Raw genomic sequence first — 121896 nt, 5'->3', positions numbered from 1 at the left:
TTTACAGAAATTTTACGATGTTCTTGCTTGAGGCTACCGTGTGCGAAAATTAATGCACAAAACTGACGCAAAATGATTAGAACGCTCTTGCATACCTACAGGGCGCATGCGGCGCCATTTACACTGTAATGTCGGGCAGAGCTCTGACATACCTACAAGATGTCTGCGGGGTCCTTTACACTGTAAAGTCAGGCTTTTTACATTTAAGGCCCTTTACACTATAAGCTTTGCCTGCGGCGCACTCGACACAAAGGTCGCGCGAAGCGCACTCTTTCATACAGGGCGCCTGCGGTGCCCTTTACACTATGGGATCCCTATAAGCGGCCCCAAGCGGCGTTTGCAATAACTTTTTCACGTAAATCACCACTAATTTATGTTAATTTTAATTTGAGATAAACAAGAAAAAAGTTAAAAAGTGAGAAGTAAAAGTTGGTTGAATGGCGCCAAAACCTACAAAATGCACTCGGCCAGGGGCGGCATTTGCCGCCCCTGGCGGGTTGGCGCCCCGGGCGATGGCCCGGATTGCCCTAGGGTAAATACGCCCCTGCGTAGGTCTATGTTGCTCTGTGGTCTGTGACCGATTATTAATCCGTCTTTGGCGTTGGACCTGCGGTGCGGATATATCGGTAATTGGCGTCCAAAAGGTTAATGCAATTGAGCGTTAATACTGACTTACAGAATACGAATGGAATGAAAATGATTACCGTAAAACCATCTTAACTACATACCTATAGTCGTAATTCATAAACGCTTGTCAAGTCTAAGAAGCCTTTGATAATCGTTTGTCCTTATCCGTCATCATGTCATTTGTGTTTGTTAGAAAGGGACAAAATTTAACAGAGGTTTGCTAAGATTTATGAATATATTTGTAGTAGGTATTTATAGTTTTAGGGATGACCAGCATAAGAAATGTTTAATCTACCTGCAACGCTCGGATATTCGTGGGTAGACACCGCAACTTCAGAGTGGCTATCTCTTGGAGGTAGTTTGCCGCCTCCGAGCGTGTTACAAGCTGGTTGTTGTAAATGTGATCGTCCATCTTCATGCTGATTTGTATTAGTCTCGTTGTAAGCGCGTTCTGAAATAACAGGAGGTCCCAACAAAAACGGATAAATATTCATTTTCATTTCAATCGGAGATGTACCTAGCTTCAGAGTAGTAGTTAGGTACTTCAAACGTCTTATATGCGCTACTCACTCTAGAACGGTCTGAGTCGGGGCCGTGCCTTCGGACACTTCGTTTCGGGAGTCGGTGATCACGTGATGCTTTCTATAGAAAACTGAAGTGTCAGACGCCTAAGCCCTGAACCGGACTGTTCTAGAGTGAGTATTAGTCTACTAACTAGCGCTACTCAGAGTAGGTAGTGCTCTGAATAAATATATTAAAATAATGCTAGTGTGTACAATGGTAGCCGTTATGCAAGCGACTGGTGCAACAACTCGAGTCTCAGGCATAGATAATTTCACAAATGTCGAAGTTCCAAGGCTTTTTTACTTTTTTAATACTTTTTCTTATGGAATAGAGGTAGGTAGGTAAGATCTGCCGACGCGATATCGCCGTGGCTTGACTAGTGTACCTAAGTGTAAATGGCACGTACAAACATTGTACAAACAAAAGTAAAGTAAGAATCTAGTCAGTATTGTGTATAATTATATTAATTATAGCCTTGCTGATGTAATTTTTATGTAATATTTTATTAATAAACACGACCAAACTCCAAAACATTAGTTACACACCTAGTCGTAGTCAATGTCTATACAATAATCCACATAGTCTCGACAATATGTAGATATCAAACTATCTATAACCACTTCAAATTATATTTCAAACTTATAGTGACGTAATTGGCATTCATAGACATGTATTTACCTCGTTGAATTTATTTTTTCTGCCTTTCTTTCCCCGTGGCATATTGTTACGTTTTGCAAACTTTCAAAATACTAGAATAAGCTCAACTATGTAAGTAGCGTATAAAAACTTATTAATGTATAAGCTAATAGGTAGGTATAAGTACCTAATTGTTTTTTCTACTTTGCTTTAGTACCAAACGTCAAATATTTTTTTAAAGCGCATTTTCGCGCCAAATTTGCAGTTTCTTTTTGCAATTTTAACCATGACATTGAGTTTATACAGCCAAGTTTTTTTTAATGATGCGATAGATATAGTTTGGCATAAGCCCCCTTTGTCAGTGGAGCATAGGCAGTGAAAATCATACCAACTGCAACTGTCTTATTTTTTGCTAGGCAGGTAACTTCTAAAAAGGTATGCGTGTATGTCAAAATTGGTTTGCCAGACTATAAATAAATATATATACTATAGATGGCCAAGCAAATCTTGTCAGTAGAAAAAGGCGCGAAATTCAAATTCTCTACGAGACGATATCCCTTCGCGCCTACATTTTTCAAATTTGCCGCCCTTTTCTACTGACAAGATCTGCTTGACCAACTATATACCCAAGTAACAATTTGTGGTTCTATAGTAGTCGATAGAACGTTTCCCAAATACCACCTAAGGTCCTATAAAAGACCAAAGAAGATTGTATAAAGCCGAAATGGCGCATCTTATGTGCCATTCAGTGATATAGTAGAACTGTAACAGTGTCAGTCGTGACGTTTTAGGTCTATAAAAGTGATGTGATGATCACTTTTGTGCTAATTTGTTGTCAGTAACGCCATTATAGTGTTAATTTATACTATAGTGGCATTTGAGATTCCATTATAGTGCTTGTTTTATACTATAGTAGTATTTGAAATTGTATTATAGTGCTTTTTTATACTATTCCTATTTCCTTTACTACGAAATTTGCTATCAAGTTTTCCATCAACTGTTGTGAGTGGTTTTGTTGTGTGTTTACTTCACAAAAACGGTACTAAGTAAAATGGTGATAAGTAAAGACTATATTAATATGCGCCATTTAGATGTCGAATAATTCGGTCCTTAGTGCAAAAAGTATATGGGACTGAAGTTTTACCGTTAGAATAGTATTAGTTTAATGAGGAATTTTAAATGCCCCCTCGATTTATTTATGTTTTTAATAAAATAATTTAATAAAATATTATGATATTCTCCATAGTTACTATACAGCCAAGAAGTAAATCCGACGCGTTTATAGGCTAACTATAGAACTTACGACGAAATATTCACCGCCATCATGATTAAAATTAGGGTTCCAAAAGAATTTTGCTGTGACCCAGTTACACCTACAAACTCTTTAGAAAGATATAGGATTTTTTTTTTATTTAGATGTAGTAATTACTGTTGTTTCCTTTTTCAGTGTGATTGGTAAAAAAAATGTGCTAATAATGGATGTCGATAAATATCTAAACCGTCACGATTTTATGCTTGTATTAAATCATTGATGATAAATCTCACCTACAGTCACTAATATCACTGGGGTATTTTTTATCAATTCATTAAAATATAAAAATATTTTGTACGGAACCACATTATGTGGCTTAGGCCTGAACTTATATAAGCAAGATATAAGTAGCCATTACAGATCAAATTTATCATTTACAAGTAGTAGTTTTCTACCTTTATGTATCTAACTCGGTTTATAAAAGACATCAAAACTCAACTATAACGCTGTTGTCTTTTAAAGAAAAACAAAACCACTATACAACAGTTTTGTGATATAAAAGAGTCATTGTGACGTTTACAGCGATGAGATATAATAGGGATTTAAAAACTACTAAAGCGCTTTTTAACGCTATAAATATGTCCCAAAAACGCTACTATAGAGCAAAACAGTTCTATAATAGTGTTCATATGACTACTAAAGTATTATGTACTATAGCAGTGATCTCTAAAGCCACTATATCCTGAAATCGTTGTATAGCTGGGTTTTTGTCACTGTTAGAACACAAAACTATAGAGGCTTGCAGGGAACCTTAATAGCGCAAACTACTAAAGTATTATGTACTATAGCAGTGATCTTTAAAACCACTATATCCTAAAATCGTTGTATAGTTGGGTTTTTGTCACTGTTAAAACACAAAACTATAGCGGCTTGCAGGGAACCTTAATAGCGCAAACTACTAAAGTATTATGTACTATAGCAGTGATCTCTAAAGCCACTATATCCTAAAATCGTTGTATAGTTGGGTTTTTGTCATTGTTAAAACACAAAACTATAGCGGCTTGGCAGGGAACCATAATAGCGCAAATTAGTTGCATAAAAGTGATTCCAAATACAGTAATATTGCTCTATAGTGGTTATATTTGAACCTGTTATAGTACACGCCTATAACGGCTCTATAAAATGATGAAATAAACCTTTACATCAATTGCTTATAGAATATATTAGCTGTATAAGCCTATAGAGCAAAAAGGTGTTGCCAAGCGCTTTTATACGACAGGTGGTCACCTCTGAAACCTTAATACGACGTCTATACAAGCTTTTAGCGATAAAAACTAAAAGTATAGGACTAAAATGTTACTTGGGTATATTTAAAGCCGTAACAGACTACCGTACCGCACCGCGACCTTGGTGCGGTACGGTAGTCTGTTACGGCTATTATATTACTATGAGTTACACGTGTGCCCGTGCTAATTTGGATAAATATAATCTACCAACCAGTTTCCGAATAATACTATCTCAAATCCTGTGTCCAGCGATAAATCTGTTTTATCACAAGGATATGACATCCCGTTTTATATAATAGGAGATAATGCAATACATAAAGTTCCGATTAAACATCAGTTCAGTCCGAGGCATTCGTGCCAACGACTGTTTATAGGTATTTTCGTAAATGGACTTTTCTGATTTTTAAAGATGTATTTAGTTCACGCATTTGTACTTCTGCTGGGAATATGGTTGTGTGATGCCGGCTACGGTTTGTCTGAACAAGATGCGTAAGTCTTTTTACATAAATTGAGGAGTTTCTTTCAAAAAGGCTTATTTTTGTATGGTTTTTATAGAGAAATAAGGTCTTTTGAAAAGACACTCCTCAATTGTACACGCTTACTTATTAGAATTTAATTAGTAAAAGACGCCCAAGGGCATGTAGGGTTCCGTAGCCGCGGTTACAAAGATTTTTTTTTAAACGAAAGATGGTAAAATTTGTCTGCTTCCGACAAAATTCGAACCTGCGACCTTTCGGAACACCGGTCTGATCGCTCTTTACTAAATGATGAGCTACGGAATCTTATCAGAAGCGTGCGAAGCGGCGAAATTTTCTATTTTCCTTGGCGTCCAAAATAAAAAATACCAATGCAGCACTAGAACTTGTCTTTTTTACAGCCTTTCTGACGTAGAAGCCCCTGCGTACGTTCCAGCTTACGCGAAAAACAAACAATTTGGCACAAAAACCGGATATGGTACAAGAACTGGTTACGGTACCAAAACTGCTTATGGTACAAAAACGGGATATGGTACAAAAACTGGCTATGGTACGAAGACTGGTTATGGTACGAAGACTGGTTACGGTACAAAAACCGGTTACGCTGGCACAAAAACCGGATATTCGGGATATTCAGAGTCTAGAACTTGGAACTCGGAGTCTGGATCAGCGTGAGTTTTATTATTTATTTATTGTGTTATTTTATTTAGTCTGGCCAAATAGTTCCGTTCTGAATAAGGCAATTTAATATTTGATGTATTTAATAATACTAAATTTGTATGGGAGATCGATCTTCCGCGCCTACATTTAACTTTGCCGCCCTTTTCTACTGCATAACAACGAGAAATAAAAACTTGTTTCTTATTATCCTCAAGATGCTTAATTCTGACTTAATGACGACCGGTCTGATGGTTTTGTCGGTAGTGACCCTGTGCCTATGAAGCCGACGTTCCTGGGTTCGAATCCCGGTAAGGGCATCTATTTTTTGTGTGATGAACAGTTGAACACATATATTTATTCCTGAGTTCTGAGTGTTTTCTAATTTAAGTATTTGTATATTAACCATTGTCTGAGTACCCACAACACAATCCCTCTTGTCCTACAATATTTATTTTTAATCCTTATTGCTAATAAAAGTAGTCGACGCAGCTCGGAAAGCGGCCAAGCTAAAGTGGGACTGGGCACGTCTGCCGCATGCCGAGTGAGCTGTGGGCCAAGATCGCCACAGAGTGGCAGCCCTGCTCAAAACGAGGTTCTGGCAGACCACTTCGGCGATGGCGAGACGAGTTAGACTCCTTTTTAAGAGCCCATCAACGCGCACACTAGCGCCACTGCTAAATAATCGTTTTTATTTAAATTTAACGACAGGTATTTGAAAAAGGGGGCCGCTACGTACTGTATTTAGTATTTAAGTACCTTTTGAATACATCAGACTAGTTTTTATGTTGCTGGATTCGTCGATCTATAAACTCAAAACAATAACGGCCGTTTTAACTTTGGACGCATAGATTGACGAATCCAGCAACATAAAAACTAGTTTGATGTATTCAAAAGGTACTTAAGTATATACACAGTACAGCAAGTAGCGGCCCCCTTTTTTAAATACCTGTCGTTAAATTTAAATAATCACGATTATTTAGCAGTGGCGCTAGTGTGCACGTTGATGGGGTCTTAAAGGAATGGCCAGAGACTGCTCATGATCGGGAAGACTGGAAAAAGTGGGAGGAGGCCTTTGCCCAGCAGTGGGACACTATAGGCTCCCAATAATAAATACGTAGGTGTTTTATGATATTTGCTGAAGAAGTGTTTTTTGATTCAGCCCTACGTACCAGGAGTTGCAGCACAATGCCAACCAGATATTTGCAGGTCAGTAATAACAGTTTAGCCTCCTAAGCCTCAGAGTGATATTTGCAATTTTGAATTTGGAACGTTCTTTTATTACCTATATCCGGAGATAAGGAGGGCGGGGAGGGGGGGTCGTTTTTTCACATTTTCCTTTATAAGTAAATTTTTATTTACTATGAAAAAAAATAAAAAAATGTTTTGTAATGTTCAAGTCTATAGTTCGTTTTTTTTTAGCATTAGAAAGAACTTGAAAGAAGGTAAGCGATCTTACCATGACTTAATTGAAAAACGCTGTTTAAAAATCAGTAACTATTACTTATGAAAGCAGAAGAGTATAAATGACCGTATTAGGTTCATAATTGCTACATATTTGCCGTAACTTATTTTTTAAATGTGTTTTTCAATTAAAAGACACATCAAGATTGTATACCTTATTTGTAATGCTAAAAAAACGAACTATAGCTCTTTCAAATGATATCCCACTCGACCTAGTAACTAGGTTTTGAAATTTTGCCCCCTCTTTATATTGGTCATTTTCCTTAATTAATAAAAATAAAAAATAAAAATTACACTTCTAATGTGCTTGGGTTAGCTTTGTTCATGACTATTCCAAATTTCAAATCGATAGCTTCAGTAGTTCTCGAGATATTTAGCAATGTGACAGACTGACAGACGGGCTCACAGAGTGGCAGTCGCACCATAAGGGTTCCTTTTGTACCTTTTTGGTACGGAACCCTAAAATGCGAAATAATGTAGGCGCTAAGGCCTAAGGGTAGCCCCCCAAGCCCGCCATAGAATATTTGAATTTCACGCCTTTTTCTACTTACAATACGGGTTTGCCGGAATTACTTTATAGCTCGCTTATTCTAAGTACTTACAGTACATGCTTCATGCTACTTTATGGCTATCAACGCAGTTAATATTAGATTCCACGAATATATATTCAATAACAATTGAACCTAACGGTTATCTGCCAGCGTGGGTGACCGGCGGAAACCAAAATCCCAGCAATAGTAAACAGGACTGATAGTATACTGTGCCAATGTCAAATGCAGTTTGCTGCAAATGCATTTGGGGCAAGGACGAATGGAAATAGATGGAGGTTGGATATATAATGCAGTTGGAATGAGTCATTGGTGTAGTCCCTGACCAATATTCGAGGCCTAGCCAAGACGACAAAAACGCCGGTCGAAGCTAGAGCTAAAGCAGGGGTGCGAAACTCCTCCCTTCGGGCAAACTCGGCTCCGTTCGGCTCAGCATTGCTCCGAGCAATTAATAGGGTTGACATAACTTGACGTCCCTTTGCCTGCACGACCTCAGATAAGATAATGGGCTTGAATTTTGACAACCCTAAATAGCCGAAAGGGATAGTGCTATTAGAAAGTGCGTATTCATTAGAAAGGGATAGCATGATTCGTCCCTGAATCGCTGTCAAACTTCGGTTTTGTAGGAAGTTTCCTTTCTGTACGGTAGTATTAGGTACTATTATTTATTCCGTGGCTAGAGCCACTTACCTCATGGGTGAATTCTCTTTTATTAACCGACTTCAATTTCATAGAAGGATGAGGTTCTATATTCGGTTGTGGCTATTTTCCTTTATGTACGTTCACCGATTACTCCGACACCCGTGGTCCGATTAGAGTAATACTTTTTTTAGTTTGAAAGGAGTTACCTCCAAGGTGGTCCCATATTAATTTGGTACTGATCTGATGATGGTATTCATGAGGAATTTAGGGAACTCCTCAATTTTTAAAGGCACATGTATGGTGATTTCTTAAGCAACTCGCGAGCTCTCTCGAAAACCACCAATTTGATGTAGTGGACCTGTGTGATGATGATGTTTTTTTTTAATGTAGGATGGTCAAGCGGAGCCGACTTCAAACATATCAGTGGATTCAGTTGGTAACGCATATGGTACTTAATAAAAGATAATATTTTATTTTATCGTTTTTGAAGTCGGATTTATTTTTTTGTAAAAAGTTTTTAGATAAGTTACGTTTGCCCCATATTTGCAATTGCCCTGGCTGATGTTATGTGAATGTATACAGGTCCGAAATGCGAGCCCACCTGCAAGAACAACGGTATCTGCATCGACACCAACACCTGCCACTGCCCGGCCAACTTCCAGGGCAAGTGGTGCGAGTTCGAGAAGAAACCGTGCTTGACGTACCCACCTCTACCCATGAATTCTATGAGGAAATGCAATGATGAGTACGTACCTTTACCATTCTAGACCTTATCTTGTTACTATACGGTTCACTATTGAACAACGGCAGCATCGATATCAACTCTTGCCACTGCCCGGCCAACTTCCAGGGCAAGTGGTGCGAGTTCGAGAAGAAACCGTGCTTGACGTACCCACCTCTACCCATGAATTCCATGAGGAAATGCAATGATGAGTACGTACCTTTACCATTCTAGACCTTATTTCGTTGCAATACGGTTCACTATGCAACAAGGGCAGCATCGATATCAACTCCTGCTATTACCCGGCCAACTTCCAGGGCAAATGCAGGGCCGGATTTCTGCCTTGGACCACAAGACCCGGACCTAAGGGCCCTGGCATCCTAGAAATGATTTTGAGATGTAAAAGGGTTCCTGTTAAATTCTAAGTGCTATACTAACTGCCTAGGGGCCCTAGGTCTCTAAATCGGGGCCTAGGCAAATGGTACGAGTACGAAGAAGCCTGCCTGAGGTAGAGGTATCCATGTTCTGAACACGATTTGAGACGTCATTCAAAATAAAACACCGTGCGTGTTGGAGGGTCTGCCATCTCGTGACCTGAATTGAAAGCGAAAATAATTCATGCTTCTAAGACATCGGTTACACGCTAATTCTGGCGTCAGTTCAGTCCATCAGTCCATTCGAGTTATGACTGATGCCAATGATGGAAAATGGACACGGTTACACGATCAGTCCAGACTGACAACAGACTGATAAAATTACGACACAGTCGCCGTTTGGACACAGAACGCAACACAGTCATTTAGTCTTGTCCAATATGGTGACTGACGCGAGAATGACACGAACAGGTTACACGATCAGTCTCCTATCAGTTTTCTGTCATTCAAAATGGACTGACGAATATTATCTAAAAATTTAAATTTTCATCAGTCCAGACCATGAGTCCATCAGTCCGCGTGTTACACGATAATTCAGCCGTCAGTCTGACCAGACTGATGGACTGAACTGACGCCAGAATTAGCGTGTAACCGATGTCTATGCAGATGCTGCTCCCTACGCTTCACGATGGCTCTATTTCGGATAGTAGGGTCTGCCATCTACTGGCTTAAACCTAGATATAGAAACTTGACATAACGCTAATAAATAAATAGGGGGCTTCTGTGCGACGTCTACAGTTCATGCACGCTCCCTATAGGGTTGTACTCATACGGTATCGGGTATATGTTACTGATAAGGCGTGCATAACAATGAAGAATATAGGTATCTACTTGAAATGTTCGCCTCATCCCGCGTCCTTGTAAGGTCACTAGTTATACTTGTGATAAATCTGCCCACGCTTTAGATATATCCGTGCTTTTAAATGTTAATGAAATATAATTTTGTTGATTGTTTAATAGTATTTTAGGCATAGGTATTAAATTTATATTCATATACTTGTTTGTTGTTTACCACTCAAAATTAACACACTCCGCTGTTTTATTCGTTTATCTTGAACACCTTCGTATTACAGATGTAGGGCATACCTAATTGTTTTCCATCGTATTTTCTCGGAAACGTTCATTTATCATGCTAGTTCAGTCAATGCCAGTACTTTTTGTACCGAGACTGACTGAAATAGCAAGACACGTTCGTATAAGTTTCCGTGAAAATACGATAGAAAACAATTATGCACTACATCTATGCTATACATAGTTGTGAACTCTTTACAAGTCCTCCTTATTCATAATTATGCCCAAATACCAACAACCATTCTGCCATTTTAATTGTGTGGTCAAGAAAAACGAACACATGGCATGGCCAGGTAGCCATTTCATGTCTTCGCTTCACTTTTGTCCATATTTTATTTCTGTATTTTTATTTAATATATGTACCCACCTCTGTTAATTTTTAGGGTTCCGTACCCAAAGGGTAAAAACGGGACCCTATTACTAAGACTCTACTGTCCGTCTGTCTGTCACCAGGCTGGATCTCATGAACCGTGAATTTACACAGATGATTTATTTATGTTGCCGCTATAACAACAAATATTAAAAAGTACGGAACCCTCGGTGGGCGAGTCCGATTTGCACTTGTCCGGTTTTTTTCACTATCTCACTTCCAGACTTTGTACAATAACCTGCGCCGAAGGCCACAAATTCATCGACGGGACCACGGTAGCGAACATGCGTTGTGTGGACGGCCAATGGCGACCGACTCGAGCAGATTTCTCGTCCATACCGGACTGCGAGCCGGAGTGCAACCCGCCCTGCCTTAATGGAGGCGTATGTCTGTCAGTCAATACTTGTCAGTGCCCGCAGGAGTACAGGGGGCCGCAGTGTCAGTACTGTAAGTATTTTTTCATCCCAAATTGTTTATAATGCATGATAATATCATATTATGTATTTCACGCAGCTTCAAAGTTATAACCCATTTTATTCTCTTGGGACTTGTGGATTTCTTTTTAACAATGGATGTCGTGCATAATTATTTTCCATCGTTTTTTTTTCACGGAAACGTAAGAATGTGTCTTGCTATTTCAGTCAGTCTCGGTACAAAAAGTACTGAGCTTGGCTGAAGTAGCATGACAAATACGAACGTTCCGAGAAAATATGACGGAAAACAATTATGCACTAGATCTGTCCATCCTTTATAAGAGGTACTAACTGGCGCGATCGCTCGGAGTCGAAATCGGAGTTGATGATGTATCCTGTTGTTATCTTTATTATTTACCTAGCTAAAAAGCACCTATTTGCCTATAGAGCAACGCGAGAACCGATCATAGCCTTCCTGCTATTACCTTCACAATAAACATTAAAAGAATGCATAATTAGGTATAGTCCGACAAGAAATTGTAGGAAATTATTGAGGGCGGCACTTCCTACATAACTGTCACATTTTTGGCGTAAAATGCTTAAACATGGCAACAATTTAGTATGGAATTTTTTAAGTTTCATTTTATTTAATTTCTATTATTTTATGTCGCACTATACCTATGCCATTTTTTTTTTCATTCCAGCGACATCTGTGTGCGATTTCCGCAAGTTAGCGTTCAATGGCAACTACAAATGCAAGGGCAACGATGAAGAGTTTTCCTGCCGCCTCAGTTGCCCGGCCGGTGCCACGGCTTCCGCCACTTTCGCTGAACAGTACACTTGTCTGTATTCTACGGGGATGTACTCGCCACAACCGATCCCGCATTGTGTATTCAGTAAGTAAACAAAGATATTTTAAACCTTATTACCTAGAAATAAGGCCGCATACGTTTGTGTAGCTTTTATGAATAACGCCATTATTGTGTAGCATGGCAAACCTGCACGATGCAACTATCGCGCGCACTGGCCAGTGATAAAAAAGCCTGCTCTTATCATTCTTCTTTTGTTTTTTCTGGACAAATTTTCTCAGCAATTTTAGTGTGAATTATACATTGAGTTATTATTACTATAGAGACGACATATCAAACAATGAAATTGTCGCAATCACAACCTGTACCACGCGACCAAAACGTCATTAACGCCCTAAAATTCATGGCATTACGCGTTTAGATCGCGAGATCCACGCTCCGCTTCTATGGTTTGATGCCAAAACATCAACAACTCATGACGCAAAATACTAGTTGCCGGTTCTTTATGTAGTAATAATAGATCAATGACACAGGCCAATATTCATCGTTCGGTTACGTGGACGAAGATCTGCCGGCCTAGCCAAGGTGACAATTGCTATCGCTACGACAGAGAAACGCTTTGTGTCTCTCTGTCACTCATCCATATTAGTTCGACAGTGACAGTTGCGTTTCGATTGCTACGGAGCGTAAGCGATTGGCATGTTGGCTACGCGGCCAGGATTCATAAGGCCAGGTGTACACTCTGCACCAAGGTCTCGAAGGGGAAGTAAGAACAAATACCGAGTTTAATAATAAACTGACGTATATTTGCCTGGCTCACACAAATCACACATAATACAAATTAAAATAAATCTCTTATGAATTCCATGCTACACAAGCGTTAGCTAGTTTCCAAACTAAAAAGCGACATCTCTTGGGAAATTGAGTAAACTGTTTATACATACCGCCCACCAAGGACGACATGTCCTTCCTCATGACCGCCCACCTTGAAGTAACTAAGATAACAAAATTGAACTAAATACAAACAAATTTCGTGGATGCGGTTTTACCAAGTACAATTAACTTGAAACATAACATAAAACAATTAAACTTCTTAACAAAACATAATTATAACTCTTTAAATAGAAACAAGCACATATTGACAAAATGAAACACTTGTCTATTCAGTTACAGGTAGTATAATGACCTTTGAAGTCGGCCGTTTTATCAACGTATTTTTACATTTTATAGTTACAACTCTGGTTAATGAATCTGTGCCGGGATGTTTTTGTATAATTCTACCAAAAAGCCACTTAGAAGGAGGAAGATCGTCTTCCTTCACCAAAACGACATCCCCAATGGCAGGTTCGGGCACCTGATGTGACCACTTATAGCGGTGTAAATAATGGGTCAAATATTCGTTGGACCACCGACGCCAAAAGTTTTGCAACATATGCTGCGTCAATTGCCATCGCTTTAAATTGACAGTGTTTGAACCTTCAAAGTTCCTTTCCGGTACTATTACTAAAGGCTCTCCTATTAAAAAGTGACCAGGAGTCAAAGGGTTTGGTTCATTTGGATCAGTATTCATAACTGAAATAGGACGCGAATTTAAGCAGGCTTCAATTTGACTAAGCAGCGTTGACATTTCTTCGTATGTGAGTGTCGAATCACCAATCACTCGTTTGATATGGTACTTAGTTGACTTAATTCCAGCTTCCCATAATCCGCCAAAGTTTGGACTTTTAGGTGGTATAAAGTGCCATGTAGTACCGTCTGAAGCTAAATTTTCTGCTATTTCCTGAATCATAGTCGATTTCTCAACATTGAATAATTCTTTTAATTCTTTCGCGGCTCCGACAAAGTTTGTCCCGTTGTCACTATGAAGTTCTAAACAGCGACCGCGTCTGGATATAAAACGCTTGAAAGCTTCCAGAAACCCACGCGATGTCAACTCACTTACGACTTCTAGATGTATCGCTTTCGTGACCATACATATAAATAAGCAAATGTATCCTTTATATGAACGATGACCTCGGCCCTTCGAAGTCCTCAGATTGATGGGTCCTGCGTAGTCTACACCGCTGCGAATAAATGCTCTGTCTGGAGTGACTCTTGCTGTAGGTAAGTTTCCCATCATCTGTGTTTGCATTTTGGCTTTATAACGAATGCAGCGAATACATTTACGAATGTGTTGTTTTACCAAATCTTTTGCTCTTATTATCCAATAAGCTGACCTCAAATAGTTTAACATAATTCTTTGATCTCCATGAAGGGTGCGTAAATGTGCGTCCGCCACGATCAATTTTGTCAAATGTGAATCATATGGTAAGATCATCGGATGCTTTATTTCTTCGGAATCTAACGTTTTCTCTAATCGACCGCCAACTCGTAAAACACCGTTTTCGAGAAAGGGTGACAAAGAACGAATTTTAGAGGTCTTTGAGGATACATAACCATTTTTATCAATCTCTGCTATCTCATTTTTAAATTCTGCGTTTTGACACATTTTCACACAGTTTATGAAAGCTTCGTCTAATTCCCATTTTTGTAGATGTTTGGTGTGTTCTCGATTTCCGCATAAGTCGTGATGAATAAGAAAACGTCTACAATACGCGACTATACGAATAAGCTTGTTTAACGATGAATATTTATCCCAAATAAGTTCTTCTACAACTCCTAAATGAACCTTCGCTGTTTTTTCCAGATTCGTTTCGTTGTCTTTGGGTTTGGAATAACTAATGACCTCGTCGTATAAAAACTTAGGGCCAGATTTCCACAAGTCATGTTCAATTAGCTCTGCTGGTCGGATCCCACGAGACGCACAATCTGCGGGATTTTCTTTTGTTGAGACATGTGACCATTGAGATGAATCCATAGTGGTAAGTATTTCCGAGACTCTATTGGCCACGAAGGTTTTCCAATTACTTGGATGTTTGTTTAACCAAGCAAGAACTACTGTAGAATCTGTCCATGCTCTTACATTGGGTTTGGGTATGTTCATAACTGTAGCAACTTCTTTCAGCAGTTTAGCTACGAGTACAGCGCCGCAGAGTTCCAGTCTTGGTATACTGACCTGTTTGACAGGAGATACTCTTGTTTTAGCCGCTACCAAAGCAACTTGAACTTCACCTGAAGCTTTTACTACCCGCAGATATACAACAGCTGCATATGCAGCAGTAGCGGCATCACTAAAGCCATGTAACTCCACTAATGTGTCATTAACATTCATGTTCAGCCATCTTGTGATCCGGAAATCTTCAAGGTAAGTTAACTGTTCACGGTAAGTTATCCAATCTTTTAATATATCAGTTGGTGGTTCCTCGTCCCATCCGATTCCTGCTAGCCACAATCGCTGTATAAAAATCTTGGCTACTATGACACACGGAGCTAACCATCCTAACGGATCAAATAGACGCGAAACATCCGAAATGATTTTTCTTTTTGTTGCAGGTGGTGAAAGCGGCGGCAGATTTACTGAGTACTGAAATACATCTTCATCTCTATTCCAGGTAAGTCCTAAGATTTTTGTTACACTGTCTGTTTTTAATTCCAGGTTGTTCTTTTCTTCTTCATTTGCTATATGTTCGTTTTCTTTTATATTTATCTGATCTAACAGCTCTTGCCTATTACTAGCCCATTTCTGTAATAAAAACCCTCCTTCGTTCATTAAGGCTTTCATTTCTTTGTATAGCTGTAATCCTTCTTCTATTGTTTCACTACCAGTCATCAAATCATCCATGTAAAACTCTTTGTGAACTCTAGGTGCAGCCATTGAATATTTGTCTATATGATCACAAGCTACTTGATTCAACGCTTTCACCGCTAAATATGGAGCGGAAGCCGTTCCAAATGTTACTGTCAGTAACTTGTAATCTGTGATTTTCTTTTCAGAGTCCTCTCTCCACACTATGCGTTGGAAGTCGGTATCTTCTTCTGCCACCCGCACCATGCGGTACATTTTGACAATGTCCGCAACTAAACAGACTGGGTACTGTCTCCAACACATAACTAGATGACGCAAATCTGGCTGCAAAGTGGGCCCTATCATAAGTAAGTCGTTCAGCGATATCTCTTTGTCGTCTTTGCAGGATGCGTCAAACACGACTCTTACTTTTGTTGTGGTTCGATTTTCACGAATGACAGCATGATGAGGTAAGTATATAGCATCTTTAAGTTTGTGGTCAGGTTCTGTCACAGGTATCATATGGCCTAGTTGCTCGTACTCCTTTATTACTTCTGTATATCTAGCTTTAAGTGTTTTATCTTTTTCAAACTTCCTCTCCAAACTGTGTAATCTTTTAACTGCGATCTCTCTTGAATTTCCCTTACAGGTAGGATCATCGCGAAACGGCAATTTCACGACGTATCTGCCCTCTTGGTCTCTCACTGTCGTAGATGCAAAAAAATCTTCGCACCTTTGTTCTTCTGTTGTAAACATTCTGGAGTGTACCTTCGGTTCTGTTTCCATCTCCCAAAATCTTTTCAACATATCATCTTCATTCACCTGCGTATGTAAAACTGTCAAGTTGTTATTTGCACTGGTTGAACCGTCTGGGCCAGATATAATCCATCCGAGGGTGGTGCACTGTAGCAGAGGAAATCCATTTGGACCTTTGAGTGTTCCATCTGTAATTATCTTGCAGTAAACTTCGCCTCCTAACAGCACATCGATTTTTCTGGAGATGTTATAAGTCGGGTCGGCTAACGTAAGCTGTTTCTGTTTTAACCATCCTGGAAATGTTACTTGTTTACCAGGAAGGTGATTGGTGACCTTGTTTAAAACATATGTCTTTACTACCGTATTAAATGTTGGGTTAACGAGCGATTGAATTTTTAATTCTACTATGTATTTCGGCACAGCAGAAGTTGGCTCGCCGCCTAACCCCGTAATTGAACTTCTGATGGGCACTTTCTTTAGCCCTAAGGCTTGTACCACAGCTTCAGAAACAAATGAAGACTGTGAACCTGGGTCTATGAATGCACGAAGCACCTGATATTCGCCTGTTTTGGACTCAGCCTTTATGAGGGCTGTGGCTAATAATACTTCTTCTTTCACTATCTCTGTCGCAAAACAGTTGACTATCGGTGTGGACTCATTTTGTGTGTTCTCTGTCGCGATATGTGTGGCTTCCTTCGAGACATCTTCAGCTGCCTGAACTACTTTCTTTGGATTGACAGTTGAAGATGAGAAATCCTTTTGGTGAAGCAAGGAATGATGCTTCCTTCCACAAACTCTACAACTAGTGGCCTTTTGACAAAACTTCACACCGTGGTTACCGCCTAAACAATTGTAGCACAGGCGATTGTTGGTTACAAATTCATGCCTTTTGTCAAAATCTTCATTTGCAATTTTTTTACAAAAACAAAGTTTGTGAGCTTCGCTACAAAATTCACAAGCTAAAGCCGATGCGTTGGCAACATGAAGTGTATTCGGCTTGTTTGAACTATTATTGCCAGGTTTTGCGTAAGCATTGGGATTCCTATTGACGTTTCTCGGCTCGATGAATTCTAATGCTCTGTATCGACTCGTCAAAAAATCTTTGAATTGCTCAAAAGTTGGTAGAGCATCTGAAGCTGAGTTGGTCGCTACATTAAGCTCCCATTGCTTGCGCGATTCTGGATCTAATTTTAGCGTCAATAAATGTATCACTATTATGTCCCATGTGGAGACGTCAATGCCTAAGTTAGACAGTGCACTTAAACAATCTGTTGACGTGTCTAACAAATCCTTTAAAAAGGCGGGAGATTCAGAAGTTGCATTCCTTTGGCTTAGTAAACGTTTTAAAATGCAGTGCGAAAGGTATTTTTTATTATCATACCGCTGTTCCAATTGACTCCAACACCGAGCATAATTGGAATCTGAAACCGGAATATTGCGAAGCAACTGTTCTGCCTCTCCCGTGAGATAACTCTTAAGATACTGCAATTTTTGTACGCTATCTAATGCAGTATTGTTGTGAATCATAGACATAAATAAATCTTTAAATGTCATCCACTCTTCATACTTGCCCGAAAACTTGGGAATGCTTAATTTAGGAAGCTTTATTGAATTTATCTTAGCCGACACACTATCTTCGTTGGTGGCCTTTGATTGGCATGAATGAAAGCTTACAAATTCAGCTAAACCATCTTTAAGTTCACATCGATAATCAGTATATTCATCTTCTGTTTGGTCGTAAATGTCATTGACAATATAACCTTTTGTTTTCAAAAGTTCTAAATCGTAGGTACGCATTAACTCCTTGTGACCTAGTCTGAATTCCGACCATAACTGTTCTAGTGTTTCCAGCCTACTCTCTATATAATGCTCAGTTATACGAGACTTAGGAGATTTTTTAAAATTAACGCGCGCCTTGCAAATACGACTGGATAAGTCATTTTGATAATTTAGTAATGTCTCCATAATGTTATGACTTTCCGACCAAACAGTTTGAATTGAATGACAATCTAAAGTTTATATAATAAAAATACTAAAAAATATAAAATTTATAAATAATAATATTTTTGAAAATTTTACAAGTCTTTGAATTTTGATACACTTTGAGCAAAATCGGGCGTGGATTCCCCGTTCCAACAGGATTTTCTGAATTATTCTAAGTGTCTACTCTACTAAATTATTCTAAGTTAATATTCCATATAAACTACAGCCAAATATTTTCTATGTCCATGTAAACAATCGAATTCTTCAAAGTAAATTTCTTCTTGTAAATAAAGTTCAAAATTCCATAGCAAAATAAACTGATAACACAAAATAAACTATTGTTCTCAAGGTTGAAAATCTCTTGAGAAATAACTTTTAAAGTACTCACGGTTCGCACTTGACACAACTCACTGAACTGATGTGACGTCACACTTCGCTGAACTTCTTTTCCAGTTGCTGGTACTAGATGGCGCCACTTGACCTCTAAACTGCTGCCACTCGTATCCGCTTCCGTGTTTAGCTTCGGCTACTCGTCGCTAGATGGCGCTAGTAATCCCAGGTAGCTGGAAACTTTACCCGTCTAACCACGGGACGAAGTGAGTCCGCACTGGACTGAACTTCCAAAAAGCCGCTCGCTTATCCGATCGAGGGACCATGTACACTCTGCACCAAGGTCTCGAAGGGGAAGTAAGAACAAATACCGAGTTTAATAATAAACTGACGTATATTTGCCTGGCTCACACAAATCACACATAATACAAATTAAAATAAATCTCTTATGAATTCCATGCTACACAAGCGTTAGCTAGTTTCCAAACTAAAAAGCGACATCTCTTGGGAAATTGAGTAAACTGTTTATACACCAGGACAGATCCCTTATTTGTTTATGGCTCACGTAGTGTCTTATATTAGTTATGTTAATAGGTGTACGTTTTGATTTTTATTATTCATTAGTTAGCCGGCTACAATTGTTGAATTTTATTACAGCCGAAGTCGTTGTTGTCACGCCCAGCAACTACCATTCGGGATACAGCAGTGTAAGTATCTTTAAGACATATCATAATTAAAAATACAGATGTAATGCATAATTAATTTCCATTGCATTTTCACGGAAACGTACGAACGTGTCTTACTATTTCAGGTAGTCTCGGTATACTGAGGTTGACTGAAGTAGCATGACAAATACGAACGTTTCCGAGAAAATATGATGGAAAACAATCATGCACTACATCTATATTCGCCTGTAAGAGGATAGTAGATGACCGCTTCTCTATACAAACAGTCCCCATTGTCCGCTGTGGTTTTTGACCTTATGGAAAATATTTTTTACATGTTGATGTACCTAAATAAACTCTAGCTACAATAGGCTAGCTAAGCTATTCCCCTTCGTTTGACATGTTTCGGTTTTTATCCCTGAAGTCTCTTTTGGTGTTGAGTTTAAATAAAAAAATAATTGAGGAAATATGTGATTACCAGACATCGTAAATTTTATAGCATTTTCGGTGAAGCGGAGTGCTGTTAACGGAATTGATATAAACAATTTCAACCCTAATGATTAATTAGCGTTAATTACGTTAATATTAACCTTAATTTACCATTTCAGTTGGAATTACCTATACCAATTCCGTTAACACCACTCCGCTGCACCGAAAATGCTATAAAATTTACGATGTCTGGTGATTACCGTGTAATTATTACTTAATCTCGATGATTTTTCACCTTATTTCGCATGCACTAATCAGCGCGCTCCTCAGATAACCTTTATTCCGTGGCGCTCCTTCAATGTCGTATCGAAACAGTATCAAATTGTAAAATCCGAATTAGGCCCTTGAATTTTGTATCGTTTCAGAGCTACTACGAAACCTACTTCCACAACGGCAGCGAAAGCCAAAGCCACAGCCAAATCGGGTACGGCTACGGTAAGCACGGTGGCTACCAGACCAGCCATGGTTCAGAGACAGTGGAATACGGCAAGCAGGGAGGTGGCACTAAGGGCACTAATGTGCATATCGTCGTGCAGGACTTTACGCCGAAGGGCGGCACTTGCTTGACGTGGGCTGGGGTGCATTATAAGACGTTTGATGGGAAGATCTATAGGTAAGAGTTGAAGAATCTAATATCACTAAATAAGAGATGCTTAACATTTTAGACACCAATGACCGATATATCCGCACCGCAGGTCCTACGCCAAAGACAGATTAATCGGTCACAGACCACAGAGCAACATAGACCTAAGTACATGTATATGCATAAAGTTCAATTTCAGTTTTGACACTTCGGTGACGTGGCGTCCGAGTGACAGCTTTTGTGTTTGACACGGCGTCGAAAAGGTTAATATAGTGACTAGTCTATTTTCTACCTACCTTTTAGTACCTTTACTATTTGTGATTTTTATGATTGAATGCTTGACAGGTTACTTATGATGCTTGCACGCTAAGCGTATCCCGCGTTCGGTGAAGTACGGTTAAGTATACTTGGTCAAGCAGATCTTGTCAGTAGAAAAATTTGCGGCAAATTTGAAAAATGTAGGCGCGAAGGGATAGAGTCTCATAGAAAATTTGAATTTCGCGCCTTTTTCTACTGACAAGATTTGCTTGACCATCTATAATTTGCAACTGAAGCATATATAATGCTTGCATAATTAGGCTTTGACTTGCTCCAGCTACAAGTACCTTGTGCAAGCACAGTTAAGGTCAATTGTATTTATCCCTTGAAGTGACAGGAACCGACTCCCGGACAATTTACGTCATTTAAATTTGAGATTTGATTAATTAAAATAAAGTCTAAATTACGACAACTCAGAAATGACGTATGCAACTTGAAAGGTTATATTATAAATGTTGCTATGTATTTTTCATGTCACTGTAAATGTTTACGCCTACTTACAGTTTTTTTTATCCAATCATCCTCCATAGTCACATGCCTGTGACTGTGACTATGGGTGGAAAAAACCTATATTTTTTTTTAAATTTGCTGCCGTTTTCTACTGACGGAAATGGCATGCCAAACTAAAAATATATATGTGATGAAAACTTATCTTTTAGACGACTTAATCATAAGATGTCTGGCTTATAGGTAAAATAAATACATAATCCATACTACGACACTTTTTTAATATTTAATAGGCAAGTTTCTAATTATTTTTGTATATTTTTATTTTTTGTACATCGATAATCAGTTCGTCATCTGGGTTCTAGCAGAATTATAAGTGCTTCACCCGAAAGAGTGGAGCGTATTACTGAGCCAGAACCCTTTTGTTTTGCTGCAACGCACACAGCAAAACTACCTCTTATTTATGCTTCTTGTTCTTTATTTTATTTTTATTTTCGTATTGTTATTGTTTCTATTTTTTGTCAACATGTGTGTATTGTGGCAAGCGAATAAATGGTTTATCTATCTATCTATCTAAATAAGATAAAAAACTAATCTTTCAGCTTCGCGTCCCCATGCCAACACATCCTAGTGCAAGACGCGAAGGAGCACGAATTCACGGTGGCGGTGAAGCAGGGCACGTGTCAGAGGAAAGACTACTGTCCTCTGGAGCTGACCATCTACTTGGAAGAGAAGCCCTACGTGTTGTCCGCTGGAGGCAAGTATTTTATACTGACCAGATTTAGGAAGAGTATAATATATATACTCTGTCACATCAACCTTGTCAGTAGAAAAAGGCGGCAAATTTAAAAAATGCAGGCGCGAATAGTTGTCTTCCCATAGAAAATTTTAATTTTGCGCCCTTTTCTAAGTTTCAAGTTGGGTGTTTTTCACTACCTACTTAATAGACAGTTATTACTTATTTCATTGTGCGAGTATCATATGTGGAATCCTATAATAGATTGTTCCATTCGACTAGATTTCATTAAAAATATGTCAACTTTCCTATTGTATTTTCAGAAGAAGAAGGCACTGTGCTGTTTCGTAGTACGCGCCGGCTGATCCCGATCCCTGCCTCGCTGCCGGGCATTCGCGTCTCCATGCCGGGCGACTACGTCGTTGTGAATCTGGACGCTGTCGGCGTTGTCATCAAATGGGACACTAATGTAAGCTACTACTCTTTCAGAAGAGTCTGGGGGCCTACCGCGAACACCGAAGTTCGCAACTTGCGGGCATCTTTCTATGTCACTCGATGCCCGCAATTTCAGTACTTCGGTGTTCGCGGTAGGCCCTCCGATCCCGATCCTTACTTCACTGCTGGACATTCGCGTCTCTTTGCTGGGGGGTTATGTTTTGTCAAAGTCACCAAGTCGTCAAGGAGTGTCACACAAGCTACTTGATTGACGGTATTTTTGGTCATAAAAAATTCTCTATAGGGACCGTGCGCGTTGGAGGGTCTGCCATCTTGTGGGCTACATCAGAAGCATAAACGACACATTTACGCCTCACGCCAAAAATCTGACGGCTCCTATGCTGCCCCCTATAGCTCATGCACGGGGCCTATAAAAAGAAATTACCGCTACTCCCATTATTTTGATTTCAGAACGTAGTAGTAGTTGAAGGCTCTGTTCTTCTATGGAACAACACCCAAGGTCTCTGCGGCCGACTAGACGGCAATCCAGAGAACGACTTCACAACTAAAGAAGGCACCATCGCTAAGACTAAATCCGTGCTGGCTTCATCCTGGCAGATCAAGAAAATTGGGGGTGAGTTTCAAAGAGTCTGTCAAAGGTTCTTCTTCTTCCTGGCGTTATCCCGGCATTTTGCCACGGCTCATGGGAGCCTCGGGTCCGCTTGACAACCAATCCCATGATTTGACGTTGGCATTAGTTTTTACGAAAGCGACTGCCATCTGACCTTCCAACCCATAGGGGAAACTAGGCCTTATTGGGATTAGTCCGGTTTCCTCACGATGTTTTCCTTCACCGAAAAGCGACCGACTGGTAAATATCAAACGATATTTCGTACATAAGTTCCGAAAAACTCATTGGCGCTAGCGCTAGGCTACCAGCGCTTAAAGAGTCTGTCAAAGGTAACTGCACCGAAGTGACAAACTGTAGGTACAACTGTCGCAATAAACGTTTTCAAAGGAATTTTCATGATGTTTAGATCACTACACTGACTAGTATTTTTAGTCGCTATTGGCGACATGTTTCGGTCCCCTAGGGGGTCCGTCTTCAATAGAGGTGAGTGTATCCGTTGCGATCTAAATATTTAAAATATGTCTCACGAAAGTTTAATTTCGATTATTGCAAACTTTTACGAGGAATTTTCATGGATTCAGAGCATTAGGTTTTGTTTGGTATAGGTAAGAAATGTACGCTTTTATAATTTTTACGAATGGGAAACCTGCGAATTATGATTTTAGGAACTTTTTCCGCCACCCTGAGAGGCATCATTGTCAATACCACCGCCGTGAACGCCGTTTTGCCGGCTCTTCCTACTCAAATTAGTTACTCTTGTTTCCTTCGAGTTAAAGGCAAAAGAAACCTTTTTTTTAATACAGTTGCTCAAAAAGTGCTACTTTACGTAGCTGTTTAGCGTGCGGAATGTTGGTTATCTCGAACTAGTGCTTTTTACTTTTCCAATTTTTTTAAATTTATACTTGTTCCAATTCACGACTACTTATTGATGAGTGTTAATATTCGTTTCCTTTAAACGTCGTAATCAGCATAAAAACCTACTGTTAATGTAAGAATGTGAAAAATATACATATTTCATATTTAATACTTACCTCTTCATCATTATAACACGTTTATTTTTTAATATTGAATATTGAAAATTCCGTTCTTAATAAGTTGTCTGAATGGAACGGAATAGCTGCCAAACGCCCATAGATATAATATACTTAAAGACGACGTCTAAGCGAGCTGTCACTGTTACCACTTTTGTTTAGTGTACGATTAACAATGTTTTACTTATTTTTTCGCAACTGTATTAAAAAACGTCGTTCGATACACGTGCGGAAATGTCATTCTTCACTCGTCCCGAGTCTTGCCACTCGCCTGCGGCTCGTGGCAAAATATCTCGGTACTCGTGAAGTAATGACATACCTTCCGCACTAGCATCGAAATGTACTATTCTAACACTATAGATTTCATATTCAACTGCCAATTTCTCTTGTATTGTAGACCTTAAAAGGATAAAACTAATAGTTGCATTGATTCACAGATATATGCGACAGTTCGCCGTCGGAGCCGAACGCATGCGCGAGCAAGACTCAAGAGGAGCTGAGGAAAGCGCAGCTGTTCTGCACCAACGTGTTCGTCAAGGAAAAGTTCAGGAAATGCTCTAGCGTAAGTTCCTGATCTAATGTCTGTATCTCTGGGTATTTAAATAAAAGTAAACAAATAATTTGTAAATTTTAGGGTAGTTATAACAATTATTGGTTAACCAACCAAATACAAAACCGCCTGGATCTGTCACTGAACGACTTGACTTTAACCTACATTATTTGATCATGTAATGTTTAAGGAGCCATTTGAGGGTAGATTTTGTTTACTTTTATTTAAGTACCTAAAGATACAGACTATATGTACAGTCGCCACCAGATATATCGGAGCGCCCTGGTGTTCACAATCATCTGAACACGCACTCTAACGCCTTGACAATAGAGCCGTGTTCAAATATTTGTGAGCACCTTCCACAGCAGCTGTAGTTAAACGGTGAGATGTTCAAAATTATCATCGCACTCTCTTATTCTTTGGATAATAAAGTCTTGTTTGTTGTAGGTACTGATCAAAAAAATCAAAATATATTTATTTCATAAATTAATATTACAAGAGAGGCACTCAGTGATCCCCACACTAGGCTTAAGCCTGTGACATGGTGATCTAAGCGAAATACAGAGTACCGACATGTCGCGGCTATTATTTTAACATAAAGCACAATCAATTTGAACACTTAGCCCATTTTGTTACTTGCTGGCTGCTGTAATGTGAAGTTCTTTAGATGTGATTACAATTGAGGAATTGAGGGAATAAAATCTTATCGGGCAGAGGTGTAGGGTTAGAGCGGGTGTAGCTTTATTTGACGTTCATAATTCCTATTTGAAAAATAAACTATCTTTTTCTACTCGTCGACTGTAATTCTTGAATTAAGATTTCTTATACCAATCTGCAATTGGGTATTTTTAATGTATGGGCTCCCAACTCAACTATAATATTCATTTCGATACAGTTTAGTCAACTATAATGAAATTGACCAATCACAGGTCACCGCGATCAAGAGGACGAAACAAAACCATAGTTCAAATTAATTATTTATTTTAGGTTGTATAGTAGAAACAATTTCTTCATAAGTCAGAAACGCGCATGTGACACCCTTAATATAGCAACATCCATAGACTACGAAAACCACTTAGCGTTGCTTGTTAGTCTCCATAGGCTACGGTGGCCAAAATCGAGAAAACAACTGTCTAAAAATTAAATTTAGCGTGGAGCAAGTACCAGGGCCTCATGAGTTACGAGAAGGTGTCGTTGACCAGCCCGCCGGGCCGCGGCGGCCGGGGCGCGTATTAGTATGAAGGTATCGCGGCTGCTCGCGTATCTTAGCTGTATACTTTTAGTTTGGTTTGTTTGTATGATTCTACTAGTTTAAAGTATTATTTTTGTTGACTCGTAGAAAAAGTATTGTATACAATAGTGATATAAATCAAGCTTTTCAATCTCGTACCTCACTTAGGCAACCTCACTTCGTTACCTAAACACGGCACTCGACTGAAAAGCTCTCTATTATATCACGATTGTATAAAATACTATTATTTTTAATATAAACAAACAAAATTTCCGTATAATAACTGTATATACGCAGGTTAAATTTTTGAAGAAAAAAAAACACAGTGAAATGATAATTGTAAATTTAAACCTTTTTTTAGGTAATGGACGTGACTCAGTTGCTCGAAACATGTGTGTGGGACTACTGCGCTTGCACATCCGGCTTAAGTAAGTTGATTAAAGTCCACTTTAGAACCTCTTTTAAAAATATTGTATACGAATATACGAATTTGACTTGAACAGGTGTATAAAAGTAATGAAATAAATGCATTTGTATTTGATTAATAGGGAGTACTACTGCAATGTTCTGCCGCCAGAGTGCAGCACTAATTTGTTTAGTAAACCATAGAGTAACTTATATATACTAGGATTACTAGGCCTTAAACAGCTTTTTGACAAGTTTTCACTTTGGTTAATTTTCACTATGACATTGATGCACCAAGGCAGTTTGTTTACAGGCGACCTACCGCGAAACGCGAAAATCGAAATTTCTTTTTCACACCACCTATTCGGAAAAGGGCTTTTTCTTCCCTGCTAGGAGGGATCAAAGTAACACTTTTCTGTTCTAGCACACTATTTTTACATTTTTTTGCACATTGTTTAAGAATCAGATTGTGTCAACACTAAGATTTTTTCATTTTCCTCATAGTTGATGTGAAAAGCAGTATGTGTCACACGGTATCAAAATTATTTCGTCTTGAACGTTAACACTTGAATCCCTCATTACGCTCAGGATTCTACTTTAGAATCCCTCACTACGTTCGGGATTCTATTGTAGAATCCATCGCTTCATTCAGGATTCAATGTACGCCCTTGACGGAAATATATCATTTTGATCCCTTGTAACACAAACTACTATATCTGCCTCTCTATCGATCGAATAAGCAAAAGTGATAGAGAGGCAGAAACCGAACTTTCGATTGTCGTGTTTCACGGTAGGCCATGTGATTGACCTAGTGACACATGATGTGTCATGGATGATGTCAATGAGGTTTGTTTACTGTATGTGCTAGTGGTGCCATCTACGCAGAGCTTTGCCTAATATTCCCTATTGTGATAAATTTATTTTTAATTAGGTCCGGAGGACTGTGCATGCAACACGGTGTCCGTGTACGCGAAGGAGTGCCAACGACTGGGTGTCAAGGAGATGAAAGACTGGAGAGATGCTGAGACATGCCGTAAGTATGCTTTCTTTATTTTGACACTTACCACCGTACAATACAATACTCTATATTGCACACCTCACATATTCGTAGTTTACAATAAATGTACAGCAACATAAACAAAGACAATAGAGGTAACAACTGGCGGTCTTATCGCCGCCGTAGTGAGTGGGTGAACTTAAAAAAATTAAATTTCAAGTAATAGGTACAGTGTGGAAAGATAAGTCGGGCCCTGGAGGGAAACTACCTTAAATCCTTAAGCTGGCTCATTTTATTTAAAGGAGACATTCCTTTATTTTTAAAAAGGACCAAAACTGCATTCAAAGATTTTCTAAAACTCGCTTGCCTCGCCCGGGACTCGAACCGACAAAAAATTCCAAAAAATAAACACTCGCAATTTTATTCTACTAGTCGATACAGTTAATGTTAATGATAATATTTCTCCAAGAAACATTAGGTCTTACACTCGTCTGTCGTATAAAATATCCATAAAATCTAATATTTAGTACCCAAGATTTTTTTAGACAAGTCAAATTGAAGAAAAAAAGAAAAATATTTAAATGCAGTTTTGTTTCTTTTTAAAAATAAAGGAATGTCTCCTTTAAGTAAAATGAGCCAGCTTAAGGATTTAAGGTAGTTTCCCTCCAGGGCCCGACTTATCTTTCCACACTGTATATGTAACTAGAGGTCATATTTTAAACGATAACGGCTGCTCCTAAAGAATAATATGAAATATCAATGTAAAAGTAAAACCTAACAGTGGACCGACGCCTTTGAAGTTTGCTTTAATGCCGACACCACACAAGAACACAGTATGGTTGTCACAGACTTTTACACAACTGCCCAAAAATCACAAACATTTCAAATAAAACACGCTAGCCCTGTAAATAGTACCAAGCTACTAACAATGGCGATGTATGCAGCTCTGGTGCGCGAGCCACTCCTCGCACCCCGCACGATTGCCCTGTCTAGACGGCATCGTCGAATGTCTGTATTGTTTTATAATACTGTGCTAAAACCTTGTCCGCCACACACACATACCTCTAGATATAATTCATAAACTTCCTTACAGCAATGAAATGCGCGGAAGGTAAGATCTACAAATCCTGCGGCCCCGACGTCCAGCCCAGCTGTCAGTTCCCCAACCCCTCCCCGCCCGACGCTAAAACCTGCGTGGAGGGCTGCTTCTGTCCCGAAGGGCTACTTCTAGAAGCTGGCAAGTGTGTGCCCAAAGAACAGTGCCCTTGTCGGCTGAGGAATAAGAGCTTCAAGCCTGGGAAGACGGTGAAAAAGGATTGTAATACTTGGTGAGTCAAGTCTGTTCACACTTCTCTTAAAGTAATTAATTTTATCCTGTGTGAAGACTTATTGACCAGGCAAGCGCAAACATCTTCGTTTCAGCTTGAGTAAAAATACTTTTATATGTCCGGCTGCCTAGCGAACACTGAGAGGAGAGACACTAGAAAAACACTAGGTACAACTTTTAATTACTCCTTTAGGTATATAAAGGTTAACTGGAAGAGATCCCTCTTAGGGATGAGTTCCCCTTTGTACTACACATTTATGTTTTATCTGATGTAACCAATATTCCTTTCTTTTCGTCCAATAAAGTGTTTACTTACTTACTTAGAAAAACACTAGGTACAAGTCGCATTTTAAAAGCGATTCTCTTAAAATTCTGTAATCAAGTTTGATAATCACATGGATTTTTTTTCAAAATGGCGAAGACATGGCATGGGAGTTCGAGGTCTACAGCTCTTATAGACCCTAGTTTTTAGTATTGAAATTAATATACCAGCTATACTGCGGGGCTACTAAAAGGATCCTGTTCTGCTGAATTCTATACGGAGTTCAGCTAACTAGGCATTCTTGAAACTTACAATCTTTTCGGACTAAAGATCGGTTTTCCTAGGATAGCGGTGCCGTCATATAGCGGCCGTCTCCATACTAAATAATACGGCTAAATATGGATGTCGTAGTATTTGTATGAAGACGGCCGCTATATGACGGCACCGCTATGCTAGGAAACCAGAGCATAACACTGTTGCTATAGGTTTCTGTAAAGGAGAGACACCAGAGTCCATGTGTAAAGTGCTTACCGTGCTGTCTTCTTACTGCATTTAGTAGTTAAGTATTTGATGTAAATATTTCATTTTTCAGCACATGCCAAGCCGGCGAATGGACCTGTACAGCTGTACCATGCGGGGCCCGCTGCGGCGCCGTCGGCGACCCTCACTACACCACCTTTGACGGACTACGTTACGATTTCATGGGGCACTGCACTTATACGCTCCTCCAGGCCGAAAATGTTACGGTTGAAGTGGAGAATGTGGCATGTGCTGGCAGTATTAGTGAGGTAAAGAGTAAAGATCATCATTCTCTACTGATACCAATTGAAGCTGGAAACGTATAATGCTTGAGTCGCCGCCTCGCTGCTCATAGGCGGAGAGTCAAGTAGTCCTAATGGACCTAATGGTACAGTGAACAGCAGAAGTTGCTAAGCGGGCCAGGTGTTCAAAATGATCTTTTATTGTTAAGAGAATAAGACCGTGTCAAGGTAATTTTGAACACCTCGCCCGCTTAGCAACTTCTGCTGCTGACTGTACAACCACAAATTCCTAGTTACCCTTCAAGGAAGATACAACACTGTATTCAGTTTAATATTTTCGCCTGTAGGTAAAGTTGACGAAATATAAAGTGCGTCGATCTTGTTCCAACTTGTTCGGGAGATCGGCTCACTTTATATTTCGTCAACCTTACTAGATTTTGTTATTATTCCAAATGAGTGAATACACACACTCATGCACACACATATACATACACACACACACACACACACACACACACACACACGCACACACACACACACATTGTACACATTACTTTTTTCATTTTCTTGTCAGAATTACATGCACTCAACATAATAATTGTCCTCAGGAAATGAACCTAACCCCTTTCACGGGCGAAGGCAAGCCGTCCTGCACGAAAGCCGTCAACCTCAAGTACCACGGACTGGACCTGCACCTCAAGCAAGGAGGCTTGGTGCTAGTCAACGGGAAGGAAGTGGCGTCGTTACCCGTGCACGTTGGAGACGTGTTGATTAGAGCTGCTTCGTCGCTTTTCCTTATTGGTATGTTACAGTGACACAGTTGACCTTGGGTGTACGGTATACCTAAAGCTCTGTTCAAGCAAAGTTCCTAAGATAGCGACCGTCTCCATACAAAATAATACGGCTAAATATGGTTGAGTAGTATGTACCTATTTTGTATGGAGACGGCCGCTATATGACGGCGCCGCTATAGGGACCGTGCGCGTTGGAGGGTCTGAATCGGAAACATATGTGTACATGTACCTACATTGCCAAAGCAAGTGCTACTATATTCTACCGTTCTCGTAGGTACGTTTCCTTGTGCATAGTAGGTTCTGCCATCTTGTGGGCTACATCGGAAGCATAAATGTCACATTTACGCCTCGCGCCAAAAATCTGACCGCTCCTATGCTGCTTCTATAGTTCATGCACGCCCCCTATCCTAGGAAACAAGAGCTTACAAATGCGAATTGATCTAGCTAACTGATCCTTCAGTAAAGTGTGTGTGTGTGTGAACATCTTTTGCTGTCTACTGTGAAAAAAAAAATGTTAAAAATAAGGCCCTGTCATTTATAAGGTTAAAAATTTGTACATGCCTACACTTTAATAGAGAAAATAATAATAAGAGTTATTTTTTTCAGTGCAACTTCCAAATGGAATAGATCTGTGGTGGGATGGCAACACTAGAGTTTTTGTCGATGTGCCACCAACGTTCCACGATAAAACTAAGGTAAATCTATTTGGTGATGTCAATCTTACAAAAAATCAATATCATTCAACATCATCGATCGCAGACGTTTCTGCTTGATACAAAATTAATTTACAGTTCTTTGAAAAATTCCCTCTGCTGTTTAGAATTCTCACTCAACTGATACAAATACAAACATATTGTTCCTTCATTGATGACATACTTTAGACGTCATTATGCCGATACTTATTAAAAAATAATATCTTTATCTCACAGGGTCTCTGCGGCACCTTCAACCTGAACCAAAAAGACGATTTCCTCACACCAGAGGGCGACGTCGAGCAGACCGCTCTCGCGTTCGCCAACAAATGGAAGACCAGGGAACTTTGTACCGATGTAGACGTGAAGGAGCCAGAGCATCCGTGCAAAACTAATGTTCAGAATAAGGAGTCAGCTGAGAAGTATTGCAGCAAGTTGAAGAGCAAGTTATTTGAACGTAAGTGTTGTTAGCTCTTGAGACACAAATTAAATGTTTCTTTAGGTAGGTTAGGTTAGGACGAAAATCAAGAGGACCGACATCATTGGCCACATCATCTGTTGTAGATGCTTGTTGCGGCGCTTGTGTGTTTATGGGGTCCCGCATCGCCGTTGATGGCTATAAACTCCTATAGCAGCGCGGCATTTCTTGCCACATCGATCGCACACAAAACGCGAGTCCGTAGGTGGCAGAGCACGATGAAGATTTTCCGCTTAAGGTGCTCCAGCCAGTCATCGTCATGCTTTGCGCACAATATTCAGCGCCATTTTTGAACGGAAATTTAGTTTTATTGTCAGTCTTCTTGTTCTATTCGTCCATGAAGTTGGTAAAGTCTCGGGTATTTGGTAATAAGCAACAGAAGACCAGGGAATTTTGTACCGATGTGGACGTGAAGGAGCCAGAGCATCCGTGCAAGACTAATGTTCAGAATAAAGAGTCGGCTGAGAAGTATTGTAGCAAGTTGAAGAGCAAGATATTTTGAACGTAAGCGTTGTTATTAAGCTCTTGAGACGTAAATTAAATGGTTCTATGAAGTGTATTCATCGTTACGTGGCTTATCATGTAAACCAGCGGTCGGCACCAGGCGGCCCGCGGGCCGCATGCGGCTCGAGAACCTCTCACTTGCGGCTCGCGAGCCTCCCTGGCTATTTTGTATGTAATATTGGCAAACGACTATGTCTGATAAAGTCATAAATATGAACAAAGTGCGGCCCACTTCGTTAATTACTATGTGGCCCTTATTGGCTGCTAAAAGGTTGGCAGCCACTAATGTAAACAAACAAACGTCAAATCCATAGAAAATCTAGACATCGTAATGTCAGATGTGTTAAAGGTGATCCGTTCGTTATTGATGAAAATCTTATTAGAAATTATATTTTTCAGTGGTTATTTGGTTGATTTCAATACTTTGTGAGTTTCTTTAAGTACACAACAACATTTTAAGTGTTGATTACTGAGTAATTCCAGACAACAAAATTATAATGCCTTCGAGAAGTGTTTGTACTCGTATACATGATAGGACAAGTAAGGATGAATACGCTTTAGGTAGGTTACGTTAGGACGAAACTCAAGAGGACCGACAACGTCTATATAAATTAACGCATTTATTTTACAGCCTGCCACTGGCACGTGTCAGTGGACCCGTACTACGACGAGTGCGTGTACGACATGTGTGCGTGCGCCGGCGACGCGTCCAAGTGTCTGTGCCCCATCCTCGGAGATTACGCTATGGCGTGCGCCAAGAGCGGAGTGGAGATACAGTGGAGATACAACGTTAAAGAATGCGGTATGTATAACTACAAATACACACGTGAGCCTCTTTTAAGTTATACCTTATAAAACAAAGTCCCCTGCCGCGTCTGTCTGTGTGTGTGTATAGTTCGACCACAGAAACTTTGCAGCGCAATAATTTGACAGCGAATGTTTTTTAGCAGTCAGTAAACGTCATTCTCTATGGTATGTGTTTGTCAAAATCGTTTAAATATTTGTTGTGTTTTGTGATGAACGGGAAAAACATGGTGAAACCTTACAAAATCGGCGTGCGGGAATTACTTTTCCGCATGACGAATAATTTTACACTAGTAAAAAATCAGCGCTAGGCGATTCAAGCTCAAAAACGACAATGTTTACAAAATTTTGAGTTGATGACGGGTAAGTGGAATGAAGCATTTTAATACTTGCACCATATCTATTACATAAATAGTTACTTTATTATAATATTGGTTTAGACTAAGGTTTCACAGCAATTGGAACACACCTAATAGGTATAGGCATACTATTACCTTATGAACTTCCTCTAACATTTCGAGAAACCCATTCGAGCTGGGTTTTGAGATCGAAGTCCTCTAACCCACAACCTCCATGCTTAATGCTTACGCCATGGGTGCCTACTAGTTAAAGCTTAAATTTATTTCGAATGTATGTTTATTCTTTTAATGGTTCATTTCGTTTTTCCGAAATCCGAAGTTCACGAATTGCGGGCAATTTCTTTTTCAATATAATTACGCCTTAATGGGAGTAAAAGAGAAAGATGCTCGCAATTTGCGAACTTCGGTGTTTGCGGTAGGCTCTCTGTACCTATTTACCGCTAGGCCGTCGCGGATATTACAAAAGCTCAATCATTTTGATGAAGCCAAATGTCATACTCTCCCAAATCTCCCAATATTATTTATCAACATTTAGTATATGTATCCATATTAATAGTGACATATATTGTTGGAATTAAATGTATTTAACCATAAATGCACAGCTTAAATTTTTCATAGACGGTAAATATTGTAGAAATTTCACAAGTATCAAGACTCTTTAATCCATTTTCTGTGGTGTTGTCACATACTGATTTTTAAAAACTACTTTTTATCTAGCGCTGCAAAGTTCCTGTGGTAAAAACACTATGTATATGTTCGCGATAAACTCAAAAACTACTGAATAGAGTGATTCTTGAGGAAGGTTTAGGTGTATAATTTGCTAATCCGTGCGAAGCGGGCAGTACGCTAGTAAGAGATATGGGTATCATGAAAAGGGTCTCTGTACGAGAGTATAAGCCTTTGTGTGAGATGATGTACCGGTTGACCATTCTATCCACTGCGCCAATAGCTTTTCACAATGACGGTCGAAGACTAGAATTGTCCAACTGGCCGATTCCAAGCTTTTTCCTGAATAGTCTGTATAGATACAGTCCGCTTTATATTACGTCGGTTACTATTATCACATTACTAACGATTGCATTTTTTTTAAACAGAACTGTCGTGTACCGGCGGACAAGAATACACCGTATGTGCTGACAGCTGCCAACGAACTTGCTCGGACGTGGCGCTGTCAGTGCGCGGGCAATGCAAGCCATGCTGCGTGGAGGGCTGCGCCTGCCCCGTTGGTCAGGTATGTTGTGGTTTATCAACAAGTGTATACTTATAGCAATCACCTTGATTACTGAGGGTATACGTTAGTTTCTGACAATACACGTGTACGAATGACGCACTGTCTTGAGGCAATGGGGTTGGCCGGTCGAAGTATTTAGTAGATGGCGCCAGCATAGCTTGCCCTGTCAATCCCTAGAATAGTGTCAAGGTTTTGGTTTTTTTTATGGAATTTTATGCCCTGCCCTTTAAGCCAAATCTCATAGATAAAGGGGCTATGATGGCGCCATCTATGCAAACCTCTGACAGTTGCCAACCCCATTTAAAGTTTGAACCATGAGTTGACAGCTGCGCTTGTCTCGTTTGTCGGGTATGTTGACATGGTATAGCAAGAATACACCGTATGTGCTGACTGTCAACGCACGTGGGACATTGCCTTGTTGGAATGCAAACAATATAAACCATGCTGTGTTGAGGAATTTGTTGAAAATTTCTTTATCCTTAATACTATATTAAATATATTAAAAACGGGACTTTCGACTTAAAATACGTGAGTGACCCGTTTTTAATATATTTAATATGTCTGTGTCTCACGGAAGTTTTGGTATTAAAATCCTTAATACTGTTAAAATAAAGTTTATACCTAATTAATGTTTCTTATGCTCTGTTAAATGTTCTATTGATGTCGTGCAGGTTGTGGACAGCAACAATGTTTGTGTGCCAGTGGGCCTGTGTCCCTGCTTCCATAAGGGTATGCAGTTCGATTCCGGATACAAAGAAGTCAGAGCTGGACGCAGAGAGAGGGAACTTTGGTAAGATTTTTATTCGCAAACGTAAACGTCATTCCTTTTACACTTACTTATCGTTTTCCACGTGATATGAATTAGTTTTTTATGTTTTTTTTTCTGATTTACTTAACCGTTTAACCGACCAGATTTAAAAGTCTACATTTTAAACCAAGAACCCACTTTATACTCACAAAAATTATGCATAAGAAAAAAAGTACAAAATCATGATGGTGGGGTGGGATCAAAATATTTTTCAATTACGACATTTTTTAGCACATGCGTCGGCGCACGATGGGAGTGCGTGCCAGCCACGCCTTACGACATACAGAACTATCCGCCGGCAGAAGATCTTCGCAGCAACTGCAGTGCTGCCAGTCACATGGAGTTCACTACTTGTGAGGTCGCCGAGCCGCTGACATGCAAGGTAAATTGGGCTTTATGTACATTACCATATCAGACTACAGGACTTCTCAGACCAGCGAGCCTCTGACGTGTAAAGTAAATAGAGCTTTGTGCCCAAGGACATAGAGTTCACGCTTCAGGACTACGTCTTCGTTAAGGATCTGGGATAAGTAACTGCTCAGCTGCCAGCCATATGGAGTTCACTACTTGTTTGTGGAGTCGCCGAACCACTCACGTGCAAGTTAAACAGATCTTTACTGTCAAGGATTTAGAGTTCAGACTCCAAAACTATCCTCCAGCCGAAGATCTCCGCGTTGACAGTTCAGCAGTCAACCAAATGGAGTTTTTACTACTTGTTAAGTCGCCGAACCGGTGACATTCAAGGTGAATTGTGCTCCAAGGATTCAAAGTTGCCTATACACAGCACTTGCGTTGGTGCGCTAAGTTTAATGTGGGACATTTAGTTAAATTAACAACTTCTTAATCATTTTATTTAATTTCATACTTTTTCTTCAGAACATGCACCTACCCCCATCCACAACCACCAAAGAGTGTCGGCCAGGTTGCCAATGCAAGAAGGGATACGTGTTAGATGCTAGTAGCAATAAGTGTGTACTCGCGACGGAGTGCCCCTGCCACCACGGCGGGCGGAGCTTCCCTGACGGACATGACATGCAGGAGGAATGCAACAAATGGTAATGTTTACTGTTATTTTGACGACCGGTCTGGCCTAGTGGGTAGTGACCCTACCTGTGAAGCCGATGGTCCTGGGTTCGAATCCCAGTAAGGGCATTTATCTGTGTGATGACACAGATATTTGTTCCTGAGTCATGGTTGTTTTCTATGTATTTAAGCATTTATATGTATGTATATTATATATATCGTTGTCTGAGTACTCGCAACACAAGCCTTCTTGAGCTTACTGTGGGACTTAGTCAATCTGTGACATCAAAGAATGTCTTATAATATTTATTTATTATTTTTATGACTGCGCAAAATCAATACTTACACCTTATAAAACAAAGTCCCCCGCCGCGGCTGTCTGTTTGTATGTTCGCGAGAAACTCTAGAACTACTGAACGGATTTTCATGCGGTTTTCACCTATGAATAGAGTGATTCTTGAGGAAGGTTTAGGTGCATAATTTGTTAACCCGTGCGAAGCCGGGGCGGAGCGGGTCGCTAGTCTTGAGAATAAAGGTTATGTTGCAACCGGGGATATTTTATTTATTTAAAATCATGTCGGTACCAACCAAAATTTATAAGTACAAGGTGTGTTAATTAGTGTTAACCACCGCCACATAGATACTCACTAACCTACTTATACATATGTATGACGTAGCTATGTAGAGTAGAAATAGGAGGTGAAAATATTTCAAAATACCACTCCGATCTGGGCACTAATATATATTATCGTGAGATGCCAACCAAAACTCACTAATTCTAATTATTATCACAAGTTAAGAGCCATAGTAAACTGTGCTAGAACCAAAATAAGGAAAATTTTTGTTTATTTTTTTTTATAATTAGTGATATTTGGTGGTCACCTGAGGATATTATAATTTTGTTAAAATAAAAAGTTAACCCTTTGGAGGCGCGGGGTATCGATCCCCGTACCTCTCGCATGCTAAGCGAGCGCTCTACCATCTGAGCTACGCCCCCGGTTGATATCTCATTCGAAATATCACACCACTTTACGACCATTCGCACTTTCTTACATAAAATACTCCATATAGATAAGTAAAATGAATTTTTCAGTTTTTGAATAATAGATATTATGTAATTTGAATGTGTGGTGAAAGTGCAATGTAGCGAATGGTGGCTTGAAACCTTTTGGAGCTGAACGCGAAATGCTCCATGGAATGTGCGTAAAGTACCTTTCACTTTTGCACTGGTTGTAATGCGTAGCATGTTTGTTTGTCAATAAGGACACAATATTGCTTAGGTATATATTGAATTATGTATGAAATAATGACCTCTCATAGTTATAATATTATTTTATTACCTTATTTTTCATAAAGTCAAAGCTATACTATTTTTAGTGTGAATAACTACAAATCAATCAGGGGCCGATTGCATAACAAACTACAACTAATATTACAAGCGGAACTCCTTATTTAATAAGTGAAATTAGAAAAGGAGTTCCGCTTGTAATATTAGTTGTAGTTTGTTATGCAATCGGCCCCAGGTTATTTATAATAGAACACATTTTTACAAGCTTTTATTTAGTTTCACCTGACCGTTGTCTGTCTGTCTGTAATCAAATCTTGCAAGTTAAATTTGATCCACTTCCCGGTTTCCGATTGAGCTGAAATTTTGCATGTATAAATCGGATGACAATGCAATTTTATGGTACCAACGAGCTGATCTGATGATGGAGACAGGAGGTGGCCATAGGAACTATGTGATGAAACAACGCAACATAATTGTATTAGGGGTTTTTAGAATTGTCTCGATGAGTATTAGTTGTCAGTCTTATGAAAAGTACAGTCGGCGATAAAAACTTGTACCAAAAATGAAATTTTTGCCAAAAACTTATTACTAGGTTAATTTAGCACAAAATAGTCAGGGTGAAGAGTTAAAGCCTCCTTGACGCTCAATATTTCTAATGATTCTGATTAGGAAAAATATATAAAAAGAGGGTCAAAGGTTATGTACATATGTCCTGTCATACACTGCCAAACCCTATAAGGTAAACGTACTGGTGCTCGACGCGGTCCCAGTACATGTCATCTTGAAACTTAAGTCAATTATCAATAGAGGTGACAACAAGGTGTCATCTATTGGGCATTAGCATGTCGAGCACTAGTACGTTTACCTTACATGCTTACGTAAATCATACAAATATCGTGACTACTTTGAAAAAAACTGGTACCTAGTTCTGTCAATCAAAAAAATGTGGTAACTACCTATGTACGGGATGCGTACAGAGGTACCTACTGAGTTTTAACATTGAGTAGCAGTACAATTTCAAAGTAGTGACGATATGCAATAATACAATTAAATATAGGTATGTTAATCATCATAAAATATTATTAGATAAGTAATTAAGGTCCCTGCTACAATATCTAACGTTGTTTTAGATAGTGTTCTCAAAGTCGTTATGTTTACTCGCGGATTTATCTGTCTGCTCCTTTATCTGAGTCGCAAATGATGTATTTAAATATTATGTAAATCTGGAACCGTTATACGTATCTAATAGACATATAAACGGTCGTAGGTATATTGAATATTTACGGCGATAAGTTCTTGGGTTATTGAGATATCTTTGTGTTTATACAGTTTTCTTGAGAGCTAATCATAATTTGTTACCTAGTCAAGTGAATCATTGTATTTTACGTCACAACTCACTACCTATGGTGGATACATCCAGTTGTTACAAGTTGCAGATGTTGTGCATAGTTATTTTCCATCGTATTTTCACGGAAACGTACGAACGTGTCTTGCTATTTCAGTCAGTCTCGATACAAAAAGTACTTAGGTTGACTGAAGTAACATGACAAATACGAACGTTTTCGAGAAAATATGATAGAAAACAATTATGCACTACATCTGTATGTAGGCACCTATACAGGGTGTCCCTAGCCATTGGACAAAGCCGAAGTGTACATATGCATTAGGGTATTTAGAACCAGTATACAAAGTATCATAACAATCGGTGTAGCGGTTACGAAGAAATTAACAAATTACGACTTTTTTACTTTGGAGCAATCTGTATGCGTTAGTTGCTCCTGAGGTAATAAATAGTATGAAACCTTCGACCGTTTTGATTATCTTTTTTATTTATGACATTAATAAGATTCTGACTTTTGACAAATGTCATCATTGCCGCACATTTTCAAACAAGTTGTCAAAAGCACTGCCAATAATTAATACTTGATTAATACAGTATATTTATTTTTGTTGTCGATTATTGGAAATAACTTTTGTTTGATAGTTAATTTTTTTATCTTGTGTTCTAATTAAAAAAATATTACCGTTAGAGCATTTCTGAGAAGTAACCCTACGTGGGATTTCAGGGTTTGTCCAATGGCTAAGGTCACCCTGTATAAAGTACGTAGATTGACTAAATATGAACAGTTTGTTTTTAATTAATTCCACAGTAAATGCACAAACGGCAACTGGAACTGCACCGACCTGCAGTGCCCAGGCATCTGCTCCGCGTGGGGCGACTCGCATGTGACCACCTTCGACGGCAGAGAGTACGAGTTCGAGGGGGTGTGCACGTATCTGCTGGCTAAGGGCAGTGCTGACGCGAGTGATGGCTTTGAAGTGCAGATACAGGTGTGTAATATGGCTTTAGGTCTACAAATGATACCATTAATTTGTAGGCTGGGTCTGCACTGCGGCAGACATGGCTCAGTCCGCGATTTCGTCGCGTCGCTACAAGTACATGCGGTCCACACCAATTTTGGTGTCTAGCAGTAGTAGTTGCCGCGCACCGCTACGAAACGGACGCCTGCTCGCGCTTGCGCCACCTTGCGGCCATATCTGTCGGTAATAGACGCGTTTTATTAGAGAATAGAGAGTGAACCTTCTGTACCTAGTACTATCCATTATTCTGTGACTGCGGTATTATATCTATCAATATCAAGGTTAAGTACCTACGCTTAGCTTTACGGTCTTGACTCATTTAGCAAAAAACATTAAATAATTATTACACACATGTGCTTTTTTGTAGGTGGAAAATAAACGTGATTATAACCCCTACTCTTCCTCTATTTTGAGCATGAAACAATTCTAACTTTTCACAAGCTTTTATTTAACTTGCCATGTACCTATATATATATTCTTTTTGTATATATGTAACTAAGGGTCAAATCTTGCAAGTACAAAAAGTGTAAAATTTGACCCACTTCCCGGTTTCCGATGAAGCTGAAAATTTGCATGCATATGTAAGTCGGGTGACAATGCAATATGATGGTACAATCGAGCTGATCTGATGATGGAGACAGGAGATGGCCATAGCTACTCTGTGATAAAACAACGCAACCTAATTGTGTTTGTTGGTTGAGGTTTTTAGAATAGTCTCGTAAAGAAAAGTACAGTCAGCGATAGAAGCTTGTACCAAAAATGAAATTTTTGCCAAAAACTTATTAAATTCTATTTTCGAATTTAGAATGCTCCATGTGGCACGACCGGCGCGACGTGCTCTAAAACGGTGACCCTAAAAGTCGGCAACGGGAAGAACGAGGAAATAGTCGAGCTTACCAAGGACGCACCTCTGCCCAACTTTTCTAAACTAGAGAGGTAAGTTTTTATTAATAGTAAAGCCTGACCAGGAATATATAGCTAGTTTGTTAGTGCACGACACCTTGCACTTTGTGACTATGCGCTGAAACTTGGCACAGTTGATTCTTAGCTGGTCATGAGCAGATACAGACCGGGAGACCTCGAGAGTCACGTCTCATTTAGCGGGGGGGGGAGGATGAGGAATTTTTTTTTGGAACCAAAACAATGCACTTTCTAACAAAAAAAAAAACATAAAATAGAAAAGACAAAAAAACGTATCTTGGATTTTTTCATAATTACCAATTTTTTTTTAAGTGTAGTAGAAATCTGAAAACAAAAAATATAGTTGTAAAGCTACACTTATTACGTTTAAGAAAATATATAGTTTATTATACAAAACTGTTGATAAATGGGAGATAAAAAATAATATTAAGCGTGGGTCAGAGTGATCTCAATACAAAATATTATGAATGTGGGAAAGTTACTTATAATTTGTTCTACAATCGTTTATTTTTTAGTTTTTCGTAAATAACTCGTAAACGGTAGCCCACAGCAAAAAAATATCTTTTACGTAAATAATCTGTTTCAGATTTCTTATAAAATAAGTGCTCCTTTTTTTCGCTAAGGTCAATATTAAAAAAAATATTGAAGGGAGAAAATAAATACTAAGGTCCTCTTTTTTAGTCATTCATAAATAACTCGTAAAGGATGTCCAATAGCAAAAAATATTTTAACACAAGAATAATTAGCATAAAATTTCCTACAAATAAGGTTATTCAAACTTTTTCGCTAGGATCAATATTTAAAAAGGGGACCTTAGAATTTATTTTCTCTCTTTAATATCGTTTTTAATATTGATCCTAGCGAAAAAGTTCGAATGACCTTTTTTGTAGGAAATTTTATGTAAATTATTCATGTACTAAAAATTTTTTTGCTATTGGCCTTCGTTTACGAGTTATTTACGAATGACTAAAAAAGGGGACCTAAGTATTTATTTTCTCCCTTCAATATTTTTTTTAATATTGATGGTACCGAAAAACAGTAGTACTTATTTTATAAGAAATCTGAAACAGATTATTTACGTAAAAGATATTATTTTGCTGTGGGCTACCGTTTACGAGTTATTTACGAAAAACAAGAAAAATAAACGATTGTAGAACAAATTATAAGTAACTTTCCCACATTCATAATATTTTGTATTGAGATCACTCTGACCCACGCTTAATATTATTTTTTATCTCCCATTTATCAACAGTTTTGTATATTAAACTATATATTTTCTTAAACGTAATAAGTGTAGCTTTACGACTGTATTTTTTGTTTTCAGATTCCTGTTACACTTAAAAAAAAAATTGGTAATTATGAAAAAATCAAAAATACGTTTTTTAGTCTTTTCTACTTTATGCTTTTTTTTTGTTAGAAAGTGCATTGTTTTTGTTCCAAAACTAGATTCCTCATCCTTAATTTATCCGAAAATGATATATTACATTCCCTAATAGGTATAGTTTTAGAGAAATGTTGCTCCAAGTGAAGCGCGGCAGCGTCGAACTTTCCCCCTCCCCCCTCACTAAATGAGAGGTGGCTCTCGACGGCTCCCGGTCTGTATCTGCTCAAGACTAGCTAAGAATCAACTGTGCCAAGTTTCAGCGCATAGTCTCAAAGTGCAAGGTCCCCATACAACGGTGTGCAGTAACAAAGCAGCTAATATGATCACGCATCATGTTGCGGAATTTCACTGGAACTATTTTTTTCATACTATACCAGGCGTGGCTCACTCCGCGATTTCGTCGCTTTGCTACAGTAGCTTGGTGGCTAATGGCCAATTTTGGTGGCTAGCCATAAGCCGCGCGTGGCACTGTCGTCACCTAGCGGCCATATCTGTCCTGATCGTAACAGACGCATTTTGTTAGAGAGTGAGTCTTCTGTACCTAGTACTATTATTTATTCTGTGACTATACTGAACTGCCACCCTATACCTACATGAGAATAACAGCGTCCTCTTGACAATGATCATATATGTATTTCTGGTCAGGCTTTAGTTTACCAAACAAAAATACCTAATACACACAAACGCTACAAAATAGTGCCAACGGAGTAACAGTGACAAAGATTCATAATTTGTGTATGATTTTAAGTCTTAATAAGACAATTTAGTGTTTAAAATTTGACAGCTAAACGAGATGGCGCTGTACGGCTCCTTATTATGTGTGATCATAAAACATATGGCGCAATACAACGCCATCTGTTTCGGCTGTCAAACTACGGGGCACGTTTATTTCTTAGACTTTATCTATCTATTATTTTCGAATCTATTTTTTATTGCTTATGCATACTTGCTTCGCTCGCTTTCGCGTATGGTTTGGTCAAGGTTAACCCAACACGTTTCTCATCGCTTCGCTCGTCGTCGCACCTGGCGGCCTAGCCAAGGTGACGATCGCTTGCGCTTCGCCATCGAATCGCTTTGTGTCTCTATCACACTTCCATATTAGTGTGACAGCGAGCGACAGTTGCATTTCGTTCGCTACGGAGCGTTAGCGATTGGCATGTTGCGTACGGGGCCTGCCTTTTAACTTTGGCAAATGCATATTCAGAATCAGAACACGTATTTTTGTCATTCTTGAAATGTTTGTTTTCTGTTCAGAATAAAGCTGCGTATCGCCGGTATCTACGTGTTCCTAGATGTGCCGAGTTTGGGCATGAGCCTGCAGTGGGATCGTGGCATGCGTGTCTACGTTAAAGTGGACTCTATGTGGCGTAACAGAGTAAGTACCTATAGCTAAAATATCCGTATTTATTCTAAAATAACGTTTTTTTTAAGTATATTGAATTCATAATATCTTTTGAAATTGTTTACAAATAATAACCTTCACCAACCTATAACCCAATTGCTACAAACTTTACGATATCTGTTGATTCTTTTAACGAACCGGCTATTGAAAGAACTTCTTGATGATGTTCTTTAAAATAAGATGCATACCTACAGTTTTTAAAGGGTCGGCATGTGACACGCCTGGAGCCGATATCGTAAACTACGGTAACTGCCTACCTTCAAGCGGGCTTTACGCATGTTTGCTACTAATAATGTGGTATAAAAAATGACACTTGTTTCTCAGGTGAAAGGTTTGTGTGGCAACTACAACTCGGATTCCCGCGACGATTTCCAAAAGCCGGAAGGTGGCATTGCCGAGTCATCTGTGCTGATCTTCGCTGACTCTTGGAAGCTGAAACAAACTTGCCCCAAGCCTGTGGAAGTCGAGGTATGTATCTCCTCGTGACAATAATTACGGTTATGAACGAAGTTTCAAATATTTCTGTCAGACAGCAGCTGAGCTGTTCACTAGAACATTAGTGTTAGATAAGTGTAATTTGGCATACACAAAGTAGAAAAGAAACCACTAGACCGTGTTGCGTCTGATTGTGTGGTATTCTATTTACATGTCGCTGGCCCAATATTACAGGGTTCTATGTTTCACTTTTATCGAACTGAAATTTGAACATTGTCATAATGACATTAAGTCGAATTTCAACTATCTTGAAAATGAAAATGTAATATAGAACTTTCTAATATTGAGCCAGTGATGTAGGAACCTACCTTATGAACCTATCCCAGTTAAAATGCGGTATTACAGATTGCATGACGGCTTTAAATGCTGGCGTAAAATAAAAATGGGACATTGATAAAATTGCCGCCACTCAGCTTGTTAACTTAGTAGTCTTCCGTTGGACCATCTCAATGATACCATGATGAAACATTATTAATGGTCTTCTAATCCAATCGCAGGACCACTGCCGCCAACGTCCCGAACGCAAAGATTGGGCCACCAGCTCCTGCGGCGCGCTCAAACGCCACCCCTTCACCCTCTGCCACACCGAGGTTCCCCCCACCCCCTTCATCGAGCAGTGCGAGCGAGACGCCTGCGCTTGTGACTCTGGGGATGATTGTACCTGTTTGTGTACTGCGCTAGCGGCATATGCGCATCGGTGTGCGAATAGAGGAGTTGTTTTCAAATGGAGGACGAAAGATAGATGCCGTGAGTACCCCATAATATAGTGCCGTAGCATAAAATTAGATGTAAACTATCCGCATCACATGTAGATGATTGTGAGTGTGTGTATTGCGTCATCGGCGTATACACAAAAGTGTACGAATGGTGGTCTGGTGGTGAGCTGGTGCCCATGCGCTCTCAAACGCCATCGCCACCCCTTCACCCTTTGCCACACCGAGGTACCCAGGGCCGTCTTAAACTATGCTGGGGCCCCTGGGCACATAAGAATTTGGGGCCCCTTTGGAAAGTAAAGAAAGCTAATTAAACTAACATTTTTCTACTATGATCTTCTATTTATTGTGGGTAATCAAATATACTGTTACTGTCTGTCCTTCGGGGCCCCCTGAGGATGGGGGCCCTGGGCACGGGCCCCGTGTGCCCTTATGGTAACGACGGTACTGGAGGTACCCCCCACACTCTTCATCGAGCAATGCCTGCGCTTGCGATTCAGGGGAAGATTGCACGTGTGTGTACTGCGTTAACGGAATATTATATGGCGCTTAAACTATTTAAAAAAACTTGTTATTTATTATTAGACATAGGTACTAATTCCAAAGAAGCATAAACCACACACCACACTAAATTTTTCAGGGTACCTGACATTCAAAATCTGTGAATTTTTAACCTCGTACTTTTATGATGACACAATCTGTTATATTCTTATAATATTTTTCTATTAACAGCAATACAATGCGACGAAACTTGTGCCACCTACGACCCGTGTATATCGCCATGTCCCGAGGAAACCTGCGAGAACACCTACTACTACAAGGAAATACTGCCTATCTGCCAACGAGACACTTGCATTGAAGGTAAGAATACAACATCCTGAAGCCAGTAATATTTGCCCTTTAACCACCAAGAGACGTCAACAGACGCGCGTGGCTACAGCCACAGAATAAATAATAGTACTAGGTACAGAAGACTCACTCTCTAACAAAGCGCGTCTGTTACGATCAGGACAGATATGGCCGCTAGGTGGCGACAGCGCCACGCGCGGCTGGCAGTGGGCCCTATTGCTTTAAACATTTGACCAATCTGGTAATATTTGTTCAAGTCATTCCACGATCTCTTTGCCTCGGTAGCCATCGTACTAAAGCCACTCAATAGCAATTTTGATCTACTTGGTATTTCAGGATGCATGTCATATATCTATCCGATCTAGCCCCACTTCAATTTAAATATCATATATTCAAAACGCGAATTTTCGACTTTTTTTGTTTCTGATTCGATCACTGCGCTCCATTGCTTGCTGGCAAACTTTAGCTTTAATTCTCAACTCTTGAACTTCAGTCTTTGATGAATGATACAAGAAAAACTTATCTTGGTGGTGAACACGCTCAGAGATTCCTCTTGGCCTCTCAGTAATTTCAAATATTGTTAACAGGTTGCAAACCAAAGCCTGAAGAAAAGAAGCAGTGTCCAGAGGGACAAATTTCCTTCAACATCACCTCAAACGAATGCGTATCTCGCGGTCGCTGCAAGCCCGTCTGCATGACGCTACCGGACGGAACACAAATTCTGGAGGGCGAGGTGTTGGAGCAGGATGCTTGTCATACTTGCCGCTGCTCTAAGAAAGAAAGGATCTGCACTGGCCAGCCCTGTTCTACAGAGGTGAGTTAGGCCCATTTGCACCATCCCACTAACCCGGGGTTAAACGGTTAAACCGTTAACCCAGTGTCAAATTGTACTGGTAACCATGGTTACTCCAGGTTTAACCAACTGACCCCGAGTTAGTGGAATAGTGCAAATGGGCCTTATTTAGATAAAAAATAACCAAGATTACCCCCAACAGATTCTTTCTATTTATGCGCATCCAGCGCGCCGCGGGTGTACTGATGTGCCGTTAAATAGTTTTCAAAGTTGTTAAATTTCTATGAGAAGGGAGGAAGGAAAACCGGGCGAGAAGGTGGAAGGGAAAGGGAGAATTGGAAAATTTTGTATGGAGAGATAACTTCTGTTCAGATTAGAAATGTCTATGACATTTACCAGAAATTTCTGTAAACATTTCCAACATTGAGACAAAACTCAGTCTCGCGTAAGCCGCTAAGGTTATAGGACGCGTCACAGCGAATTAACCAGTGTTGTAATCTACGATCGTTAACACGTGTGCCGGTGTCTCGCCGACCGGTTTGACCTTTTTTTTTTTACCTGCCGTGGCCAGTGTAACTATCGGTGCCTCCTTATCACTCCTACGGTCTATGGCCGCAAGGTGCTCCCCTAGCGGGTATTGCAGTTGAAACAGCAAATAACCTCGTAATTGCGACTTGTTGGGCTTAATTTACCTATAATATATTTTCACTGAAATGCCCTCGTGCAAGAAGTGCGATTTACGGTTCGATGGCGATGGGGATGTCCAGTGTTCCCAGTGTGGTGGTTTTTACCACTTTAGATGCTCCGGGGTGCAAGAAACAACCTTTAAAAGAATGACGGCCGATAAGAAGTCGAGTTGGCGGTGTATTTCATGCCGTCAATGTGATAGTAGCGATGTACTGGCAGACTTAGTAAAGGAAGTGAAAGGATTTAAATCGCAATTCAATAAAATGCAGGAAGGATTGGACCAGGCTAACCAGGGTATCACAAATATTGAGGGCAAGCTCGGTATGCTTGAAACCAGATTGGATGACCTCACTACGAGGCTTACTCTGGCAGAAGCCAAGGTCGACCGCCTCCCGGCAGTTGAGTCCAGTTTGAAGAGTCTTGAATCGGAGCTGGCCGCCTTAAAAGTAAATGAGAGTGGCCGGGAGCAGTTCGGTAGGCTTAATAACATCGAAATCAGTGGTGTTCCGCAGACGAATGGGGAGAACTTAATGTCCATCTTAGGCGGCATCTGTGTCACGGTCGGTTTCAATCTATGTGAAACTGACGTCGACACCATACATCGCGTGCGCCGCTTCCAGTCGTCGTTAAGCAGTAAGGAGAATGCGGACTCAAGGCCTCCTGCGATCATAGTTCGTTTCTGTCAGCGGAGGCGCAAGGACGAGCTGGTGGCGGCGGCGCGCGCGCGCCGCGGCCTCACCAGCGCCGACGCCGGCCTCACTGGGCCTGCGGTCCCCATTTATCTTAATGAACACCTAACAACCGGCAATAAGATATTACTGAGGAAGGCTCGTGATAAGAAGGTTGAGCTGAATTACGATTATCTCTGGGTAAAACAATGTAAAATCTTTATGCGCAAAAATGACAAATCAAGAGTGTTCGTCATTACTGACGACACCGACCTGAAAAAGTTAAAGTGACAGTTTACGTCTGTGTTTAAATTTCCGGTCTTTATTATCTGCGTAGGACTTATAGCTTATTTAGCCACTACTTATATTGTAAATTATTTCCTATTTTGTTGGGAGTCATGTATCAAATCAATACTAATGATTACTATAACTTTCGCAAGGTGTGAGTTATTCTATAACACGTACTTATTTCCTTATATAATTATTATTTTAAATTGGGTGCTCTTTTCTGATTTTGTTTTTATTTATGGTAACTTGTCTGATGAACAATGCATAAATTCAATCCACGTTCGTGCTTATTTTTTAAATTTAAATTTGTTTAGTGTCTGCAAATAATATATCTATTTATTATCAGAACGTGAGGGGTCTGCGGACTAAATCGCACTCATTTTTATCTAACGTAATAAATGCCTCGTACGATTTAATTTGTTTATCTGAGACCTGGCTCAATCCTGATTTTTTCAGCAATGAGTATTTTGATAGTAGGTATGAAGTGTTCAGACGTGACCGTGCAGGCCGCTCTGCGCAGCGCGGGGGCGGCATGCTGGTAGCGGCGCAGCGTGGGCTCAGTGTGTCCCGCCGGGACGAGTGGTGTGCGGCGCCGCGTCATGAGGAAATATGGCTCACAGTGGAGCCGCGGGCCTGCGCCGACGCGCCCCACTCCTCCCGTGCCTCGCGGCGTTCGCCATGCGTGCATGTAGCTTGCATTTACTTTCCTCATAACGATAACCATGCTAATTCACTTCTTTGCTTTTTTGATAATGCCGCTAGGCTAATGCATTCCCACCCTGATGATATTTTTATTTTACTGGGTGACTACAATATTTCCCACGCTTGTTGGTCTCTGTGCGGGGACCAAAACCGTCTCCAAATAGAGGCAAGCGATGACCCCATTGTGACCATGCTTTCTGATTTTATTGCACTAACCAGTGTACACCAGTTCAATGCGTGTTATAACCTTAATGGACGGGTTTTGGACTTAGTGTTGAGCAATGCTGACTGCATGGTTACCTCCTGTACCTCCCCGCTTACTCCCGAAGACCCTCAGCATATAGCTTTGGATATATCTTTAGCTCTAAATTTGACAACCTATTTGCCTCAATTAATACCGAATCAATCTACAAAGCCAGTATTTCATCGTGGAAACTTTGATCTCATTCGTAATGAATTATTAGTGACTGATTGGTCGTGTTTAAATGACCTTGACGTGGAGGATTCTGTTGCATATTTTTATTCTGTCGTTAGGAACCTCATAATAAAACATATCCCGCATAAATATATCAATGTCAACAATGGATACCCTCCATGGTTCTCCCGCGTCCTTATTAAAACTCGTAAACAAAAGCTTTCAGTCCATAAGCGATGGAAAGTGTACGGTAATCCACTGGACAGCGGAATTTGTTCTCTTAAGGGCAAGGGAACATAAGATGGAGTCTGAGTGCTACAATAACTACATCGCCTTTGCAGAGGACAAAATTTGTAGCAATCCGTCATACTTTTGGACCTTTATTAAGTCAAAATTTCCTACCAATAGCATGCCGGACCAAATGACATATCTTGGTAATACTTCCAGGGATGGAGACACCATAAGTAACTATTTTAATGACTATTTTAACTCTGTTTTTATTCCTGATCCACCCACTACTACCAGTTCTTTGCCAGTCCCAAATGATGACACTCTTGTTGATTTGCGGTCTATTACTATTACTGAAGATTGTGTACTCAGACATTTACAAAAAGTTGATATTAGAAAGGGTAGTGGTTCTGATTTGATCCATCCTATCTTTATCAAATCGTGCGCTCGTGAATTAGTCGTTCCGCTTACTAAAATTTTCACTAAATCACTGTCAAGTGGTCATTTCCCTGATTTATGGAAGAAAGCCCTTATCACACCTATATATAAAAGTGGCGATACCCAATTAGTGACTAATTATAGACCCATTAGCAAACTAAATATTTTCGGAAAAATATTTGAAAAAATTGTTTGTAACGAGATTAGGGCCGTAATTTGCCATCATATATCTCTGAATCAGCACGGTTTTTGTCAAGGTAGGAGTGTGGACACTAACTTACTTACTTTCACTGATTTTATTACCGACAGGATCTCATCCGGTTACCAGGTTGACGCCGTGTATACCGACTTTTCGAAATGTTTTGATAAAATAAATCATAATAACTTAAAAATTAAACTTCTCAAGCTCGGTATACATGGCGATCTTTTGAGATGGGTAAAATCATATCTTTCGAACCGAAGTCAGGCTGTTGCATTGAAGGGATATACATCGCGTTTTCTTCCCGTGCCATCCGGAGTACCACAAGGGTCACACCTTGGCCCGCTTCTTTTTGTCTTGTATGTCAACGACATAGCTAATTGTTTTCTAAACTCTGATCACCTAATTTATGCTGATGACACGAAAATATACAAATCTGTTACTTCGGAAGCGGATTGCCATGCATTGCAAGAAGACCTAGATCGTTTTTCCCAATATTGTTCAAATAATAATCTTTTCCTTAACCCCGACAAATGTTTTGTTATCAGCTTCAATCGTAAGCAAGACCCTATAATATATAATTATAAATTATCCCATTCAAATATTTCAAGAGTTTCCTTCATTAGAGATTTAGGAGTTACATTAGACTCGCAATTAAATTTTAATACCCACATAGATAACATTTGTAAGCGGGCATATAAAAATTTGGGCATGTTGCTTCGGGTAGGGCAGCCTTTTAAGCGACCTAGAACTTATAAGTTATTGTTTTTCTGTTTTGTCCGTAGCGTCCTCGAGTTCGGTAGTGTTATATGGTCACCGCAGTATCAGGTACATATTGATCGACTGGAGCGGATTCAAAACATTTTTATAAAATCTCTTAGTTATAGGACAGGTTTTCACTTCAATGACACCTCGACGGCTGCGAAGTACTTCAATATCCCTTCCCTCAGTAATCGTAGGATGTATTTGGATGTTATGTTTTTCTACAAAATTTGTAAAAATGCAATCCAATGCCCTAATCTTTTACAAAAAGTGCTTTTTAGTGTTCCGCACCGCCCCTTACGTTCTAGGCCCCTTTTTCACGTTACTTTTGCTCGCAAGAAATATGCGCAGCATACGTTTTTCAGACGAGTGCCCAACTATTGTAATAGACATCTAGGCAGGATTGATCCCTTTCACAAATCACTTACTACACTTAAAATCATGTTAAAGGAAAAAATATTATTGCTGTAACTACCTACTCTCTGAGATTTTATTTTGATAGCTATTGTTCCTTGATTTTTATCTATTTTTCTGTACTACGCTTCCTATTTTCAGAATTTCTATATTTCTTTTCTTGACCCTCGCTGTAATTATTATTATTATTCCGACTTTTTGCTGTAAGTATTATTGAGTTATTCTTGCTTCTTGTTGTATGTATCCTACCTTGGGCTTATGCTTGTACCTATTGTATACCAATTTTCAGTTACATGTATATTTTATGAACCTCCAGGTCTTTTTAGTATTAAGATTTATGTGCGTATTACGCACCTCTAACATATGTATCTTATATGACTGTATGTGTTCTGAATAAATTAAAAAAAACAAAAAAAAAAAAACAAAAAAAAACTATATATTTAAATCATTAACACAGTCAAATTGTCGTTGCTTATATATGTTTAATTTTAGATTAGCTTTAGTGATTAGTAGCACCGCCTACAATCTCTCTGCTTTGCCTTAAGGTTGACTGGTAGAGAATGATTTTGGCATTAAGTCCGCCTTTTGTACGATAAGTTTTCTTTTGTGCAATAAAGTTTAAATAAATAAATAAATAAATTGTGAGTTAGATTTTTTTATTCATTAACAATTTGAAATATTTACAGGCCACTCCCCCGCCAATAGTGATAACAACCCCTCACGACGAAGGCCTGAAATGCGTCCCGGGCTGGACGCCCTGGATCAACCGCGGTCCACCGGAGACAACTGCGGATGGACATTCAGTCGAGAAGGAACCTTTACCCAAGTTCAATGAAATGGTAAGTACTGTAGGGTTTGGAGGAGTATGTATATTGCATGCAGCTAAAAATTAAGCTCGATACTATGCATCAAACGCGCAGTTTAGTCATGTTTCTATTAAATTTATTTTTGTTAAACATGTGTATTCTCACACAAAATTGCCGGCCTAGGTCTACAAACAACATTACATTGAACTTTTTGGTTAGTACCACTGATTTTTGGACATTCCAAGCATTTTTTGAAAGAACTATAGACTCGTCCGGCAAGGCCCTATTTCCTGGCATTTATTAGTCTATGTTTATATTAGTGATTAGGCTTAGTAACCTATTGCATATGGCATTGGTAATGCTTACCTTATGCCATAACACAATCCACCTTGGGCTAACCGTGGGACTTAGTCAATCTGTGTAAGAATGTCCTATAATATTTAAATTTATTTATATTTTTATTTATATATTTTTACTTTCTTACAGCAAATCGGTCAGCCAATGTGCGGGAAACAGAACATGACGCGCATCAAATGCCGCACTACAGTGAACCACCAGACTCCCAAGGACACCGGCCTGAATGTAGAGTGCAGTTTGGAGAAGGGTCTAGTGTGCAATGAGATCGGGAACACGTGCCCGGACTTCGAGATACAAGTATACTGCCAGTGCGAGAAGGAAGAAGAAGGTAGGTCTTTCGTGGGCTGAGCGGTAAAACCCGATCAGTCTAGCAAATGGGTTTTGATATCGGAACTAAATGTGATATGAGTTCATATTAAATGCAAACATATCTAGACTTATCGGGTTTGAGTCCTCAGCCCTTCTCCCACTTGCACCACAAAGAGCCTAAAAGTCTTTATTCTGAATGTTTCATTTTTAACCTAGAAATAATTTTCTATATGTCGTTCTTTTTTGCCAGGTCGCTCCCTTCCCGAACCCACAAAACCTCAAAAGGAAGAAGAAGGAGGGGAAGTTTTCCAATGCCTGAACTCCAATCACCCGAATTACCCTCACCCCAGCGACTGCAATAAATTCTACGAGTGCACCCCAGACTTGCTGAACCCGTCGAAACCCCACGCGGTTCTCAAGTCATGCGCTCCAGGGCTCATGTATAGTAAGAAGCTGATGGTCTGTGATTGGCCCGCCAGCGTGATTGTGGATAGACCCGAATGTGGTTCAGGTGAGTTTTAGAGCAACTAATATAATAATTAGAAATATTGATGAAACCAGCTGAAATCCCCTCACTTAACCGACTGCAATAAGTTCTACGAGTGCACCCCAGACTTGCTGAACCCGTCGAAACCCAACGCGGTTCTCAAGTCGTGCGCTCCAGGGCTCATGTATAGTAAGAAGTCGATGGTCTGTGATTGGCCCGCTAGCGTTATTGTGGATAGACCCGAATGTGGTTCAGTTGAGTTTTAGAGCAACTCATATAATAATTAAAAATATTGATGAAACCAGCTGAAATCCCCTCACTTAACCGACTGCAATAAGTTCTACGAGTGCACCCCAGATGTACTGAACCCAAAATCAAATCAAATCAAAATCAAAAGCATTTATTGCAAACATATTACATAACATTAGGTAGGTAGGTACCTATACATAATATGGACCCTGCAAGGGCGCAGCAATCTTATAAATAAATAACAAACTAAGTACTACAGTAGTTTCTTCTTACATAACATTATACATATGAGATCACATTAGTGTATCGTAAGAGCTAATTTGCTTATGTTAAGCATAATATTAATTGCATTTATTTAATATAAAATCAAACAATATGGTTTAAGTGCAGATACCTAATACATATTTCTAATAATAATATGATACCTCATCATAAAATTCCTGCAGCGTGTAAAACGATTTCTCTGTTAAGTATTTATTAAGCGATCTTTTGAATAGATTTGGGTTTTCGATTTGTTTTATTGATTGGGGTATTTTGTTAAAGATTTTTATACACATCATGTGTGGTCCGGAATGAAATATGTTTAAGGTAGAAGTAGGCAAGGAAAGGTAGTTATTGTAGCGAAGATTTAATGTTTTTGTGTGGCGGTCTTTTGCTTGAAGAAAAAAAGAGCTGTGTAGCTTGACGAAAGTGCAAACTTCAAAAATGTATAAGGAGGTAAGTGTTAATATTCTTAGGTCTTTAAAATATGGCCGACAACTTTCCCATTGTTTTATGTTAACTAAAGTTCGGATGCACTTTTTTTGTAAAATAAATAGGTCATTGGCATTTGTGCTATTACCCCAAAGGAGTATGCCATAGCGGAGTATAGAGTGGGCGTAAGCATAATAGGCGGAAATGGCAGTTTTTAAGTCGGTTGTTTTTTTTAATTCAAATAAGGCATATGAAAATCTAGATAGTTTATTGCTAACTTTCTGAATGTGGTCTTTCCAATGAACGTTTGTGTCAATTGTTAATCCTAACAAGGGAAATGTATCTGTTTTGTCCAATTTGATATTGTTGTAAGAGAAATCTATAGATAACGGTTGTTTTTGGTATGGTCTGAACTGCATCAATTTTGTTTTGGTAAAATTCAATTTTAAGTTATGCTCGGTTAGCCAGGAATCTAGTTCAGTCAGGATATGGGTAAGGCTAGATTTCAGATTGTTGTTATCTATGCACGGAAATACTACTGAAATGTCATCTGCAAATAAGATACTAGGTGTATTAATAGAGTAGGGCAAATCGTTAATGTATATAAGGAACAGTAAGCAACCCAATACACTACCTTGGGGAATAGACTGAGTAACATCTACTGTATTTGAGTGTATGCGCGAAATCAATCCTGTGTGGTTGTTATAATGCTCTATTTCTACGAATTGCACTCGATTTTTGAGGTAAGAGACAAACCATTTATGTACAGTTCCTCTTACCCCAATACCGTTCAATTTCTTCAACAGCACATCATAGGATACCCTATCGTAGGCCTTACTCATATCCAATAATAATCCTACAGCATATTGTTTGTTATTTATTATGTTTAATATTTGATCTATATAATTATATACTGCCAATGTCGTGGAATGTTTTTTTATAAATCCGTTTTGATTTTCGTTGAATATGGAGTATTTTTCACAAAAAGTGTAGAGTCTTTTTGACATAGCGGTTTCTATTATTTTGGAAAAAGTTGGCAAAAGAGCTATGGGACGATAGTTATTACAGTCAGTGTGTTTACCTTTTTTGTGAATGGGTTTAATGATTGATAATTTGAGTGAATCTGGGACTATGCCTTCGGAAAAGGATTGATTTATCAGAAAGGCTAAGGGTTCGGACAGTTCGTCTGCACACTTTTTAATAAGGACGGGTGGGAGTTCATCATGTCCAAAGCTATGTCCAAAGCTACCCTTCGAAACTCCACGCGGTTCTCAAGTCGTGCGCTCCAGGGCTCATGTATAGTAAGAAGCAGATGGCCTGTGATTGGCCCGCTAGCGTTATTGTGGATAGACCCGAATGTGGTTCAGGTCAGTTTTAGACAATAGCACTATAAATATAGACAAGTACAACGAAAACCAGTTAAAATCCTCCACCAAATTGCACTTGTATACTTAAGCAAAGATCGAATCACTATGAAAATTCCTCACGAATATAAATTTTGAGAAATCCAATGGATGCATATTCAACTTTGTAAACATTCTTTAAGTATATTTTTGCATGTGCAATTGTGAAACTTTAACGTGTTCTATTCTATTAAAATCTTACAAACGTGAATGAAATTTCAAGAAACGAAATAAGAAAAATTTTATTGAACGCTAAGAATTCCAATTCTGAAAATTATTTTTCAAACATCATCATTTATTCAGCAAATAGGCCACAAGGGCACTTTTACACGTCATCATTGAATTTACATATAAGCAAAAATAATAAAATAACAATACATCCACATTTTTATAAAATAAAACTAACAATTCAAACTAATGTAAGTATTACAATTACTTAGAGATGTATATGGTCTCTTAATGTCGAATTACATAACTTTTTTAACGGTATTTGATCAAATAAATAGCATTTTGGGTTGTATTTATATACGTTTTACCACAGCCACAACACACACCGCACCTACCACACCATCCACGCCAACAACGCCGAGCGTCTGCCCTCCAGGACAGATGTTCAAAAAGTGTGCGTACCCGTGCGACAGCCTCTGTGACCACTTCAAGATGGCGGTCGTGAAGAAAGGACAGTGCAAGTTTGGAGAGGTAACAATTCCTTATACATAATCATCTACAACACTAGCCACCACAACGCCAAGCCTCTGTCCTCCAGGACAGGTTTTCAAAAAGTGCGCGTATCCGTGCGACAGCCTCTGCGACCACTTCAAGATGGCGGTCATGAAGAAAGGACAGTGCAAGTTTGGAGAGGTAACAATTCCTTATACATAATCATCTACAACACTAGCACGACAACGCCAAGCCTCTGTCCTCCAGGACAGGTTTTCAAAAAGTGCGCATACCCGTGCGACAGCCTCTGTGACCACTTCATGATGGCGGTCGTTAAGAAAGTACGGTCCAAGTTTGGAGAGGTAGGAAAAAATATTTCAACTCCTGTTTCACTCTCTTTAATGTACAATTCCTAAATGATAAGTAATATTTTTGTATACTTAGTCGTCTGCAGATAAAAGGTACCGCCCTGCACCCTGCATACAAATTTCTATGCACACTAATTTCTATTTATATTTTATTTATATGCTAAGTTGTAAATAGGTCATACAGATTTAGCAAGAGGAGGAGCCTCTAAATCGTATTTGTATCAAAACAGGTTCACGATTGAATGAAAATACGCCCAATTTACCTTTATGAAATAAACCTCACGCCGAAAAGTTTAAGATTGTGATTAACTAAGCCTGTTTTTTAAATATTTGCAGAAATGCATTGAAGGCTGCGTGGACCAGTCGGTTGCCAATATAAAATGCGAGTTTTCCTCGCGCTGGCGCGACGAGAAGACGTGTGTGCCGCTCAAAGATTGCACCTGCGATTATGAAGGACAAGTTATAAAGGTACGTTTGAATACATTTGTTCTATTGTACACACAGGAACCAAAAATACATGTGTATTCAATAAAAAAAAAACGAGAAAATCTAAAAATGTGCTCCGAAATTTAAAACAAAATACTTTTAAGATTTTTTGTAATGATCCTGGTCACCGCACCACATATTACTATTATTAGGTTTCAGCATTCTTTGTTTTTCGCGAAAATATACTTTCAACAATTTTTATTTAGGAAACCTGTAGTCCAATCTAATCAATAACAATCTAAATTAAAATAAACAACGAATAGAAAGCCATAATACAAATATTTGTGTTTACAGCCGGGCGGTGTAGTAAACGAGCAATGCAAGAAATGCCAGTGCCTCGACAACGCCCTCCACTGCGACACCAGCGAATGCGTCTCCGTCGCTCTGCCCCCAGGGCCCTCCCATCTGCCCATGATATTCCCGACGCCCGCCACTCATCCTACTACAGTTACCACGACAGTGGCGCCTTTGATTGTGAAGACCACGGTGTCACCGCCGCCTGAATGTAGCCCAGAAAGGTTCCAGTCAGACTAATCGAATTCTGCATAGACTTTGCAATAAAGCGCCATCATAAATGTCACATTCCTATGAAAATATGAAGTTACATTACTTCTCAACTTTGTTCTGTCAAATGCAGTGCAGAGTGAGCTTTTGCTCTAATGTTTTGTGAAATTCCTCAGACAATCATTTCATCAATAAATTGAGACGTATTTCTGACGATAACTTTTGCCATCTATTGCCTATTGAAACAAATAAAATAGGTACATTTAAATTCAGAATTTGTACAATTCGCACAATGCGCAAGTAAATGGTATTTACAATCTTACGGTGACATATACAAAAAATATCGACATGTATGTCATAATTATTCATAATTTATGGTTTGGTATCCAGATACAAGAATCTACTGTGGCAAGGAGAACCGCTGCCTGCCTCGTCATTCATCGCCAGTTCGGTCGACAACGAGCATTTCTCACCGCAATACGCCAAGCTCAACGGAAAGCCTGAAGGGGATTCTGGTAAGCGTTTAGACGAATGGAAAAGCGTTGGTAGACGAAGAGCGTCGAAGACCGAAGGAAAGAAAGAAGAAGGGTCGGAGGTCGCGGGTTTTTAACCTTGGCTCGTACGAATGAGTTTTTCGGAACTTATGTACGATATATCATTTGACATTTAACAGTCGCTTTTTAACGCCAGGAAGATGATATTTAGACGAATAATGAACGAATACATTTTGAAATGGGCCTAAGAGTTTCATGTCTGATAAATGGAGTGATTGTATGCGGTATGCGGAACCTTTCTCGTTGGTGGGATAGGTACCTATTTCTATTGTATTTATATGAGTCTAGTACCCCACTCCCCCAGAAAGACTTACGTCCTCCCTTTCCACGTATCTCGGTCTTGACTCGCCTCGACCCCTAGTTCGATTTTGTGTGACCCAATTGTTTTCTAGCCTACAAGTCATTCGTCCAGCAGATGCATCCTCCAGGCCAATGTTTCTTGTCATAGTGGATTAAAGTAGAGACTAAGAACTTAACATCGTATTGTATAAAAAAATTTCGTTACCGTTGCATAATTTTCTCCTTAAATTGACTTAAATAGTTTTAGCTCGCTCTGATTTGAAGGTATACACGATAAGATCATTATATGATTAGATTCTTGTACAATAGGGTATTTGACTTGTAGTCAAATCAGTTTCCTTTTTCGAACTGTCAAAACGATGTTGCTACTATGGAATTTATATGAAACACTAGCACGTGACGTCACAATCAAATTACCTACTCTTTATAGTTTTACATGGGTTTTAAAATAGAAATAGTCTCTAAAAACAAGACCCAAGTGATCCTATAAGTGTTCCGTGAACAAAGTTTTGTACGGAACACTAATAACTGCTGTCTACGTTTCTCTATTAATCTTTTAGTGCTTTATTTCATGCATGGTGTAAAATAATGTATTTTAAATAACAGTCAAATTATATCCTATACTCAGCATTAACAGGCGTTTCTAAATCAAATTATCATTTTTCATCAGTTCACTTACCATGAAACAATTTTTGTCTTTACCCTACAAAAATATTTTCAATCTCCAGGAGGAAGCTGGCTTCCAGCCAACCTAGACACAGACCAATTCATCCAAGTGGAACTGCCTACCGCCCAACCGATATACGGCGTGATCTTGCAAGGCAGCCCGATGTATGACCAATACGTGACCAGTTATGAGGTCATGTACGGCGATGACGGGCATGTGTTTTCGTATGTGGAGGGACCGAAGGGTGACCGACAGGTAAATTTATATTAGATGAAATAATTTTAAGCATAGTTTCTAGCCTAAGTAGAACATAGCTCCTTAGATCCAATAAACTTTTCAAGTTGTAAAGTGTTTATCTATCGCAATATTATACATATAATACATAATATATTAAACAACGAAATCATTAAGGCACCGGCCTTGACCATAACTCGACTCGATGGACTTATGTCTGAAATAAATGTTATTTTTAATTTAATTTTTTTATAAACATCGACTATTAAATTGTTCATAAATTGTTGAATGTCATTGGAAAACCAGAAAAATATGGCCTTATACTGTCTCACTTCACTATTTGATAATTTGGTCTTAACTCTTAAGTATTGATCAGGTAAGTCCACATAAAAAAACGTCACAGTAATCCAACCACCAGTTTCGACGACCAACAGTATTTGTAGTGTAAATCACTCTTCATGTGTCGACACCACGTCTACACATTATCTTGATGCATTCTGATCAAAGTACTTTTCGCATTAGCAATTTCCACTTAACCGTAAAATTTTCCCAGGTATTCCGCGGCCCAGTGGACCACATCGGCGCAGTAAAACAGATGTTCACACCCCCGATTGAAGCGAAGTTCGTTCGCATCAAGCCTCTAACCTGGCACGACAATATTGCTGTACGCTTCGAGCTGATTGGCTGTGGAGATGCTACCACCACCACTACTACTACTGTTGCTACCACGGTAAGTCACAAAGGGTGTCATTCTGAATCCCTAACAACGTTTGTCCTAAAGTCACTTGCCCTAACTGGTTTGTCCTAATGGGCACATTTATTTATTTATTTATTTATTACTCAAATAAGTGACACAGCATTACAGTAAAAACTAAGGCACTGTGAAACTACAAAATAAGAATACAAGAAAACAACAACAAAACTACAAATAAAAACCAAACACAAATTAAACATTAAATTTGGGCGACGACGTAACAGCGTGGCTCCGTTGCGTCGTCTGACTTGGTGTAGGGTTCGGCAGGTTGCCCCGGAATCTCCGAAACACCACACCCCTAACACATGCCCTAACGATCAATTGTCATAACGATTATTTTCCATAATGTAAGGTTCTGAAAAATGGTTAGGTTTTAGAACTTGCTGCCACAAAAGTGGGTTAGGTTAGGGTTAGAACTGCGACCCTCGCAAAAAAGAAAATATGCTTAATAACACAGGATAAGTAATCAATAATAGGGAAAACAAAATTAGGGTTTTTAGTGTTAGGACAACTGATTATTATGACAAACAATATAAGGAAATGCAAAGATAGGATAAAAGACTTTAGGGATTCAGATATAGATCCGTCACAAATACTAATAGAGTTAAATCTTAGGACTCAATTATTGGAAATTATTCACCAGTAAAGCATCGGATTTTTTTTCCTATGTTTTGTTGATATGTTAGTATAGGAACGCTTCTAGCCTTATTCTGGTTAAACTTAGTCTTTTGGTTTTCGTCGGGTCCGCTATTCAGCTGCAGCAGCGGCATAAAACGACTAAAATTGCAGTGGCCCATACCATGAAAGCTACGTAAATGAAATTGTCATTCTACAATGGAGGTGAAAAAATAACTCGAATTTACAAGCTTTCATGAAATGGGTCCCTGATCCATGTCTCAGTGGTCGTCTGCTCGTATTCAATTTAATCGTAATTGTTTTTTTTAATGGCAAACAACCATGAATATACATGTTTCATTGCAACCAATCACGTCTCATCCTACTGACTGCGCCAGTAAAAGTATTGTATTTATGCAGCTCGAGCCCTTACAATGCACGGAGCCTCTCGGACTAGCAGCCGACTTGCCCATTGACAGCATTGAAGTGAGCTCCAACAGCGAGGATAGGAAGTATTTCGCGCTGACGGGACAGAGGGGATGGCGGCCGTTGTACAGCACGCCCGGGGAATGGATTATGGTAAGTAGACAAGCATCAAGTGGCTGCAAGGGGCAAATCTGGAATAACATTAGCGCTAGAGATCTTATAACGACGTCCATCTTAGCTATCTAATTGATTAGCACAGAAACCAATTAGTACTTACTATAGAAGGAAGGTTTCTGCATTCTGATGTGCCCATGAAAAGTTTCACGGTTTTGGAATCATTACATTAGTACGCAGAAGGTGCCCTTGGAATATTTCAGTTTAGTCAATTTATTTTGGAAAAAAATCCAAGATAGAAACTTCCTTTCATTCATGTACGTTGTTCGAGATCTTTTCTTTCAGTAAATTTAGCAATTTTCATATCTGCACATCTGCTCTCTGTGTAAAAAGATCGGGCGCAGTGTTTCTTACAGAGCGCGCTATGCAAGTTTCAATCGGGAAACATTTTAACAAAATGAAATCGGGCGCTGACCGGTACATATGAGTGCCTTACTCGTTTACTAAAGACAACTTATCCCAACAGCTGTGGCGTTTATTTAGAAAATCCACAATCATAACATTATTTTTTCCTATCAATTACCAGTTCGACTTCACCGCACCGCGCAACATAACTGGTATCAAGACAAAAGGCGGCGTCAACAGCTGGGTGACTGCCTACACGGTTATGTACACGACCGACTTGTCCACTTTCCACCCGGTAGTGGACTCGTCCGGTGCGCCTGTGATCTTCCCTGCCAACTTCGACAGGTAACTTTAGGAATTTTAATTCAAACTGTGTCCACCCAAGACACCTCAATACAAAATAATATGTACACGTAAACTTACGTAAGTCTACGTGTTCAAACGCCATGCAAGCAATAGCAATAACACTAAAAATACGCTTGACTGCACATTTCTCATAGGTTTTCCTATCATCTATAGGTAAAGAAATATTTTGTGTATTTTTTTCAAAATTTTAGACCCAGTAGTTTCGGAGATAAATGGGGGGGGGGGGACAGACAGATAGACGCACGAGTGATCCTATAAAGGTTCCTTTTTTTCCTCTTGAGGTACGGAACCCTAAAAATCGTATCTTTACCAATAATGGGTACCAAGTTTGCGATGTTTTTTAACATCTCGTTATATCTCATTTTTTTAAAGGTTCACTGTACAATATTTATGTGTTTTAATAGGGATAGTGTGGTCACCACGGAGTTCCGTCCACCCATACACGCACGATATCTGAAAGTGTTGCCAGCCAAATGGAAAAACAACATTGAGATGAGAATCGAGCCTATAGGCTGCTTTGAACCGTACCGTGAGTATTTTAAACATAAATATGGTTTTTTATACATGTCATTTTTATTAATCACCCATTCCCTCGCAATCACCCAATAACCATTACCAGTTCATCGTACCCCGAACATTTCATTGTTACCTTTTTCACAAAGACATACGCATTGGCTTCGGCCTTGCGCACGCTTTCCAAGTTATCGGAACACCACCTAATTTTCCGTGTACCTGAAAGGATATAAAGATATAGTTTTTAAAGGGCGTATAATTTACCAGAGGCATGTGCATGTGCATGTCCAGTGTGCATGTGTGTCTGTGTGCGTGTGTGTGTGTGTGTGTGTGTGTGTGTGTGTGTGTGTGTGTGTGTGTGTGTCACTAAGCAAATTGTGAGACGCAAATACACATTGGACAATGAAATTGCACAGTGGACAGGTGGAGTACCACGCTAAGTCGCAAGACTATAAGGTTTCTTGTCTTACAGCGACACCCACGACAACACTCTCTCCCCTGCAATGCACGGAGCCCCTCGGTTTGGCGGCTGACCTCCCCATCGAGAGCATCGAAGTGAGCTCCAAGAGTGAAGATAGAAAGTACTTCGCGCTGTCAGGGCAAAGAGGATGGAAGCCTTTGTACAGCACGCCCGGCGAATGGATCATGGTAGGTGTACAAAATTTAGTAAACGGGTTAATCTGGAGTGAAAATGACGACCGGTCTGACCTAGTGGTAGTGACTCTGCCTATGAAGCCGATGGTACCGGATTCAAATCCTGGTAAGGGCATTTATTTGGGTGATGAGCACAGATATTTGTTCCTAAGTCATGGTTGTTTTCTATGTATTTAAGTATTTATATATTATATATATCGTTATCAGAGTACCCACAACACAAGCCTTCTTGAGCTTACCATGGGGCAATTTCAATTTGTGTAAAAAAAAAAAATCCTATAATTTTTTTTTAAATGGGCATTAATAATGGGGAGGGTTTGTGAAAGCTGCAGAGTGCGGCTTAGCAGATTCATACTATGTAAATTACAATGAGCATCACAACCTCTTAAATTTACGGTTTTTCACTGAACTACCTTCAAATTACGTCTATAATTTCTAAATTCTACCTTAGTTACTTATTGAGTAAGACCTATCCAAAAGCCCATATACAGTTCTTGCATACAAATTTAACACGGGCTACCCAACATATCTGTGAAGTATATTTTTTCAGAGAAATGTGGTCTAAAAACGGTCGGCTCGAACGTAGCCCATATTTACCTGTTTATAAAGTCCATTTAGTCCATTACCACATTATAAGAATATACACTTAACCCTTTGAACGCTACGTCTATCGTAAGCAGTGCATCATCGTGAACCTTGTCTAATAGACGAAGGTTGATATTGGGCTGTGGCCGCGAGCGTCAGTTGAAGTCTTTGGCGGTTAAGAAGTTAATGACTTGCACCTTTTCTTTAATCGTATGGCGTATACATCAACATTCTCAAACAATATGTAAGTAGCTAAATAAAATAAATAATAATTTACCTTTTCTTTATCAGTTCGACTTCACCGCCCCTCGCAATATCACCGGTATCAAGACTGCTGGCGGCCCGAACGGTTGGGTGACGGCATACACCGTCATGTATACATCCGACCTGAACACTTTCACCCCAGTAGTGGACGATGCCGGCGCACCTAAACTGTTCCCCGCCAACTTCGACAGGTAACCCAAGGAATCCATTCAGCTCCGTTTTTTGATATTTATTTGATGTGTTACATCGGGTGTCCCTAAACCTAATGCCAAGACTTAAAGGGCTTATAGAACAGATGATGGGCTACAAGATTAAGCAAATTTAACCTTAATGAAAACGTCATAGTTTTTGAGATATCGGCACTTTTATATACCTTTTATAAACATAATTCTTAAAAAAGTCTTGGCCTTGGTTTTAGGGACACCCTGTATACAATTACCTCGCTAAATCGCATCATTCAATGAGACCATTTTGAGATTTATGTATTTTAGTCATTTATGTTTTATATATTAGTCCTAAGTGTATGTACAAATAAATAATGGAATACTTGAATCTAGACCATTTTAGTGCTAGTTATCGTATCTCCCATAGAAAAAATGCAAAATATCTTAGTACACTTTGGTATTATTAGTTAAGGTTCAAAATGAAATATATCGATGATAATGAAAACAGGACAAATTGACCATGACCTCTGGTTTAGGCAATATAATTTTGGTTTGCATCAATTTTCATAAAAGCTATATATATACCTACATAGATAGTGACTTCCAAAGTAGCAAAATATATTGGAAAACATCCGTATATCTACGGTAGCAAAAGGTGTATTACGATAGGTATATTTGTCCACTTTGGCCGACCAGTCAGTAGCAGAAGTTGCTAAGCGAGCCAGGTGTTCAAAATCATCTTGACGCGACTTTATTATTAAGAGAATAAGAGCGTTTCAAGGTAATTTTGAACACCTCGCCCGCTTAGCAACTTCTGCTGCTGACTGTACCAAGTACCAACGGATCTAGATTTGTGGTACATAAGTTCTCATTACTATTTTAACAGAGACAGTGTGGTCACCACGGAGTTCCGTCCGCCCATACACGCGCGGTACTTGAAGGTGTTACCGGCCAAGTGGAAGGACAACATTGAGATGAGAGTCGAGCCTATAGGCTGCTTCGAACCTTATCGTGAGTAGTTTTCTCTTCTTCTTCCTCCTCGCGTTATCCCGGCATTTTGCCACGGATCATGGGAGCCTGGGGTCCGCTTGACAACTAATCTCATGATTTGACGTAGGTACTAGTTTTTACGAAAGCGACCTTTCAACCCAGAGGAGAAACTAGGCCTTATTGGGATTAGTCCGGTTTCCTCACGGTGTTTTCCTTCACCGAAAAGCGACTGACAAATATCAAATCATAGTTCCGAAAAACTCATTGGTACGAGCCGAGGTTTGAATCCGCGACCTCAGGATTGAAAGTCGCACGCTCATACCGCTAGGCCACCAGCACTACCTTTCGGGTTTTGAAGATTTATCTATACAATCAAAACAACAATATTGCCTCGCTTTTCTGCGTGAGGCAAGGTCTACCGGTCACAGAGTAACTAGTTTGGTTTAGTGAACTAGGAGCTCCTTGAGCTGATTCCCTACCGCTCTACCATTAAAAGAACAGGCAGAAACACGAAAGCATTTTTGCCATATCTGAAACGGAGACGCCTCCTCGCTCACGCTTCGCGCCCACTCACAGACATCGTGAAAGTTTATTTCGGTGAAATCTTTATTTACTTACAATAAAGCATGTTTTCCAACAGCGGTGCCGACAACCACGCTCGCGCCCCTTCAGTGCACGGAACCCCTCGGGCTAGCGGCTGACCTCCCCATTGAGAGCATCGAAGTCAGCTCCAAAAACGAGGATAGGAAGTACTTCGCGCTTTCGGGCCAGAGAGGATGGAGGCCTTTATACAGCACGCCTGGAGAGTGGATCATGGTGAGTCAACAGGGACCCTTTCTTGTACGCACAACATAGAAAATAGCGCTAGGAATAGGGTATTTGACTGTATTTAAAATAAATTATTTTACACCATGCATGAAATATAGAAATGGAAGATTATTAAAGAAACGTAGACAGCAGTTATTTTTAGACACAATTTCTATTTTAAAACCCGTATAAAACTCTAAAGAGTAGGTAATTTTATCGTGACGTCACATGCTAGTTTTTCATATAAATTCTATATTAGCAAAATCGTTTTGACAGTTAGAAAAAAGAAACTGATTTGACTAGTAGTCAAATAGCCAATTTACATAGGTTAAATTCTACCTCATCACTACACCTTATAAAACAAAGTTCCCCGCAGCGTCGGTCTGTATAAATTTAAAAACTACTGAACGGATTTTCATGCGGTTTTCACCTATCAATAGAGTGATTCTTGAGGAAGGTTTAGGTGAAGGTATAATTTGTTAACCCATGCGAAGTCGGAGCTGATCGCTACTTGAATATAATCGGCACGTTTCCTAGTCAGCCTTCGAATAAGAAGATCTGGCTTCGTACGTCTTTGAAATATGGCGCCATATTCGAGTAATCGCTATTCAGTTACTATGGGCGTGGGTACTTTTGACGGTCGAGGATAACCCGATACATAGAGTGCCTCTCGCGTTACTAACTGCAGGGTGCTGGCATTCTTGTGTCTTTACCTACTTCACCTGCAACGAACGAATACTTATTTAGTTTTTATAATTGTGAAGCCGGGATTTTCTCTGTGAATTAATTTCGATGAATAAATCAGCCTATTTCGATACAGTCCGCGATTTTATTTCTACGTCCGAGTTATTTAATTATTTGTTTTAATGACGTACTTCTGTCGCCAGTTCGACTTCACTGCCCCGCGCAACGTAACCGGCGTCAAGACCAAAGGCGGTGTCAACGGCTGGGTGACTGCCTACAACGTCATGTACACGTCCGACTTGTCCACCTTCAACCCAGTTGTGGACGATACCGGCGCAACTAAACTGTTTCCCGCCAACTTCGACAGGTAACCAGTTTCCAGGAATTTGTTGAAGAAACTTAGATACTTATTTCACTGGCTCAGTGGCCAAGATTCTATTTGGGTCGCTAACCCAGCATAGTTAGTTGGTAGAATGATCAATAGATGCAGCAAAGTAGGCAACTAGAAGAGTTTCGTTGCCCACAAATGGTAGGTATTTTATGTCGTTTTCCGAGGCGATTTCTTAGTCTACAAGAAATATAATAATGTCAGAACACTAAACCGGTTATTAGTAATGGCCGACTTGTGGTATTCTACGGATTAACTTTTACGATTCTCACACATTATTATAGGTCGTTATTGGTACTTGTTGTGTATTAATTTAAGTCGGTGGTAATTTTCAACCTTATTTTTACGATATTAAGTTCTGTTTTAGATAATTACGTGTTATTTACATCTCGCAACGTTAATCTTCTTATATTGTTTAAACAGGGATAGTGTAGTGACCACAGAATTCCGTCCGCCCATTCACGCGCGGTACTTGAAGGTATTACCCGCTAAGTGGAAGGACAACATAGAGATGAGAGTCGAGCCTATAGGATGCTTTGAACCATATCGTAAGTATATTATAGTAATACCTACTGTTCAAATTAATAGTAGTTCATAGTACCTTTCAGGGTGTCAAAAGCTAGTCTTGGGAAAAATGTAGGAAGAAAACTTTAAAGAAATATATTCCCTGTTTATTAAATTTAATTTTTCTTTTAAAGTTATGTGCTCTGCTTTGAAAAAATTGGGTTTTTTTTGACGCCGTATGTGATTGATATGTCATAGACCGCTTAAGTACTTTGGAGACACGTTTATGATAAAATGTTCACTTTTTTAAATATTAGCCTTGATTTCCTGTTGTTTTTTTACAGTCAGCAATTCAGAAGTTGCTGACCGAGGAGTTCAAAACAAACACAACTTTTTATTCCGTTTATTGTGTAAATAAACTGTACAAGAAAATGAGCTTAGGTATTCACACGGTCACGTTGAAAGCCTTACCCACTTAACTACTATAAAAAAAGTAATAGTGCTGCTACTCGCTTTCAGTAGCAAATGCTCCCTTAAATAGTTATTTGTTTTACAAGGGGGCAAAGTTGTTGTTTAACCGCTCGTGCTAATATTGATACCCGAGCAAGCGAAAGATTCCAAATTTGAATCACGAGCGTAGCGAGTGGTTCGAAAATGGAATCTTGAGCGTTGCGAGGGTTTCAAAGCACGAGGGTTAAACAAAATTTGCCCCCGAGTGAAACACAAAAATTTTCACCACACCAACCCAAAGCAAATGTTAAATGTAAAATATCAAACAAAATCAAACCAAATCAAATCCAAATGAATGTTATTAAATATTTATCATCCAAAGTCATCATTTAAAAGTCAATTCTACCAGCAAACATAAGAAAATAACTCAAAATTTGCATTTGTTTACTTTGCCTCACATGTGGATAAAATGCAACTTTGCTATCAGTTTTTGAAGTGCAAAGTAAGCCTTTCCGAGCTGGTGTGGTGAAAATATATTTTTTTTATCTCCAGCGGCAACATCACCCAAGCCCACTGGTGAAAATATATTTTTTTTATCTCCAGCGGCAACATCACCCAAGCCCACTCAATCACCTTTCATCCCCACCACGGAGGCCTGCGTGCTCTGCCCTGGAATACAGCCAGCAACCTGCGACTGCCACAACGGTACTGCCAAGTATTACGACGGCGATGGCTGTGTGACAAGAGACCAGTGTCCGTGTGTTGAAGGTTTTATGACGTAAGTACTATACCTACACCATGTGCTGTGACTCATACCTACAGTCGTGCGACTGGGGCAGTGGAACTGCCAAATATTCCACGCAATCACCCGCTTCTTGTGAACTTTCTAACATGACATTATTTTATAGCGTTCTACAGCTGTTCTACTTCATTAACTGGTGCTTTTTAACATCAAATACCCGACTACGAAAAAGGCCTAAATCACTTTTTTAGTAGATAAGAACCTACATTACCCCTCAGAGTATGGTCAGACATAACAAAATCAGCCTATATACGAAAAATAATGCAACAGTAAAAACTGGTCAAGTGCGAGTCACACTCGCCCACCGAGGGTTCCGTACTTTTTAGTATTTGTTATAGCGGCAACAGAAAAAAATATCACCCGTCTAGCTATCACGGTTCATGAGATACAGCCTGATGACAGACAGACGGACAGTGAAATCTTAGTAATAGGGTCCCGTTTTTTGCCTTTGGGTACGGAACCCTAATAACTAATTGTTGTTCCTGCCAGGTACGCCGTTGGCTCATCATTCCGCGGCACCAACTGCGACGAGTGTGTTTGCAAACTTGGTGGTGTGACGGACTGCAAGCCCGTCAAGGAGTGCAAGTGTGCTTCGGTAAGTTTTGAGGACTCCGGCCGTCAAAATTGTAATAATTTACAACTGGCGCCTACTTTACCAGCTTGGCAATTCACCTTACATTGTTGGTTCAACAAGTAATGATTAGTTGATTATTACTTGTGCAGTCAGCAGCAGAAGTTGCTAAGCCGGCGAGGTGTTCAAAATGACCTTGACGCGACTTTATTATTAAGAGAATAAGAGCGTGTCAAGGTAATTTTGAACACCTCGCCCGCTTAGCAACTTCTGCTGCTGACTGTACGTTATATACCGTTGTTACCGAGCCAGAAAAGTACAGGAAATTGTCAGTGGCAGGTGTCAGTGGTCAAGTTGGTGAAACAGGGGTCTGATGTCTGAAACTAACCCAAAGGCGATCCGATCACTTTCGATACTTAGCTTCTGTTAGGTTTGCGGACTCTTTCGCTCCCGTACCTCAATGGACGCTTTTATACTTTATGGTGAAACTCCCTTGCTTTGGCGATAAAATTGATAGTTACCGTGGACGACACTTAACGACCACGAGTATAAAAGCGCCAAAAATCATTGCATTAAATGTGTACGGCACGTCTTTTATTTATCACAACTTCGTTCGACAATTTCATGACATTCTTCCATTATATTGTCTTAGTGAACAACTATTATTCACAGGACCTAGTACCAAAACTGACATCCACCTGCGAATGTCTCTGCGAGCCCTGTCCTGCTGGCACCAAGATTTGCCCAACCAGCAAGTTCTGTCTGGACATCAAGAAGTGGTGCGATAGTCTCCAAGACTGTCCTGATGACGAGAGGGACTGTTCCACGACTGCACCTTGGGTGGTGACAACAGTTGAGCCTCCAGTGGTGACTACCATTGTGCCAACTGTCGCTGCTACTCTACCTACCACTACCACCGTTAAACGTGAGTAGATTATATAAGGATTGGATGTTGAAGTAGTAGGATAGTCTGCAAGATTGTCCTGATGACGAGAGGGATTGTTCCACCACTGCACCTTGGGTGGTGACAACAGTTGAGCCTCCGGTGGTGACTACCATTGTGCCAACTGTCGCTGCTACTCTACCTACCACTACCACCGTTAAACGTGAGTAGATTATATAAGGATTGGATGTTGAAGTTGTAGGATAGTCTGCAAGATTGTCCTGATGACGAGAGGGATTGTTCCACCACTGCACCTTGGGTGGTGACAACAGTTGAGCCTCCGGTGGTGACTACCATTGTGCCAACTGTCGCTGCTACTCTACCTACCACTACCACCGTTAAACGTGAGTAGATTATATAAGGATTGGATGTTGAAGTAGTAGGATAGTCTGCAAGATTGTCCTGATGACGAGAGGGATTGTTCCACCACTGCACCTTGGGTGGTGACAACAGTTGAGCCTCCGGTGGTGACTACCATTGTGCCAACTGTCGCTGCTACTCTACCTACCACTACCACCGTTAAACGTGAGTAGATTATATAAGGATTGGATGTTGAAGTAGTAGGATAGTCTGCAAGATTGTCCTGATGACGAGAGGGATTGTTCCACCACTGCACCTTGGGTGGTGACAACAGTTGAGCCTCCGGTGGTGACTACCATTGTGCCAACTGTAGCTGCTGCTCTACCTACCACTACCACCGTTAAACGTGAGTGTGGGGATGGTCAATATTCAATAAGATACTTTAAGGATTGGAATTTGTTCTAGTAATTAAAGGGATTGCACGATCATTACACCCTGAGTAGTGACCAAAGTTATGCTCATGACCAGTGATAAAAATTACATTGTCTAAACATTAATGTTAAACAGTCATGTTATATGTAAATACTTAACTGCATAACTGCTGCAATTCATCTATTCTTTATCAAATCAAATATGTATGTCTAGTCACAACAGACAAAAAACTGGTCAAGTGCGAGTCGGACTCGCGTTTCAAGGGTTCCGTACATCGCACTATTTTTAACAATGTTTTTTTATTGTACGTGTAACGTCTTGAAAGACCCGAATGGGTCAGATCAAAAACCAGCTGTAACAGGAAGTGTTATGGCGCGGTAGCATATATCTCTGCAACTATGCAAAGTAGCTTGGATAGGAAGATTAAATACAAGTGTCCAAATGCGAAGATCGAAGGCCGAACTCTGCGTAGGGCTGAAAGCTCGGAGCGTCCTACGGGTTCGCGCTTCCCACAACTTCCGTAAGTGTTTTAAACGCGGAGGCCGAAGAGAGATAATACTTATAGTGCTTAAGACGAAAGTGCACCCGCGCGAAATCGCCTTTTCATACAAACGTAGTTCTCATTTATTTTCCTCTCTGGATATTAACATTATTCAAAATATTTTGTACAATCTGTTGTACACCAACCACAGCTGTTATGCCCCGACGTTTGATTTTTTTCTAATTTTTAATTATTATAAAAGTTAGGAGCTTTTAAAAATTGTATGAAATAGGTTTTTCGCTCCTAATTTTTACAATATTAAAAAAATCTAAAAAATGTCAAACGTAAGGGCATAGCTGCTAGCTATGGTTAATATACATCAAATTATGTAAAAATATTTTCCATAATCCAGAAATTATCCAGAGAGGAAAATGGGGACTACGTTTGTATGGAGAAGCGGCCGTCCCATTTCCTCTTAAAAACACGTAACAATAGTACAAGTAGGTACCTAATCAATCAATAGTACAAGTACCATTGCGGCTATGTGACAGATACAGCCTAAGTAGTCGCATTTTTGTCTTCAACCCGACTCACGCTTGAACCTAAAGGCACGCCACTTCGGGACGCTGCCCTTCGGCCTTATGCGGATATCGAACTCGGGCCTTAGCAATAGCTGTATACTCCACGTTTCACTTAAACCATTGCGGTTGTGTTCCTACAAAAGCCACACCGCATTTTTGTTCTTAAATCCGACTCACGCTTGACTGTTGATTTCTAGTAGGTTTTCCTGTCATCTTTCGGTAGAGAACTATATTGTCTATTTTTTTCAAAATTTTAGGCCGAGTAGTTTCGGAGATAGAGGGGGGGGGGAATGGTCATTTTTTGTCTATTTTCTTGAATAACTTCTAAACTGCTTAACCTAAAATTATAAAAAAAATATATTTGAAATTCTTACAATGAGCCCTTTTGTTTGATATATAACAAGATATAGTTTACAAAACTTTGTTTTTTAATTTTCTCATTTACCCCCCAAAAGTAGCCTTTATGTTTAAAATTCTTTTGTTGACGTTACATGTCCGTCTTTGGGTTACCGATTTACGTATGTGTACCAAATTTCAACTTAATTGGTCCAGTAGTTTCGGCAGGGGCGTATTTTGAAATTTCGCGCCCCGGGCCAATACGTTTCGCCGCCCCAGAAGTCAAGGAAGAAAAACAAAATGCAATTCGCCAGGGGCGCCATACGGCCGATATACCGCCCCTGGCGGATTGGCGCCCCGGGCCATGGCCCGGATGGCCCTAGGGTAAATACGCCCTTGAGTTTCGGAGCAAATAGGCTGTGACAGACGGACAGACGGACGGACAGACAGACGCACGAGTGATCCTATAAGGGTTCCGTTTTTTCCTTTTGAGGTACGGACCCCTAAAAAAACATACATTATGATCGACTGTGACTAATGAGGGATTTGAATTTTGAATCTACATTTCTGAGTTCCGGACAAAAATACTGCTAATTACACCTATCAGCTTATTTATCACATCGAATTGTGTCATGCTCTGTAATGCTATGTATTTTTCTCTTTTTTTTTTAGCTATAGAATGCGAAGAAGTGAAATGCCCACCAGGCTACCTAGTCCGACTGATCGCCTCCCACTACACCAGTTCATCAACCTCCGATCTACCTCCACCGCGTCCGCGCCAGTCTTACAGGCGATATCAAACTGGATATGCTAAGGGAGGATCTAGCGGTGGATACGCGAAGGGTGGATATGCGAAAGGTGGATTTACGAAGGGTGGATACACGAAAGGTGGATATGGTGGTGGTGAGTCTTTTAAATATTTATTGACCGGAGCGTAGCGAAGGTCTACGTTTCGACTGGAGCATTTTGCTTTTGTATGTCCGGATGTTCTCCTCTACAGGACGCAATTCTTAACCGAATCTCGTGAAATTTTGTGACTGGATTCTATGTCTAAATATTTTTTTTTTTGTCCGTCCGGCTTTTTTAATTTTTTTTAAATGGCGGAGTCGTGATAGCTCGCGCCTAAACAAATAGTGGTATCGGTACCATACGAGTGTTTTCTTTTTGAGATATGTTTATAGATTAAATGGCCAAAAATTCAGAAAATTTATTTCGCTGGTTTCGGAGGTATTGAGATATTTAATTTTAACTAATTTTAATTTGAGAAGGAGTAGCTAAATTTCGTCAACCCATCTAAGAACTATTTGGCTCAGTTTGTAAACGTTCGCTTTTTCTGTTTGCACAGAGGGTCTGGGTTCGATCCCCAGTAATTGTATGCTGGGATATTATAACTTTTTGTATTTTTTTACACATAAATTTCGTATTGTTTTTTTTTTAATTTACTATATTTAAAGCTCTTAGCACCATGTTATTTAAAGCTCTGCTCGCGAGGTCTACAGCTCACAGAGCCACTAGTTTATTTCTTATCTCAAATCCAGTCTTGCCTTGATTATCAGACTGGTTACGCTAAGGGAGGATCTAGAAACGGATATGGTGATTGCGAGTTTACGAAGTGTATGGCGATCCTACGATATTTGTCCTTTTTGTGTCCATGCATTTACGACGCAACTGTGATTGTTTTTCTCCTTTTCTTTTGTTTCTCTATCTATTTTTTTTTAAATCACCATGCATGTAAGTTGTTGAACAAAGCTTATATCTAACTATCTTTACATCCCTCTATCCACAGGTTCTTCACAATCCCAAAGCTTTACCCTCGACAAGGCGACCCTGCCAACTGTCGCACCAAACACCACCAAAGAGTGCCAACAGTTTAGATGCGTTCCAAAACTGCCTCCCCTCCGCCCCGGCATCACCCGTGCTCCGCAGATCTGCTCCACCCCTGTCTGTCCTCCAGGATACTCGCTCAGATTAGAGGCTGTTGCTATAGCCAATGAATGTCCACAGTAAGTTTTTTTTGTTTAACTGATATATTTTCCATTCGAAAAGATCTTGGAAAGCTTAAATGAAAACATTTTCTTCAGTAATCACCGATTTCTGTTTGTTTCTAATTCTTTCTTTAATCGTGTCGCATCTATTTATTAATCTAAAAGAAACTAATCATCTAATAACTCCAACAGATACGGCTGCGTGCCACCTCCCGAGCGTCCCGTATTCTGCAACGTCACCGGACGCACGTTCAACACTTTCGACGGCTCCGAGTACAAATACGACATCTGCTATCATATGCTGGCCCGTGAGACTACCTTCGGGGACTGGACCATCATCCGTGAGTATTTTATGTGTGCGGCCTCAGTAACGAGCATCTAGAGGCGGATTCGGTCGGCCTTTCAAGGGATTAGAACAGCTTGCCCTGAAGAAGAAATTATAACGACGGTCGCATTGCGTTGGCATTTTTTTATCCATTAGCTGCCGTGCCGCACGCTCAGCTGGTTACCCTTCTCGAGCATCCACTCAGTTTGAACACTAATAGTATTAATACCCTGTTTCCTTGTACAAATATCTATGTGATCGCGAGTAGCGACGTGATAATGACGTGGTAGGGCATACAAAACACTTTGCTCGACATGTATCGCTCTATTTAGACTAATTTTAATGTGTCTGGCCTAAGCCTTAAAGGAGTAGTTTTGTATTTACAACACCAATATCAATGTACGAATTTTAGTTTTGTTTAAATTTTTTCCCCAGTCCGCAAGAAATGCCGCGTCGACGGTTGCTCCAACCACCTCCTGGTCAGCCAAGACGACCAGCTAATCCTCGTGAAGCCTAACCTCATGATAGAGTACGACAACTTCGAGTACACCGTCGAGCAAACCAACGAGATCTGCTTCCAGAAGAACAGCTTTGATATCAGCAAGTTGGGGAACGGTTTGGCGATCAAGAGCAGGAAATATAACTTTGTCGTGCTGTATAATACGGATGGGGATGTCAAAGTTGGGGTAAGCGCATTTAAAAAAAAGTTTTGTGTTCTGATTTGTCAGTTTTGTGCTGTCATTTATGACATAAACGCGAAAATTTATGAAAAACGGCTTTCTACACGTCTTAGGGTGTGCATAGCAACGTCTGACGTAAGAAAATTTAACTTCTTGACGGATCTGACTTCTCAAATGACCTAGATAGATGATGTTATCGTCGGTAACAATGACCCAAAAAAAGTAATTTACCGGGTTCGAAACAGTTTTGGTAGCGCAGTGGTGGTGGTTGATGGAGCAACTGAATCTGGGTTCCAGTAGGTTGCGACTTTAAAAAATTTACAGACAACTTTAAACAAGCAGACTGTTTGCTATACCCTCCTAAGTCCTTGCGTACAATTTTTTGTACATATTCCAAAATCTATTTTGAACTTTTATTGTGTAACTAAGGGTTCCAATTTCAAAAACAAAACGATTGCTTCTGGGTCTCAGGAGGATACAAAATTAATCGTCATTCTTCTTCAGGTTTACAAATCACATCTAAACCACGTAGACGGTCTCTGCGGCTTCTACGACGGTATCGCCTCCAACGACCGTCGCATGCCCAACGGTGCGCAAGCGACCAGTGTGGACGAGTTCGGACGAAGCTGGGCCAAGCCCGGACTCTCGCCGAAGGCTTGTGAGACTAAAGTCATCCCGCCTGAGAAGCAGAAGCGAGCTTGGGACTTGTGTGACGTCATTACGTGAGTGACAGGAAATCAATGAGTTCTACCTCTATTATTGCGTTTTGCCGTGTACATAGATTAGAGCATACTTGGTGTCTCTTTATTTTTTTCCCTATGGTTTCTAGTATTCCTTTACTACTTATTTTAAGAGTCTAACATTTCTTATAAGGGTCTCTATTGTTTCCCAAATAGTTTTAAGTCATAATATATATTATATTGTTTGTCCGAATTTTCGTTAGTCATAATTGGTTTTCCTCAGAAACGCGTAACTTTTCACGATTGCCATAAAACAAACCTAACTTAACCTAACCTATCTATAGAAAAACCTTACGAAAATCCTGAAAAGTTAACCGTTTCAGTTTTATGACTATATGACATATGTGACAATATGACAAACAATACATTATGACTTAAAACTTTATGGGAAACAAAGGGACCCCTCTCTTCTAACTATCTCTCTGTCGAACTTAAACGTTTACTGAAATTATTATTTCTGATCACATCTGGTCTGGCAGGTAATTCTGCCAGGATCAGTGTTTAGTAAGAAACAACTACTCGAATAGAAATAAGAATATTCAGCTCTTATGACATCAAACACCGTATTACTAGTTACAGAATTGTGAGTGTATCTTGTAAAACGCAATGGCTCTATGTACTTAAAAGTGTCTGAGTATGTACTAAACGGCATTAAGCTCGTGAGGCTCTATGTACATTTTATTGCCCATATTTAAAATTACTTATTGAATAAAAAGCATTAGAACTCAAGAGGATAACTAAACTATACTTTCCTCAACAGCAAAGAACCCCTCTCGAAATGCTCCAAGGTCCTCAACCTAGACTTATGGCGCAACATCTGCCTGGAGAAGCTCTGCAAATGCACAGAATTGATGGTCGACGGCAGGCAACGTACTGAGGAGGAGTGCCGGTGTCTCCTGGTTGAGAAAATGGTGGCGGAGTGTCTAGCTGCCGATAAGGACTTGGATATTGCAGCGTGGAGGATGAATTTGAACTGTCGTAGGTATCATAACCCTAGAGTTCTAAGCTCTGCAAATGCACAGAACTGATGGTCGACGGCAGGCAACGTACTGAGGAGGAGTGCCGGTGTCTTCTGGTTGAGAAAGTGGTGGCGGAATGTCTAGCTGCCGGTAAGGATTTAGATATTGCTGCGTGGTGGATGAATTTGAACTGTCGTAAGTATATCATAACCCTAGAGTTCTAAGCTCTGCAAATGCACAGAACTGATGGTCGACGGCAGGCAACGTACTGAGGAGGAGTGCCGGTGTCTTCTGGTTGAGAAAATGGTGGCGGAATGTCTAGCTGCCGGTAAGGATTTAGATATTGCTGCGTGGTGGATGAATTTGAACTGTCGTAAGTATATCATAACTGAGTTCTAAGCTCTGCAAATGCACGGAAGTGATGGTCGACGGCAGGCAACGTACTGAGGAGTGCCGGTGTCTCCTGGTTGAGAAAATGGTGGCGGAGTGTCTAGCTGCCGATAAGGACTTGGATATTGCAGCGTGGAGGATGAATTTGAACTGTCGTAAGTATATCATACTCCTAGAGTTCTAAGCTCTGCAAATGCACGGAACTGATGGTCGACGGCAGGCAACGTACTGAGGAGGAGTGCCGGTGTCTCCTGGTTGAGAAAATGGTGGCGGAGTGTCTAGCAGCTGATAAGGACTTGGATATTGCAGCGTGGAGGATGAATTTGAACTGTCGTAAGTATATCATACTCCTACAGTTCTAAGCTCTGCAAATGCACGGAACTGATGGTCGACGGCAGGCAACGTACTGAGGAGGAGTGCCGGTGTCTCCTGGTTGAGAAAATGGTGGCGGAGTGTCTAGCTGCCGATAAGGACTTGGATATTGCAGCGTGGAGGATGAATTTGAACTGTCGTAAGTATATCATAACTGAGTTCTAAGCTCTGCAAATGCACGGAACTGATGGTCGACGGCAGGCAACGTACTGAGGAGTGCCGGTGTCTCCTGGTTGAGAAAATGGTGGCGGAATGTCTAGCTGCCGATAAGGACTTGGATATTGCAGCGTGGAGAATGAATTTGAACTATCGTAAGTATTATATCATGCACCTAATCTACTGTCTAAACTCTGTAAATGCACAGAGCTGATGCTAGACGGAAGGCACCAACAATACGGAGGAAGGCAGGAAAAAATATCACCAAATCAAAATCTTTATCTACGAGCGTAAGTAAGCTAACAAATAATAATCCTGATAAAACTGATGGTCGACGGCAGGCAACGTACTGAGGAGTGCCGGTGTCTCCTGGTTGAGAAAATGGTGGCGGAGTGTCTAGCAGCTGATAAGGACTTGGATGTTGCAGCGTGGAGGATGAATTTGAACTGTCGTAAGTATATCATACTCCTACAGTTCTAAGCTCTGCAAATGCACGGAACTGATGGTCGACGGCAGGTAACGTACTGAGAAGGAGTGCCGGTGTCTCCTGGTTGAGAAAATGGTGGTGGAGTGTCTGGTCGCGGACAAGGACTTGGATATCGCGGCGTGGAGGATTTGAATTGTCGTTTATATTCCAGCATATACATTTTTACGCGCACTTAGTGTGAGGCAAAAATTCAATTAAGACAAATTCTTTATCTAAACTAACACACAACCAGCTTTTGTAAGATACTTACTAACATATTGGATTGATATCCAAAACTGCAGGTAAAGAACAAAAAACATCTTTTTAATAAGTGTTTGTAAAAAAATCTGTAATCTGTTCTTGTTTCAGCCGCGGACTGCCCAGCTCCTCTAGTCCACTACGACTGCTACAGCAAGACTTGTGAGCCAACATGCTCGACGAGCGGCAACCGTCAAGCATGCTCCACGCAGCCCGGACAATGCTTCCCTGGTTGCTACTGCCCTGAGGGAAAACTGAGAAAGGGGGATAAGTGTGTCACACCACAGGAATGTTTGGACTGTAAGTACCTACTTATGGCGTCATTCATAAATGAGTTACTGACCTGAATTAGCTATGAATCGTTTGTCTTTATCTGTCATTTTGACTTATGTATTTGTGAGAAAGGGAGTAAAATTTAATTTAACTAAATCAGGCCCGTAAAGTTTTATGAATAAGGGGGTTAGGCGATATAGATGACAAGTAGCACTCGACAGACATGCGCGATTCTCAGACAATGTTTCTATTACAAGCTTTTATTTAGTTTCACCTGACCGCTGTCTGTCTGTAATCAAATCTTGCAAGTTAAATTTGATCCACTTCCCGGTTTCCGATTGAGCTGAAATTTTGCATGCATGTATAAATCGGATGACAATGCAATATTATGGTACCATCGAGCTGATCTGACGATGGAGACAGGAGGTGGCCATAGGAACTCTGTGATGAAACAGCGCAACCGAATTGTGTTAGGGGGTTTTAGAATTGTCTCCATGAGTATTAGTTGTCTGTCGTAAGAAAAGTACAGTCAGCGATAAAAGCTTGTACCAAAAATGAAATTTTTGCCAAAAACTTATTTAATGTAAAATCAAAGATTTATTACAAAAGGTTGTAATGTAGTCAAATCTTCTCATGTGCTGATTCAAAATCGCAAAGCTTCTCACTTTAAAACTCTCTATAATTTCTTTAAATTCCTATGGTACCATCGCATCGCCCACACTGTTAATTGAACATCGACCTTATGCCGTTTGTAATAAGGTCCAGCGATGTACAGTTAGGAGTGTTGCTGTTTGTACCATCGCCCACACTGTTAACTGACAGTTCCTGAACCTTATTACAAAAGGCATAAACTCCATCGATGGACAGTTAATAGTTGCTGTTTGTACTCGTAACTGTCTTGGTTTCTTTCAAATCTTATAGAAATACTTGTGATCTTTTCCAAGCGTTAAGAAATATTCTGCAACTGCACAAGTTGTCTGTAGTCAAATACCGTCTACGTAAATTAAAGGCGAGACTTTCATCCTATATTTTTTTCTAGGTAACTGCCATGGCTTAGGCTCACCGGCCCAATATACCACGTTCGAGGGAGACGACATGCCCTGCCTTGGCAACTGCACTTATCTCGCTTCTAGAGATAGGAACGAAACGGGACAGCATAAGTACGAGGTGGGTTTATAGTCTGAACCTCTTTTAGGCTCACCGGCCCAATATACCACGTTCGAGGGAGACGACATGCCCTTCCTCGGCAACTGCACTTATCTCGCTTCTAGAGATAGGAACGAAACGGGACAGCATAAGTACGAGGTGGGTTTATAGTCTGAACCTCTTTTAGGCTCACCGGCCCAATATACCACGTTCGAGGGAGGCGACATGCCCTTCCTTGGCAACTGCACCTATCTCGCTTCTAGAGATAGGAACGAAACGGGACAGCATAAGTACGAGGTGGGTTTATAGTCTGAACCTCTTTTAGGCTCACCGGCCCAATATACCACGTTCGAGGGAGGCGACATGCCCTTCCTTGGCAACTGCACCTATCTCGCTTCTAGAGATAGGAACGAAACGGGACAGCATAAATACGAGGTGGGTGTCTAGTCTGAACCTCTTTTAGGCTCACCAGCCTAATACACCACGTTCGAGGGAGGCGACATGCCCTTCCTCGGCAACTGCACCTATCTCGCTTCTAGAGATAGGAACGAAACGGGACAGCATAAGTACGAGGTGGGTTTATAGTCTGAACCTCTTTTAGACTCACCGGCCCAATACACCACGTTCGAGGGAGGCGACATGCCCTTCCTCGGCAACTGCACCTATCTCGCTTCTAGAGATAGGAACGAAACGGGACAGCATAAGTACGAGGTGGGCTTATAGTCTGAACCTCTTTTAGGCTCACCGGCCCAATATACCACGTTCGAGGGAGGCGACATGCCCTTCCTCGGCAACTGCACCTATCTCGCTTCTAGAGATAGGAACGAAACGGGACAGCATAAGTACGAGGTGGGTTTATAGTCTGAACCTCTTTTAGGCTCACCGGCCCAATATACCACGTTCGAGGGAGACGACATGCCCTTCCTTGGCAACTGCACCTATCTCGCTTCTAGAGATAGGAACGAAACGGGACAGCATAAGTACGAGGTGGGTCTCTAGTCTGAATCTCTTTTAGGCTCACCGGCCCAATATACCACGTTCGAGGGAGACGCCATGCCCTTCCTCGGCAACTGCACCTATCTCGCTTCTAGAGATAGGAACGAAACGGGACAGCATAAGTACGAGGTGGGTTTATAGTCTGAACCTCTTTTAGGCTCACCGGCCCAATATACCACGTTCGAGGGAGACGACATGCCCTTCCTTGGCAACTGCACCTATCTCGCTTCTAGAGATAGGAACGAAACGGGACAGCATAAGTACGAGGTGGGTCTCTAGTCTGAATCTCTTTTAGGCTCACCGGCCTAATACACCACGTTCGAGGGAGGCGACATGCCCTTCCTCGGCAACTGCACTTATTTCGCTTCTAGAGATAGGAACGAAATGGGACAGCATAAGTACGAGGTGGGTTTATAGTCTGAACCTCTTTTAGACTCACCGGCCCAATACACCACGTTCGAGGGAGGCGACATGCCCTTCCTCGGCAACTGCACCTATCTCGGTTCTAGAGATAGGAACGAAACGGGACAGCATAAGTACGAGGTGGGTTTATAGTCTGAACCTCTTTTAGGCTCACCGGCCCAATACACCACGTTCGAGGGAGACGACATGCCCTTCCTCGGCAACTGCACCTATCTCGCTTCTAGAGATAGGAACGAAACGGGACAGCATAAATACGAGGTGGGTCTCTAGTCTGAACCTCTTTTAGGCTCACCGGCCCAATACAAGTGGTGGGTTCAATAGAGGTGGGTTTTTTCTGGACTGGCCCCGTAGACAGCATGCTAATCGCTAACGCTCCATAGCACTAGGCCGCCTGATCTAGTTTAACTAAATACCCTTCACTGCACCGTTTGTTTTGTGGTAGGGTTGACGAAATATAAAGTGAGTCGATCTCTCGAACAAGTTTGAACAAGATCGGCTCACTTTATATTTCGTCAACTTTAACTGAATTGTCAAACGTCAAGTTTTGACAACCTGTGTTTTTTTTTATTAGCCTATAGGAGTGTCCCACTGCTGGGCAAAGGCCTCCCCTCTTTGACAACCAGTGTTGCCGCATAGGGCTGTTTTAGGCGATGCGAGAACTCGCATGCGAATTTCATACCATTGCGGGTTTTGATCGGTCGGTGGAATTGGACGTAACCAACAGTCCGCAATGTAACTAAAATCGCATGCGAGTTCGCGCGCTGTCTAAATCAGCCTTAATGGACAGAGCCGTACAGCGCCATTTCCATCAGCTTTCAATTTAGAAGCACGAATTATCTTAGATTGTCCGGTCGAAAGATTAAATTTATGACCCATTTCGTACCTTGTCACAGTGACAATAAATATGAAAGTCGCTAGAGACCTCAATATTGTCACTGTGACAAGGTACAAAATGGGTTATAAATTAAAACTTTCGACTGTACACCTCTTATTTTGTTTATAACTCCTTGGTTTAAAAGCATTGGCTCCAATTGAGCCGCTATTGCGGGTCCAATCCCACGTGAATTTCTTTTTTTCCTAATAAACCCCTTTTGTATTATCTCCAGGTTTACGCTACTAACGGGCCTTGCGATGGCAAAGCCAGCGCCACCTGCACCAAGTCAGTGCACGTCATTTACGAGAAGAACGTCATCCACGTCACCAAGGATCCCGTCACTAAGAAGGTAACTGGCGTCTGCTAGCATTTACCAGTATGACAACAGGAGGGTGTTTAACTTAATTCTTCTTTTATTTAGGTTTCCATTGCCCAAAGGGTAAAAACGGGACCCTATTACTAAGACTCCACTGTTCGTCTGTCTGTCTGTCCGTCCGTCTGCCCTAGGTTTTCCCTGGGGTCTACAGTATGGGGCTCTTCAAAAAAAGGACTGTACGGGTTTTTAAAGGGTAGGCAACGCGCATGTAAGTGCTTACCCCATTTAGCCCGACAAGGTGTTATAAAACCGCTTTATTTTTTGGTTTTTTTAGTGGCTAATTGATAATATATCGAAAAATCATAAAAATCCAGGGGTAAGATTATTTAGATTTAGGGTTATCTGGATTAACATCAGGCGAGCCGTATGCTTGTTTGCCACCGACGTGGTATATTTTTTTTTATAAAAGAACTGCATTTAATAGATGTTTTGTCTGCAGCTGGTGACCAGTTTCGGCAAGAGTGTAGTTTTCAAGTTCCCCGCGAAGAAGGACTGGGTGACCATCAGCGTGGTCAACAAACAAGACGTTGTTGTGAAACTACACGACGCGTTTATGGAGGTAAATTTATATTACGCCCGTTTCTAACTTCTCAGTGTAGAATCCGTGCAATTCGCTCGGCCACAGAATAAATAATAGTAGTAGGTACCAGTGGCGGCGCGTCTAGATTGTTCGTAGGCAAGCCGTAGCTAAGTTGCCCTTCCTTTTCTTCATAAGTTTAAAGAAAATGGCCCAAGAGCCTGAATATCAGACAAGCCGATGGGAATCGAGTTGTATGGACGCTCCGCCACTGGTAGGTACAGAAGGTTCACTCTCTAACAAAACGCGTCCATTACGAGAGATACAAGCTCGAGCAGGCGTCCGTCTCATAGCGGTGCGCGGCGACCACTACTGCTAGACACCAAATTTGGTGTGGGTCGCATGTACTTGTAGCGACGCGACGAAATCACGGATTGAGCCACGTCGGCTCGGCACACGATTAGATACTCTGAGCATTAAAATGTTTCCACCTGATGGTCTCATCGGAAGACCAGAGAGCCTAGCCACGACGGCAAACGAAATAATACCTATAAATAATAACTTGTTTTTCTTTTAGCTAACGGTGCTGAACGCGAAGATGGAGTTTGGCATCCGCGTGCCATCACACGTGTACGCCAATGCCACGGAGGGCCTGTGTGGTGTCTGCGCTGGCTACCAGGAAGCTTTAGTCACTAGCAATGGTACTCTCACAGGAGATTTTGAACTGGTAAGTTTATAACACTAGTAGCCAGTGACAAAGTCAAATTGTCAATTCCAATAGGGTATTTGACTGCTAGTCAAATCATTTTCTTTTTCGAACTGTCAAAACGGTTTTGCTACTATGTAATTTATATGAAACACTAGCATGTGACGTCACAATCAAATTACCTACTCTTTATAGTTTTATACGGGTTTTAAAATATAAATTGTGCGTAAAAATAATTGCTGTCTACGTTTCTCTATTAATCTTCTGGTGCTTTATTTCATGCATTGCGTAAAATAATATATTTTTAATACAGTCAAATATCCTATTCAGGCTACGAGGTGGCAGATCCTCCTCTGTAGAAGGTGACACAGGAGCCCCCATTTTATCGGCGTGAAGTCGCTGGCCCAATATTACAGAGTTCTATGTTACATTTTCAAGATAGTTGAAATTCGACTTAATGTCACTATGACAATGTTCAAATTTCAGTTCGATAAAATTGAAACATAGAACCCTGTAATATTGGGCCAGCGAAGTGTCAATATACTATAATGTATATTATTATATGTACTTTAATTCTGATTGAAGCCGTAAGGTAGCGGATTAACTTCGGTACATTAAGTATAAACAACTTTGACTACGTGATTTTTTATTCCACTTCCATTCTTCTAAATCTGTTCTTTTTTTCAGTACGGCAAGAGTTGGCAAGCGACCCCAACTGCCCTCACTACCTTGGGTATGTCACCACAAGACCAGTGTGACCAGCCGCCGCCGCCAGAACCCGAGTGTGTACCGCCGCCAGCTGACCAGAACGTCTGTTACAACCTGTTTGATAAGGACAAGTTTGGACAGGTAAGATACAGCACCAAACTATCCTGACTATATGGAGGGTAGAGGTAAGGAGAACAATCTCTAATGCGAGAACTGTTGCAAAAGTGTCCAGCTGGCAGCTGTAAATAATAGTTCGAAATCTCTCCGGTGGCGCTAGGATAGCACAAGTACATGACATGAACTTAGACGATAGTGACGGAGTGAAGTGCGCTGTCAGTGATTTGGTTTGGTGGAAGTTTTAGGTTTTTAAGGTTTTTTGATGGACACTTTTCATACACATAGATTGTTCTCCTTAAGTACCTCTACCCTCCGTATATCCTGACAGTTCTGGCCAAAGAGAATTAAATCACTACGATTGTTCTGGCTACCCTAGATTGCCAACGTTACCCACATGATACGACTCCGACCGCCATGCATTTGTTTTAACCAGTGTATGACCTTCGGCACCAACGAGCGTGCACGCGTTTCATATACGAAGCGTTAAAGTCCAGACACCGCCGTTAGATAGTGACCCATTCCGCAATTTTACTTACCTGAAGCAAAGACAATAAATAGTATAGAACCCCTCTTGTCATAGTAAATGTTGTAGTCACAGTAAATTTACTTTCATCATTCGACACAAATGATTAAAACTTTTAGAACGCCATTTGACTTTGATCCTTATTTTTTCACTGATATGTGTTAAATGTCAAAAAGTATCGCCATCTACTCGAGGATAGGCCTAAGGTATGGTGCCATCTTTTCGAGCGATAGCTCACATAGCGTTCTAAAAGTTTTAATCATTTGTGACGAAAGATGGCAGTAAATGTACTGACTACATAATTTACTTCGACACTATTCCTCTATTTCAAATCGCTTTGCCTGAAGTGTGTTACTTAAAGTAAATACTGAAGTGAAACTCATTGTTAAACTCACTAACGTTTTCTCTCCACAGTGTCACGCGTTAGTGGACCCGCAGCCGTTCTTAGAAGCTTGCGAGAAGGATATCTGCGGAAATGCTACAGACCTATGTTCGACACTGGAGAACTATGCCAGCGCTTGCCGAAGACAGGGCGTTTGCCTCGACTGGAGAGGTACACTCTGTCCTAGCACTTGGTAAGTTTTCCTCCATTATTCTAATGTTGAAAATCACTACACCTTATAAAACAAAGTCGCCCGCCGCGTCTGTCTGTTTGTGTGTTTGTTCGCGAGAAACTCAAAAACTACTGAACGGATTTTCATGCGGTTTTCACTTATCAATAGAGTGATTCTTGAGGAAGGTTCAGGTGTATAATTTGTTAAGGTTTTGTGTAATCCGTGCGAAGCCGGGGCGGGTCGCTCGCTAGTATGTTATAGAAGTAGGCTGACAGCGGTATCCCTGGTGCACTATTAAGTGTTTTTCGTCCACAATTTCGTTTTACTACAGGAGCCGATACAACTTTAAAGTAATAAATAATATTATTAGCGGAAGTCTCATTCCAATTCCTTTGATTAGAAAGAGACTTTCGCTAATATTATTAGTTACAAGTTGTTATGCAATCGGCCCCGTCTTGTTTTTCTTTTAAAAGTATGTGAGCAGCGTATATTTTTTGGCATTTTTGGGTTCACAGAGACTATTAGTAACTACCTAGTTACTTATACCTAAGTATTAAGTTAAAATGAGTTGTTTTTACAGCCAAGCACCGTTCGTGTACCGACCATGCGTAGACTGTGAGCAGACCTGCGAGAACCATGATGATTTGAAAAAGGACCCCAAAAAATGCGACAAGAAACCAGTGGAGGGCTGCTTCTGTCCTGAAGGAAAGGTAATTTGGACTTAATACTCTTCTAGTAAAGTTGAATTTAGATTGTTGCTTATCCAGTATGGTTCGTATAACAGCTGTGCGTAGACGGGCTGTAGAGAGATCTGGGAGAATCATCATGTGTTAGAAAATGTCCTCGACACATGTGATAATAAACTTGTAAACAGTTGTTTTTGTGATGAACGAACTACGTTAGGAACTAAATTACTTGAAAATGTGAGGGTTGCTATGATAGCGTACACGCTGGTGTATTTAATACACATTCTTCTCCTTCTTAGTCGGATACTCTTGTCAGAGCAGTCGTGGTCATTGAGGTCGTTGTACGGCTTTTTTTGTTGCCACTACAAAACACATTATTTTATATTTATTACCTACTATACGTATGTGGATTGAAACTAATTTAGGTCCTTATTTTATTAGGTTCGAGTAGAGAACAGCTGTATAGGGCCAACGAAATGTTTCCCTTGCGATGCCAATAAGGAACACTACGCTGGAGACGAGTGGCAAGTAAGTAAATAGGAATACGAGTTTCTTTTGAAAGAAAGCGTACTCCCATCTTACAGGTTGGCAACGCACTTACAACCCCTCTGATGTTGCTGGTGGGCGACCATAAAAACTATATCATAAAAAAAGTAATCATTGAGACCATTCTAACAATCCTAAACATTTCAACCTTCGGCTTCCATCATCAGTTCTGCTTTAGTCATCAGTCTTACATATACAAATAATATGGTAAATTTAAGCCGAATCAAACATCTGGAATTGTTTTAAATTTGACTTCGTTTTGAAGAATAGAACTAACTGATTTGTACTCACAGGAAGACGCATGCAGCAAATGCACGTGCAGCAAGCTGGAGGGCGAGCGCGTCGCGCACGTATCGTGCACGAAAATGACGTGCTCCGTGCCCGTGTGCGCGCAGGGCGAGGAACTCCTCACTACACCACGACCTGGCGCTTGCTGTTCTGAGTACTTGTGCGGTGAGTTTACACAAGTGTCCATTAGATGGCGCTGTAGCGGATGACTCAATTGCTACATCGCGCTAACATAGAATCTGTAAGTAGCACGCTCATTGTGTGCGCATAAATAGCGTCGTGCCCGTGTGCGCGCAAGGAGAGGAACATGTTCTTCTTAGCACATCACAGCCTGGCGCTTGCTGTTCGGAGTTCTTTGTGTGGCGAGTTTACCGGATTGTCCGTTAGATGGCGCTGTATCGGATGATTCGATTGATACATAGCGCTAACCCATACAACCATTTCCAGTCGCCGTTACGACGCGGTGTTGACACATCTTGTGTCGACACCGTCTGTTTCGGTCACAATTCCAGTCGCAGAGTCGTCGCCGTGTCGACACAGTTACCAGAAATGGGGAAGGGTCGACACATGACACAAAGTGACATAAAGTGTGGTCGCCGTGTGCACACATTGTTTCGGGTTTGCGACTACTTCATGCCAAAATCATTCGTTCATTCGTTCATTTTGTTCCTGTCAAATGGAAACTGTCAGATGGAAAAATACTTAAATAAAAATAAGTGACATTAATACGCCATCTCTAAAACGGATTACAAGACTTAATTATATATTGTTTGCATTTATATTACAATAGGACTTAAATTATTATGGGGAATTAAACTGCTCGAGTGATTTGATAAACTAAGTGTAATATAATCAACGCGCCACCACATTGTTTTAGTTTAGCCGGAAATGAAATTGTTTACTTCTCAGTGCCTGTGTTCATAACTATATTATTTGAAGCATTTTTAGTACTTCGATGCGTATACTATACTTAAATAACAGAAATAACGCTTTACATACTACGAAACTTGTTAATTATGATGTATAAATATGGTTTAAGGCTGAGAAATATTGCAGTCACAAAGTAGTTGCAATGTTTCGACTTTTTGTCGACTCTGTGTTGACACATGACACGCGCTGTCAAAAGTAATAACAAAGTTACTGGTATGTTACTGGATTTGCAAAATGGCTCCTTGTGTTGATTTGTTTTCAGATATTCTCAAAGTGTAAAAATGCCGTGGTCAGAGATGGGCATTAATCGATTAACTGTTTATTCGACTAATTAATGGAATAAAAAAAGTTAATTCTCAAATTTTAATCGCGATTAGTTTAGTCGACCTAACATAGATTGAAATTGAATTAATCTGAATATTAATCGAATAAATTATCGATTAAATCTCGATTGAAAGTTGACAGGGGGCCATTTTTGTACGTAAAAATAATAGAAATGTCTTGCATGCAGATGGTTACAGCAAAACACTTTGTCATAAAAGTCGAGATGGGTGTCGATATATAGGTTTTAGGGAGTGCCGATTTCGAAAATAATGACCATTTTGGAATCCGAAATGGCGGCCATGCACTGTGTCATAAAAGTCGTCATGGATGTCGTTTTATACGTTTTAGGGGGCCCCAATTTTGAAAATGATGACCATTTTGGAATCCAAAATGGCGGCCATGCACTATGCCATAAAAGTCGTCATGGGTGTCGTTTTATAGGTTTTAGGGGGCGCAGATTTCGAAAATGATGACCATTTTGGATTCTAAGATGGCGGCCATGCACTATGTCATAAAAGTCGTCATGGATGTCGTTTTATAGGTTTTAGGGGGCCCCGATTTAGAAAATGATGACCATTTTGAAATCCAAAATGGCGGCCATGCACTATGTCATAAAAGTCGTCATGGGTGTCGTTTTGTAGGTTTTGGGGGGCGCAGATTTAGAAAATGATAACCATTTTGGATTCCAAAATGGCGGCCATGCACTATGTCATAAAAGTCGTCATGGTTGTCGTTTTATAGGTTTTAGGGGGCGCAGATTTCGAAAATGATGACCATTTTGGATTCCAAGATGGCGGCCATGCACTATGTCATAAAAGTCGTCATGTATGTCGTTTTATAGGTTTTAGGGGGCGCAGATTTCGAAAATGATAACATTTTCAATTTCAAAATGGCGGCAATGCACTATGTCATAAAAGTCGTCATGGATATCGTTTTATAGGTTTTAGGGGGCGCAGATTTCGAAAATGATGACTATTTTGGATTCCACTTTTATGACAAAATACATAGCCGCCATCTTGGATTATAAAATGATCATCGTTTTCGAATTCTGCACTCCCTAAAACCTATAAATCGACATCCGTGACGACGCAAGTTATCTTTATTTTCAGATCTAACAAATTGCTACAGAATACAAAGGACAAAAAAGAAGCGAGGAGGTAATGAAACAAGCAAAAATACAGATGATTCCTCGACGCAATTGGGTGATTCTTAAATTGTGTCCAGATTTTTTTTGTCATAAAAGTTTTTATTTTTCACATATTACTCTCACAAGTTCCGTGACATTTCGACCTTGTAATTTTTTAAGTAAATGTTTTTGTTTATCTATGAGGATCTCACTAGAATAGTATAATCAAGGTATGTTTATATTTGATGAATGAAATAGTAACGCAAAAAATATATATATTTGTGTCTTATATTCCTGCCGAAGACTTTTATTTTACCTTTTCCTTCTACACAAGTTTGGCCAAGTAATAAGAATTTAGGGCTCTCAATTTTATTTTGACTTCTACAACAGTAAAGCTACGAGGCCATCTTTGGTATCGTTTTCGTATAAATTCGCAGTACCAAATTTAGTTAAGGTATCACATTGACACCATTCCGAAGTAAAAACATATAAACTTATTAAAATACTTTCTTTTAAACTCCTCTTCACGCTTAAACTGCTGAACAGTTTTAATTTAAATTTGGTACACATATATTTTGAGTCCCGAGACAGGATATAATAAGTTATCTCAAAAATCATCCTTTAAAGGTGTGAAATGAGGTGTAGGGGGGAATTCAGAATTGACTTCTTGAAGTTAATACTGTTTAAGTTTAGGTTTGAAGTCATGTTTTTTCATCATAGCTGCTTTGTTACTGCACACCGTTGTATGGGGACCTTGCACTTTGAGACTATGCGCTGAAACTTGGCACAGTTGATTCTTAGCTGGTCTTGAGCAGATACAGACCGGGAGCCGTCGAGAGCCACCTCTCATTTAGTGAGGAGGGAGGGGGAAAGTTCGACGCCGCCGCGCTTCACTTGGAGCAACATTTCTCTAAAACTATACCTATTAGGGAATGTAATATATCATTTTCGGATAAATTAAGGATGAGGAATCTAGTTTTGGAACAAAAATAATGCATTTTCTAACAAAAAAAAAGTATAAAGTAGAAAAGACTAAAAAACGTATTTTTGATTTTTTCATAATTACCAATTTTTTTTTAAAGTGTAGCAGGAATCTGAAAACAAAAAATACAGTCGTAAAGCTACACTTATTACGTTTAAGAAAATATATAGTTTAATATACAAAACTGTTGATAAATGGGAGATAAAAATTATATTAAGCGTGGGTCAGAGTGATCTCAATACAAAATATTATGAATGTGGGAAAGTTACTTAAAATTTATTCTACAATCGTTTATTTTTCTTGTTTTTCGTAAATAACTCGTAAACGGTAGCCCACAGCAAAAAAATATCTGTTACGTAAATAATCTGTTTCAGATTTCTTATAAAATAAGTACTACTGTTTTTCGGTACCATCAATATTAAAAAAAATATTAAAGGGAGAAAATAAATACTTAGGTCCCCTTTTTTAGTCATTCGTAAATAACTCGTAAACGAAGGCCAATAGCAAAAAAATTTTTAGTACATGAATAATTTACATAAAATTTCCTACAAAAAAGGTCATTCGAACTTTTTCGCTAGGATCAATATTAAAAACGATATTAAAGAGAGAAAATAAATTCTAAGGTCCCCTTTTTAAATATTGATCCTAGCGAAAAAGTTTGAATAACCTTTTTTGTAGGAAATTTTATGCTAATTATTCTTGTGTTAAAATATTTTTTGCTATTGGACATCCTTTACGAGTTATTTACGAATGACTAAAAAAGAGGACCTTAGTATTTATTTTTTCTCCCTTCAACATTTTTTTTAATATTGACCTTAGCGAAAAAAAGGAGCACTTATTTTATAAGAAATCTGAAACAGATTATTTACGTAAAAGATATTTTTTTGCTGTGGGCTACCGTTTACGAGTTATTTACGAAAAACTAAAAAATAAACGATTGTAGAACAAATTATAAAAGTAACTTTCCCACATTCATAATATTTTGTATTGAGATCACTCTGGCCCACGCTTAATATTATTTTTTATCTCCCATTTATCAACAGTTTTGTATAATAAACTATATATTTTCTTAAACGTTATAAGTGTAGCTTTACAACTATATTTTTTGTTTTCAGATTCCTACTACACTTAAAAAAAAAATGGTAATTATGAAAAAATCCAAGATACGTTTTTTTGTCTTTTCTACTTTATGTTTTTTTTTGTTAGAAAGTGCATTGTTTTGGTTCCAAAAAAAAATTCCTCATCCTTAATTTAACCGAAAATGATATATCACATGCCCTAATAGGTACAGTTTTAGAGAAATGTTGCTCCAAGTGAAGCGCGGCGGCGTCGAACTTCCCCCCCTCCCCCCACTAAATGAGACGTGGCTCTCGAGGTCTCCCGGTCTGTATCTGCTCATGACCAGCTAAGAATCAACTGTACCAAGTTTCAGCGCATAGTCACAAAGTGCAAGGTGTCGTGCACTAACAAACTAGCTATCATTTTTAACTAAATCAAAGATGTAGACCATCCCAAATTTCATATAAATCGGTTCAGTGGTTATTGATTTCCCGTACAAATTTCCACGCCACTTTTCACACCTTCAAAAGATGATTTTGGTTATAAGATCTATCCTATGTCCTGTTCCGGGACGCAAACTATTTCTATACCAAATTTCAACGAAATCGGTTCAGCGGTTAAGCGTCAAGAGTTTCAAAAAAACCGGCCAAGTGCGAGTCGGACTCGCGTATTAAGGGTTCCGTACATTAAGTCCGACTCGCGTTTGACTGCACATTTCTAATAGGTTTTCCTGTCATCTATAGGTAAAGAACTATTTTGTGTATTCAGACGGACATACATACAGACGCACGAGTGATCCTATAAGGGTTCCGTTTTTTCCTTTTGAGGTACGGAACCCTAAAAAGATTTCTTTTTATTTTGTGGAATGGTGTCAATGTGATATCTTAAATGGATTCAGCACCCCAGATTTATACGAAAACGATAGCAAACACGGCCTAGCACCTTCACTGATATAGATATATCAAGATAAAATTGAGAGCCCTAAATAAACTTTCAAGAGCGGATATCTCAAAAACTATTCAACATATCGAAAAAATTGATTAAATAAACTTGTAACAAATTAAATTAACTTTCATTTTGTATAAGTGGCCATGTCGCTGAGATGCATAGTTTCCGAGATATAATCGAAAAACGGGAAAATGGGACCTTCAAAGCCCCCTCTCTCCCCCCGCTCAAGGGCTACGGCCGGGGACTTTTGATATGTTCACCTCCTAACTTGTCAAACCGAGTTACGGAGTCAAAAATTGTGTTCCGAGCATTTCCCTCTACAACTTTTGGAGCATTCGTTGCCTGACCTAAGTAGCTTATTGAATTTCTTTAAAAACTTTTCTGTAAAAGGTTGACGGGTGTTGGGTGTTTATATGGTTTCGGTCGATTATTATCATTTGCATTGCCCATGATGACTTACTAGAATTACGAGCACACGAGACACTAATAGTAGTTTGACAAACCTTGGTTTTCAAGAGGGATTTTATATTGACATTTGCTGTCACAAATTTGCTGTCAGATTTAGTCGCAAACCGCACGCAAAGTGCACACAAATGTGTCGACACCTTGTTACGGAAAAGTGTAGACACGGCGACGACACTTTGTTTCGAAACAATTCTAGACACATTGTGTGGACTCTGTTACGACACATCTGACATTTAGTTACCACTTTGTGATTCTGCGACTGGAATGGTTATATGGGAACAGCGTCTCTGCATATATTTCACTGAATCTTTTGTTTTTGATACACAGACGCTCGATGCATTTGTTCTATAGCACAAGCCAGGTGTTTTAAAATTTGTAATATTCTTTACAGTACAAAAACCGCAAGCATTGTGTGAAGAGCCTAAGAAGATGGAATGTGGATACGGCCAAATACTTAAACAGAAAACTACGCCTAGCGGATGCAAGGAGTTTGCCTGTGGTATGTTGTCTTATAAACTACGAGAGATGGATCAAATCTAATTTTTTTCCTGTTTAAAAGCTTATGTAAAAATCTTCTGATTTGTTTGGCTTGGGAAACTGCTCTACGTATGTACAATCTAAATACGAATAGATAACACAAAAAGGGTTTTGATCGATATTTTCTAATATCGGTCAGAGGTCAAAGACAGTACGTCTACTTTAGTTACATATTTATAAACGGGTACCGTCAAGATTCAAACTGTAGATAATTATCCCTGAAACTAAATTGAGATTATAAGTTTTGTTGAGCAAGATATTTTTGCAGGTTAAATGTACAGTGGCGTTCAAAAGTGTACGGATAGATGTCGACCGTAATTCCTTAATATTACGGTTGATACATCTCCATGCACTTTTGAACGCCAGTGTACATACATACTTAATTATTTTAAACATCAGGTTGAAATACTTTTTGTTTTCAGAATGTAAGCCGGCCAGTGAATGCGAGCACATCCCAACCGACAGCGAGGTGGAAATCATGCCGGGCATGCAACGCATCATCGACAATTCCGGCTGTTGTCCGAGAGCACAACTGCTGTGTCGTCCGGACACGTGCCCCGCGCCCGTGTCGTGCCCGCCGCACCACACGCGTCGTGTCGTTAATACCACGGGCGGTTGCTGTCCGGATTATAAATGCGGTAAGTACCAAGTAGCTTAACATTACTTAAAGCAGACAGACAGTATTTTAAAGCGTTTACTGAGAGTTGAGTAAGTTGCATTTTACACATTCTTATTTTAGGGAGCAATCATTGTATTTTGTTGCATGTTAGGTAATGCTCCATCTTGTAGTTGAATCTACAATTTAGAGTAATCTAGGATAATGAGTGAGTCAGACATATTACTAAGAATGCCGGGCATGCAACGCATCATCGACAATTCCGACGGTTGTCCGAAAGCACAACTGCTGTGTCGTCCGGACACGTGCCCCGCACCCGTGTCGTGCCCGCCGCACCACACGCGTCGTGTCGTTAACATCACGGGCGGTTGCTGTCCGGTTTATAAATGCGGTAAAAATAGTATACATTTTGTTTGATTTCGTTTAGCGCACTATCTTGCTAACTAACTTTTCGGTACGTGGTGTGTCGATACTGTCGATAGAGCATCATAATCTGTACAATGATTATCGCACAACAATGATAGGATGAAAAAGGCTAGTTTTTACTGTCATGCTGTGCCAAAAAGTCCGTATCGCACCCATGAAACTAAGCATGTCAGTTTCTCGCCTTTGTTAGATGTGAATTCAAGCTATAAAACGGGTGGTAGGTATATGAGAAATGAGAGTGGGAAAGAGGCTTTACATTTTAATGTAATGTTGTATTTTGCACATTGTCAGGCGTGACTCACTCTGCGATTTGGTCCCGTCGCTACAAGTACATGCGGCCCACACCAAATTTGGTGTCTAGCAGTAGTAGTTGCCGCGAGTCGCTATGGAACGGACGCCTGATCGCGCTGGCGCCACATTGCGGTCATATACCTAATCTGTCGCAATAGACGCGTTTTGTTAGAGAGTGAACCTTCTGTACCTAGTACTAGGTATTATTTATTTTGTGACATTGTGTTGTTGTTTTACAGAATTGCCCGCCGATAAATGCCTAGTGACACTAGAATGGGAGGCAGCTCCCAAAGGTGGCGAAAAAGCCCGATCTACGCCACAGACCATGCTGAAGGATGTGAGTTTTGATATATTGCCTATCCTCACTCTAAAATGTTCCAACAAATTTTAATCTTAACAATAGAATGTTTATACAATTTGTTATTTATTCCTAACAACTTTTATAATAATTGTTAGTGTTTATTTATTGATCGTATGGCAATCATCATCATCATCGCATTTAATTACATTACACTATACTGTACATTCATTAGCTAGTTTATAATCGAAATTTACATGCATTTTTCCAATTACTCACTCAGCACTCGTAATGGTTTTAAAGTTTTCCTCTGTGCCAAAGTGGCAAAGAATATAATATAAAGTGGCACAGAAATCAAATTCCTTAAGGACTACTTGCGCGCCTCAAGGCTAGGCAACTATCTAGGAGTTAACCGTTTTGGGCCACTTGCGCGTCGCAGGTTCAATCAACTTTTACCGTTTATACAGCCAGTTTAGCCCTGTATAAACGGTTAACTCCGAGTTAACCCTAGAATGCGCAAGTGGCCCTAATTGACCCAAACCTCTTTCAGCTGGACTCTGCTTGGCTCGACGGTCCGTGCCGTTCATGCCGCTGCGAGCCGTCCCCCCCGGGCCCCGCGCCGCGCTGCGCCGTGACGGAGTGCCCCGCGCTGGGCGCCGGCGACCAGTTCGTGCTGGAGCCGCGCCCCGTGCCCTTCGCGTGCTGCCCCGGCGCCGCGCAGGTCGCTTGTCGGGCGGGAGACACCGTGTACAGAGTGAGTATTTGTCAACTACTTTTCTGAAATGACTATTTGGTTGTAGTTGGGATAGTTTTTTTCTGAGGAATCAAAAAATGTCCATATACGAGTCACCGTCAAACAATGAGAGTCAAAGTTGGTCATTTGAAGTCGGCTTTTCAAACACCTCTTCATAAAAAATTATAACTATATAGACGTCACATTAAATTATATTTACAACAGCTCTACTCCAATAAATGGAAAACCAAGAAAGTTGTTATTTTGATGGTGAAAGACAAATAATTTGTATACAGTTTAACTATTGCAGAATGGTTTCAATTTATTTAACAAGTGTTATAAATACGGTGACACCGTGTATATTGTGACTATTCGTCAACTACCCTCCCCTGCCGGTAAATTCAAATATACTTATGTTTTTCTATAGGTGGGCGAAAACTGGACGAACCCGCACGACGTATGCGAATCTTATCAATGCGTACAAGTGGAAGATGGGAAATTAGAGAAAGTCACAACCGTGCAGACCTGCCCTACAGATTGCGAACCGGTAAGATATTTTCAACATTGCAAATCGGCAGGTTCTATATTTTATAATTAAATAAATATACACAAATTGACTAAGTCCCACGGTAAGCTCAAGAAGGCTTGTGTTGTGGGTAGTCAGACAACGATAAATATAATATACAAATACTTAAATACATAGAAAACATCCAAGACTTAGGAACAAATATCTGTGCTCATCACACAAATAAATGCCCTTACCGGGATTCGAACCTATACGGGATTATAACCATAGGCTTCACAGGCAGGGTCACTAGTCACTACCGACTAGGCCAGACCTAGGACATTTTATATACATGTGGATTGATTGAAATGCACAACATTTTTATACACTGGTATTTATTGATTAAATGTGCTATTCTCAACAATAAGGGTACTTATTGTCGGTTGTCAATAAGGCGCTAATTCCACATATCTTTAATTTGGTTGAAAACGTCACAAATGTTTAGTCGTAATCCTGGTCACGGCACCAAAGGACATATTCAACGATCAAAACAAGAGTTTTATGAAAGACTAGGCTCATCTGGTCCGCTATCCCGTTCACTTGAGAGTCATTAGGCTTAACTGATCTAAAGAGGAATAGATTAACTCGCGCTAGATACTGCCATGGCGCACTAATTTTTTATTCTTAATAGTAACTTTTTACTCACTTTTGGATCAATGACTATTTTCATGATGATTTTATTTTAATCTTATATTGAATGTTTTATTGATAAGCCTGATGTTTTAACCAACAATGTTTCTCCCAGGGCTGGAAGTACTTCCCCGCCAAGCCCTCGAGCGGTCAATGTTGCGGCAAGTGCAAGCCAGTAGCTTGCGTATGTACTGGCGTGGAACGGCCTATTGGCACGACGTGGCAGTCACCGGACCTGTGTACTAACTACACTTGTCTGTTAGCTGACGGCAACGTAAGTATTACCACAGAATAAGTCATAGTACAATCGCCCACACTGTTAACTGTCCATCGGTGGACCTTATTACAAAAGGCATAAGATCCACCGATGGACAGTTAAGAGTGTTGCTGTTTGTACTATCGTACAGAAAAAAAACTTTCTACAAAACCGAAGTTTGACAGCTATTCAGGGACGAATTATGCTGTCTCTTTCTAATATATTTCACTATCGGCTATTTAGGGTTGTCAAAAATCAAGTAATTATCTTATCTGTGAGTGTGCACACAAAGGGACGTCAAGTTGTGCAAACTCTAATAATTGCTCGTAGCAATGCTAAGCCGAACGGAGCCGAGAATGCCCGAAAGAAGGAGTGTCGCCTCACTGCTATAACACAAATAAAAAGTTCAACCTAACCCTACCATATAATGAATATCACTATGATCTGTTTTAATATTATAGCATTTCATGAAATGATCAAAATCTATACTATCTATACTTAGATTAAATATAGACGTCCACGGGGCCGCATCGCACGCAACGGATTTTAGTATTCTTTGTATAGAAAGTCACACAAGTGCGTTCTCTGATCCGTTGCGTGCGATGCGTCCGATGCGTGCGATGCGGCCCTGTGGACGTCTACCTTAAATATTGTGTTGTTGTGTTGTATTGTATTGTTGTGCGTCTTTTAAAAGCAGTTTTTTATCTTCCAGCTGCAAGTCCAAACGTCAAACGAGACCTGCCCGGAAGTCCCCGTGGCCTTGAGGAAGCAGTTCGTCCTGAAAGAGGAGAAGCCGGCGGGCAAGTGCTGCAAGACACAGGAGCCTGTTGCTTGCCGAGTGGGAAATGACATTTATCAGGTATGTCCATATATATATTATAGGTTATAGGTTCTCGCGGGCTTGGTTTCCGCAACTCGACGTCATATTATTGCGCCTATTTTGCGTGGTGGGTTGGCGGCACTATTATTGCCAACCCAACTCTACCAAGAAGTCTAGCCCTTGACGTTGCCGACGACTTCTGGGAAAGACCCCGGTGAGCCGAGGTGTTGTGCCCGGGATTCTGCAACCCCTGGGCATTCGAGGCAGGTATGTCCATATAGATACTATTCGTCGTACAGCTGTAGTGCATAATTGTTTTCCGTTGTATTTTCACGGAAACTTACGAACATGTCTTGCTATTTAAGTTAGTCTCGGTACAAAAAGTACTGACATTGACTGAACTAGTATGACAAATACGAACGTTTCCGAGAAAATACGATGGATAACAATTATGCACTACTTCTGTAATCTTTTAACATTGTCTTTGTCATCCGTGTGATATATTAGGGAACTTATTTTTTATCAAACAACACAAACAAGTATAAAAAATTAAAACCAACTCTGCTGTTGCTTTCATAGAATTAGCTATTTTACTCCTAGGTTTGGAGACACTCGATATAGTGTGTTAGTATTCTTTATCTTTATCAAAGTTTTCTAATTACGGCCTACGTTTTATATTTCAGGAGGGTCAAACATGGCAGTCTCCAGACCCGTGCAAGAACTTCACTTGCGCACGCGACGGTACTGGCCGACTGGCGCACTCGCCCAACGTAGAGACTTGCACGACGACTTGCAAGCGAGGCTGGAAATACGTGAAGCCAGTGCCTGGCGTCTGCTGCGGACATTGCAGACAGGAGCAGTGCGTGGTGGAAGATGAGTTGAAGGACGCAGGTATGCTAGTAAATAACGTTCACGGACGTGTGTTTTGTCAGGATAGCCGAATGTTACAAACCGCAGTTGCTTGGAGTAGCGCCAATACACTTATACACTTGCACGATAACATGTAAATAAGGCTAGAAATATGTGAATCCTGCCCCTGGCGTCTGCTGCGGACATTGCAGAGAGGAGCAGTGTGTGGTGAAAGATGAGTTGAAGGATGCAGGTGTGCTAGTAAATAACGTTCACGGACGTGTGTTTTGTCAGGATAGCCGAATGTTAAAAACTGCAGTTGCTTGTCGTAGCGCCAATACACATGCATGATAACATGTAAATAAAGTTAGAAATATGTAAAGCCTACCCCTGGCGTCTGCTGCGGACATTGCAGACAGGAGCAATGCGTGGTGGAAGTTGAAGGATGCAGGTATGCTAACATAGGGACGTCTGTTTTGTCAGGACAGCCGAATGTTGAAAAATATATTTGCTCGTGGTAGCGCTGGGCGATTGGCGTAACTATAGTCTTGCATGAACATGTAAATAAGGTTGGCAATATGTGTGAAGCCAGCGCCTGGCGTCTGCTGCGAACATTGTAGACAGGAGCAGTGTGTGGTGGAAGAAGACTTGAAGGATGCAGGTATGTTAACATAGGGACATGTGTTTTCAGGATAGCCGAATTTTAAAAACTACAGTTGCTCGTAGTTTTTGTGCTGGATGATAGGCGACATTATCCTATTTTTGTCCGGATGCAGAAAAAAAAAAGATTATTTTTTTAATTTCTAGGTTCAATCTGGAAGTCCACTGACAACTGCACAACGTTCACCTGCGAGCGCAGCGGCGACGACCTGCTGATGACGTCATCCCGCGCCCCGTGCCCCGACGTGGCGGCGTGCGCGCCGGAAGACCTCGTTAAGGAGACCTGTTGCACGGTGTGCAAGGAAAAACCCGCTGCCCTTAGTAAGTTACGCAGAAAGTTCCTCAATTTGGTTTATTTGTGACCTCAAAAACACCTAGGTGCATAGTTTTTAACCGATCATCATCTTCCTCGCGTTGTCCCGGCAGTTTTGCCACGGCTCATGGGAGCCTGGGGTCCGCTCGGCAACTAATCCCAAGAATTGGCGTAGGCACTGGTTTTTACGAAAGCGACTGCCATCTGACCAACCCAGAGGGTAAACTAGACCTTTTTGGGATTAGTCCGGTTTCCTCACGATGTTTTCATTCACCGAAAAGCGACTGGTACCTAAATATCAAATGATATTTCGAACATACGTTCCGAAAAACTCATTGGTACGAGCCGGGGTTTGAACCCCCGACCTCCGGATTGAAAGTCGCACCCTGTTACCGCTAGGCCACCAGTGCTGCAGTTTTTTTACCGATATTTTTTTTTATTTGAGATTAGGTAGGTACTTGCTTTTAGACTGGCTACATTTTTGACAAATTCCAAGAAGTGGAAACGAAAAGATAAAAGGTGAAATGATTTAAATAGCATTTTAAACTTAATTCATGTTTTTTATTGCAGAAACTTGTTACCCCGAGCAAATACCACAATCGGAGACAGTGGGCCTGATCCGCGTGACACTACGACCCCATGGCGTCTGCGTGAACGCTGCTCCCGTGCCAGGCTTCCGAGAATGCCGTGGGTCATGCCAATCCGGCACACTCTACAACAACCGTAAGTCAGCTACTTTACATAGGTATATCACCATAGTATGGTTCCCCGATTCATTGGTCCGTTTCCACGTTAATACTGCTCCCGTGCCAGGCTTCTGAGAATGCCGCGGGTCATGCCAATCCGGCACACTCTACAACAACCGTAAGTCAGCTAGTTTACATATATTACCATAGTATGGTTTCCCGATTCATTGGTCCGTTTCCACGTTAATACTGCTCCCGTGCCAGGCTTCAGAGAATGCCGCGGGTCATGCCAATCCGGCACACTCTACAACAACCGTAAGTCAGCTAGTTTACATAATATATATATCAACATAGTATGGTTTCCTGATTCGTGGGTCCGTTTCCACATGAATACTGCTCCCGCGCCAGGCTTTCGAGAATGCCGCGGGTCATGCCAATCCGGCACACTCTACAACAACCGTAAGTCAACTAGTTCACATATATCACCATAGTACGGTTTCCCGATTCGTGGGTCCGTTTCCACGTGAATACTGCTCCCGTGCTAGGCTTCCGTGAATGCCGTGGGTCATGCCAATCCGGCACACTCTACAACACCGTACGTCAGCTACTTTACATATATCACCATAGTATGGTTTCCTGATTCGTAACTGTGTCCCACACTGCGAGAACACTGCTGCCGTTCCAGGCCGACATACTTTACAATCTATCCAGCAACCCTAAGTACACGGAGACAGATGATAAACTTTACAATACATACATACATCACCATAGTATGGTTTTCCGAGCTGTGTAGTCTACGTACCCACGGCGCCTACACTAATCCGGCACGCTATACAAAAACGTAGGGAAAAGGTGAGGTAAATTATAACACAACTTCTAACAACTAAAGGAGGCGACTGACTTGTATCATTTCGGTGTAATGTAACATGATACAACTCCAGCATTACAGCAGTCAGTGCAGCGAGCCGAGCCGCTCGACGCTCGCGCCGCGCAGTCCACTGGGCTGTCGGTTTTTTCGCGAATCCCTTTGAATGTTACATTACAAGTCAGTACAGGTTCGCGAGCGCTCTCGTCTCGGGTCTTTGGTGATCTGAAAATGGAGCAGGAGCACAAGTGAGCAGAGCGTTCGAGACGAGCGTTCGCCGCGTAGCTACAAAGTAACACGTTCGCCGTGAACGTTACATTACATCGTAATGTTACAAGTCAATCGCCACCTTAAGATTGTTACAAATCATCACATGCCTTGAGCTTTAAGTTTTTAATTCGAAAGTTGACAATTACTCTAGCCCTCATTATATTAATTTCCAGAGACCGGCAGCCACGACTCCCGGTGCGAATGTTGCCAGGCGACAAAATACACCAAAGTGACGGCATCGCTGAACTGCGAAGATGGAACCACGCAACCTCACGTCGTCGCGTCGCCGCTGGAGTGCGGGTGCCGTGCGTGTGGGACCACCGTCTCCAAGTACCCTACTAAGACCGGTATGTAAAACTTTAACTATTTATTTATTTAAACTTTATTGCACGATATAAAATTGTACGAATTGGCGGACTTAACGCATTCTCCACCAGTTGAACATTGGGTCAAAAAGAAACTGTGGTTAGTGTAGGATTGTAGACATTGAGGCGAAGTATGAAACATAAATTATTGTAAACAACAAAAAATGGTAATAATTGTATTAATTATACACTTAAACATGTCATAAAAAATTATAACAATACATGCATGTACTATTGAAGAATGCAGGAAAAAACAATAAGTTAATTTTTTGTAGCTTTGTCTAGTAAGTTAGTTAAAATCATAAATGTTGCGCTTTCAGACACAGAATCAAAGTATAGCGACTTGGTCTTGGTACCTAATCGCTTTGGTCGATTTTAACTTTATTAATTCACGCTATGACAATGGTATATCATTCAGTTCTTCTGTCGCACAGTAGCAGCTACTTCAGAAATAATTCAAGTCTAAAGATAAAGAAAACGTGTCATTTTCATTAGGGGATAGCAATATGATTCGTGACCATTGTAAAAGTGTAAGCAATTTGTATGATTCCAGGGTATGGAGTTAAGAACGGAGTAAAAACGACGCAGAAACGCGAAGAGTACGACTACGATATCCCAGAGATCTACGCGAGAATGGCGCCCGAGTCTCGCAGATAGATACCACGCCGAGAACAGAGAATCACACGAGAATTCTCAGAGAACCAGCCGAGAAATCTAATGAGGAATTGGAAAAGATAAACAAAAGCTTTTAATAACAATTTATATTTAAGAGACAGATATTGATCACATGTATTTTTTTTGTAAATAAAACATATATTTTTAAATTAATTGGTTTCAATTGCAACAACAGAAAAGAACGTTTAGATTTGTTTATTTAGCTGAAGTAAATAAAAGAAATGTAGGCCATAAACTATTATGTAATTGTAAAGTAAAAAATAGTCCATAAGTCATGACACTCATGACCTAAACATGATGATTTGATGAACATTTTACTATAGAAGAATTCACAAACTTCATATAACGCAATAAGAACATTCCCTAATAGCATTTTCTTGTAGGGATTTTGTTGGGCCTTTGTTTACGTATTAGTTGGGCAACCGTTATATTTGGCCGTACGATTTGATGGAGGGCCCTCGACAAAGGCCCTCCCGAAGATTCCCAACAGAGGGCCATAAGAGTAATTTTTTCGTTGGGCCTATTTAAATAAATCATACAATTATTCAACGGTGGTGGTTTTGGTTGGGCCGTGGTTGGGCCTATACACATTTGTTTGATGGTTGGTTAATTGTTACATTTGGCCGTACGATTTGCTGGAGGGCCCTCGACAAAGGCCCTCCCGAAGATTCCCAACAGAGGGCCATTAGAGTAATTTTTTCGTTGGGCCTATTTAAATAAATCATACAATTATTCAACGGTGGTGGTTTTGGTTGGGCCGTGGTTGGGCCTATACACATTTGTTTGATGGTTGGTTAATTGTTACATTTGGCCGTATGGCTTGCTGTAGGGCCAACTGCAAAAAAATAAAAAAGGGCAATTCTTTCGTTGTGCTTCTGTTTGCAAATTCAACAATTACCCAACGGCAAGTCAGGTAGGTCGGTAGGTAGTCGTGCACCAGGTTGAAGGCCCAACACAGCTTGTCCCACAAAGGGCCAACATTGTAACTTTAACGTTGGGCCTTGTGTAGGATTCTTACAATACTACCGTAGGTAAATAGTTGTGTAATTTATAGTGTGCCTACAGTCTAATTATGGAATGGGCTTTTGTTTACGAGTCCTACAGTTACCCTACGTTAAGTAAGTGGTTGTGTAATACGACGTTGGGCCTTTGCTGATAAATATTACAATTACACTACGGTAGGCATTGGTTGTTTCCACATGAAGGCCCTAGGCTAGGCAGCAGTTGTTGTTAATCTTCTCTGTATCGTTCCAATTTTAGTATATGTACTGCCGAAGCAAGTACACTTACTATACACTCTAATTTGTATATATACTAACCGCACTTCGAAACTTCGTAAGCGAGATTTATGTTTTTTGAGATTTAAATTGAGAAAATGTTGGTAAAATACAATTTTTTAAATTTATGTATAAATTTTATAGTTATAGCTATTAGATTTATAAGTTACTTTAAAAAAATATTATGATTATATCCGGAATAATCGAGAAAATAACTATAACTTCGATGTTTGGAGACAGTAACGCCATCTAGTGACGCCACAAGCAAACTCAACTGGTATTGTTGGGCATCAGTACCACAGCCAATGTTGGTAAATGCGATATTTGTGCTCACTGGGCCAACGAATGTTATCGTTGTTTAGCCACCGGTACCAAAATACACAAAGGCCCATTGTTAGGCGTCAGTGCCACAGCCAATGTTCGTAAATACGATATTTGTCATCATTGGGCCATCGGATGATATCTTTGACTAGCCAACGTTACCAAAATACACAAAGGCCCATTGTTGGGCATCCGTGCCACAGCCAATGTTGGTAAATGCGGTATTCGTCACCATTGGGCCAACGAATGTTATCGTTGTTTAGCGAACGGTAGCAAAATACACAAAGGCCCATTGTTGGGCCTCAATGCTACAGCCAATGTTGGTAAATGCGATATTTGTCGTCATTGGCCATCGTATGATGTCGTTGATTAGCCAACGTTACCAAAATAAACATAGGCCCATTGTTGGGCATCAGTGCCACAGTCAATGTTGGTAAATGCGATATTTGTCATCATTGGGCCATCGGATGATATCGTTGATTAGCCAACGTTACCAAAATACACAAAGGCCCATTGTTGGGCATCAATGCTACAGTCAATGTTGGTAAATGCGATATTTGTCGTCATTGGGCCATCGGATGATATCGTTGATAAGCCAACGTTACCAAAATAAACAAAGGCCCATTGTTGGTCATCAGTGCCACAGCCAATGTTGGTAAATGCGATTTTTGTCATCATTGGGCCATCGGATGATATCGTTGATTAGCCAACGTTACCAAAATACACAAAGGCCCATTGTTGGGCATCAATGCTACAGCCAATGTTGGTAAATGCGATATTTGTCGTCATTGGGCCATCGGATGATATCGTCGATTAGCCAACGTTACCAAAATAAACAAAGGCCCATTGTTGGGTATCAGTGCCACAGCCAATGTTGGTAAATGTGATATTTTTCGTCATTGGACCATCGGATAATATCGTTGATTAGCCAACGTTACCAAAATAAACAAAGGCCCATTGGTGGGCATCAGTGCCACAGCCAATGTTGGTAAATGCGATTTTTGTCATCATTGGGCCATCGGATGATATCGTTGATTAGCCAACGTTACCAAAATACACAAAGGCCCATTGTTGGGCATCAATGCTACAGCCAATGTTGGTAAATGCGATATTTGTCGTCATTGGGCCATCGGATGATATCGTTGATTAGCCAACGTTACCAAAATAAACAAAGGCCCATTGTTGGGCATCAGTGCCACAGCCAATGTTGGTAAATGCGATTTATGTCATCATTGGGCCATCGGATGATGTCGTTGATTAGCCAACGTTACCAAAATACACACAGGCCCATTGTTGGGCATCAATGCTACAGCCAATGTTGGTAAATGCGATATTTGTCGTCATTGGGCCATCGGATGATCTCGTCGATTAGCCAACGTTACCAAAATAAACAAAGGCCCATTGTTGGGTATCAGTGCCACAGCCAATGTTGGTAAATGCGATATTTGTCATCATTGGGCCATCGGATGATATCCTTGTCTAGCCAACGTTACCAAAATACATAAAGGCCCATTGTTGGGCATCCGTGCCGCAGCCAATGTTGGTAAATGCGGTATTCGTCACCAGTGGGCCAACGAATGTTATCGTTGTTTAGCGAACGGTAGCAAAATACACAAAGGCCCATTGTTGGGCATCACTGCCACTGCCAATGTTGGTAAATGCGATATATGTCATCATTGGGCCAACGAATATTATCGTTGTTTAGCCAACGGTACCAAAATACACAAAGGCCCATTGTTGGGCATCTGTGCCACAGCGAATGTTGGTAAATGCGATGGTGGGCCAATACAAAATTAATGTTGGCTACGGAACGAACCTCATCCCAACGTTTTCCCTACCGTTGGCACCGTAGGCCCCAACGAAAATGCTACTAGGGTTGTAGCAAAGAAACAAAATCTCTTCTTTAACTCGGAAGACATATATTCAAGGGTTATAGACCCTTTTTCATAGAGCATGTATCCGTCATTTTTTTCAACAAACTCAAATATGAATGTGACTGATAAGGACAAATATCCTTAAGATCCAATTTTAACCTTTCGGCGCCGTGTCAAACACAAAAGCTGTCACTCGGACGCCACGTCACCGAAGTGTCGAAACTGAAATTTTATGCATATGCACGTAGGTCTATGTTGCTCTGTGGTCAGTGGTGGATTAATCCGTCTTTGGCGTTGGATCTACGGTTCGGAGACATCCGTCGTAGGCGTCGAAAAAGTTAAAGTTCATGTGCCTAGTCTACGGTTTACAAGTTTATGGAATTTGATATTCTCGCATTAATTCTTCAACACTAAAATGTTTGTAATCTCACAACAGTTAATTAAAAAAAACTTTACGCATAAGTTTAAGACTATTGTGTAGGACGTAGTGGTATAAATATAGAGAGACGAGCAGATAATTATAACAAATATAAGACAAACACCATGACTATACTCTGTATCTTTAGGTATTTAAATAAAAGTAAACAAAATCTACTCTCAAATGGCTCCTTAAGCCAGCTGACGGTAGATGAAAACAATACACGATCAAATAATGTACCTAGGTTAAAGTCAGGTCGTTCAGTAACAGATCCAGGCGGTTTTGTATTTGGTTGGTTAACCAATAAATCTTATAACTAGGTACCCGAAAACGTAAAATTTGTTCGTTTTCTTTTATTGAAATACCTAAAGATACAGACTATAATCTTCTACGCTTTTGAAAACAAATCGGCACTACTTTGAAAAAAATCGCGTATCTCACACTGCTACTCAAAGTTGAAAGGCAGTAACTCTGTACCATCCCCCACACTGTTAACTGACTGTTCGTAAACCTTATTACAACAGACATAAAGTCCACAGATGGACAGTTAAGAGTGTTGCTGTTTGTATGCATGCCATACTCCCACATTTTTCTTTTGATTGACAGAACAAGATACGAGTTTTTTTTTTCTTCAAAGTAGTGCCGAGATGCATTGCGAAATAAGTACCGTCTACCGGGGTGAATAGGAATGGCTAGGGTGAATAGAGACAAAACTTAAAATAAGGTAAATAACATTACCTGACAATTTTTTTTTAAATACCCAAACAAACTGTCTTCATACTCGCGTTATCTCGGCATTTTGCCAAGGCTCATGGGAGCCTGGGGTCCGCTTGACAACTAATCCCATGATTTGACGTAAGCACTAGTTTTTACGAAAGCGACTGCCATCTGACCTTCCAACCCAGAGGGGAAACTAGGCCTTATTGGGATTAGTCCGGTTTCCTTACGGTGTTTTCCTTCACCGAAAAGCGACTGCCAAATATCAAATGATATTTCGTAGGTACATAAGTTCCCAAAAAACTCATTGGTGCGAGCCGGGGTTTGAACCGGCGACCTCCGGATTGAAAGTCGCATGCTCTTACCGCTAGGCCACCAGCGCACCCAAACAAATTGTATCATACAAAATCTACTATTATTTTCAATCGAATGATGCAATTTTTGTGGGTATTTTTTAAGAAATTGTTAGGTCAAATTTTGTCCCTATTCAGCCCTGTTGACGGTAATCATTAAAACTTTCTACGTGTTTAAAAATATCAAATCCGGCCATTTCATTTGGGGTCATCCATTAATTACGTCACACGTTTAGGGGGAGGGAGGGGGTCAAGAAAATGTGACGTGTTGTGACATGGGGGAGGGGGGAGTCACAAACATTGTGATGTCACTTTAACTTCATCAGTAACCGAAAATTAAGTTATATTTTTTTATTCGCCGTACAGTTAAATAATGAGATTTTGGATGTAACTTTCGTTGTGTTATAAAATTACTAATATTTGCATTACACAAATATTTTTTTATTAAAAAAATAATGCCAAGGTAATATTGTTCATTTCGTTGAAAACAAAATTGCCTAAAATGTGACGTCACACCAGGGGGGGAGGGGTTTGCAAAATGTGACCAAGTGTGACAAGGAGGGGGGTTAAAAAGCCTAGAAATTCGTGTGACGTAATTAATGGATGATCCCTTTTGAGGAATGTCATTTATTGTATAAAAGGCAAGCAATACAATTTTGTAGACTATCTTATTTAATTTTTTATTTGGCATAGCATAACTAAATCGACTTCACATTTACTTCTTAAAGAGATGTTCTCATAGATCTTCAAGAGCGGGAGGCAGTTTATATGCTGTATTACTTTCTCACTCTAGCACATAGCTACCCCCCGCTCTTTCAGGACTGCAAGGCCGCGAGTTTAACCAGTGGAGAGACACTCCTACTTTCGGGCAAACTCGGCTCAGTTCGGCTCAGCATTGCCCGAGCAATTATTAGGGTTGGCACCACTTGACGTCCTTTTGCGTGCACGAGCACAGATAAGATAATGACTTGAATTTTGACAACCCTAAATAGCCAAAAGGGATAGTGCCATACATTAGAAAGGGACAGCATGATTCGTCCCTGAATCGCTGTCAAACTTCGGCTTTGTAGGGAGTGTCCTTTCTGTACGGTAGTACTAGTATTTATTCTGTGTTTTAACAGTTTAACAACCTTAAAAAAATCAGCAATGCTGGAATATTAAAATAAGATAAAGTTTACGTGGTCATCCGTACGTATTTTAAATAAGTAGGAGGCTAAAGTTCACAGTCAAATCACTACACCTTATAAAACAAAGTCCCCCCCCCCCGCGTCTGTCTGTTTGTGTGTATGTATGTTCGCGATAAACTCAAAAACTACTGAACGGATTTTCATGCGGTTTTCACCTATCAATAGAGTGTCTTGAGGAAGGTTTAGGTGTAAAATTGGTTAAAGTTTTGTGTAACCCGTGCGAATCCGGGGCGGGTCGCTAGTTGATGTAAATGTCAAACCGTTAAAAAATTTAAAGTATACAGACAAACAGTTCGACACAGTACTACATATTTACAAAATCAGGACTGGCGTCAAGTAATCGTCCTTTTTTAAGTGCGATAAAGACGATAGAGTTAGACCGAGATAAGTCTGCAGCGATTTTGATAGCACACGCAGTGCAAGTGTTAAGTTAAACGTCAAACTTCTATGAAATTATGACGTATAAAATAACACTTGCACTGCGTGTGCTGTCAAAATCGTGGCAGACTTATCTTGGTCTAACTCTACCGTGGTTTGTTATTTAAGGTACCCATTCCAATAGTATGTAAACCAACAAAACCATACGACTAGGTAATTCAGCTAATGACAATGTCATTGACACAAAAATGTCTTATTAAAAGTTATGATTTAATGTATAATAATTTCAACAGTACTTATGGACGTATGTCGAAAATTTGTACGGGCCATATGTACTGCAAAAAGTTGTACAATACATGTGCGAAAAGGTAATACGCAACTCGTGTCGATTTAAAACACTCCCTTCGATCGTGTTTTAATTTATCGCCACTCGTGGCAAAATTCCTACTTTTCGCATTTGTATCGTAATGTACAGTCGCCATCAGATATATCGGAGCAGCCAAGGCGCTCACAAATATCTGAACACGCCTCTATTGTCAACGCGTTAGAGTGCGTGTTCAGATATTGATGAGCACCTTGACCGCTCCGATATATCTGATGGCGACTGTACTACTATGGTATTACTTTTTTTTATTGAATAAGGAAAAAAAAAAAGAATATTAGGCAGTATTACAAGACTGAAAAATATTAGGTTAATAGTATGCCAAACCTTGTATGCCTATGAGGCATATTTCGAATAAATCACGTGGTTTTGTTTTATGTATAACATTCTTGTAAGTCCCTAAAATAACCGATTCTAACATCGGCAATTAACAATCCAACAAACTATTATTGCCGTCCTATAATTGGATTAGAATCCTGCCGCTCCATAATGACACTTAAGTCAATGGTAAAGAGATCAATTTCCAAAACCTAATTCGTTATGACTCCTCGTTCTGTCCCTCCGTGTCGCTCTGCTCTCCGTTCTCTTCTCTTAGTCTATCCTCTTCTTCTTTCTGTTTCTGCTTTCTTAACGTTTCTGATAGATATTTACACCTCTGCATACATTCCTCCTGAAAATAAGATAAAACAAAATTAATTAATGCATTAAATTAAAATTTTGTAAAAATCTTCGTCTGCATAAAACTAGTATGTCCATATACCACATCTATAATAGATTCCGACCCCCATTAAAGGATGATTTTCATAATAAAAAAGTATCCTGATGTCCTTTCCTAAAACTCTAATAATCTCCATACCAAATAGAGTTGGACTAAGAAAAGTCTGCAGCGATTTTGATGGCCCATTCAGTGCAAGTATTATTTTAAACGTCAAACTTCTATGAAATGATGACGTATAAATAACACTTGCACCGCGTGGGCTATCAAAATCGCTGCTGATGACTTTTCTTGGTCTGGCTAACATGTTTCATCAAGCTAGGCAATGTTGAGGAAGTGAACGCGGCATCGTAGCATATTCAGATACATACTTGCAACAGACATATAATGTATTCGTACGAATAGTAGACAGTACATTCGTTTCTATCGCATACGAAACAAGCGCAACCATATAACACGAACACGAAGTAAAGATTTTTTATGGATTTAAGTAAAGCGTTTGACTATGTGAACCATTCGACACTTCTAAAAAAGCTAGACGCATATGGTATCCGCGGAAATGTTTGGGATCTTTTACAATCATATTTAAGTAACAGAGAGCAGACTACGGAACTGACTCAAATATGTTTGAAAACGAAAGAGGAAAGGTCATACAAATCGGATGTGCGTATGTTGAGGTATGGTGTGCCTCAAGGTAGCGTATTAGGGCCACTGTTATTTCTACTCTACATCAACGATCTCCCTAAACATGTCAAGCACCCTATGGTCTTATTTGCAGACGACAGTACAGTTATAATTGAATGTAAAAATATTAATAATTATGAAATGGAAATTAATGATACTATAAATGATATAATACGATGGCTTACTGTTAATAATCTGACAATAAATATTAATAAAACTAAAATAATGCACTTTCGACAAAACACACCCATGTTGCCTATAAATTGTAATTATCAAGGACTTACTATTGAACCGGTTGAAGAAACTAAATTTTTGGGACTAACTATTGATAGCAAGTTGTCTTGGAAACCACATACGGAGAAAATTTGTACAAAGCTAAGTAAATATGCATACGCTCTCTACAGATTATCGAAGATAGTAAACATTGAAGCAGTAATTGCCGCATATCATGGTTACGTTGGGTCAACCCTCCGCTATGGTCTTATATATTGGGGGAATTCAACCAACAGGGAGATCGTATTTAAAGCACAAAAACGATGTATAAGATCAATGTGTGGTCTGCATCAATTAGACAGCTGTGTTCCGTATTTTAAAAAACTTAATCTGTTGACTCTACCGTGCCTCTTCATATTTGAAACTGCTGTTTTTGTAAAAACAAATCTGCATTTATTTAAACAAGTGTCACAGATATTTAACAGAGATACCTACCGTGCTTTGTACAGTATTTTCTCGTACTGCATTAATGCGGAAAAGTGTGTTTTGTCTGGCGAGCAAGATCTTTAACAAAATTCCTATAGCTCTAAGAATGAAACCATTGCACTTGTTTAAAAATGACTTGAATAATTTATTAATTTCTAAGTGCTATTATTCGTTGCCAGAGTTTCTTGGTGACACTTTAAATTAGCTTGTAAGTAATTGGTGAATAGAAGTATTGTATATATGCATGACTTATTGACATAAAAATATGAATAGATTTTAATAAATAATTATGAATTTGTAATACGCGCAATTATGATTAAGTTATTGTATAATTGATTAATTTCTTTAGTTAAGTATATTTGCTTGTAATAATGTAATGTAAAATAATGTAATGTAATTTAATTGGTATGTGTATACCTAATTTCTAATTTGTATGCCTGTCGGCGAAACATAGCGTTCTCAAATACTTTTTGTACCTATACAACACTGTTACCTATGTTTACAAATAAATAATTTGTCTTGTCTTGTCTTGTCTTGTAGAATTAAAAAAAAAACACAAGAAAATTTTAACTCTTTACACATCATCCAACTGTGAGACACAAAAGAGACCCTAATAAAAGGTGACTTAAGGTCCATTTTCATAGACAACTACAAATTTTAAATTACATAATATTTAGTCAATTGGTGTGCAGTCACGCCGAACGCTTTAGATACACTTTCATTTCTGTTTGTAAACCATTTCGTGGCTCAATTGATTGAGTAAAAAAAAGGATGATAGATATTGTACAATGAGAGCATTCAACACAAATTTGACCCACATTGCGGTTGCATATTGAACTAAAATTTGGTAAGTCAAACTGATCTGGTGATGGAGACTATTGGAACTTTGTGTTAAAACAATGCAACCTCATTGATTTCAGCGAGAATATCGTCTTAATAATTGCTTATTTTCTTAAAAAGTTTTGGTGATGGAGACTATAGGAACTTTGTATTAAAACAATGCAACCTCATTGATTTTAGACTTGTTAGAATATCGTCTTGATGAGTGCTTATCTTCTTAAAACGTTTTGACTTTTCAATAAGATAAGCACTTGAGACTAAATTGAAATGTCAGTTAGGTACATTGTGCGAAAACATTATCGAAAACCGGCTCCTAGTTTGAAAATCTGTGACTAATTGCTAATTGTCGTCACGAACGATTTGATTCCAATACGTGACGTCATAACTTTGTTAATTGTCCACGTATAGATCTCTACTTCAATATAATAAATCTTGCATAAGAATTTAAACTTTAAGTCACACACATAAGTCTTGAGTTTGAATAACTTAAAAAATGTTGTGTACGATTTATTAGTTTCATGGTAATAAGCTGTCTTAACTAAATGAATGTACATATTTAAAATGACTGTACGTTTAAGTTTAAACAGATGTTTTGTAATTAGACCATTGAAAACGTATGAAGGTGAAGATGTAGCGGTTGGATATCTGGCAATACAATATACGAGTAGCTACATAAAGTCTATATAATTTTATTTATGAATGCAATGGAGTAATATTATCGCTACTAAAACGACGCTATATCTGACAAGAGTAATGTGTGGTAATCTGTTAAGTGATTACAAATTTCCGTGTATAGAGATTTAGTCAGTTAAATAAGATTTTGTCGATTTACACGTATGGTCTGGTGCGATCCCTAAGAGAAAATTAGGAAAAGAAAATTTATTACGGTACATCAGGCATAAAAGAAATCATTTACAGACAGACCCCCTTATTCATAAACGTTTACTAAAGTTGACAAGCCGATAATAATCGTTTGTCCCTTTCCATCATACCAATACGTTGGAAAGTGACAAACGATTATTATCGGCTTGTCAATCTTAGTAAACGTTTATGAATAAGGGGGAGAAGCTTTTAGGGCGTCCGCTAGCTCCGGGTGAACGGAGCGGGCGCACGCACGCGGGTGCCATTGTAGGTAAAATGCTCATACAATTTTCGTTTATTTAGATGTTTCCATCGAGGCCACCCTCATAAATATATTATTATACGACTAGTAAAAACGCTTTATCACGCTGTAGTACATACCAACAGCCTTAACGATATATAGCAATAAACGATATTATGATTATGATTATCATTAACTGCCCTTTAATGAACCTATAGAGAGCGTACAGACTATATGGTCTTGCCAGGCACGGCGGCTGCGAATGCGATCTTCTGTCACCGGTCGCCAGCGCCGCCTTTAGGATGCTTGGCGAGAGCTTCTAATACCTTCTGCTGTGACCACCGCTCCTTCTCTTTTTAGGATTCCGTACCCAAAGGGTAAAACGGGACCCTATTACTAAGACTTCGCTGTCCGTCCGTCCATCCGTCTGTCTGTCACCAGGCTGTATCTCACGAACCGTGATAGCTAGACAGTTGAAATTTTCACAGATGATGTATTTCTGTTGCCGCTATAACAACAAATACTAAAAACAGAATAAAATAAAGATTTAAGTGGGGCTCCCATACAGCAAACGTGATTTTTGACCAAAGTTAAGCAACGTCGGGCGTGGTCAGTACTTGGATGGGTGACCGTTTTCTTTTTGCATTTTTTTCCGTTTTCTTTTTTGCATTATGGTACGGAACCCTTCGTGCGCGAGTCCGACTCGCACTTGCCCGGTTTTATTTTATTTATGACACCTTGAAAAATGGAAGAAGAAGAGTACCTTGATCTTGCCAGGCACAGCGGCCGCGATCTTCTGCCAGCGGTCGCCAGCACCGCCTTTGGGATGCTTGGCTAAAGCGGCTTCCAACTCCTTCTGTCTTACTTCAACTATGACCCACAGCAATGGAAGAAGGAAAGAGTACCTTGGTTTTGCCGGGCACGGCGGCCGCGATCTTCTGCCAGCGGTCGCCAGCACCGCCTTTAGGATGCTTGGCTAAAGCTGCTTCCAACTCCTTCTGTCTTACTTCAACTATGACCCTTAACAATGGAAGAAGGAGAGAGTACCTTGGTCTTGCCAGGCACAGCGGCCGCGATCTTCTGCCAGCGGTCGCCAGCGCCGTCTTTAGGATGCTTGGCTAAAGCGGCTTCCAACTCCTTTTGTCTTACTTCAACTATGACCCTTAGCAATGGAAGAAGGAGAGAGTACCTTGGTTTTGCCGGGCACGGCGGCTGCGATCTTCTGCCAGTGGTCGCCAGCACCGCCTTTGGGATGCTTGGCTAAAGCGGCTTCCAACTCCTTCTGTCTTACTTCAACTATGACCCACAGCAATGAAAGAAGGATAGAGTAGGTACCTTGGTCTTGCCAGGCACAGCGGCCGCGATCTTCTGCCAGCGGTCGCCAGCGCCGCCTTTGGGATGGTTGGCTAAAGCTGCTTCCAACTCCTTCTGTCTTACTTCAAATATGACCCACAGCAATGAAAGAAGGATAGAGTAGGTACCTTGGTCTTGCCGGGCACGGCGGCCGCGATCTTCTGCCAGCGGTCGCCAGCGCCGCCTTTAGGATGCTTGGCTAAAGCTGCCTCCAACGCCTTCTGCTGTTGCTGCGACCAGTTGCCGCTGCTCACTTCTTCTGTTTTACGTGTCTTCACCTACGAACACAGCAACACGCTTAACCTTTTCGACGCCGTGCCAAACACAAAAGTTGTCACTCAAGACGCCACGTGACGAAGTGTCAAAACTGAAATTGAACTTACTGTCTATGCACGTAGGTCTATGTGGCTCTGTGGCCTGTGACGGACTAATCCGTCTTTGGCGTTGGACCTACGGTGCGGGTATATCCGTCATTGGCGTCCAAAAGGTCAACTATCCATCGGTGGAACTTATGCCTTTTGTAATAAGGTCCACCAATGGACAGTTAACAGTGTGGGCGATGGATCAAACGTAAATAAATTGTTATACCTTGACTTATTATGTAAACAAATAATTTTTACATGACGATTTTAGGTTTAGTAAATAATTAGACTTAAACAAGCGGCTTCTATTTTGAATTTAGTACTCATTACATCGATTGCAATCAAAATAGATCTGAATAAGTAGTGCAAAACCCGTACACTGTAGACTTACAATCAACGATCCCTTCGGTGGCGTTTAAAAAACTTTATAAGTCTACCCGAAAGCCTGTTAATAGTACAAATGCTGTGAAAGTTGCAAAAGGTTGGGTAAATTCTCACTAACTTCTGAAAGATTTCTAAAGATTCCATTTTGAAAAGTTCTCCGAAGCCTTACAAAGTGAAATATTTAAGCCTCACAAAGTGAAAGATTGAAGCCTCACAAAGTGAAAGATTTAAGCCTCACAAAGTGAAAGATTTAAGACTCACAAAGCGAAAGATTTAAGCCTCACAAAGTGAAAGATTTAAGACTCACAAAGCGAAAGATTTAAGCCTCACAAAGTGATAGATTCCAGTTCCAACGTCACATGATTTACCTTCTTGGGCACTTCAACCGGCAGCGGCTCGGGCTCCTGGCCCGGTATCTTGTAGCAGTTGTCCTTGAGCTTGGCCGCCATGTGCGTCACCTCGGGCACGGAGCGCCCCATGGCGTCCGCGATGCTCTCCCAGCGTGCAGCGGAGCCCCCGGGGTGCTTCTTTACTAATCTTATGAGCTCGGCGAGGTCGTCGTCCGTCCAGAGACCGCCGGTTATCACTGGCGCCTGGGCAAAAAAAAATTAAGCATAAAGGACACCCTAAAATATACTCGTGACAATTTTTGTTTGCTATTCCTGGTATCATTTTATTTGCCAATCTATACTCAGTATCTTTAGGTATTTAAATAAAGGTAAACAAAATCTACCCTCAAATGGCTCCTTAAGCCAGTTGATGGTAGCTGAAAACATTACATGATCAAATAATGTAGGTTATAATCAGGTCGTTCAGTGACTGATCCAGGCGATTTTGTATTTGGTTGGATAAATATTATTAATAAATGTTATTACTACCCAAAAATGTACAAATTGTTTGTTTACTTTTATTTAAATAGCTAAAGGTACAGTCTTTAAGTTTTTAATTTAGGTTAGGTAACAGGCACCTGCCGCGATAGCAGAGGACGCTGGTTCGATTCCAGCCTGGGGCACTGGAGGCCTTGGTAAATTTTTCTTAGTATATGACATTTATTTCAGTTTATAGGTACTAACAGCTCTTAACTGTCCATCGGTGGACCTTATGCTTTTTGTAGTAGTGGTTAGTTAACAGTGTGGGCCATGGTACTAAGCTACTAACCTTGACGGGTTCCGGCACAGGGGTATCATCCTCAGCCGCCACGGGGTCTAATAGACACTCCCGTTCTGGGGGCACGAAGCCGCGCCGTTTGCGCGCGCCCTTAGCCTTGGCCTCCTCCATGGCGGCCGCGTCGCGCTCCGCTCTCGCCTTTTCTTCTACCTCCCTGTTTAGCAAAATCCAGAGTTATAGAAAGTAGTACAAGGTCGGAAAAAAAAGTTAATACTTATCTTACAGGTAAAGCCTGGGGGAAAAATACGAGAGACCATTTTTCCAAATTTGTATTTATGGTGATTATTTAAACTTCCCGGGAAATAGACATGCTTACCTACAGGAGGATGAAGAGTTCACATACCTAGGCGCTGTTCTGAGCAACAGGGGCGGATCTGAGGCCGAAATCAGACGAAGAACCGGTATGGCAAAATCGGCAATGGCTGCTGCAAAGAATATGGAAAGACAGGAATATTCTCAACAAAACCAAAACCAGAATAGTTAGGACCCTTGTCTTTCCCATATTTCTCTACGGGGCGGAAACCTGGACACTGAAACGGCGGCGCATGCTCCGAATACCCAGGACGGCACGCCGCACTAATGTATCCATATTAGCGCAGCTCAAATTGGAAAAGGAACCTAGACTATCCACCATCTGTCTTCAACGAGTACTGAGATACTTCGGTCACATAGCTCGCAGAGACCCTGACAACTTGGAGAGACTTGTGGTGATGGGAAAGGTGGACGGCAGACGGCCTAGAGGACCAAGTCCAACGAGATGGTGTGACCAAATATCCGCCCAGATGGACATCACACTAAGCAACGCTTTCCACAAAGCAACCGACAGGGAGAAGTGGAGAGCTGCCATAGGAAAAATTAGTAAGCGGAGTCACGATCCTCAGCAGTGAGGGACCGACTTAGAAGAAGAGATCTACAAGAAAACAAGTTTTTAATTTAGTAATTTTACAATGCATTAATAAATTTAAAATTACCACCAGTTCAAAAATCTGTGCCTTAGTTAATTCCGCTAGGTGGGCATTTAAATTCTAACTTGTACATTAAAGCGCGATTTAAGTCGTGTTTTAGTAACGTCTAACCGTTACATTCCTGACAAAATGTATGGGATTTGACATTGACCGTCAGTTTTGTAACGATTGCTAACCGGCTGTTAATAGTACACAGTTAAGTGAAAATGCCCAGGTATTATTTTATCATACATTACAATTAGGTACATTGTTGCTAAATTACTAAAAGATACACTTTTTAAAACGTTTTTCATTCCATTATGTAGAAATCGCAGATAAAATTGTAATATTTTCCCAACTGTTATTTGTTTCTTATTTGCGTAATAAACTGTATTCAATGTTACATAAATCTAGTTTTCATCATCTATAAAAAGTGAAAGGACAAATACAACCTTGCTAAATATTTAAAGCGTTATTCATATACACTTATCAAGTCTAACAATACTTTAATACCCAATTGTTTGTCCTTATCTGCCATTTCGACATATGTGTTTGTTAGAAAGGGACCAAATTTTACAAAAGTTTGCTAATTTAAGTATAATGCATAATGCATACCTCTTTTTCTGCCTCTTAGCTTCTTCCTCCCGTTCCTTCATGTCTTCTCAACTCCATGATATACCTCGCGGTATACCCACTATGCTCCACCATACCAACCTCGGTATTTGGAAGGGCCCCTGCCCTTATACCCTATGTTGTATCTTAAATATAAGCTTGATAAATATTTAATTCTTACCTCTTCTTCTGCCTCCTAGCCTCTTCCTCCCGTTCTTTCATCTGTCTTCTCAACACCATGATCCCTCGTGGTATACCCACTATGCTCCACCATACCAACCTCGGTATTTGGAAGGGCAGGGTGTCTTGTCTTGTATCTTAAATATAAGCTTGATAAATATTTAATGCTTACCTCTTCATCTGCCTCCTAGCTTCTTCCTCCCGTTCCTTCATCTGTCTTCTCAACTCCATGATCCCTCGCGGTATACCCACTATGCTCCACCAGATCAGCCTCGGTATTTGGAAGGGCAGGGTGTCCTTGATGCTGGGTTTGGGCAGTTGGTCCAGGATCTCGGCCAGGCCGGTGTCGAAACCGGATTTCTTAGAGTGCTTCTTGCCTCTGCTGTTTAGGATTTGCTCCTGGGGACAAAATGGTCAACCCTTGATACATAAAATTAATTACTTGAAATTCATCAAATATTTTTATATAAAAAAAAATTAAAATTAACACTTATCTTGGCATTGTAACACCCGTGATACATGGAACTTTAAAAAATCTAGCAAGTCCACTTTATTACCTAACAAAATAATTCTGCCATTATTATGTCAAGCTACCCTCCTTTATTATAGAAAAAAATAATGGACAGAAGTGTCTTTGTAAATTAATTAGTAATAATCAATATGGCGCCACGGAAACAACAGAGTTCGGTTCGCACTGGAAGTTTTGCATTTATTTCTTAGATTAGTATATATTTTTCCATAATCTACATTTTGATGCATTTACTATCTGTTAGTGCATACATATTTACAATGCGTATGAATTTAAAAACATTTAATACATAGAACCTTACATGAAACTGTTATGTATTATATTTGATGCATTGCCAAGAACTCAGAAATGTACATATCGAAGGGACTGTATTACATTTAATACATTGCCAAGTTGTCGTCAAAATAGTTTTACATGTTTTTTAAGTTTTTTTCTATTTGTGGGGTTACAAAACATGTTTCAAGTATTTAATATTAGTTGTCTTATTATTTAGTTATTCAACTTTGATTTTTTTAAAGTGCTAGATGTTATTTAACTGTATATTCGTACGCTGTAGCATTATTGCTACGCCGTAGCCCGTAGCACGGAAGAATATGTGTATGGCATAAAATGCCCCCAAAGTAAAAAAAATATTTTTTTTTACTTTTAAGTTTGTTTACTTTTCATACTTTACTCAACTTATTGCTGACGACTTTTTTGAAACTTTACGGGTTCAAATTTTCCGCCCATGTGATCAGGTATTCGTAGATATAATTAATTTTTACAGGTGTAATAGTCATCTGATGCTTTAGATTGCGTTTAATTAGCAATAAATGATAATTTCTGTTGCATTACATGTTTTATTTTTATTAAAATCCACATTTTTCTTCTAAAAAGTAGGTAACTATTTTGTCGAGAGATTGGCATTGTATCAAATATGATACATATGATTTTCCGAAACTGGAAAATCCTGGATTTTTTCCCTTATTTTTTAATAGTCTAGTATGCTCAATAGGTGACGAAAAAGTAAAAAAATGTTTTGAGCCTTGCCAAGATAAGGGTTAAAATAAAATATTGTTTATTTCTGTGATTTACATCAGAAATTACATTTTAGTTGCACAAATGAGTTTTAGCAGCGAGATAGATAAGTAATACATAAGTAATGTAATAATAACTATGTATTACATTTGTATTTTAGTTGTACAAAGCCAAGCTTCGGAACCTTGTCTTGTATCAATGAGTTTTTGAAACTTATAGGACAAAAAGTCAAGCTGCATACATCGCCATTGTTAGTAGCTCGGTACTACTTACAGGGCTAGCGTGTCTTATAGTAAGTCAATAAGTCTTGGGCAGTTGTGTAAAAGTCTGACAAGTTTTCCTAGCTCTTTTCAATTGTGAAAAGAGGGGAGGAGCCTACCCACTAAACCCACACCGGCGTTTCCCACAATGTGCCGTTTGGGGAGGCGTCCTGGGATCGCGAACATTCTACCAGGACGCCCCCCCAAGTCTGACAACCCTACTGTGTTCCTGTGGGGTGTCGGCATTTACGTAAACATCAAAGGCGTCAGTCCACTGTTACTACACTGTATAACACTGTATAAGCTACTGATGACTTACCGCAGTGAATCTTTTCTCAGCATAAGCCGCCCAGCCAACAGCATACTGCCCAAAGGTGATGATGACAAACAGGATGAATGAGCCCTCGGCCAGCCCCATCTTACGGACGTGGCGGTAATAGTATATTGCTGAACGCCAGTTTGGCAAACCATTCTTGAGGACCTCGTTGTACCTGAAAGGAAAGTTAGTTTCAGGCACAGAATCAAAGTTGTGATGTGAATTAAGAAAGGGTGGTGATGTGTTCATGTTCAGTTATGTTCATTTGTGTTCATTTATGTTCAGTTATGTTCATGTTTTTCAGGTCAGTGTCCGTCATCCTCATCTTTATTTTCATTCTCCTACTTTCTCAATTGTATGGGCTGTGACGGCAAAATCTTACACTTTTTTTCGCCTAGCCCCCATCCGCCAACCATCCCATTAAGGAACTCCATTCCAGTCATAACATGAGTGTGTGTTTTGGTTTTACACTAATACTAGCGACCCGCCCCAGCTTCGCACAGGTTAAACAAAAACCTTAAGAAATTATAACACCTAAAGCTTCCTCAAGAATTGATTGATTGATTGATTGATAAATATAAATCCGTTAAGTAGT

General features: G+C 40.1%; 2 protein-coding genes and 1 non-coding gene across 3 annotated transcripts in view; 1 reads left to right on the top strand and 2 right to left on the bottom strand.

Annotated features, from left to right (window-relative positions):
- Positions 1 to 4616: 4616 nt before the first annotated feature.
- Positions 4617 to 103379, top strand: LOC134793098 (hemocytin). The gene is made up of 88 exons (XM_063764623.1): positions 4617 to 4854; positions 5243 to 5512; positions 6661 to 6707; positions 8735 to 8901; positions 8949 to 9085; positions 10972 to 11195; positions 11866 to 12057; positions 19361 to 19410; positions 20223 to 20470; positions 21808 to 21962; positions 22259 to 22410; positions 22848 to 23010; positions 24476 to 24600; positions 26181 to 26247; positions 27156 to 27257; positions 28315 to 28549; positions 29403 to 29598; positions 30180 to 30372; positions 30972 to 31060; positions 31295 to 31514; positions 32671 to 32841; positions 34297 to 34433; positions 35105 to 35223; positions 35473 to 35623; positions 36118 to 36296; positions 39703 to 39883; positions 40719 to 40849; positions 43473 to 43593; positions 43945 to 44088; positions 44613 to 44862; positions 45561 to 45689; positions 46265 to 46491; positions 51958 to 52110; positions 52564 to 52762; positions 52985 to 53254; positions 56117 to 56274; positions 56308 to 56436; positions 56940 to 57071; positions 57384 to 57607; positions 57984 to 58108; positions 59176 to 59369; positions 59902 to 60078; positions 61138 to 61296; positions 61844 to 62007; positions 62433 to 62557; positions 63014 to 63189; positions 64072 to 64235; positions 65095 to 65219; positions 65839 to 66014; positions 66893 to 67056; positions 67501 to 67625; positions 68635 to 68809; positions 69323 to 69428; positions 70077 to 70322; positions 70912 to 71053; positions 73150 to 73380; positions 74264 to 74480; positions 74655 to 74803; positions 75223 to 75473; positions 75972 to 76189; positions 76968 to 77185; positions 77230 to 77316; positions 77408 to 77460; positions 77733 to 77889; positions 78920 to 79108; positions 80121 to 80248; positions 81779 to 81904; positions 82753 to 82869; positions 83336 to 83455; positions 83991 to 84140; positions 84807 to 84968; positions 85882 to 86042; positions 86602 to 86731; positions 87149 to 87235; positions 87547 to 87706; positions 93767 to 93874; positions 94335 to 94550; positions 94746 to 94919; positions 95485 to 95582; positions 96094 to 96297; positions 96704 to 96823; positions 97587 to 97745; positions 98440 to 98586; positions 99231 to 99438; positions 100204 to 100377; positions 100940 to 101092; positions 102364 to 102537; positions 103109 to 103379. Exons 1-88 carry the CDS (start codon positions 4775 to 4777, stop codon positions 103210 to 103212), a joined length of 14010 nt encoding a protein of 4669 aa, XP_063620693.1. The 5' UTR covers positions 4617 to 4774; the 3' UTR covers positions 103213 to 103379.
- On the bottom strand, positions 37189 to 37261 carry Trnaa-agc (transfer RNA alanine (anticodon AGC)). The gene has a single exon. It is a non-coding gene; the product is annotated as a tRNA-Ala (tRNA).
- A 6851-nt stretch (positions 103380 to 110230) lies between the features above and the next one.
- The window catches only part of LOC134793020 (dnaJ homolog subfamily C member 1), a 12388-nt gene continuing 722 nt past the window's right edge, over positions 110231 to 121896 (bottom strand). Inside the window, exons 3-8 of the mRNA XM_063764545.1 lie at positions 121305 to 121476; positions 119352 to 119578; positions 117435 to 117597; positions 116645 to 116869; positions 115659 to 115808; positions 110231 to 110807 (exon numbers count right to left, since the gene is read on the bottom strand). Of these exons, the coding sequence (XP_063620615.1) occupies positions 110676 to 110807; positions 115659 to 115808; positions 116645 to 116869; positions 117435 to 117597; positions 119352 to 119578; positions 121305 to 121476 (1069 nt within the window). The 3' untranslated portion in view covers positions 110231 to 110675. The remainder of the gene's footprint in view (positions 110808 to 115658; positions 115809 to 116644; positions 116870 to 117434; positions 117598 to 119351; positions 119579 to 121304; positions 121477 to 121896) is intronic.

This window comes from Cydia splendana, chromosome 8, assembly GCF_910591565.1.
Source record: "Cydia splendana chromosome 8, ilCydSple1.2, whole genome shotgun sequence".
Classification (NCBI taxonomy): Eukaryota; Metazoa; Arthropoda; class Insecta; order Lepidoptera; family Tortricidae; genus Cydia; species Cydia splendana.
This window is presented reverse-complemented; position numbering and strand designations above follow the sequence as displayed.

Coding starts and splice junctions, on each gene's coding strand:
- LOC134793098 (XM_063764623.1), top strand. CDS start 4,775: ATGTATTTAGTTCACGCATTTGTACTTCTGCTGGGAATATGGTTGTGT. Junction 70,323..70,911: donor CTCTACCTACCACTACCACC/GTTAAACGTGAG, acceptor TTGAAGTAGTAG/GATAGTCTGCAAGATTGTCC. Junction 73,381..74,263: donor GAAAGGTGGATATGGTGGTG/GTGAGTCTTTTA, acceptor CTCTATCCACAG/GTTCTTCACAATCCCAAAGC.